Source organism: Andrographis paniculata, unplaced genomic scaffold (assembly GCF_009805555.1).
Source record: "Andrographis paniculata isolate CXL003 unplaced genomic scaffold, ASM980555v1 Contig54END, whole genome shotgun sequence".
NCBI classification, from domain to species: Eukaryota; Viridiplantae; Streptophyta; class Magnoliopsida; order Lamiales; family Acanthaceae; genus Andrographis; species Andrographis paniculata.
In genome coordinates, this window is record NW_026137589.1 from 3,538,935 (window position 1) to 3,645,933 (window position 106,999).

At 31.1% G+C, this 106,999-nt stretch overlaps 15 protein-coding genes and 1 non-coding gene across 28 annotated transcripts; 9 read left to right on the forward strand and 7 right to left on the reverse strand.

Annotated features, from left to right (window-relative positions):
- Nucleotides 1-4,310: 4,310 nt before the first annotated feature.
- Nucleotides 4,311-8,339, forward strand: LOC127255385 (indole-3-pyruvate monooxygenase YUCCA6-like). Its single transcript, XM_051280895.1, has 4 exons — nucleotides 4,311-5,701; nucleotides 6,274-6,522; nucleotides 6,828-6,953; nucleotides 7,637-8,339. Exons 1-4 carry the CDS (start codon nucleotides 5,015-5,017, stop codon nucleotides 7,880-7,882), a joined length of 1,308 nt encoding a protein of 435 aa, XP_051136852.1. The 5' UTR covers nucleotides 4,311-5,014; the 3' UTR covers nucleotides 7,883-8,339.
- An 11,814-nt stretch (nucleotides 8,340-20,153) lies between these two features.
- Nucleotides 20,154-22,908, forward strand: LOC127255625 (uncharacterized). Its single transcript, XM_051281259.1, has 3 exons — nucleotides 20,154-20,258; nucleotides 21,520-21,604; nucleotides 22,199-22,908. Exon 3 carries the CDS (start codon nucleotides 22,215-22,217, stop codon nucleotides 22,632-22,634), a length of 420 nt encoding a protein of 139 aa, XP_051137216.1. The 5' UTR covers nucleotides 20,154-20,258; nucleotides 21,520-21,604; nucleotides 22,199-22,214; the 3' UTR covers nucleotides 22,635-22,908.
- Nucleotides 22,909-23,015: 107 nt separating this feature from the next.
- Nucleotides 23,016-26,733, forward strand: LOC127255623 (pentatricopeptide repeat-containing protein At2g48000-like). 2 transcript variants are annotated; one of them, XM_051281257.1, is made up of 4 exons: nucleotides 23,016-23,387; nucleotides 23,668-24,751; nucleotides 25,404-25,548; nucleotides 26,099-26,733. In XM_051281257.1, the coding sequence occupies exons 1-2, from the start codon at nucleotides 23,106-23,108 to the stop codon at nucleotides 24,667-24,669; spliced, it is 1,284 nt and encodes a 427-aa protein (XP_051137214.1). In that variant the 5' UTR covers nucleotides 23,016-23,105; the 3' UTR covers nucleotides 24,670-24,751; nucleotides 25,404-25,548; nucleotides 26,099-26,733. The 2 variants fall into 2 exon arrangements, with proteins under 2 accessions (XP_051137214.1, XP_051137213.1); XM_051281256.1 differs by lacking the exon at nucleotides 26,099-26,733 and having other exon boundaries at nucleotides 25,404-26,087.
- A 278-nt stretch (nucleotides 26,734-27,011) lies between these two features.
- Nucleotides 27,012-29,933, forward strand: LOC127255624 (uncharacterized). The gene is made up of 6 exons (XM_051281258.1): nucleotides 27,012-27,288; nucleotides 28,083-28,210; nucleotides 28,312-28,415; nucleotides 28,516-28,603; nucleotides 28,733-28,794; nucleotides 29,486-29,933. Exons 1-6 carry the CDS (start codon nucleotides 27,176-27,178, stop codon nucleotides 29,636-29,638), a joined length of 648 nt encoding a protein of 215 aa, XP_051137215.1. The 5' UTR covers nucleotides 27,012-27,175; the 3' UTR covers nucleotides 29,639-29,933.
- A 2,182-nt stretch (nucleotides 29,934-32,115) lies between these two features.
- LOC127255397 (two-on-two hemoglobin-3) lies at nucleotides 32,116-36,387 on the reverse strand. 2 transcript variants are annotated; one of them, XR_007839620.1, is made up of 6 exons: nucleotides 36,194-36,387; nucleotides 35,642-35,775; nucleotides 34,273-34,417; nucleotides 34,082-34,179; nucleotides 32,381-32,483; nucleotides 32,116-32,259 (listed from the first exon to the last, which is right to left on the reverse strand). XR_007839620.1 is itself a non-coding variant. In XM_051280907.1 (4 exons), exons 1-4 carry the CDS (start codon nucleotides 36,331-36,333, stop codon nucleotides 34,101-34,103), a joined length of 498 nt encoding a protein of 165 aa, XP_051136864.1. In that variant the 5' UTR covers nucleotides 36,334-36,386; the 3' UTR covers nucleotides 33,843-34,100. The 2 variants fall into 2 exon arrangements, 1 of the variants encoding a protein (XP_051136864.1); XM_051280907.1 differs by lacking the exons at nucleotides 32,116-32,259; nucleotides 32,381-32,483 and having other exon boundaries at nucleotides 33,843-34,179; nucleotides 36,194-36,386.
- LOC127255398 (uncharacterized) lies at nucleotides 32,195-36,260 on the forward strand. Its single transcript, XM_051280908.1, has 2 exons — nucleotides 32,195-32,516; nucleotides 36,160-36,260. Exons 1-2 carry the CDS (start codon nucleotides 32,195-32,197, stop codon nucleotides 36,219-36,221), a joined length of 384 nt encoding a protein of 127 aa, XP_051136865.1. The 3' UTR covers nucleotides 36,222-36,260.
- A 972-nt stretch (nucleotides 36,388-37,359) lies between the features above and the next one.
- Nucleotides 37,360-37,443, reverse strand: TRNAL-CAA (transfer RNA leucine (anticodon CAA)). The gene has a single exon. It is a non-coding gene; the product is annotated as a tRNA-Leu (tRNA).
- A 3,880-nt stretch (nucleotides 37,444-41,323) lies between these two features.
- Nucleotides 41,324-48,288, forward strand: LOC127255964 (potassium channel KAT3). 2 transcript variants are annotated; one of them, XM_051281768.1, is made up of 15 exons: nucleotides 41,324-41,433; nucleotides 41,520-41,621; nucleotides 41,795-42,037; nucleotides 44,837-45,052; nucleotides 45,159-45,320; nucleotides 45,532-45,589; nucleotides 45,689-46,006; nucleotides 46,290-46,529; nucleotides 46,622-46,720; nucleotides 46,804-46,836; nucleotides 46,913-47,098; nucleotides 47,178-47,255; nucleotides 47,351-47,408; nucleotides 47,838-47,981; nucleotides 48,099-48,288. In XM_051281768.1, the coding sequence occupies exons 3-15, from the start codon at nucleotides 41,838-41,840 to the stop codon at nucleotides 48,200-48,202; spliced, it is 1,896 nt and encodes a 631-aa protein (XP_051137725.1). In that variant the 5' UTR covers nucleotides 41,324-41,433; nucleotides 41,520-41,621; nucleotides 41,795-41,837; the 3' UTR covers nucleotides 48,203-48,288. The 2 variants fall into 2 exon arrangements, with proteins under 2 accessions (XP_051137725.1, XP_051137726.1); XM_051281769.1 differs by lacking the exon at nucleotides 41,324-41,433 and having other exon boundaries at nucleotides 41,466-41,621.
- Nucleotides 48,289-59,473: 11,185 nt separating this feature from the next.
- Nucleotides 59,474-61,664, forward strand: LOC127255415 (FCS-Like Zinc finger 10). The gene is made up of 3 exons (XM_051280927.1): nucleotides 59,474-59,715; nucleotides 60,174-61,104; nucleotides 61,185-61,664. Exons 2-3 carry the CDS (start codon nucleotides 60,215-60,217, stop codon nucleotides 61,330-61,332), a joined length of 1,038 nt encoding a protein of 345 aa, XP_051136884.1. The 5' UTR covers nucleotides 59,474-59,715; nucleotides 60,174-60,214; the 3' UTR covers nucleotides 61,333-61,664.
- A 3,463-nt stretch (nucleotides 61,665-65,127) lies between these two features.
- On the reverse strand, nucleotides 65,128-69,330 carry LOC127255706 (histone-lysine N-methyltransferase, H3 lysine-9 specific SUVH4-like). Of its 6 annotated transcripts, none has more exons than XM_051281392.1 (2): nucleotides 69,216-69,330; nucleotides 65,128-68,527 (listed from the first exon to the last, which is right to left on the reverse strand). In XM_051281392.1, exon 2 carries the CDS (start codon nucleotides 68,465-68,467, stop codon nucleotides 65,249-65,251), a length of 3,219 nt encoding a protein of 1,072 aa, XP_051137349.1. In that variant the 5' UTR covers nucleotides 68,468-68,527; nucleotides 69,216-69,330; the 3' UTR covers nucleotides 65,128-65,248. The 6 variants fall into 6 exon arrangements, with proteins under 6 accessions (XP_051137349.1, XP_051137347.1, XP_051137344.1 ...); XM_051281390.1 differs by having other exon boundaries at nucleotides 69,195-69,316; XM_051281387.1 differs by having other exon boundaries at nucleotides 69,149-69,301.
- Nucleotides 69,331-72,943: 3,613 nt separating this feature from the next.
- On the reverse strand, nucleotides 72,944-78,241 carry LOC127255883 (probable E3 ubiquitin-protein ligase RZFP34). Of its 4 annotated transcripts, none has more exons than XM_051281643.1 (11): nucleotides 77,884-78,241; nucleotides 76,408-76,678; nucleotides 76,239-76,326; nucleotides 75,807-75,980; nucleotides 75,559-75,636; nucleotides 75,432-75,475; nucleotides 75,022-75,062; nucleotides 74,869-74,951; nucleotides 74,527-74,618; nucleotides 73,799-73,910; nucleotides 72,944-73,726 (listed from the first exon to the last, which is right to left on the reverse strand). In XM_051281643.1, the coding sequence occupies exons 2-11, from the start codon at nucleotides 76,608-76,610 to the stop codon at nucleotides 73,619-73,621; spliced, it is 1,023 nt and encodes a 340-aa protein (XP_051137600.1). In that variant the 5' UTR covers nucleotides 76,611-76,678; nucleotides 77,884-78,241; the 3' UTR covers nucleotides 72,944-73,618. The 4 variants fall into 4 exon arrangements, with proteins under 4 accessions (XP_051137600.1, XP_051137599.1, XP_051137601.1 ...); XM_051281642.1 differs by having other exon boundaries at nucleotides 76,798-78,241; XM_051281645.1 differs by having other exon boundaries at nucleotides 72,949-73,726; nucleotides 75,807-75,839; nucleotides 75,921-75,980; nucleotides 76,408-78,239.
- A 2,073-nt stretch (nucleotides 78,242-80,314) lies between these two features.
- Nucleotides 80,315-81,703, forward strand: LOC127255474 (leucine-rich repeat extensin-like protein 3). Its single transcript, XM_051281005.1, has one exon. It carries the CDS (start codon nucleotides 80,315-80,317, stop codon nucleotides 81,701-81,703), a length of 1,389 nt encoding a protein of 462 aa, XP_051136962.1.
- A 6,732-nt stretch (nucleotides 81,704-88,435) lies between these two features.
- LOC127255966 (uncharacterized) lies at nucleotides 88,436-90,784 on the reverse strand. The gene is made up of 2 exons (XM_051281772.1): nucleotides 90,482-90,784; nucleotides 88,436-90,390 (listed from the first exon to the last, which is right to left on the reverse strand). The coding sequence occupies exons 1-2, from the start codon at nucleotides 90,758-90,760 to the stop codon at nucleotides 90,229-90,231; spliced, it is 441 nt and encodes a 146-aa protein (XP_051137729.1). The 5' UTR covers nucleotides 90,761-90,784; the 3' UTR covers nucleotides 88,436-90,228.
- On the forward strand, nucleotides 88,748-90,231 carry LOC127255965 (molybdate transporter 1). Its single transcript, XM_051281770.1, has one exon. It carries the CDS (start codon nucleotides 88,748-88,750, stop codon nucleotides 90,143-90,145), a length of 1,398 nt encoding a protein of 465 aa, XP_051137727.1. The 3' UTR covers nucleotides 90,146-90,231.
- Nucleotides 90,653-95,434, reverse strand: LOC127255475 (probable ADP-ribosylation factor GTPase-activating protein AGD14). Its single transcript, XM_051281006.1, is given in 14 exon segments — nucleotides 90,653-90,774; nucleotides 91,549-91,751; nucleotides 91,978-92,026; nucleotides 92,149-92,278; nucleotides 92,469-92,549; nucleotides 92,649-92,750; nucleotides 92,806-92,943; nucleotides 93,087-93,644; nucleotides 93,803-94,299; nucleotides 94,420-94,493; nucleotides 94,574-94,635; nucleotides 94,753-94,840; nucleotides 94,957-95,018; nucleotides 95,333-95,434. Coding segments are annotated over 13 exon segments (2,082 nt in total). The 3' UTR covers nucleotides 90,653-90,774; nucleotides 91,549-91,612.
- Nucleotides 95,435-96,909: 1,475 nt separating this feature from the next.
- LOC127255570 (uncharacterized) lies at nucleotides 96,910-103,852 on the reverse strand. Of its 2 annotated transcripts, none has more exons than XM_051281162.1 (5): nucleotides 103,711-103,852; nucleotides 101,124-103,473; nucleotides 98,945-100,603; nucleotides 98,047-98,302; nucleotides 96,910-97,965 (listed from the first exon to the last, which is right to left on the reverse strand). In XM_051281162.1, exons 2-5 carry the CDS (start codon nucleotides 103,410-103,412, stop codon nucleotides 97,466-97,468), a joined length of 4,704 nt encoding a protein of 1,567 aa, XP_051137119.1. In that variant the 5' UTR covers nucleotides 103,413-103,473; nucleotides 103,711-103,852; the 3' UTR covers nucleotides 96,910-97,465. The 2 variants fall into 2 exon arrangements, with proteins under 2 accessions (XP_051137119.1, XP_051137118.1); XM_051281161.1 differs by having other exon boundaries at nucleotides 98,945-100,627.
- Between the last annotated feature and the right edge of the window lie 3,147 nt (nucleotides 103,853-106,999).

Consider the following 106,999-nt stretch of genomic DNA (forward strand, 5'->3'; position numbering starts at 1 on the left):
TTTTTCACTATTCAATTCTTGATTATTTATTCTTAAAATAACATGCCCAATATCTATTTTTTATTCAAAACATATTATATTATCTAACTATTTCACTTTTAAAAAAACACCAATATCCAAAATTTAAAAATGAAAATCATTATTTTATCTAAAAATACATGGGGAAAAAATACAAAAAATTCTCAAGAAAACCAATCATGAATTTTCTCTAAAAAGCAAGCACCAAATGTACCTAAAATTAGATGAGTAAGTGGTTTTCAAATAAAACAGTGCAAAGTGTAAATTAATTAGGTAATACAAATGCTATGCAATATACTCCTGCCGTCCCATATCTATATATCTATTTGCTTTTATGCACGGAGTTTTAAAAATATTAATATTATATTGGGATAAAGTAGAAATAAAAGTAAAAAGACTAAATTAACCCTATTAGTATTGTATGATATAAATGTAATGACATTTATGTAATATATTGTAAATTGGAAGGATATTTGTAATGTTAGGTAAATAGTACAATTACGAAAAATAGAAATGGACACTTTGTTATAGGACATACCAAAATGAAAAAATAGATAGATTGTTAAGGGACGAAGGGAGTATATGACATGTTTGAAAGTTAAGTTGAAAAAATAATTAATTTGAAATGTTTGCGTTTTAGGGTTTTTGACCTATACTTTTGTGTATATATATATATCACATATGACGATATTTTTTATTTTATTTTATGTATTTCACACCTAAAAATACTAGTGAATATATCTGATTTGACCGTCTTCAGATGTAAATCATTTTGATTAAACTGGATCAATACATCTTTATGTTACTGTGATTTCTTGCTTTTCTTGATTTCTTCATTTTAAAAACATAATATTATAGTGATGTACAAACTAATAAGATCTTTAATTGATGATTGCAATAGGATTTAATTTATGATATATATATATCTATATATATTTCAAAAGAGAGAGCCAATGATTGAAAAAGGCAAAGGAAAGCCAAAGATGAGAGCAAGCAATCAAACTGTTTTCCATAAGAGGAATTGAATAAATAATGATATATTTATATATATATACATTTAAAAAATAAAATAAAATTGTACTATTTATTTATAATAAGTAATAATTTTACAAATATTTATCTTTTTAAAATAACATATCATATGAAATAAGTACTTTATTTTAATTTCTACTAACTTTAATTCTTTCATAACTCAAAAACATTTAAAAACCATATGTAAATAGAGCCAAAGTAATTGTGGAATAATGTGTCATCCAACAATCCACACTAACATGTCATATGTGATTAGTGAGAGAGATCTCATTGTGTTTGTTTGTTTGTGGGTTTTGAGTAGTAAAAATTTAAATAAAATAATTATTTAATAAAATATAAATAGGTATTAGTATAGTGTTTTAAATATAAATTAATGTCCAATATAATACTCCCTTCGTCTACAAACAAATTAAACATTTACTTTTGGCATGATGTTTAAAAAATAATAGTATTTTAATTATAGAGTTAAAAGTAGTAAAATGATATTTTTGCCCCTCCTTTTTGGTGTAAAAGTAATGATATGATGTAAAGTAAGGATATTTGTGGAAAAAAAATGAGGTATTTAATGATATGTTTACTTTGTAATTGAATGTCCCAAAATAAAAATATGTATACTTTTTAACTGGACGGAGGGAATATTATTTTTTTAATGTTTTTAAAAACTATGCATCATTATTTTTTTTATTCTCCTAATTCAATTAATAATAACAATCAATAAAAGGACACCAATATATTATTGCTCGGCAACTTAACACAAATGGGATTGCTTTTATTTGCATTCCACACACACTTTAATTTGTTTTTTTACATATATATATTATTTATTTATATTCACTAATTATAATGATATATGAATTGAAGTGGTTTTTTTTTTTAAATGTTGTTACCCCATGGGAATTCAAAAGAGTTCCCAACTATAATTTTATATAACATAATGAACGTGGACTTAATAATTATCACAAAAAAAAAAAAGAATAAAATCAAATCTTTATAAAGGAAATTTATCCAAAAAAAAATAGACTTAATAATTTATTTTATTTTATTTTGCTAAAAACCGGAAATAATCTCCTTTGTTTACTTGAGATTTGATTTTAAATGTATTTGTATTTTGATTTAAATAATAGTTTGGATGTAATGTTTTATGAGAGTATATTTATTTAGAAAATAGAGAAGATTGTATGGGAAAATAACTTAAACAAAAATTAAGGCAAAATGAGCCAAATATTTCGACACGATTTCTAATATATATATATATATATAGAATATATATTTTTTACTCTTTCATAAAAAATTTAACATAAAACATATATATATTTATATTAAATACACAATTTTTTATACCTCATAAAAATAAAAAATAAAAAAAATCTCAAACTAGAACACTAAACAAACAAACCCTACTTAATTTAGTGTTTTTTTTTTTTTTTTATTCATTTGGTGTTTTCTTGTGTTTTATTTTGGTATTTTGAGCTTAATTGATTATTGGATGCAATCTTTCTTATAAAAATAAGTATTGAATACAATATTTTCTAATAAAAATTAAGAATTAATAATAATAATAATAATAATAATAATAATAATAATAATAATAATAATAATAATAATAATTCCAAGAGAGCAAACCCTACTTATATATTGTCAGCATATATATATATGACAAATTCTGGTGACAATTGACTAGTACATCAAATTTCAATATGATAAGATTGAGTCAAAACATATATATTTTAACAAAATGACAAAAATTAAAAAGAAAAAAAAAATCTGAAACATATTTTATTTTATTTAATATTATATATTATTCACACATATATGTATATATATATATATATATTTTATTAAGTTAGTGGTATGCCTAATGGCTTTCAGGTTTGTATATTATCAAAAGGCATTTCAACCTGCCCAGCCCATTATCGTTTCTTCCCGAAGTCCAAACCCTTATTTTGCTTTTAATAAAATATAAATATAAATAATATAATATTATAACTACCAATCTCCGGTTAAATGAAGAATTAAAGTTACCGCGTCCTTGAGGGATGACCTGGTGGTATAGGAGTTGGATCGTGTGACCACGCTTCAGGCCATCTGGCACGAGAAAGTATTATTATTATTATTATTATTATTATTATTATTTTGTTTAAATTCCAAAAAATCTAATTAGCCAAACTACTTAACAATATATAAAGCACTCAATTAAACAATTGAGATAGTCCAATGATTACCTCCAAGTTTCGACTATGACGGATGTCCTGACGTCACCTCGTATTATTTAAAATTAAGTGCTACATGGGTCTTAAAATAATAATAATAATAATAATAATAATATTGAGAAGATATAAGTGTCTCATTAAAAAACAAATACTAATAATAATAATAATAATAATACATTGAAATATTGAATCTTAATTAGTTACAAAATTAAAGAAATAAAAAAGAGGTTTTACAAATCAAACAGTCAGTCACATCAAACTTCTGACCTTATATGGTTTCTACAATAGTATATATCAAATAATTATTTTTAGCAGTAGTATTTAAATAAAACAGAATTCCATTCCATTCCCTATCAATGAAATAAAATAAATTAGTGTTCAAAAAGAAACAGTACGTTCTGATGTGACTCCCAATTTTTATTTATTTATAATTAATATTAGTAACACTTAACTACTACTTACGCAGTTTGGATTTATTTAATTCTCTCTATTGTTAGTTTAAATCACATCACTGTTGCTGATCTCCACAAACCCAAGACCTATGATATGATAGATACATAACTATAGATGTATATATATATAGAGGTCAAATTGCACAAACCCTGATTTCTTGAAATTGCGTTAAATTTTCATAAATTTCGTGTCTAATCCTTTTTGTCATTATTCAATCTAAAAAAAAGAGTAAATATACTTTAAAAAATAGTTATTCTTATCGGTTTTAAAAGTTTACTTTTTTTTTTGTTTTTTTAATTAAATATAAGAACAATAAATATATTTTTAATTTAAGGGGTTTTAGAAATTGAGATTATAAAATTTATCCGCAGTTGACGCATTCGAATAAGGGAATTTCAGACAGTTTTAAAAATATAAGGGATTTGACACCATTTGGTGAAATTACGAGTGAATTTTGTACAATTTAGCCTTGTGTATATATATATATTATATATAGAGAGATGTATGTATGTATGTATGTTTGTATGTATATGTGTGTATATATATATATGACCCACTGCCATAACCTTCTTTCTCTTTACCTCTGCAGTAGTCTCTCTCAGCTTCTGAGTGTTTTTCTTACCTTCCATATTCAAACTCTCCATTATTCCTTAATATTCTTACATCTTACGTATGAATTTGGTCTGTTCAATTTAATTAACTTTTATTTTATATTTGAATTTCTTGAGATTGTTGAAAATGGAATACACAGACACATCATAGTGATCAGTGAGTGAATGCTCTCAATGAATGCTGATTGCTCAGCCCCGTAGCCTTCTTCCCTCTCTCTCTCCTCTCTCTCTCTCTCTCTCCTGAAATTCAGATTCAACCACACAGATAGCCAAATTTGTTTTTGTGTATTTAAATTAATTTTAAATTAAATATATTATTATTATTATTATTATTTGTTGATGAGTGCAAGTGGATAAGAATTTGTTGTTCTCTTGATCCGCTCCACTTCTTGAGGGCTTCCAATCAATACTCAGTCTCTGCTGCATTAGTTACAGAGATCGATCCGTCTTCAAATCGGCAGCCATAGAAATTCAACACCTAAGCTTTCTAAATCCCTAATTTCCCTCCTCCCTCCTTCCATTTTCACCACATGTTTCTTCCCCAATCCATACTTGGTTTTTTTTTTACAGTAGTTAATTAATCCAGTCCAATTTAGGTTTAAATTCACACATTCAACCTGTGTTCTTCTTCTTCGTCGTCGTCGATTGAATTGGGGATTTCTGATTGATTTGATTTGATTGATTTGTGTGATGGATGATTACCTACGTGAGATTGAAGGCAAGGCGGCGCACGATTGTCGCCGGGATTCGAAACTGGCAGCGCCGGCGCCGGAGAGGTGTGTGTGGGTGCCGGGGCCGGTCATCGTCGGCGCCGGACCGTCGGGGCTGGCGGCGGCGGCGTGCCTGAAGGAGCAAGGAGTGCCGTCGATGGTGCTGGAGAGATCCAACTGCATAGCGTCGCTATGGCAGCTGAAGACCTACGATCGGCTCCGCCTCCATTTGCCGAAGCAGTTCTGCGAGCTGCCGCTGATGCCATTTCCGGCGAACTATCCGACGTACCCGTCGAAGCGGCAGTTCGTGGAGTATCTGGAGGAGTACGCGCGGCGGTTTGGAATCCGGCCGGCGTTCAATCAGGGAGTGGAGACGGCGGAGTTCGACCGGAGTTTGGGCTGGTGGCGGGTGCGGACCGCCGCCGGAGTCGAGTGGCTCTGCCAGTGGCTCATCGTCGCCACCGGCGAGAATGCCGAGGCCGTCGTGCCGGCGATCCCCGGGATCGACGAATTCGACGGCGACGTCGTCCACACCAGCGGCTACAAGAACGGCGGCGCCTACGCCGGCAAGAAGGTCCTCGTCGTCGGCTGCGGAAATTCCGGCATGGAAGTCTGCCTCGACCTCTGCAACCATAATGCTACGCCGTCGCTGGTTGTTCGAGATACAGTACGAATTCTAATTCAAAAATTATAATTCCAATTTTTATTTTATTTCAATTCCTCCATTAATTTCATCGCTAAGCTTCCCAATTATATATATTTATTGCATGCGAGATGAGATGAGATTCTGTCTCAGGAATCCTTCAATTTCGTCGTCTTCTTCCTTTCTGAAAACCCTAATTCCCAATTAGATCTTCGCTACTCAAATTCATATTTTTTCGTTAAAAAACCCCCCACCAAGATTTTCAGTATAATATATGTATATACATACAGAATTGTACTTTTTCTTGAGATTCAGAAAGAAAAAATAAAATAAAATAAATCAATGAATCTATTTTGCACTTTCTTGGGGGGCTGGAGCATGCGCAGCCATTAATAATTCTGCCAAAATCAAACCCAATTAAAAATTACTACTACATGTGATTTTAAATACTACTATTTGGAAAGTTATTAAATAACTAAAATAAGGCCCCCCTGCCCTCCCCTCCCCTACCCACCCACCCCATTAATGTGTTTTTTAGGTCTGTATATTACCTGGTGTGTAGCTTTTGATGATGATGATGACGATGATGAATTTAGGTGCACATTCTGCCACGAGAGATGCTGGGCAGATCGACTTTCGGGCTGTCCATGTGGCTGCTAAAGTGGCTCCCAATCACTCTTGTCGACTGTTTCTTGCTCCTAGCTTCCCGGCTCGCCCTGGGGGACACTTCCCGGTTCGGCCTGAACCGGCCCCGGCTTGGCCCCCTCCAGCTCAAGAACCTCGCCGGGAAGACCCCCGTCCTCGACGTCGGAACCCTACACAAGATCAAAAAGGGGGACATCAAGGTACTTATTACTTTACTGCTCTCTCTCTCTCTCTCTCTTCCCCCCCTCTCTCTCTCTCTATATATATATGTATATGCTTTACTACTGTCTCCTCAATTATTATTTTGCTTTTGCTGGATTGATTTGTTTGTTGCAATATTTCGTATATGGCACTACAAAAATCTCATAAGTTTTGTATTTTAATTAATTGCATATACTTACTAGGATGGTTTAGATTTTTTTTATTTTTTATCTTTTTGAAGAAAATGTTTCATGTTGATTTTAGTGTTGAAGAATTAATGGGATGTGGATATGTGTAAAATTAGGTATGTCCTGGAATTCAGAGGCTAATGAGGCATCGAACAGTGGAATTTGTGGATGGAACAAGGGACAACTATGATGCAATAATTCTTGCAACTGGTTACAAAAGCAATGTACCATATTGGCTAAAGGTGTGTGTACCTACAATTATAACCTTTACATATATATATATATATACAAAAAAATATCAATTTTGTAACAAGATTTTTTGTTCTTAAATCCATTTTTTTCGTTACTAATGATATTAGAGACGGAATTAGGAATGGAATTACGTTAGCTACGTAAACTTTAGGAACGAAATTCCGTTACAAATATACTATTTTTTTTTGTAGTGTATATATAAAGACTTTATTGAGTCAACATATCACAAAAAAGTATTCAACATATATTATATACTATTATATTCTCTCATTCACGTAGAAAGGTAGAAAGGTTGTCGTTTACTTATTGTATATAGATTTTTTAATATTAGTATTATATTGAGTTTTAGTGAAAAAGAAAAAAATACCTTATTAGTATTGTATAATATAAAAGTAATGATATTTTTGTAATATAGTGTAAGTTGGAAGGGTATATATTATGTTAGATAGGTAGTCCAATTACTAAATTAGAAAAATTGTAACATTTTTTAGGACGGACGGAAATAGAAGATGGAGTAGCATATTTATGAAACATCAGCATATGTTGTGTTATGCAAAAGTATATGTGATATGTTGACTCAATCAAATTAGCACAATACTGATTTGATTAGATTAGCAGCAGCACCTGTTTCCAAGCTTTATATATATTTATTTGATTTTTGATAAATGATTAGGAAAGCGAGATGTTCGACGAAAAAGATGGGCTCCCACGGCGGCCATTTCCGAACACTTGGAAAGGCGAATGCGGGCTGTATGCAGTCGGCTTCACGAAGCGCGGACTTCTCGGGGCATCGATGGATGCCAAGAACATTGCAGATGACATAAAGAAGTGCTGGAGAGATCAAGCAGAAATGCATCTTTCTTGGCCACAATCATATTCCTTGCAAAAACCTAATCACACATTTTCTGATATTAATTAATATTATTCCATCCATATATATATATATATATATAGTTTTCTTGACATATATATATATATCATTAGGGTTTGAGCACTTCAAATTCCCAAAAATTGAAGAAGTTTTGGGGATGGATGGATGGATGGATGAAGAAGAAGAGAAGCAGCTAGGGTTATGGTGTTCATGATTTGAAGAGTCTTTTATATATATATATATATATATATATAAGCTGTACATACAATTTTGTATTAGGGCAAAATTGATTTTAGTATCTAACATGTAGTCAAGGGTTTGACCAATCAATTAAGTTAGATCTAGTTAGGGTTTGATTATTTTTGCTATTATAAATATATATATATATATATGTGAGTGTGTGTGTGTGTGGATTGTGACTTACAAGAGTGTAAATTATTTGTGTTTTTGATCATGTCATGTAATATTTTTTTATTATGAGAAGCTAATGAATTATTCAAGGTCAATTGAACTTTAATATCCTCATTTTATTCATTTAAATGTGAATTTATTTATTATAATTTAAACATGATGGTGAAATATAATATATATATATATATACTATATACAGAGTTATAAAATAGTAAAAAAAATAAAAATAAAAATTCATGGGTTGTGAAATTTGTGAAAGAATCATCTAGTTTTAAATACTAAGGCATAAATTTTTTTTAAAAAATATTAACTTAATCAACAAGTAGATAAATTAAATTTTTAGAACAAAAAAAAAAACTTTTAAATTAAATTAAAAGAGTTGTGGCATTTTGGATGGGGGAATTAAATGATTACAAACCCTTAGATTGGACCACCCAAAATTAAATAAAAAAGAATGTGCGAGATACTGATTAGATTGTGCCAGCAATATATATATATATATATACATACACATTTTTATATATAAATTCTTGACTTTTATTATTGTTGGGTTGCTCTACACATTATATATTAAATGCCCTTTTCTCCTAAATGTGCATACACACATTTTGTCTCATCATTGCAATCATATAATATAAATAAATAAACATATATATATAAATAAATAAATATAAATATGTGCCTCTATATATATAGCCACCAACGGTTCCTAGTGCACCATTATATATTATAATTTTAATATTGTTCGAAAAGATTTGGATATTTTGTATTTAATGTAATTCATTTTTTTTTTATAAAAAATATATTGCATCTGTGTGTTGATATTTGAATATTAATTATTATATAAAAATATAGTACAAAATAAGGGAAAATGACAAAAATATTTCTATTAATGTCTTATAATACTCTATTACAATGACATTTATGAAAAAAATAATACAAATATAAAGATATTTTTAATATTAGTTACAATGACCTAAAAGGTAGATGAGAGCGCCGGAGAGAGGGAGTATTATTTTATCTTATAAGAGATTACATCTAACTAAACACACTTTTAAGTAATATATATATGATAAATATTGTGGAAGCAAAATTTAAAATATAAGCTAGGTGACTAAAATAAATTATGAGAATTACATACGGTGTATTTCTTTTGGTTGAGTTTAGAAAAAATTGCTTTGGATTTTGTATTTAAATAATGTTTGATATGATGTTTTGTGAGAGGAAAAAATGTATTTTTTTTTTTCGAAAAATGCAGACTTTTTTATAATAATAATAAAATCTTAAAGAGAAGAAATAGCCTTAATGAAAGCAATGTTATGGATTAATTCATTTGTTGAACAACCAAATTGTATTGCCTAATAAACGTTAGTTCAATAAATTTTTATACGAGTTGAGTCGAAAATAAATTTGTAGTTTATATTATATATATATATATATGTCATACTTGATGTATATATTGATTAAAAGCTAGGCATATAATAAACTTTAAAATCTCAAGAAATGTGATCAAATTGAAGATAATCAAGAAAATTGGAGATTACTAAAAGTGATCCAAATGGATAAGTATAATTATCCCACCATCAATTAAACAATAATTATATACTAATTAATTTTGAGTTGGAGCTTTTAATCTCTCATTTCACATAAAATTCACAAAATCAAAAGACAAGAAAAAAAATATATATATGATATAATTGTATTCTACAATTGTTTAACAAAAATTCATGAATTTACAAGTTTTCTTTTATTTAATATAACAAAAGAATCAATTGACCCGAGCTCGAGGGAAAAATTCTACTCGAATTAATTTTGACTCAACTCGAGAGTATATAGATATATATAATGTGTTCCAAATTTCGATTCGACTTATAAAATTAATTAGTATATGCGTAGCCTTAGATACATGCTTGTATTTGCGGATTAATTAACCATTATATTTATTCAAGATTATTTTAAAATGATGTGATATAAACTTAATTATCCTAAGTATATCATTGGGCAATGTTAGTTTTAGATTTTCTGATTAAAACTTTTTTTTTTTTTTTAATAACTTAACATATATTGGGGACTCCCGTTTGCGGATAATTGATTACTGCGTTTTCCTAACAGTTCGAACTTTTAGGTGAGACACTTATTCAATATCCGACAACATATATATATATATATACAAAACCCTAAAATCTTAATTGAATTGAAATTATATATATATATATAGAGAGAGAGAGAGAGAGTGAGATGAGATTTCTAGCATGTTGTTATCCACCAAAATAAACATATATAACCATTTAGTAGCTACATGTGTGTGAAATGATTAATTTGGATCAAATGTGGATTTATTTTATGATTACTATAATTTTTTTGGTTAATTTTGGTGGTATAATTATTATATTATATAATAACATATATAGATAGGATCAAATTATTATAATATATACCGAAAGTTGATATTATTAATGCTCTCTAAGCACAAGTGATTAGGCTTACATGATGACCACTTAATGTGCCCTTTTTTCAGTTGCCTACTCTATTAATTAATTAACTCAATAATAATAATAATAATAATAATAATAATAATATATAAAAGTATTATTCAAATATAGTTCCAAAAATGTATGTACTAGCAGAAATTAAGTGTTTTTTTGGAGATATAATTATTTTGAAAATTAATTTCGATATAATAATTAAAATTGTTGTCTTAAAAATTTCCAAGGCTATTAGAGCCATGGAATATATTCTAATATAATTGAACACTTTTCCAATGTATTATTGTGTTTAAACAGTAGTTCATGAGAAAAAATTAATATATATATATATATATGTACTTCCTTCCTCTAAAATTGATCTGTTTTTTTTTTTTTAATAATTGTATTTTTAATATAACTTAAAAAAAATCATACATTTTATATATTATTATAATAATATTATAAAATACCATATGAAATTTAATAGATCTTTTATGTAATTTTTTTAGAGATAATGTTTTTATAAATAATAAGAAAATAAAAATAAAAACGTAAGTAAACAAGACCATAAGTTTTATTACTTAATCTCAATTTGGGGGGAATTTGAAAATATCTTAAACAAAATGGGCTTGATTTGCATGTAGGCCCATTATGATAATTGATAAGTTGGCTGAATTTCTTTTTAGGGCGTCCCATACAAAAAGGTATTAATTAATTGCACATTTATGTATTTATATATATATATATATATGCATACTATTTTTAATATTACATTAAATATTTATTTTTATTTGAAATATTATATAAAAATTATTTATTATTCAAAACAACACATTCAATAGAGATGGCAATAAGATTGGTTCGGAATAGGTTTTGCACATCCCAAAAAGACTTGACCTCCAAAATATATCTCGTCCTTTTTTTAAAAAAAAATCGCCGAGTTTGGAATCAATTCGAAAAATCCACTTTAGTTTATAAAATATATGCATTAATAAATTTAATTGTTTACCGGGAACATAATATAATTTTCATATTAAATATTTTAAATTTTTCAAAATCTTCGATCACAAAATTGGTAAAATGCATGTTTGCAACTAAGGTAACATCGGTGTAACAATGACTTAAAATACTTTCAAGGGTATTCATTCTCTGCTCGTTGATTTAAAGGTATTTATTTTGTTATTTTCGTTTATCCAAAGTAAAAAATATATATTTTTTTAAAGTAAAAATACTTCCTAACTAAATTAAAAAGAAAAATTCTTTTACTTTCTGTCATTATTTTTTCAATATCATTAATGCCAAGTGTAAATATCTATAAAATATTAATATACTTAAATTTGCGTATAAAAATCAAATGAGTATATTTGACTCCAACAAAGAGATTATTATAGTAAAAGTAATCATACACTAACACTAAAATATTCTTTTAATGTTTATATAAATTATAAATACAATTAATTTATGGATAACGTATAAATGATAAAAATATCAAAATTATTTTAATTATTTTTAATAATTAAATAAAATATTAATCTCTCCGTCCCACTTAATTTGTCCACTCTTTTCATATCCGTCCGTCCCACATAAATTGTCTCTTTCTTTTTTTAAAAAAAATATAATTATACACTTTAATCACATTTTAAAATTTAAAAAATTTTATTTTAATTAAACAGTAATCTTAATTTTAATTTATAATTATTTTTATTATATCCTAATTATTTTTTTACTAATATACTTTTTAATTATTTACCTCATACCTAAAACTCCATACTCCAACTAAAGTGGACAAAATAGCTGAGACATAGAGTATTATTTTTTTTATTTACGACCAAATCATCTTAATTTTTAATTTTCTCGAATGAAATATTTGAATATATATATATATATATATATTATATATATATAATGTGCAATGGTGTAACAGGACATGCATGCTTGCACTTGTCCAACATGTTTTGTTTGGCCTTTCTTGATTTTTGTCGGATTTAATATTCCTCCACGCATGCACATTCAATCATCATTCTTCCATAGAATATATATAATATTAATAATAATAATTAAATTTATATTTGGAAATAAGCTTTTTCAATTTTAATCATTTCCCTACTCATGAACTTAATTATTAATTCAATAATTTTCCTAGAACCAAACATATGTATGCATTTTAATAATTACTACTTCCATCTTAAAGTTAAAGATCATTCATTTGAAATGATGGGTTTTTTTATTTTTTTATTTTTTTTTGCATTTTTGTAATTTTGAAGTTTTTCATGTGAGAATAATTATTTAATATGAAAACACCAAAGAACAAACTCATAGATAAAGTTAAGATGTTTGCTATCATTTATGATTTAGAATATTTTAAAAGTATTTCCAATTTTTATTTATTCAAATACATTTAATAATGATTTAAAAATGATAGAAAATATCAAGTAATTAATAATAATAATAAAATAAAATAAAAAAGTGGTCCTTTTTATAAAGAAAAATAAAGAAAATAAAATATGCGTGTGTGTATTTGATCCACGAGCTCATGATTATAGGAACGAGGGGGGGCTCTCTATTTATTTATTTATATATAATGGTGGGTGGGTGTAGCTTTATAATTATAATTATAATTATAATAATTTATTTAGCTTAAACTATTTTTTTTAAGCTTAGTAACTGGATCCTTTGTCATTTTAGTCCCGTAAATGGTGTCTGTAGCAAACTAGTTTCATAAGTAAAAAGTTTTCGTTGTTTTAGTCCTCTGGCGCCGGAGATGCCCGCGTGATTCGTCGGAAGCCACGTGTCCGCTGACCGACCTGGCGGGACACGTGGATTTTATTTTATTTTTTAATTTTTTTTTTCAATTGGACCAAATAAAAAAAATTAAAAAAAGGCAAATAAAATTAAAAAATTTAAAAAAGGCAAATAAAATTAAAAATAAATTTTAAATAAATTTAGAAAAAATAAAAAAAATAATAAAAATAAAAATAAAATCCACGTGTCTGCCAGGTCGAGCCACGCGGACGTCTCCGGTGTCGGAGGACTAAAACAACAAAAAAATTTTACTTATGAAACTAATTTGGACATGCTCCACTTACAGAAATAAAATGACAGATAGTTCAATTACAAAACTAAAAAAAGCAGTTTACTCATTATATATATATATATATATATATACGTATCGACGTACGTACGTACGTAGGCTACTCATGGTGCACATGCACCATCGATCTTCCATACAAATAATTTTTATATAAATAATTCCACTTGCTATCTAGTATCGATAATATTATACTATTATATATTGTTATATAAATAAAATAAAATAGGAACAAAATCAGATAGCAAAAATAGTATTACAATAAATATATATATATATATATAATACAAGTATGATCAACATCATATTCAATGGTTGGGGAGCAGAGTAATCTGGGAATTCTCACAATTACAAGTTCACTCCACGTGACTAAATTATTTCATAATATTTTTTATATATCAAATAAATTATATATAATATAAATATATAATGGGACGTTTATTTGTATTGAGTTTTGAATCGAATTTTCGGGCCTAATAATTCTTTATCTAATAATTTGTTATTTGGGATCATAGGTTATTGCACACTTACGTATGCAAATGTATGCTAGCACTTGAATAATTTGTCTTGAATTATGTGTATGATTACCAAGACATTACAATTGATCACATCTTTTGATCATTGTCTCAAATTTTGTTCAACACTTTTTGCTTGTGACTATTTGGAAAGTTGCAAATCTTATGATGATTATTACACATTTGGAAACGCCGTGTGCCCAAATGAATTTAGGGTGTTTTTCTTTTTTGTTTAAAAAAAATATATTTATTTTTGTTTGAATATTAACGAAAAATAAAAATTATGTTATAATCTAAAAAGAGAGTGCATATATATATATAGACATATGTATCTGGACCTCAAATAACAATATATAAAAAATATGTTAACAATTTTCATTATTATTATTATTAAAAATGGAATAATAATGAGAGTGAGAATGGCAATATATATATATATATATCTATCCGACAAATCTCCAACGTTGTTGTGGTTATGATCTTATCCCTAGCTTAGGTAGCTAGCATGCAGCCTGATAGAATGATTGATTGATTATTGGCATTTAAGTCCGTCCCGGGACTCCCTACACCACATCATGAAATGAATCAGCGCCGTTCATCATCTTAATTAATTTTTTCCGCCGCCGCCGCCGCGGCGGCGGTGAGATATATTGAATCAAAAAAACGGACTAAAAGTTTCTCTATGCTTCCACATCATCATCTATTTCTTCCGCCTCAACAAAATATTATATATATATATATTTATTTTTATTTCAACATAATTTATTTTTAAAAATACATTTAAATAAATATATATTAATATATATATTATTTCGTAGAAAATAAAATTTTTTATAATAAAAAATATAAAAAATTAAAAATAAATAAATACAAAACAAAAAATAGGAAGATTTTGTTGGGATTCTTTCTACAGCAACTCAAATTATTTTATTTTTTTCTTTTTAAATTTAATAATGCCACGTTTGCAACCATGCGGATGGCCTAAAAGTAGTACTCGATTTCTCATTCCAGTATATTTGGGGAGCAGAGAGCAGTGTAAGTATATATAGTAGATCGAAAGGAGATCATATATATATATATATATGTATGTATGTATTGTTGAGTGTGTGAGTGAGTGCATGCAAGAAAAGAGCAATATAAATAGTATTATATATATTGGGATGGTGTTAACTAATTCCTGGGTAGATGTAGAACTGCAGCCTGCAGGCGCATGACAACGACCTTCCCAATGTTGGAGGAGGAGAGGGACCAGTTCCACTTACCAGTAATTATACTAGTGGGGATCATCGTCATAAATAATACTCCCTCCCTCCTAGATATCATGTCCACGATGCCGTTTCTATCCGTCTCACATACTATGTCACTTTTTTTTTTAAAAAAAAAATGATTACACACTTTAATCTCATTTTAAATTTTAATTTTTTTTTTAATTTTAATTAAACTAATCAGTTATCTTAATCTTAATTTATAATTATTTATATTATAGGATAATTATTTTCACTGATACATTCTTAATTATCTACTGATAATACCTCTCCTAAAATACCATGTCTACAGTGTAGCAGACACGGTATCTGGGACGGAGGGAGTACTACTTTCATCATTTAAATATATTTTTATTTTTATTTTTTTGTGTTATAAAAATACTTTTGTTTTCTTTCTAAGTAAAAAATTATTATATTTTTGTATTTTTTTTTACTATAAAAAAAGTAACCATTATTACTCATTTTTATTAAAATTTGTGTCCGATCAAATAAACATATATTTGTATGACGGAGGGAGTATATACTTGCAATATTTTTTTTATTTGTCTCAAATTTACTATAGTATTTCTATATTTAGTAATAATTAATTATATTTATATATATACATTTCATTTTATCATCTCACATCATCTCCAAATCATCTCAAATTACCCTACTTCATACTATCCACCTAAATTTTCATGTCGAACTCGTATATTGCACAGTGTTTGAAATAGAGGAGTACATAACAAATACTATATATATATATATATATGCTGCATGCATGCTCTATATATATAGAAGGACAGCTCATAGCAGAAGCAGATTGAACAATTGCTCGGACCTTAATTAATAGAAGGCACATATTTTAAAATATTATCTAAGTTTATATTTTTTCTTTTTTCATAATTATCCTATTTAATTTTAAAATTAAATTTTAAGTTCTAATCTAATATTTTTCTTCTATCTCTTTTTTTTTCTAACCACGCTTCACTCTATCTTTTCAAATTTAATCGTCGACTACACTTTTTTACCTTACGCATGTCGCATTGCGCCCACCAACTCAGACCAAACCCACTTCACATTACCTTTTATTTCTTTCACCCTCTTTCAGTCTTTCTCGCTTTTCTTAATTTCCAGATAGACGTCTTTCATCCTTTTTTTTTTTTTCAAATTGACATTGTCCAAACAGCCACTTTTACCTCTTATCCAATCGATGTCAATCAGTGATATTATTTTAAAAATATATTTTAATCATGTATTTATAAGACTTATGATTTATTTTCACTCGGACCTAAAAAAAAGTCTACGATGGTCGGTATATATACTACCTACTACCTCTCTATATATATATATTGATCAATATATCAGCTGCTGCTGCTTAAAGTGCAAAAGAGGTAGCTTGCAAGTGTATGTATGTAAGAAAGCAAAAGCAAAGCATATATATATATATATATATATATCGGTGTCATATATATATATATATTGGCGGAACAAAAATATATATATCAGTGTCATATATACAGTGGCGGAACTAGAATATTAACAGAGAGGGAGGAGGCAAAATTTTTATACAATTTTTTTTATTTATAAAATAATATTACTATTGTCCACTTAATAAGTTTATATTTATTTTTTGCATACTAATATTAAATAATAATTATTACATCAAATATAATCCAAATAAAAAATAATAATCTTTTTAATAGTAAATATTGATATATTATATTTTGAAAAAGAAAACCTAATGCAGTTTCTTATTAAAAAAAATCGAACACTTTAATATTTTTATTATTATTTTTATTTATTTTAAATATTTTCTATAGATTATATATATATTATTTTTTTAAAAATAAAAAAAATAATAAAATAGAGTAAAAATAGAATTGAAATGGGAAGAATGGGCTGCAGCCCATCCTTGCTTCTAGGTCCGCCGCCACTGTGTATATATATATATATATTTATATATTAATGAAGTTGGAATTAAGTTATTTTACGAGTGTACTCTAACTTATAACTTATAGGTAAACATAATGACAAGTCCAATTTAGACCATTCATCCCATAAAAATTATCCCTTTGACTGTATTGACTAAATTTTATAAAAAATATAATTAGTAAAAATATAATTAGTAAATAGTTAAAAAATATATTATTTCCTCCGTCCGATATAAAGAGTAATAAATGCTTGCTTTTTGTACGTAGATTTTTTAATATTAGTATTATATTTAGTTGTAGTAAAAAGACGAAAATATGTATTGTGTAATGTAAAAGTGATGACATTTATGTAATATATTGTAAGTTGAAATGGTATTTATTAGGTTATACAAGTAGTACAATTACTAAATTAGAAAATTGTTAGGACAGATAAAAATAGAAAATGGAATCTGGGACGGAGATAGTATTATTATATAATATAAATTATTATGAATTAAAATTAAGATGATAGTGTGTTGGGTTGGCTTCCCAGTCAAAGTTGACACTATGCTCTTAATTTTTTTTTCCAAAATATTACATTACATGAGACTCAATTCAAAATTTCTTTAGAAATTTTATTTTTATTTTTCTTCTTAGGGTGTGTTTGTTTGGGGGTTTGGATTTTGAGTTGGGATTCGAATAGTAAAAATTTTGAATTTGAATAGTTGTATGATGTGATATAAATAGGTGATGATGTGATGTTTTGAATGTAAAATTGATTTTTAGTATAATATAAAAAATGAAAAATAGGTGTTTGATTTGATATTTTTGGGGGGAAAATTTTGGATGAATAGTGAAATTTTATCCAAATCCATCAAACGAACACACCCTTGATAAACAAATATATATACATTCAAAATCTCCCCTCTATGTTAATCATAAATAAATATATATATTTTTTATTTATTTGTATTATATAAATTTTTATGATTTACAAAATGATATTCATATTGTATATATTATTAAAAAAATTCAACATATTTTAAATTTTTTAAATTATATATATTATATCATAAATCATTAAATAAATCAATTCCAACTCAACTTCCAACTCAATAGTCCAGCCGGTAAATAAAAATGTATCAGTAAAAATATTTATTATATAATACAAATAATTATAAATTAAGATTAAAAGTAAACAAGTTATAAAATTTTAAATATAATTAAAGTGCATAATTATTATTTTTTTAAAAAAAAAAAAATTATGTGGGAATGGCAAATAAAAAAATAAAAAATGACATTTTATACCGGAGGTGATGAGAAGTATTAGATTTAGTAATTGTAAAGAGTGAAATGTATTATGGTATTTTGATAATTACAAATAAATTGAAAATTTAGTAGAGGGACTGTATATTTAAATAGGAGAATCCTAAATGATAAATAAAACTGAAATAATATATTAAATACATTATTATAAATACAAAATTTAAGAAATATGTAATTAGTAAATAAATAAAAATTATATTAATAAAAATAATTATCGTATAATAAAAATAATTATAAATTAAAATTAAAATAATTAATTAATCTAATTAAATTTAAAATGAAATTAATATATATATATAATTCTTTTCTTAAAAAAATAGTATAAGATGTTTAAAGTATTGAATTGACAATATAGACCCAATTTATTGTATTATAAATACACAACATTTATATTGGACTTGTTTGGCCCATCTTTTAAAACCCAATTTTATTTTTCAAAGCCCTCACTTTAGGTTTAGAGCGGCCCTAAAGTATGAAAGATGCATTACTGGGTCTTTATAATATAAAAAAAAAATAAACTAATTCAATTTTTTTTTTTTTTAGTTTCGATTTTTTAATAGTAAAAAATTGAATCAAATACTAATTTTGTCCGTTACAAAACAATAATTTTATTTTCATAAATAAATAAAACTAGTCATAAAAGGTAAAAAAAATTATTTTTTATCCACTATCAATACAATATCAATATTTAATAAATATTAAATCTCGTGTCAAACACAACCCAAACTATAGTTTTAGGACGAAGGGAGTAGTTATTTGATGTGATATAATAGATCGATTAATGTGATATTTTGAATATAAAATAAATTTATAATATAATATAAAAAATAATAATTATTATTTAATTTGATATTTTTATAAAAAAAAATTGAATAATAAAAATCTTTATGTAAAATTTACGAAAGAACAAAATAAAAAACGTTTTCAAAACAAATGTAAATACATATGTTTGTATGCCATTCAATTCTAGAATTTTCTTTAAAATATTACTATATAAACATTTTTATTGAAAATATTATATTCAATAATTACTCTATTTTAAAAACAAAAAATTAATTAACATAACAATAAAATAATAAAAGAAAAACAAATTGAGAAACACGATGTTGTTTATTTGGAGTTTGATTTTAATTTTTTGTATTACGTTACGTATCTCTATACAAATATATTTTTGTCTTATATATTATATTTTTTATTTTGATTTTTTTCACATATTAGGTTATATTTTAAAATAAAAAATATTTTATTTTATTATATTGCTCAAAATTTTTTAAAAATAAATAAATATACCCTATTTCTAATCATTCTTAAATCTTAAGAGTGGATGGAACTTTATTAATAAATATTTATTAATAAAACATTTAAAAACAATTTCTGAAAACAGCGTACCTATTATCAATTTCTGCCCTGACCGATTCTTCCTTCGCGTCGTCGTCTTCAACCGGCACTGTTGAAAATTGTGAGTTCGGTCCCCATTTTCTATGTTTAAAGCATTTGAAGCTATTTTGACGTCTTGCCTGTTTTGCCTTTGTAAATTCGATGTATGAATTGCTGCGTTTTTTTAGAAAATTTTTGGTGCAAATCGTTTAGATATCAGTCTAGTTGTACCAATTCATACTCGAAATAGTTAGCTAAATTCTTCGAATTACACCACTTGGGCGATCCGGATGGAAGCTATTTTGGACCCTTTATGATTTATGAATAGACCTAGGAAAGATTGATTCGCTATTAACATCGTATCGTGAATTGCTGTCGGATACATATATTTACCGGCCGAGTTAGTGAACCAGGCGTGGTGTATCTTTGTCCATGAATGAATTAGAATTTTGGATTAATTCAGGAGTAGTCTTAAAATAAATGCAATTGGAAGTAGTTAGAGATTAGGGTTTTTAATTTGATTCATAAGACTCGAAACTAGCATCCAAATGAACTCTGATTTTTGCTTTGTTCTAAGTAAAAGTGTCAATGTGAGGATATTGTATTAGATGATTCACTATCTGCTCACCATTTATGTTATGTTTTACTGATTTCTTTTACTTGGAGCTAATTTTAGTTTGTTTCTCTTGTATCGTCTCCTCTTTTTTGGTATAATTGTTTCTAAGAAGCATTTGGGCAGCTATGGTTTTATCTCCAAGCACAATAACTGTTCTGTATCTGTTTGCATTTTTACTTGTTTCATTTTGTTCAATTTTAAATTCTTTTCCTGGAAAATGCACGAACAACTATATGAATCAGGCCTTCAATTGGGAATATAAATATATGATATGTGTGTTTTGAGATGTTTTCCGGGTTTGAGTTGGACGTGATGCTTTAAATAGAAAATAGGCATTGGTTGTGATGGTTTTCGTAAGGGGAAAAAGATACTTTACTCGGAATTGCATATTGCGAACGCATAATTGAAATTTGAGAACACAAACAAACACATGGGACTGAGTTTATCTTTATGCATTTGATTTGCACTCACATGTTTTACTCGTTACTCGTAATTCGGTTTTAGCATGTTGTCCTGGGGGAGTGCAAACAGCTATGATGAACTATAAAGACATGTAGTGAATTGCAGAACATTTTAATGAATATCTAGCCAGCTGAAGTGTCATGCTCTTATGCTGTTATGGTTTTTTGTTTTTTTGCCACTGCTCATCCATCTTTGTAGGTCAAGTTATTTTCTCAGCTTGATGATATTCTTACACCTAATGGTCATTTTTGCATTATATGATCAGTCATGCTCAGCTTGACTATCTCGATACATGGATGAAAGTGATCAGGGTTGAAGGCAATTTCCATCGAATTGTGGGTGTCTGTCAGGTATGCTTAACTATTGATCTTCTCGTTTCTTAGATGCAAATATATATATATATATATATGCATCTGAAAATGTCTGGATTTTCACTAAGTTAAATGTTACTACTTATTGATTTTTAAAAATGAAAACGAGATTTTGTTATATTTAGTGATTGAATTGTGTGATGGACATAGGAATGAGAAAATCTGAATAATCTTTGTCGAAATTAAGGCATTTCGGAAAATTAGTGTAAGTAATGCAGTTGGTTATAAACCTACGGCTAGTTTAATACCTATGGCTTCTGCAAGAGATACCAAATCATTCAACAAAGTATCTGCATTTATCGATTTAATTGACCAATGTTGGAAAATACGCAATCTTTAATTAGTAAAGTACATGAATTTTGCTGTATAACTACGGTGTTTGCAAATCCCTTTACATCGTGAAGCTGTATCAGCATCTATTGATTATAATTGATTGATGAACAAATCTACGGTCGAGTCGTTCCTTTAAAAGAGAAAAATACATGAATTTTGTATATCTCTATTTATGTATATTCTAAGGTATTTATGAAGTTTAAATTCTTTAACCATTGTGAATCAATTTCCCCTCTACAGATCAACTTGTCGAAACATGACAGTGCTGAAGAGGTACGTGTTGAAACTTTTCATCTCATTGAAGTATATCACCGCAAACGTCGTCGACAGGAACAACGGGCGCATAGTCGCAACGGCTTCAACCGTGGAGCACTCTCTAAAGAGAACACTCGAATGCAGCCGCACTTGCAATGCAAAGGCAGCCGCGGTTGTGGGCGAGGTGCTGGCGATGAGACTTCGAGTGGACGGCCTTGAGCAGGGGCAAGGTCGAGGAATTCACGTCAATGTCAACAAAGAAATCGAGAAAAAAGGTCTCAAGAACAACACCAAGGTTTGGGCTATCGTAAACTCCCTGAAAAACAACGGCGTCAAACTCGTTCTTGATGACGCGGATGACAACGATGCTTCGGTTTCTAGCTCTCCTTACATATATCGTCAAACACAACATAGGAAATGATCAATGGATACTTACAATGTTTTTGAGGTCTTAGGAATGATGAATACTGTTGTTTTAACAGTACATGTTTATATCCCGATGTTTTATCGGCGATCGGGAAGGTTGATCCCTTCGAAAACGAGAACACGAAGTTGCTCGTACGGCTTAAGGTTAATGGGTACGATATATCAAAAATGCAGGATCAAATTGCAAATTGTACCGAAATTTTCGGTATGGTATTAAAATTATGGTATCAATATATTGAATATTAATATATCAACCCTATTTTTTATAACATGCGCAGGATTTCGTCAATTTGATATTTTTTCCAACTCCTATATATTAGTCTGTGTAGAGTGTAGACAAAGCGTAATATAATGGCACGTTTTTAAAGTTTATAAGTGAAGTCGTGGTTATAAGTGGGCACGATTTTGGAGTGAATATTTAAAAGTCTCATTGAAACCCCAGAAAAGGAACTGAGAATCAGAATCAATGGCGGCAGCGGGGAGCAGAGTGACGCTGCCGATACTACGAGCGAAGAATACCTACGTGATAACCGAAAGCCGCCGCCGATTTGCGTGGATTTTGAGCCGCCGCGGCTCTTCTTCGAGCTCGTCGGAATCTGACGTGTGTCTGCTTCAGAAGCTTCTTAAGGTTCCCCTCTCTGGAATCAAAGCAACTCTTGACTCAGAGCTCGGCGGCGAGTCAACCGAGTTTCCATGGGCAGCTCTTCTCACTGCTCTCAGCACCTCCGCGCCGCAGAAAGCTAATTTGGTAATCACATTGTTCGTCCTTCTATGTTGAAATGCATTTATGCTTTGAATGAATTCAACTAAATCATTTGTTGATAGCTAGTTTGATTTATGTTATATGATTATCATTCAAATTTAAAGGATTTAAGTTCTAAAATTTCGTTCAATTTTTACAGAGAGAGTTTTATCTGTATTCATTCTTTTATTCCATTGAGCTTTAAATATGAAGAAAATTTAATTGGATTGTGCAATCTTTTACATTGAAGTGTATCCGATGCCAAATTCTTTGTTTGTATAGACAGGTTATTGAATGGAAACTAGAGAAACTGACAAAGGGGAATAATCAAAACCAAGAAAGTTATGCTCAGTTGATATTTTTATGTGAAAAGATTAGAAATCTCCCTATTGCATTGCTCATTTTTACATCTATGGAGGCTCAAGGAGTTGCACCTACAACATCAGTATTCAATGCCCTTGTCTCCGCGAGCTTATCTTCTGGTAATTTGCTTACAGCATTAAGTTTGTTCGAAATAATGAAGAATTCTGAGGGCTACCAGCCGGATGCAGATACTTACAATCACTTTATTTCGGCATATGCAAATATGGGAAACAAGAATGCAGTTGAAGATTGGGTAGTAACTAAGGAGAGTTCTGGATTTCCAGTTGATGATGTTCAAACATATGGTTTTCTCATTCGTTGTTGTATAAAATCGAAGAATTTTGAGGATAGTGAGAGGTATTATAATGAAATTCTGTTGGCTGGATTAATGCCTAATGAATCCATATTTCATGATATGCTCTTGATGTTTTGCCAGAAGAAAAGGTTTAATGAGGTCAAAGATATTTTGAAATTTCTGCGACATAGCAGATGGAAGATTGATTGTAGTATCGTCAAAAAGGTTGTGAATTTGTATAGTGAATTTGGGCAAATAGACATGTTGGAAGAATTGCTAGTAATTTTGTCGGAATCCAATCAAATGTCAGAAGTTCTTTCGGTGGTCCACTGTTCAATATTGAGAGTGTACGCAAGAAAAGATAGATTAGATGATGTTGAGTACTCTGTGGGGAGAATGCTAAAGCAGGGTATATCGTTCACTTCTGCAAAAGATGTTGAAGAGATAATTTGTTCTTATTTCCGGATGGAAGCTTATGATCGATTGGACTTGTTTCTGGAACGTATAAGAGAATCATACGAGCTTACTAGGTCCATATATGATTTATTGGGCGCTGGCTACCGACGGGTAGGCCTATTAGAGAAATATAACATGCTGGTGAATGAGATGAAAGTTGCTGGTTTTGCATAGCTTCTTTCACATGGTTTTCAATGTGGCGTTCAATGGGACCATCCGTGACCAGCTTATGCGAAATGAATCGACTGATTTAAAGGTATTTCTGATCCACCAGAACTTGATCACTGGTGATACACATCTACAGATTGACTAATAGCTACATCATTTTAGCTGAGTACTTGAGTTGCAACACAACATAGTTCTAAAAATTTATGTTCGTTAAAGGTTCTTAATATATTTATAGTTTAGTTGAAATGCTTATTTCATGTTTTATTGCTTGATAAGATTGTTTCCTGTAGGGAGATGATGTCTTCCGTATTTCGCTAACGGAATATGTGGGTGTAATTCTTTGTTTAATCTGGAACACTTTGGTGTGAGAGAAAGAACGGAAATTTTAGTTAGCATGAGCTGGCTATGTCTTTACATAATTGCATCCTGAAATTACAACCTTGTGTTCCACATTGTTTTCTTCATTAATGTATCGACACAAAATTCCCTATATTGTGTACTACTGGTATATATTGATTTAAGTTAGATTATAATCGATTCTTACTTGAACTGATGCATGTTACTTGGGGAAAGAAGAGTGGTCATCTAAAAACCTTTCACTAATTGTTATTGTCAAACACATTAGATCTACTCTGTAGCATCTAAATCCTCAACTTGCCCGTGATTTCTTACTAATCTGGCAACATAATAATCATGTCTCATATTCTAGATCTAACTACTCCACACAATGTTATCCTCAGGTAGAAAAGGCAAACCGGAAGACCCCCTAGGCTTCACCTTGAGAACCCACAAAGCCAAATGCTGGGAAATCGAAGAAGCCATGCCCAATAGCCACACAGCCATGGCTTCTGTTCTTGACCTATTGGCTTTCACCAGGGAAACCTAGTAAGCCACTGTCTTACATATCTTGTGTTGGTACAACACTGCATAACAATTCGCTAGCTGTATTCCTTTTTCTCACTGGCCTGTTATGCAATTCGTAACATTGCCATCATGTATCCCGGCTTGGATATACTGAAATTGACTGTGTATTTCAGCAAAGTCAGTTTTAATTTCGCCTTGCTATTTATGCCTTTCTCAGCCACACACTCTAAAATCATTTTCTTGATCACCACAGCTTCATCAGAGCTGGAAGGCTGTATCAGTGTGTTCCCTAACTCTCCTTTTGTAGCAATTGTTTTTAACTGTTTAATCATTAAAAGATTGAAACCTTCTGATTTCATGGATGTAGGAAAGATAACTTGCAAGAGTGTATTGTTGATTTGACTTTAAATGTTGAGGTTTGTATTTGGGTTTAAATTGAATGCTTGGATAATATTTTTGTTGTTTTGCTTTAACTGTGACTATGTTCGACTTATGGGGATGATTACTGTGCTGACAACAACACATGCTATATATCACATAAAAGTACCGTGTTGTTTGTTTATATTTGTAGGAGTGCTGCATAAATATACTTTCACCGCTGAAATAAAAATCAATGGTAGCACGTGTTGTGTTAGATTACGGTATGTTAAACTTTTGCCCTATAAATATGTGTGTTGTATGTTTTTATCTACATTGTGTTGAGTTATAAAATTCAGCACAGTAACAACTAACTCCTCGACTTGTATATATCGTTGGAATTTCTATGCGATGTGAATTTCTTTCAACATAAAAGTGTGATTTGGACTTATTATTAACCTTTGGAAATCAAATTCTAATCTACTTATATTCTTGAAAATGCATTAAGCATTGCTGAATATATGTTTCCAAGAACTGATTTTGTAGTTTGTGTCCTTACGTTGAGTTTTCAATTTTCTACATAAATAATATATATATATATATAATATTTTAATGAGTAAAAACCATCACAAATCCCACTTCCTTTATGTAAGGATACGTTATAAAAATAGAGTGGATATAAAAAGGAACTGGATTCCTTACCACAAACACATAATTAAAGAAAGAATATTCCCATACATGAATCAAGAACAAGAAAAATAATAGAGATAATATTCCCATTAAGCAAGTAGAATAAAGAATTACAGAAATAATAATGTTTGATTTCAATAAACTAACAGAGGTAGGCATTGGTTATGGCTGGCAATGACTCAATGAGGAATCTCCAAATTTGGTTCTTTTTGTTTTTTTAAGCCAACCACTTTCCCAGAATCTCTCCAAATTCAACACAGCAAGCTTTAAATACCAACAACAATGGCGACCCTTTAACAAAAAGAAAGAGCAGACGAAGAAGAAGAAAGATGGGTTCAAATTATTCATTCTTGACTAGTTGAAGGAATATGCTGCTAATCCATTTTTGACTTATTTCTGCCATTTGGTTGTGAATTTTTATTTGGGGAGTACAGGATCCGGGCCTTCCGGGGCCCGATTCGATCTGCCCAAATCGGGTCGGGTACGGAGGGTTCATGTATTTGATCACGCCTTTGTACCAAACAACCACAGTTTAGGAGGAGCAAAGAGAAATTGGCAGTTGAACCCTAGAGAGAGAAACAGAGAGAGAGAAAGAGGAACGATGGTGTTCTACTTCAAGGCGCGACCGGAGGAAGGAGACTACACCATATTCATGGGGCTCGACAAATATGAGAACGAGGAGCTCATCAAATACGGCTTCCCCGAAGATGTCTGGTACTGTTTTTTTAATTTCGTGCTTCTTCCTTTTCTTCTTATTGTTATTTTTGAAATTCTAGTCTCAATTCGGTGAAATAGATCTTTAATTCCATCGTTTGGAACTGATCCTTCCAATTTTTTGTTTCTATAGTGAGAATTTCAAGCATTTTCGTTTGTGTGTTTTACCTTGATAATGATAACCGCCGTGAAATTCTGAGGATGGAATTGCTTCCATGGCGATCGTTTAGATTGAGCAAGAATTTTTGTCGTTTGAAATTGCTGGACGAAAACTTTGATTTCTGTAACTAGGGATTGATTCGGAACAGAAAGCTCTTCGATTACTGTTATAGATATATATTATTGTATGATTTGGTGTTGGCTTATTTCAATTCAACTTGGCTGATAAATTGAAGATTTGATGTTTGTATTATTATCTTCTTCAAGAATTTGCATTTGCTTATTGATAGATTTTGATCATTCGCTCGTCACGGTTCTATTAAAAGTATTTTAGAATTGTAAAGATGTTTCTATCTCTATCTATCTGGTTGAAAGTTTAAAATCAATATGTTCTTCAAATAAAGGCTCGAACAAGGGGAATAATGGAATATCTCTTTGGAATATATATACTCTGTTTTGAGTCTTTCGACTATCTCCAATTCAAAGATTGTAGTACGGGTTTGCAGCTCCTGATCCATTCGTATTAGCTTTATTGATGGTTGCCTAAACTTAATCTTTAAAATACCGAAGGGTATTTCTGAGCTTTGCATTCTTATCCGACCATTGTTACGACTTACATATTTCGTTCATCGCAGGTTCCATGTGGATAAAATGTCTTCGGCCCATGTGTATTTGAGACTGAACAAAGGTCAATCCGTCGATGATATACCCGAAGGCGTGTTGGAAGATTGCGCCCAACTTGTTAAAGCAAATTCGATTCAAGGCAATTTTTTTTTGGGAATTGAATCTTACTTGGCTCAAAGTCGTTGAAGCCAGGGATTTACATTTTATGCAATTGGTCGTATGATTTTGTTGATCTTGCAGGAAATAAGGTAAATAACATCGATGTCGTTTACACTCCATGGGCAAATCTTAAGAAGACTGCCTCGATGGATGTCGGGCAAGTTGGTTTCCACAGTTCAAAAATGGTGAGCTTCATCTTTATTATTTTTTTGTACTGGTTTTTGCTCGGTAGCTTGAGGTCTGTGTTTCGCATTCTTCTCATGTTTCTTTCATTTGATTCGGTAGGTACGTACTGTGAAAGTGGAAAAGCGAATAAACGAGATTATTAATCGCCTGAACAAGACAAAGGTCGAAAGAACGCCGGATTTGAAAGGTAAAGATTTCAACATATGCTCTGCTGTCCCCGAAAACTATTTTTTTCGGCTGTCAAGACATCAGAATTTCTAGCATTTGGTTGTCTTTATGATTACAAAATCGTTAAGTGTGTTTTTCTTACATTTAGCCGAACGAGAGGCGGTTAATGCAGCTGAAAGGGCCGAGAGAAAACAACATCTCCGGGAAAAAGTAAGTCTTAATTCTTTTTTCGATCGAATTAATTGCGAACCTGTTTCATGTAAATTTGTGATACGGGCCGAGCTATTCAAAAGTAGATTTGTGTCGGATTGAATACTTTAAACGGGTTAAATTACTCAACTTTAATCCGACCCTTTTATTATCGTGTCGGGTTCTTGTTGACTCGTGTTGACCCATATACATAATTAAGTCGCAATTGTTTATTCAAATTAAATTGTTTTTTATTATGTTGTCGTGATATGTTAATTTTTATTAGTTCGAGCGTAATGTGTACAATGAATTTGGTTGAATTATTTAAAATTGAACTTCTATGAACAAATTATTAAATCATAATTATTGTACATATATAATAAATATTAATATATTATAATCGAATTGTCGTGTCGTATTCAAGTTGAGAGCCTCAATCCTAATCCCACTCGTTCATTATCGTGTCGGGTTCGTGTCAACCCGTATAAATTGGGTTGAAATTTTTGACCCAAACCCAATTATTTCGTGTCGAGTCAGTTTTTGCTAGCTCTATTCGAAAGCAATGCTAGTTAAGCTCGACCTCGACAATAAGATACTCAAAAAGCATATGTTCGAATGGTTTTGACCCCTAAACAAATCTATAGAGCGATGGGGTTGAACATTGTAAATGTTACCAACCATTCAATTTTTTTCCGAAACCCCTTTTTTGCAGAAACGGCGCGAGGAATTGGAAAAGCTCGAAAAGGAGAGGCAAGCTGAGCTACGGAGCTACAAACATTTGATGGTAGCCGACAAAATGACATCTAACAAAGACGTAGCTTCTACCACCAAATCCTTGCAAGAACTCGAGGAAGATTTCATGTGAATATGTAAGATCATCCGATCGTCTGTCTCAAATGTTCTTCCGGTAAGACTTCTATCCACAGGGTAGGGAGTCACCGGCGAGAAGATTGAGACCGATCCGGTCGGGAATTATGTGTTTGTAATGTCTTGGTCTTCTTCTTATTGTAAACTAACACATTACCCGAATACCCTTTGCTCTTGAAGATTCATTTCATGGAACTTCTCGAGCAAAGAATTGATGTTGGGGATATGTGTTTTTTGTATCATCAAACTTGGACAACGATGATTGTGATTAATATTGGCTCTAATTTTGTTCATTCTATTCAAGTTATAGAGCCATCTTTTAATATATTAGTAATAACATACGATATTATTATTTGACAACATACTATTTATATTAATAATATAAATATAACACATGATATAATTTTATACATATATGCAACAGCTGGCAATGGGTCGATTCGTGTCGGGTTGAATATTTTAAACGGGTTAAATTATTCAATTCTAATTTGACCCGTTTATTATCGTGTTGGATTCGGATTGACCCGTTTATTATCGTGTATGATTTGGGTTGACTAGTGTTGATCCGTATACATAATTAAGTCAAATTTTTTTGATTTATTGAAGTATTTAAAATTGAACTTAGTTTAAATTAATTTATGAGAAAATTATTAAAGTATGATTATTTTACATATATAATGAATATATTATAATTGGATTGTCGTGTTGGATTCGAGTTGAGTCTCAACCCTAACCCGACCCGTTTGCTATCGTGTTGGGTTCGTGTCAACCCGTATACATAATCGGGTTGAAATCTTTGACCCAAACGCAATTATTTCGTGTCGAAAAAAATTAAGTAAATTGATAATTAATTAATAATTAATAAAATATATTGATAAAATAATTATAAATTTATATTAAAATACAAAATAACTTAATTAAACTAAAAAGAAATTATATATTATTAAAAATAAAATAAATTATATAGAAAGAAACAAAATAAATAAATTATGTAGGACAAGAAAGTATATGATATGCGGCGCCGTATTAGAGATAATTACACTAACTATTAATGCTGCAAACAACAATCATTGCACTCTGTTGCTTAATTTCCTAATTAGTATCCTCCCACTCTACCTCTACCTATCTCTCTCTATCTCTATGTATATTTATTAATTTCCTCAAGTATTACTAGCATATAATAATATAGGACTATTAAATTATACTTATAAAAATTTAATGATACTAAGGGTGTGTTTGATTTTGGTTTGTGATTTATTTTTATTTTATATAAGAAAATAATATTTTTTTTTTCTATTAAAAATTGTATTTAATTTTAATTTAGAACAAATAGATATATTAAATATTTGTACATCAAACAAATAAAAGGTGCTAAAATTATATTGTAAGGGTGTGTTTGTTTGAGGGTTTGGATTTTGAGTTGGGATTTGAACAATGAAAATTTTGAATTTGAATAGTTGTATGATGTGATATAAATAGGTGTTGAGGTGATGTTTTGAATGTAAAATTGATTTTTAGTATAATATAAAAAATAAAAAATAGGTATTTGATTTGATGTTTTTTGGGGAAAAAAATAGGATGAATAGTAGAAATCCAAACAAATCCCTCAAACAAACACACCCTTAGTGAAAACAAAAATAAATAAATAAATAAACTATTGCATACAATTTACACATAATTCGAATTATTATTGTTATTATTATGTTCTAATATTATTTCATCATAGATATATACACACACACGTATTTTTTAAGTTTCAAATCTTTGAAACTTCAATATGAGAACAAAGACTATATATATTAAATGGCGCCAGCGCATTACATACTTCCTTTAACTACACAATATATTATCTGTCACTAACATATATATATATATATGATTTGCCTTATTATTATTTAAGTACTTTTTACAAAATATCATACTACTATATAATAGTATTATTTTTTCATAAAATAATATATTTCAAAATTATTTTTTATTTAAAAAAATATATTTATCCGTCATTTATTATTATTATTATTTTTGTTAGATATCTATATTATTATAACAGTATATATTTTTTACTATAAAATAAAAAAATAACTATTATTATTATTTTTATTAATGTTTATGTTTGAATATTTGAACAGGATAATAAATATAGGGTGTGTCTTTTGGTTGAGTTTAAGAAAATTTGGTTTAAATTTAGTATTAAAATAATATTTGATAAGATATTTTGTGAGAAAAATAAATATAATATTTTTCGAAGAACAGCGAATTTTTGGAAAAAAAAGTAAAAAAAATTCACCATGACTTTATCTTATCTGATTTTATCATATCATCCTTTGACACTACAAACATATCCCAAAAATAAAAAACCACACATATAGTCAATTATGGTATAATTCAGAATAATCAATTAATCATCAATATTATATATGTATTATATATATATATATATAGAGAGAGAGAGAGAGAGTAAATTACCAATTCCATGGACGAGTCTTCAAGTTCCAATTAGCAGACTCAATCGCCGTACTAATTCCTTATTCCTCTTTCTTCGCACTTAATTTCAATGGCGATCACTTTCGCCGGCTGGAAGAAGACGCGCAGCAAAAGCGTGCGGTTAGGAGGCCAAGCCTACGCGCAGCCACCGGAAACGCAGTACGAACGGAATCAGAAATGGATTGCGTTGATGTGGAGAAGCTTAACAAATACAGGAAAGAAGAAGAGATGGTCGTCGTACGATCGCGACAGTTACCTGCAGAATTTTGACGAAGGAATCGAGCAGGTTGAGGAGCCAGAGTACTTCCGAAGGTCTTTCTCCGCCAAATACGCGAATCCATCGTCGTCGCCATTTCCTCCTGTTTTCGATTTGATCAGAATCAATGAAACAGGTTAGTTTTAGTTCAGTTATTTATTTTGCCGCCTCACGTTTTTTGCACCTGTCGATGTATGTATATGTATGTATGTATCTATTGTATTCCGTACATGTCTGTCTGTGTATGTTGCATTCGCGGCTGCCGAAATATTCATTGTGCATATTTAAGCGTGTGTTTATTTCATAATATTTTATATTTTTAAAAGACGTTTTTTATTTTTCATACCTTGTTTTTTCAAATTCCTATAAATATATATATATATATATATCATAGCCCCCTTGAATTTAACAAAATACTTTTTCAAATTAAATTCATAACACATTCACACTATCTATCTATTTTAATAAAAATATGGGAAAAATTTATTTTTGTCCCAATATAAATAAAATTCATCAATTTTGGTCATAATATAAAAATATCAATTCCCAATATAATCAAAACTCATTATTTTTTATCCCAATATAAAATTTTTATCAATTTTAGTCACAATATAACCAAAACTCATATTTTCAGTCCCAATATAATCAAAACTCATTATTTTTTGTCACAATATAATCAAACCTTTTTTTTTTGTCTCACCTTCAACAAATTGACGAAAAATGCTGACTTGAACTTGCAAGATTGTGCGATTTCTTCAAATATAAATATAAAGTTTGATTTATTTTCACGTCAATATTTTCCGTCGGTTTGTTAACTGTGAAAAATAAAATAAAATAAAATTTGATTATATTTGAACCAAAAATAATGATGAATTTTGGTTATATCATGACAAAAAATAATAAAATTTTTATATTGGGATGAAAATTAATGAATTTTAGTAATATTGGGACAAAAAATGATTTTTTCCCTAAAAATATTCTTCTTTTAGTAAGCCCTGTTTGTTGGTATTTTCAGATATAATAATTATTTTTTAATTTGGAATATTTTATAAATAAATTTTGTTATACTAAATTATTTATATTCAAAGCACTCCCAACGCACATTAATCTACGAAATTTTAAATTTTAATTATTATGCTAATGACTTTCATTCCTATATTTACTTGTATATATATATATATATATATATTTATATAAATAGGTAGTGATTGTAAAATTAAAGGTTGTTTATAGGCTAAGATGCAACCAACTATTTAATTTTTTTTCCTGGCTACCCTGTTTAATAAAAAAAATGAAAACGCCAATAAACAAGATAGCAAACAATTAAAATAAGTAAATACATAAATAAATTATTTGGACGAGGAGGTGATTTAAAATCTCAACTATTCTTTTTTTAAAAAAAAAAATTAAATAATATGAATTAACAATACATATATAATATATATTAATTTAATTCCATCCATGTTGAAAAGTGGCTATTTATGTGGTTAACCATGATCAGCAGCAGTGTGGGCTTACATCCATACATTAGGAGCCTAAGCCCATACAGGCAAACAAGTAAACTACTTCCAAACGACAATGTTTCCCGCAAACATTGTGCTTGAAATTCTCAAGAGGATTTGCAGTAGAGTACATATAATCCGTAGCGCAACAAATTATTTCAATAACGCAATAACATGTTCATAAAGGTTGTTAGAATACCTGATCCGCGCGATTGAGTTCATTCTGTTTCGGCGGGCTTTGGCTGTTTATTCTGGTTCTTCATTTCATCTCCGGCGACGAGAAAGAAGGCAGTGTGCCTGGCGGCAAGATAGATGAGAGGCAGCCGTGATTAAACACACGAGAAATGTACGCTGTTTAATTTGGAGGGTTTCGGGAGATTAAGATTTTACCTAAAGAAGTTCATCATTTTGGTTTTGGAATCTGAATCGATATCCTTAGTGGTGTCCAGTGCTTGCTGCATGTGGTGTAGCCACCTCTCTGCAGCTTCCCGGGTGACCGGGAAGGGCCGGTGCCGGGCAATTAATGCAGGATGGCCTATCAAAATAACAACAGCAGTTTTTTGAATACCTTTTTAGCCATTTAATAACCACCAAGAAAACAGAGACAAGATAATGTAATGACATTATTTACCACGCACTACTTCAGAATTAATGATTTTATTTCTTGCAAGTGACAAAACCTTAAAAAACAATGCGGCCGGAAATTAGGATGCTGATTAGGGCTAATCAGTAGCAAGGTAACTTTACACGCATCATATGAAGATTGCATGTTAACATATCACAAATGTTGGCGGCACGTAGTAATAATCCACACAGCAGCACATCACGGCACATGCAACATGGTAAACACAGCACTAATATATTATATGAATTGACAACATGGTAATAAAGCACACAACATGCACTGCTTTAATTTCAACCATGGATTGCATTGCAGTACTATACCATGTGTTGAGATGGGCTAACCGATAGCACAAGGTAAAATTGCATACTAACATATGATATAATTGATCTCGGCACAAGATTGAATGTTAACATAACACAAATGTTGACAACATGAAGTAATAGTTCACATCACAGCACATGCTACATGCTAAACATAGCAAAAATAAATTGTATGAACTACCAGCATGGTAAGAAAGCACACACAGCGCATGCTGTTTTATCAACAATGTGCTGTAGGCATATTACAATGTGCTAATTAGGGCAAACCAGCTAATCAAGCACGCTAACCGGCCATGCATCCCCCATTCTAAACAATGCAATGCTGAAGAAAAGATATATATATATATATATATATACATGCCTATATATGCAATTAATCCGTCAACAGATATAATAAAAGACAAATACTAACACAATTCAAACTTCACAAGTATTGACATCCAACGAACCTACCAAAGTCAGTCCCCAAAAATTTCACTTTCAAGATTAACAAGGAGCACAATTGTCATGTAAGAAAACTATATACAATTCCTCAGGCCTCAAGGGCATATCAACATCATTTTTTCCTGCTGCAAAAGAAAGAATCTAAATCTAGTTACAGGAATTGATTTTGAACACCGGAACTGAGTTTAACAAGCACATTCTTCCAAGGCACAAAAAAAGAACATAATGCTGCTAATCAGCAGGAACCTGACATCATATAAATCTAGAATTAATCTCTATGCAATACATTAACCAGGAAATGTGGATTAGGCACAGGAATAGAGGAAGGTATGCGACAAATATAGTTTTGAGCATATCTCTCTGTGATTACCTCTTCTTTGGCTGTACAATGGAGGCCCTCCCATTCTCTGTACGAAGAACTCGTATTGATTTTGAATGGCATCTTCCTTTTTGGAATTAGCAAAAATTGATCGAAACCACTCTTCCTCCTCATCATCATAAACTCTGTTATTCACAATTCCAATTCAAAAAATGAACGCTCATAATCAACCGAGTGAAATCAATAATCAACTACACTAAAAACAATCATATATCCACAAGTGCGTGAAAAAAGACACAAAAGACTTAAACCTAACTCTACAATTCCTCCGTATGAGTTTTCTCCAAAAACGCGAAGATAAACACTATCGAAACCCCCAAAATGCAGGAAACCAGATTCTAATTTCCATTTCTATATATTTCCTCAATTCAAATGTGGCTAATAACTTCCTTCCTAAACAAGTCTGCAGTCAATTCCGCCATAGATTCAAACTCGAGTCATCCATCCATGATCCATCGACAATCCAAAAATAAAAACTAACCAAAACAAATTCTCCGAAAATTCAACAGAAAACAGAACTCGAAATTCACCACGAGGCGATACCTGTTGTAGAAGTTGGTGGACAGGTTAATGAATGTCTGAAGCCCTAGCTTTTCGTAGAGATTCGTCCCGTCGATGGCGAAGGCGTCGTCCGGATGCACTCCGCTCCACTCCAACACCTTCTCTTGCATCGACTTCTGCATCTCTTTCTCAACTGTGTTTGATCGTGTCTGTTTCCACCGCCTACACTTTTGGTGGCTGTGGTATTTATAGGGTAACGGGAAGTGCGTGGAAGCCACGCTTTTTTGTTCGTAGGGATTGGACGGCCCCGATTGGCGGGGAGTTCTGATCCGGGATCTTTTAAGAATATTTAGGACTTTAGACAGTTCAGGCTCAGCTACTTGAGTACTCAAAATATAATGCACCAATAGGTTCTCTTCACTTAGCCCTTTTTTTTATGAATTGATTTTGATTTGTAGTATAAGAAATTGTATTCAAGCTATAAAATATATTATTTTAAATTAAATATTTAATTTTTTTATATTTTGTAATAAAATTTTAAAATTTATTATTTTATGTGTAATATAAAAAAATACTACTAGTATTAAATATTATTTTTTTAAAATCACAATTCTAAAACAATCCATGGGCCAACAGACCCTATAGTTTCTTTTGTGTTTAACATTTTTTTTTTTATTTTTTTAATAGTAAATATTTAAATTTAAATACTCTATTTATTCGTTTTAACGGTCTTATTATTTTATTTTATTTTTTATATTTGAATGTTAATTATTCATATATAAAAACGTAGTACAAATTAAAAGAAAATGACAAAAAAAAGTATTTTTATTAGAGTCTTGTAATATTATTATAATTCCATTTATTAAAAAAATTATACAAATATAAGGATATTTTTAATGTTAAATACAACGACCAAAAAGTAAATGAAACTCTTACAGCCGGACGGAGGAAGTATATGTTTTATGTAAAATAAATGAATATTGATGTGATATTTAAATATAAAATTAATTTTTACTATAATTTAAAAATTAAAATAATCATTTAATTTAATATATTTTTTTAAAAAATGAACAGTAAAAAATAACACAACTGATCGATATTCCTTCCCGTTCATCGTGCAGCAGCAAATTGTGAAATTTGAATTCAGTTTAAATTAAGTAATAAGAAAACCTTTAAAAAAGGAAAAAAAAAAAAAAAAGCAATAAAACTGTCAGAAGTGGGATTTGAACCCACGCTCTCTCACGAGAACCAGAACTTGAGTCTGGCGCCTTAGACCACTCGGCCATCCTGACATTTTAGTATTTAAATGTATACATTTTAATATTATCACGTTTAAATAAACTCTTCTTACTAGTCCCCTTTGTCCTTATTTTCTATTTTCATTCATTTTACGTAAATTGTTGTTTCATCTTTTAAAAATATAATTATACACTTTAATCATATTTTAAGTTTTAAATTTTATAATTTTTTTAATCTTAATTAAACTATTTAGTTATTTTAATCTTAATTTATAATTATTTTTACTAATCCAATCTTTAATTACTTACTAATCATATTTTACCTAAATTATCGTGTGTACCGTGACACGCCTAACTTACATGGGACGAAGGGAGTATCAATTAACTGTTTTTCTTTTGGATGAATTTGGAAAATTTGATTTAGCTATAGTATTAAAATGATACTACTCAGTCCGCCTCTAAGAGTTATATTTATATTTTGTGTCATTATATTTAACATTAAAAATATCCTATAATATTTTGTACAAATGTCATTCTATTAGTATTATAAAACACTAATGAAAGTATTTTTGTATTTTCTTTCTTAATTTGTACTACGTTTTTTATATAATAATTACTATTTAAAGATAAACACGCAAAAAATTAAATTGGAACCCTTAGAGCCGGACGAATATAGTATTTGATATAATGTCTTAAATACTATGAATTGACTATCTATCCTATGATGCATAAAGTTATTATGAAAATATTGATATAAATAAATATAAAGATGAATAGTATTTGTAATGTATGGTTAAATTCACACTTACTAAAAATTAAAATAAATATTTTGTATTTGTATATAAAAAAAATGAAATATATATTTATTAAGTGGACAGAAAGGGGCATGGATCATTATATGCTATAAGGGTGATCAACATATATTTATAAATATTTCAGCCTATTAATAATACAACATATATTGTAGTATTACTCAACATATGTTATCTTATAACACATCATATGATGAAATATGTATAAATATATGTTGATTATCCATATAACATATGTTGACCCGATGCATTAGTGTTTAATAGACATCCTTGAAAGCATTGCAATTTTGAGTATTTTTACAATAATTTTTGGTCCAAATGTTAAGAGTAAGCACAATGGTTGGATTGGTAAAAGATTGCTGATTTTTTGACATATGTATATATATTTCTTAATTTTTTAAAACCATTTTCATGGTTTTATTATCTGAATATATATATATATATGTAGACAGTGGCCGAACTACATGGGGCTAAAGAGGTCAACTAACCCCTCAGCCCTTAAAATATATGTATGTTTTTATGTAAAAACTAATAAAATTATGTATTTTATTGTAATTTGTTCCGTCAAAAATCATAAACTATAATTTTGTTGAAATTTTTTCTAAAATATTTATATTTTCCAATTTTTTATTTTTATTTTTGTCAAGATGTACCATGATTAAAAAAATAAAAAAAAAATGATTTTGCCCCTCCAAATTTTTACTGTTGGTTCCGTCTATGTATGTATGTGTATATATATATATATATATCATGAGATTGTTTCTTGTTTTTATTTATTTATCTATTTATTTGGTGTGACTAAAATAATTGAATGTGCCCAATCACAAGTGGTGGTGGTGGACTACTATCCATATCTTTATATTATATTATGCATGTCAACTTTTAATTGGATTTGTTTTTGTTATCCTTACAGCTGACTTCATTTACTGATTTTCTTCCTATTTATCTTTTTTTTTAAAAAAAAATTCTTAGGTCAATGCTAACCACATTAAGTTTGCATGCCATGTGACAACATTTGCCCAATTTGCTATTTTTAAGCGAATATATACTCCATTATTAAAGGGTCATTTTAGATTTTATGATAAATTAAAAAATAATACTACCTCCGTCTCACATACCGTATCTGCTACACTGTAGACACGTATTTTAGGAGGGATATAATTACTAGATAATTAAGAATGTATTAGTAAAAATAATTATTCTATAATATAAATAATTATAAATTAAGATTAAGATAACTAATTAGTTTAATTAAAATTTTTAAAAATAAAATTAAAAAGTTTAAAATGAGATTAAAGTATGTAATTATTTTCCAAAAAAGAAAAGTGACATGGTATGTGGGATAGACAGAAATGGCAACGTGGACATGGTACGTGGGACACATGGAGTAATATTTTATTAATGAGTGAAAGTGCGTAAAATGTTTTGATATTTTTGTCTTTTGAGTTTTTGTATAAAGTAATTGTACGTGTAATGAATGTTTGTAATTTAGATAAAGTTCAAAGGTATTTTGGTATTAGTGTACGATTATTTTTTCTAAAATAGAAAATAGATACTTTGAAATGAGACAGATGAAAATTGTAAATATAGTATTTTAAATTGGAACGAAAATAACATATATATATATATATATATATAAACTTAAGAGAGAGAAAAAAAAAAAAAAAAGCAGAAGTTATTTTTCGAAGTACAACCAAACAAACCCTCTAATGTTGAGAATAATAATGAAAATCTTTTTTAACTAGGGCCTCCTCAATTATTTTAGAGTTGAATGTAATCGATTGATCATGTTTGTTTGGAGATTTCAAATTTAAATTCTACTATTATTTTTTTTAAAAAATAATAAAATATATCGAACCAAATATTTTTAAATATTGCACTGAAAAAAATTATATTTAAAATATTATATTAACTTCTATTTATATCAAATGAAATATATGTTGAAATTAAATTTCAATTTTTTCTTCAAATCCCTAAAGCCGACTGCTCAACTACATCCAAACAAAATATTTTATGGTTGTCCCGTAGGAGATGGTCCGGTGGTTAGACGTTTGACAATGAGGTCATTGATTCAAATTCCCATGCTTTAGGTCACCTGTCACGCTACAATACTTTAAATTAAACAAATATAATATAGTTTTTAAATTCTTTTTTTCATCATTTTTATCTACTTTTTTACTATATAAAAGGAGAATATATATATACACACTACAATAAAATTTGTGTCCAAATCAAATAAACATATTTTTATATGATGGGGAGAATATGTACCTACATATATATATATATAACATCTCGAATTGAAGAATAAATAATAATGCACGATTCAAACAACACATATTCGTAGAAAAAAAAAAAAAACATATATTTAATAGCATATATTTTCAGAGCATATTATATAATAATATGCTGCACAATTTATAACTTCAACTTAATATGCAAATTTTACCGAACATCTTAATATATCTCTCACGCAACAAATATAAATAATATATAACATAACACGTTACATAATTATATAGAATATATATATTATGATTTGAACATTATAAACAAATTATACAGGATAGTAATAATAAAGATCAGATATTTAATGATTGTGGAATATAAATATATTTTAGTAGTATATATATGATTAATAAAATTAAAATATGTATTTAAATATTTAATATTTTTTAACCTTATGTCTCAATAAATATATATATATACAATATAAATATCATTTTATAGTATACTAACATAAATTAGTTTTATAAAAAAATTAAAATTTTAAAAAAAGAAATATTAATATACTAATCTAATAAAATAGGGAATATAGGGAATATATTATCTTTCTTATAAAAAGAAATACTAATTATTTTAAATTAATATACTAATCTAATAAAATAAAATCCTAACTGACGCCGTAGTATAATAATAATAACAAGATAAATTGAGAAGGCATCATTTATTTTAAAATAATTTATAAATATATTACAAACATTATGGAAACCTACAACGGTGTCTTGAATTACTCAACTTGATCCATTTATGGATTCACGAACTCCATAGTCAAACCTAGCTAGCTAATGTTCGCTCTGTATCGCTGTGCTCAAGACACGTACGTCTCTCTTCTCCAGTATCAATTTTATTTAAAATTTCCATCTAATTGTCATATCAACCGTCAACAATCCTTCATTTAGCTCATTGTCAACTTGATTTTGATAATGAACTCCAGGAAGAAAAGTAAAAGGTGAATTGTTTATGCACAGGATGAGCAGTTAAGTGGAATTACCAAATATTTTATTCACAAAGTAATAAATGTGTTTTCCTTTTCAGAAGAGATTTCAAACTTGGAACAGGCAATCTAGCAATAATTTAATCCAAGTTGCAGCTATAAAAATAGTTTTAATCCATCGGAAATAGTCGAAAATCTATTTGGTAAGTCAACATCTGTGAGAATTTGGATTCATTCTCTCATGTTCAACAGCATCGGTTGCATTTAATTAATATTTTTGTTCTGAAGTTGTGATTTCGAGCGGTATTTATTCAAACAGAGATTAGATGTATCTCCTCATACTGCTAACTGATTTTGTGTGAATTTTGATGAATAGAAGTTGAGAGGAAATCGAATCGAAGCGTACCGGAGACGGTTAAATGTCGGAGGAAAGACGGTCGCCGTTGACGGCGGATATGAGATCGCCGGCTCCGCTACTGTACCGCCGGCATTCGAGCGGCGAGATCAGGAACCTTGCTTCGATTTCCAGCAGTTTGTTGCCGGCTTTCGGTACGGTTGTCGGAGATGGCACCGTCAATCTAAAAAAATTCGTTATCGCGCCTTACGATCGACGATACAGGTACGCCGCCGCTTCACGTTTCCTTTCCCCCTCGCCGCTGCTGCATACATACATACATACATCTATATATATATATACACGTATTGATTTTCTTCATCGTTTACATATCTAATCTGTACGTATTTGTATGTATGTGTGTGTGTAAACGCATAACCATTTCTGTTATTGCATCTCTCTCGAAGCTTCCTTCACCCCTCACTTGCAAAAGCTTTTCTTCATCCGGATTAGGATTTACGCCATTTTTTAAAATATATATATATATATATATTTATTAATCAAAACTCCATATGAAATTGAAGATGATAAACATTTTTACTTCAAATCTAAATTCGTTATTTTATTGTGAACCTTTTTTATTTTTTTATTTTTTTCTTATCACAATATATATCATTCATCGATTTTTTTATTTTAAAGAAAATGAGGTCTGTATATGTATTAGAAATATAAAATTTTCCAATCAAACAAAATTATATATATATATTTTTATTATGTGAATAAGTGATTAACAAATTTTTAATATATTTAAATCAAGGTCTGATTAGTGTGTAGCTTCGTTGCTTAATCGATTTACTAGTAAGGACGAAACTAATGCATAATTCAATTTCTATTTCTGTAGCATAGATGCTGATGTGTCACCTGCACTAATTTATTTCGATTATTTTACTATATATTTTTTTCTACCATGTATATATTCATTTATTGCTACTTACCCCTATTTCGTAATTTAATACTCCGTTAATAATGAGGTGGTTAAGGTATTAATTGTATTATTAAGCCCGAAAAAAATCATTTTTAGTTTCAATATAATCAAAACTCATTATTTTTTTGTCCCAATATAAAAATTCTATTAATTTTAGTCCAAATATAACAAAAACTCATCATTTTTTGTCCCAATATAATCAAACCTTATTTTTTTTGTCCCACCATCAACAAACCGACGGAAAATGCTGAGGTAAAAAGAAATCAAACCTTATATTTAAATATGAAGAAATTGCACAATCTTGTAAGTCCACGTCAGCATTTTCCGTCGGTTTATTGACGGTGGGACAAAAAAATATAAAGTTTGAATATATTGAGACAAAAAATTATGAGTTTTGGTTATATTGGAACTAAAATTGATAAAAAAAATTTATATTGGGACCAAGAACGATGAGTTTTAGTTATATTGGGACAAAAAATTATACGTTTTGGTTATATTGGGATCAAATTTGATAAAATTTTTATATTATAATTAAAATTGATGAATTTTTATTATATTATGACAAAAAAATGATTTTTTAACTCTACAGTACGTAATAATAGTCAATATAACACATACTTTCATTATCATTGATTTCAGCATATGTGTCTTTATACAAACACATATGTAACATTTAAATTGTCAAATTAATCTATAATGTAGTATTTGAATTTATGTTCTGATAATTTATATATGTCCAAGTACCTTAATCATTCTCTAATAATACATATATGTATATATATATATATTTTATTTAATTATAAATTATTGTTTTTTTTAACTAACTTGATGTTACAATAATAATCCAGTTCACATAATTAATATTACTACTTGTGGATAAAAAATTTTCTTACCTGATCTTATTCAATCGTGTAGATATATTCCTTTATACCCTTATTTATAATATTTTAGTACAATATATATATATTTTTTAATATTTATTTTTTGTAAAAAAAATATAATATTTATCTACTCTTAGGGGCATAGTCAATAAAAGTAGAGAATATAATTTTGGCAATTTCTGACCTTTGGCACTACTTGCCTCCATCGTGGTGACATCATATTAATTGCACTTCCTCCACTTAATCTTCGAATCCAAAGTTGATTGTTATTATTATTTATTTATTTTTAAAATAATTATCGTACACAATAAAAGTATATATATATATATATATCTGAAAAAATATATTTTTAACAGAAGTAAAGAATCGAATATTTAAATAAATATTTATTAATTGCTTTAACATTCACCCTTCTTCTTTCTTTTTTTTTTTTTTTTAAACACAAATTTTATATTTTTATTCTTCATGCATTTATTACTTTTAATCTTTACCATACACTTAAAGGAAAATTTGTCCATTCATAACAAAAAGATAATCACCTAAAAAACCGTGTAAATATACTTTAGAACAATAGAAAATAGACGGAGAAAGTAGGATATTTTAAAATCATGTGATTGCATTGCACATTTTTTTGCTTAATAATTTAATATTTACTTATACTTTAATATTCATGTTTTCTTAAAAATATATAATATGCAATATATATATATAAGTAATAAAAAATCAATAAAAAATACAAAATATTATTTTTGTAATACTTCCATAATTTTTTTATATTACCATAAAAATACTTTAAAACTATAAATACATAATAAATATTCAATATTAATTGGTCTTTGCTCTGCTAAAAATAGGGTACAATGTTTTTAATAATAACTAAACAAGTTTTAAATAGAAAAACACATTAAAAATGGTGTTTGTAAATATATATTACGATAATTTTATTAGTATATAAAAAAATAATAATAAGAGTACAAACACAATACATCCTTGATTTTTACACTTTATTTTTTCACTATTTTGTATTTTTGTATATGTATGACATTATAAATTGATTTGTTTGAAATTTGGAATGTATATAGTAATATTCTATCATATATTTTTTTTTTTTCAAAATAATCACATCAAAATTTAGTCATTATTACTTCGTAGGAAATTTAAATAATTATTTGATATAATAAATTATTGTTACTCAAATAGCCGTGCTCCCATGTATAGGTGGTGGCAAACCTTTCTAGTGGTGTTGGTGGTTTACTCGGCGTGGGCGTCGCCGTTCGAGCTCGCTTTCCGGAAAATGTCGACTAGCGCACTTTTGCCAATTGATTTAGTGGTCGACGCCTTCTTTGGCATCGATATTATTCTAACTTTCTTCGTTGCGTATCTCGACAAAGCTACATACTTGCTCGTCGATGATCACAAGAAAATAGCCTTGAGGTAGGTACACCTCTGCCGGGCTTAGTACGGAAAAAATTAAAAATAAAAAAATCTTACAACAAAAACAACTAAAAATGATCGATGATTTATGGTGATTGATTTTCAGGTATATTTCGCATTTATGGTTCCCGATGGACGTAGCCTCGACCCTTCCGTTCCAAACTTTGTACAAAATTTTCACCGGGAGAACTTCCCATAGCGATGCTTTCGGCTTCCTCAACTTGCTCCGGTTGTGGCGTCTCCGTCGCGTCAGCGAACTCTTTTCAAGGTATGCTTATATAAGATAATTTCGAAACTTTTAAAGTATTTATGATAGTAATTTTTTAAAAATATATATAGCGTCAAATACTTTTTTTATCTTTTTTAAAAAAATATTTCATATCAAATACTAATTTTTTATTATTACGAAATCTCCAAAATTTTCAAAATTTATACCTAAAAGTAAATTCGATTGATCACATAATACAAACATATCTCAGGTTGGAGAAGGACACAAGATTTAGCTACTTTTGGACAAGATGCATCAAACTAATTTGTGTGAGTCTATGTTCGAAATTATTACTACCTCCGTCATCTAATAATGTGCTCGCTTCTTACCTAACATTTTGTGTCCGAAACCGCAACGGCGGCAAACAGGTGACGCTATTCGCCGTGCACACTTCCGGATGCTTCTATTTTTGGCTCGCCGTGCATTATCGCACAGCGGACAACACATGGATCGGAGTACAAGTTCCGAATTTTCAGGAGAGGAGTGTGTGGTTAGGATACACATATTCGATGTATTGGGCGATCGTCACTCTGTCGACGACCGGATACGGCGACCTCCACGCCGAGAACACGGGGGAGAAGGTATTCTCCATTTTCTACATGCTTTTCAACATCGGCCTCACCGCCTATTTGATCGGAAACATGACCAATCTCATCGTCCACAGCTCGGTCCGGACATTCGCCATGGTAACTAACAACAACCTTACATCAATTTATGCTGCAGATCCTGTGCTGATCCGGTTAGGTCAGCGTGGTGCTGATTTAATCGGTTTAGCATTTTCTATATGGGTGACTAGTTTATACATATTTAAGTATATGTTGTGTTATAAGATAGCATATGCTGAGTTATAATATAATATACGTTTGTATTATATAAAAATATATGTTGGTCACTTCTATTATATAGCTGGATCAGCAGCTGATCCATGGCGACGACATTGTTGTCCTAACCATATGTTGTTGTCTTAAGAGGGATGCGATCAATGAGGTCCTAAGATATTCGAGCAAGAACCGGCTTCCCGAGAGCTTAAAGGAGCAAATGCTCGCGCACGTCACGCTGAAATTTAAGACCGCGGAACTTCAGCAAGAAGAAGTACTCGAAACTTTGCCTAAGGCCATACGATCAGGAATTTCACAACATTTGTTTCGCGCAACCGTAGACAATAGCTACCTCTTCAAAGGAGTCTCCGAAGACTTCATCGTCCAACTGGTAACGTTGTTGGTGCTCTTTTTACATTCTTACGCGATGCATCGTGGGAATTCATGTTGTAATAAACGCGATCGATGTGTAACTAAACGTAGGTACCCGAGATGCGGGCAGAGTACTTCCCACCGAAAGTAGACGTCGTAATACAAAATGAAATACCGACGGATTTCTACATCATAGTCTCCGGCGCTGTGGTATGATCAATACTCTACCTCGTTGTCTTTTAAAGTCCCTTCCGGCGCGCTCAAAATCCTTAATAGTTTTCGACAAAATGCAGGATGTTCTAACAAACAACAATGGGATGGAGCAGGTAATAACTGATGAGTTGTAATAATTTGAATGAAAAATAGCGATTATTAACCGAGGAATCGATCGTAATTTTGCAGTACCTGTCGAAGCTAGCCTCGCCGGAAATGTTTGGCGAAATCGGCGTGATGCTCAACATTCCTCAGCCGTTCACAGTGAGGACTAAACGACTATCGCAGGTCATTCGGATTAGCCACAATCACTTCAAGCAGTTGGTGCAGCCGCTCAGCGATGACGGGAAGATCATTGTATCGAACTTTCTTCAGGTAAAAATCCCGAAAACTAAAAACACACATTCCATCAGTTGCATCGTAATGACATTCATGGTGTTGTTTCGGATTTCAGCACTTGAGAGACTTGAAAAAGGAGGAGCTAGAGGAGATCCCATCGGCCATCGACTTATTAGGCGAATCGAATGCTGAGGTAAAATTACGCTAATGTCGACGACTTTGGGGTTGTCTTTTTATTACATTGTCTCGTGGCCTTTCCTTTGTCGATTGACATCGCCTTATTTTCAGACAACAGTGCCTTCCGGCGAGCCTCAAGGATCAGAGGGACATAGCGACGAAATGCAGAGTAAGCTATAGCTTAGATACCTTCCATTTTCTAAACTCCTATATACATTTGCGTATCGATAAGTCATTGATCATACTCGATCTTAGAGAGTTATCTTGATTTCATCGAAAATCCTTATATTAAGTCGCGAATCGAACATCCTTAAATTTTAAGTCATGAATGCTCTAGTTTTCTTGATTTCCTCGAACATCCTTAAATTAAGCCGCAAATGCTCTAGTTTTCTTGATTTCATCGAACATCCTTAAATTAAGCCGCAAATGCTCTAGTTTCTTCATTTCATTGAACATCCTTAAATTAAGTCACTTACAAGGTTAGGACACATTGTGTATTTGTCTAGGCAATGTTCATGAGTAGTTTATGCGCAATGTCGCGCACTTGACATATCGATAAATACATGCACATGTTTTGAGTATTCGACTATTTACTCAGGAAACTCGACCGTTCGTGCCCCAGGCATGCTCCCTATACGGGTGGTGCTTCACGGACACCATCCCAATAGCCGAGACGATGAGGAAGATGGGGGAAAACTTGCTCATCTTCCTAACACAATCGACGAGCTTTTGTCATTAGCCGGTGAGGAAAAAAAAAATAAAATGTGTATATGATTATTTCGTATCGTTTATAATATTTTTTGTGGTATAATTTTTTATATATATTTCTTTTTATTGCCGAAAAAACAAAAAAAAATAGAGAAGAAGTTTGGGAGACGAGGAACGAGGATTCTTATGGCGGATGGTTCCGAGGTCGAAGATTTAAGGGCCTTGAGAGATGACGATCACTTGTACATATTTTGAACAAAGCAATCGAACAATGAAATTTGTATCTTGTCCTAATCCTTGTATTGTTTACTTATGTTTTTTATTATTTTTTATTATTATTATTTTTAACGGGAGAATTCGCTGTAACTACCTAAAAGTACTGTACTTAGTAAACTTTGGCCGAACCTAATATTCTGTAAATTATGCGGGAATTCGTAGTCGCTACCCGAAAGTGCGCACTGGGTAAACCCCTAGTCGAATATAATACCCTGCAAACCAGATCCAACAGTTCAGTCACACTAAGCGAACCATATGTGAAAGGTGACATGAGGCGTCGGAGGTTTGAGTGAAATGGTTTGGCGGTGTTAAAGTGAATTTGTGATCAAGAGGTCACAGATTCAAACTCCGGTGTCTCCAAGTTCTCCTGCTAGATAGGGTATTCGGCTCGGCTCCCACCCAAACTATATTTTTATTTTTAGTTTAGTACAGTGGGTATCAAATAAAAAAATACAATATAGAAATACTCATACTATATAAATATATATATATATATTATATAGTCTTATCATTTTATAAAAGTATTAACAAGTCGACTTCTTTGATGCATCAAAGAAGAATGAGCGTTGCATCAGCCTTTTTGAATTATTAATAATAATAATAATAATAATAATAATAATAATCTTATTTTAAAATTAAATAAATCTAGTGCATATATGAGGCAATTCGTATGATAATTAGTATTTATATCATACATAAATTCAAGGCCGTCTCGAACTTTTTTTTAGGCTATGAGCGAAAATAAATTATAGCCCTACAAATACATGATTAAAATGTATTTTTAATAATATTGTTGATTGACTTTGATTAGACAAGAGGTTGAATATAACCGTTTGGACAATGTCAATTTGAGAAAAAAAGATGAAAGACAATCTGTCTGAAAGTTCAAAAAGCAAAGACAGAAGGAGGGTGAAGAAAAAGATGAGGCAGGTTTGATCGAATTGCTAGGGCAAATGTAAGATAAAGAAGTATAACGATTATAAAGAAATAAAAAAATATATATATGATTAGAAATTAAAATTTAATTTTAAAATTAAATAGAATAATTACGAAGAAAAAAAATATATACATTAAAAGTTAAAATTTAATTTTAAAATTTAATAATAATAATAATAATAATAATAATAATAATAATAATAATAAATACTATTTAAAATATAGGTCTCTATTAATTTGGGCCATAAGCAGCTCACCCTGCCCCTGCTATGAACCGCCCAGCATAAACTTCATACATTTTCATAAAATATCAATTTTATGTGCGACTCTAAAAACAATTTTTTTTATTATTATTATCAAACACGTAAACATTTAATTAATTTATAAGAACATTCAATACAAACGTTTATTATAAATATATAATAATATAATATATAATATATTTAAGTAATTCTACCATAATTAATATTGTTTATTATTCAACAAACGTATTATAATTTTATAAAACTATAATTTAAAACCGAAGTTAGGTATTATGCATCCAAATATATATTTACTACTTAATTTATAATGTACTATTTTTAAAAAATGTTCTCTTCGTCCCGCCACAGATTACCCTATTTATTTTTTTGGTACGTCCACAAAAGATGATTCATTTTCATTTTTGACAAATTTATCAATCTTAAACATATTTAACAAATATAAATCTAGATCCACTCAAAACCTCTTTATTTCTATATTTCTCCACAATTAACAAATATTTTTATCTACCTTTAAAACTCCTCATTTTTTATAAAACTAATTTATGATAATGATAAATAAATAAATATATTCTTTTATTCTTTTGTATTATATAAAATTTTATTGTCTACAAAATGATATCCATATTGCATATATTTTATTGAGATATAATTGTAAAAATATTTAAAATATCAACAACACTACACATATAAAAAATAATAAAATATTATCTTAACTTATTATCAATAACTTAATAACCTATACTACCTAAAATACCATATCCCTAACAAAAAGCTTCATCTTTCGCGGGACGGAGGGAGTATATTATAACAATAACTTTTTATACTCCCTCCGTCCCATATCTATATATTTATTTGCTTTTTGCATTGTGTTTTAGAAATATCAGTGTTATATTGGGATAAAGTACAAATAAAAGTGAAAAGATTAAATTAACTCTATTAATATTGTATTATATAAATGTAATGATATTTTTGTAGTATATTGTAAATTGGAATGATATTTGTATTGTTAAATAGATAGTATAATTATTTAAAAAAAATGAATACTTTGTTATGGAATAGACGAAATGAAAAAATGAATAAATTATTTAGGAAACTGATCGAAATATAAAACAGTGTAGAACTGATTTAATTTAATTAATACAGTATTACACACGAAGGAGAATATTTCGTTACTTGTGAGAAGATTTTATTCGAATTATAAAATGTATTGTGGGCCCAAAATATATAAATAATTAAAGAAATTATAGTAATAAAAATATTTTGGCGTTGTAATATGTCAGTGTACTAATTGTCTGTCACAGGCGGAACAGAACAATTCAGGCTTTGTTCTATGCACAAAAATCCAACGCCTATAGATTTCTTTTTTGTCAATGCTTTCCCACTACTTTATCAATTAAATAAATACTTATAATTATTTAATGTATAACTCCATCTAAATACAAGTTTTTATAATTTTAAAATAATAAAATGTTAATATTGATTTAATTCAGTATTCAAAAAAAAAAAACTTTATTTAAAGTGATTTTTTTTTTAAATATCATTATTGATGGATAATATTGAAAAAAATTAATTTATATATAAATAGAACCTTTTTCTTTTTACTAGTTAATAATAATAAATATATAGTTTAATTTCAGCTCATGTTGGGCTCACTGGGTGTCATCTGGGCCTGTTTCAGCCCATTTATCTTTTTTTTTATAATAATAATAATAATAATAATAATAATAATTATTATTATTATTATTATTATTATTATGACAAATTGTCCATAACTCTCTTATGGTTTCGAAATTCAGCGTAAATTCCCCCTCTACTTTAAAAATTGTATGGTACCCCCTTATATTTTAAAAAATATTGCATGAAACCACTTTGTGGTTTCGAAACTCAGCATAAATTTTCATTTTACTTTAAAAAATTGCATGACGCTTAAATATTGCATAAAATCCTCCTGTCATGCAAAACATATAGATAGGAAATCATCTTCTTATCACATGAGGAAAGTTTCATAGTGGTGGAGTTTCATACAACGTTTTTTAAAGTATAAGGGGGTACCATGCAATTTTTAAAGTAGAGGAAGAATTTACACTGAGTTTCGTAATCACAAGGGAGTTATGGAAAATTTTGTCTTATTATTAAATTGGTTTACTTATATTTTCATATTAATTTCATTTTTAAGTATTCAAATTATTAATTTTACTGCATTTAATACCAACTTCTCATTAAAAAAATACAACATCGAAGCAATTATTTGACATAAAGATACGAAAACTTCAAAATAAATAAATAAAATAAAATCACACTAAACAAAAATGAGGAATTTCAAATACAATGAATTGAATTTTAACAGGCTGACATTGAAATATTTTGGGGTAAAAAAGAAATGATTTCTATTTTATTCTTTTGAAATATTCTTTACTTCATGTAAAACGTGTGCTCATTTGACTGAACACGAATTTTAATAAAAGTGAATAATAATTTTTATTTTTATTTTTTTATAGTAAAAAAAAATGCAAAAGTGTAATCATTTTTTACTTAAAAAAAAAAATATTTTTTTGATAACAACCCTAAAAGAAAAGTGAGTAGAGATTTGGATGACGGAGAGAGTAACAAATAATCTATTATGTTGTAATTGAACTATATTAATAAATATATTTCATATGTCCCATTGAAAGGTTACTATATTTCCCAAAATAAGGTTACCATTTCCTAATTTAGTAATTATACTACATACTTAACATAATAAATATCATTTCAACTTACAGTATATTACACAAATATCGTTACTTTTATATTACACCATATTAATAAGAGTATTTTTGTCTTTTTTACTACAATCAAATATAATACTAATATTTAAAAATTTACGTGAAAAAACAATGAAGAAAATAATATTTTTAAAATAATGAAATAGAAACTAAAATGATCGATATGAGAAATAAAAAATTAAATATATAAAAAGAACTCAACTATAATAATTGAAAATAATTTAGTCGATCAAAATGTTATTATTATTTAGTTATATTTTGAAAGTAATGTTTATATGAAATTATTTTTAAATTAATAAAAATAAATTTAAAATGTAATTTTTTTTTTTAAATAAAAAACAATACTATTAAACTAATACTTTAGGACATGTTTCTATTTTATTTTATTTTATTTTGTATTCTAATTATCACTAAAAAATAATAAAAATAAAATAAAAACCAAATGATTTTGAATGAGTGTGAGAAAACGACAAACTAAAGGACAGTGGCTAAAGCGGCGAATAGAATAAGACGCAAGTGTGAGCTATAATGATGCCTTAACCATAGTCAGCCTAACCCTAACCCTAACCATGGTCGAACTAAACCTTACCCAATCTGACGTGGCGTTCTCACGCGTCATCATGTGTAGGGATCAAATCAGAGCCGTTGATTTCAGGGCGTTGACCAGAGTCCATGATGCGAGAAATTATTATGTATGAAAAAAATAAAAACAGTCAAGAATATTAATTGCGGTACGGACATGCGTTTAATGAGTTGTAATTAAATTTGATGTGAAGTAAAAATTAATGTTGTCTACCCTTCAATAAATATTTTGTGGTTAAGCTTCAATTTTTTGACTCTATAATAGAACTAATAATAAATAATCATGTACTCACTTTGAACAATATTTTACCTCAATTATCATCGCTCTGTTATTTATTTATTTATTTACTTTACTGTAAAATTTATCAATTTCTTAAGGAAACTACACATATATATTTTTTAATATTTACTATAAAAATATACTTCCTCCGTCCCAAACACCCTGCAACATTTCATTTTTTATATGTCCCAAACACCATTCAACATTTTTAAAAATAGGAAATAATTAATTATATATAATCTCTAGCTCACACTTTATCCGCTCACATCATCCAAATAAAAAAATAAAATATATATTTTTCTCTTCATCACATCACATAATTTCTAAATTATCCTATTTAATACTATCCACCTAAAAACTCGTGTCAAAGGACTGAGGGAATAATATTTTATTTCATAATACCTTACATTCAACAACTTCTAATTTTCTTATTTTTTAAAAAATCTTGGTTTGTATTTTAATTTTAATTTTAATAGTTTTATGTTTTATTTTGTGAGAAAAAAAAATAAAAAATATTTATATATAAAAACATGATAATTATATAGTAAAAAACTGAAATTAAAATTTGATTATTTTTTATATTCGACTCCAAGTGTTGAATGAGTCAAATAGCACATAGCATGTTGTTGATTTAATTCAGTTAGCACAAATATACAAAGGAGACAATACATAAATGACAGTACACAATAATCTAATATGCAAGACATATTTTGATAGCACATAATAATACAACATACAATATAATATATTATTAATTTTTAGCATAATAAAAATATATATATTATACAATATAATTATACAGTATTATGTTGTCTATTTAGTAGTTCAAAAATTTTTAAAACTAGCGATATTTATTTGATCAAATCAATATATTGCATGCGCCTTAACTGCAACCTAAATACTACTCCTTATGTCCCAATATAATAGTCTTGTTTATTATTTTTGTCCGTCTCAAAACAATAGTCTTATTTCCATAAATAATCGTATCACTATATAACTACCTTTACTCTTTCATTATTATTACACAATTGTCACTACCTTTTATACTAATACACTCATAAGGGCAAAAATGTTTTTTACCTATACTTTTTACTCACTATCAATATAATATCAATATTTCTTAAATCTCGTGTCCATCACAACCAGGAGGATATAAAAAAAGGTTAGTTATTATGTGTCCAAAATATTAAGTTTAAGGTGTATTTTATTTGAATTTTAACTATTACCAAATTGATATAAAAAAAAAATAATATTAAAAAATATTTCCAAATTATATGTCAAACACAACCCAATTAATTAATTTAACTGTACAAAATATTTTCTAAATTATAATATAAATACGTAATATATATTCATTCAACAACATTATTTTATTTTATTTTGTAAAAATTTCGAGCGTGTTTGCTTGTGATTTTCATTACAACCTTTTACCATTTAATCTATTAAGTTTCATAAATATATAACATTCACATATAATTTTTTAAAATAATTAAAATACATAATAATAATTATGTATTTAATTTTAGTGGTTGGGTTTTATTGATTAAATTTATTATTATTATTATTATGATTATTATTGACAAAAGCATGTTAGAATCCATGCGAATGGTTTTCAAATAATAGTTAGTTCTAATTATAATAATACTTATAGTTAAACCATGAAGAATTATGCTTGAATTGAGGTGTGAAAAAAAGAGAGAGAGAGAGAGAGAGAAAATGATAAGTATATTTTTATTATAGTGAATATTAATTATTAATATTGATTTAACAATTTTTATTATGGTGAATGAATATGTAATGTAACGGCGAAACCCTCGACCTCTTGACCGTTATAAATTCTTTATAAATATTCACATAATTATATTGATCTTTATATAACAAAAATATAACACTTCATCTGTTATTTAAATTTATTTTTATTTTTCTTCTTTGGTTGTTATTCAAATTTATTCTAGTTTTTTTTTAGTAAAAAAATGTCATTTTTTTATATATAAAAAAAAATTCTATTTTTAAATATTTTTCTTAAAACTCGTGTCCGGTCAAATGAGCACATAATTGGATGGTGGAGGGAATATGAATTACATGTAATGCATCTCAAATTTCTATTTAATTCCTAACTATAAATTACTATTTTTAAATTGATTCCTTATTTAAAAATAAAAAATCTTGAAATGTACTAGCTATTTTATGTTAAGAAATAATAATATGTTTACTGTAAATCGTGTAAACTGAGTAATGTTGAAATATAGTATTTGAAATAATAACCAAACACACCCTTAGTTACCTATCCAAATATCATTACTTTTGAGATTTTTTATCATTCAATAATAATACTAATAATAATAGACAAGAGAGAAAATATATATATATATATATCAAACTTACTGTTATACTCTATTCATCCAACATAATTTGTTCATATTTTCTATTTTTATGATAATGCATTTCAAACTTACTACTCCCTCCGTCCCACAACAAAATATCAATTTTTCCATTTTAGTCCGTCCCATAACAAAGTATTCATTTCATTTTTTTAAGTAATTGTACTATCTACTTAACATTACAAATACCCTTACAACTTATAATATATTACACAAATGTCATTACCTTTATATCACACATACTAATAAAGTTATTTTAGTCATTTCTACTTTATTCCTACTACATACCAATATAATACTAATATTTCTAAAATTACGTATAAAAAGCAAATGAATATTTAGTTTCGGAACGGAAGGAATATTATTTCTCCATCTTTTTTTGGTAATATTTTTATGTCATTTATTGTCAAATTTAGATTTAAATGTATACGAAATATATTTGCAGCATCCTCGTTGTAGTTCGAAACTAAATCAATCAAATAATATGCTAAACGGGTTATAATAATTTTAGAAATAATCAATAATTTAAGTAATGCCATAGCACTAAAAAATGGAATAAATTAGCATAATATTAAAATAAAAATATTTAAAAAAATAACATAAATTAATTAAATAAAAATTCAATATTTTTAAATAATGATAAATTTAAAATATTAAACCATTTGAAATATATCTGCGCACATTCTTAATAATTTAAAATAATAGTAGTAGTTAAAAAGGAAAAAATAAAATAAAATCATCAGGCAGTTTTGATTATATTTGAATTTATATTACTCTCTCCATTTGTTTATCCTATAATAATAGTCTCACTTTCATAAATAACCAAATCACTATAAAATTATCCCTATTTTTTTATTATTATTACATAATTACCACTATTTTTTACACTAACATACTCATAAGGACGAAAAAATTATTCATATGTACATTTTATCCACCACCAATATAATATTAATATTCTTTCGATTCTTTTGGGACAGAGACTATGATTTTTGTTATTAATTTAAAATAACTGGAAAGTACTGAGAATGGGAGTCATTACATTTTATTACTCTCTTTGTTTTGTCGTTTTGTGATGAATCATCACCCCCAAAAGGGAGGCATCAAACAAATAAAATTAAATATAAAAGTTTAAATTGGATACCTTTTCAGAGACAGATAATAATTTATTACTATTACTTATTATTTTTAATATTTAGTGGAGTATTATATAATAATTTCACATTTATGTATTTCCATTGTCCGTATATAACAGCACGTGCGTATGAAAAATAATGTATAGGCGTCTGCTTGTATATTTTCTCTACGGTACCATTTTTTGTTTAATTCTACTGGATTAAATAATTAATAAGTAATTGATAAGTATATTAGTAAAAATAATTATAATTTATAAAAGTAATTATAAATTAAAATTAATATAATTAAATAATTTATTTAAAATTTAAAAAATTATTAATTATAAATTTTAAAATATGATTATATTGTATAATTATATTTTCAGAAAAACTATTAAAAATTCTATTTTCAAAATTTAGTTTTAATTTTGTTATTATAAATTATCTATAAAAATATACTTTTTCTATCTCGATATAGGTTAGTTTGTGTCCGACATATGATTTAAAATATAATAATATTCTATTAAAAATACGTATAAAATAATTGATGAAAGACTAAAATATTTTTATTTTAAAATTATTAAAACAAAAAGATTAAATAGGTTATTGCAAATAAAGGAAATACAAATAATTAATCAAAAATAAAAATTGACAACCCAAAATCATATAGTCTATTTGTTCATTAAAATTAGTTACTTGGGTTCGGCACAAAGTTAAAAAAAACAAATATTTTATTGAAAAATGAATAAAAATAAAAAAGATAATTGAGAATATTTTTGAAAATTTAGTTATAAATTAAAGTAAATAAAGAGAAAATATAATAAACGTAGTGATATTTGTAGTAAATAAGTATTGAATGTTGGGTAATAATTAAATGTTGATTTGTTAATTCTGTCAAAATTAGTAATGTGATAAATTCAACAGACAAAATAAAAAAGAAAGTGAAAATAAATTTAGCAAACGAAAAGAGTATTACTTATTTTTTTAGTTGTCATAAAAAATATTTCCATTTTTTTTTTAAAAAAAAACTATATTATTTTTTTGCATTTTTTTATTATAAATAGCAAAAAGTAACTGTCATTACTTATTTTTATTAAAATTCATTCCTAAATATTTGAGTATACGTAATTGGATGACGGAGGGAGAATTGTTTTTCCTCCAACAATGTGTAAGTAACCAAAGAAACACACAAATCCCACTATTTCATTCATTTTAAAGATGGACAACAGAAATTTAAGTAATGAACATCTCAATCTAATAGCTACTCCTTCCGTCCCATCGGAATTGAACCCTTTGATTAGGAATACGGTATTTAAGGTAAGAATATTTAATTAGTTAATAATAATTAGTTACGATATTATTATATTATTTTTTGTATAATTAATAATATTTATAGTTTTAAAATAAATTTAATATATATGATTAAAAAAATTAAATATATGTTTAAATATTTAAAAATTATATAGCAAATAAAAATTATATGCAATATGAATATCATTTTGTAGAGAATAAAATCTTCTATAATACAAGTAAATAAAAAAAATATTTTTGTTTATTTATAATTAACATAAATTAATTTTATTAAAGATATGTAGTTTTAAATATAAACAAAAATATTTATTTTTTTGAAGAGAAAGAGGTAGAAATAAAGGGGTTTTGAGTGGATCCTACTTCATTTATGATGTTGTATGTTATGTAGTTAATTAAGTTGATTTATATTTGTTAAATATGTTTTGGTTTAATAATTTTTACCAAAAATAGAAATGTGTCAATTATTAGGGGACAAACAAAAATGAAAATAGTATCAATTATGGTAGAACGGAGGGAGTATATTTTTGTGACAAAATTCATCAAATGGAAAGTCTCATCGTAACAAAATCAGCGAAGACAAGCAACAAAATATTTTTAACGAACTAGAAAACCGGCAATGGAAGATCAAAATAAGTGTCATTTGATGCAAACTGTTTACAAAATATTCATTGCAATAAAAGAGATACTTATAGAAGCATTGCCAAAGAATTAAAAGTAAGTAAAAACAATTAAACTAAGGTTAACCAAGAAGAGTAAAACTAGTCGGCTCAAATTCTGTTTCTAAGTATGAGAGATTCTAGAATATTCTAACATTATAAAGTACAAAAACATATTCAATATCGTACATATCGATGAGAAATGATTTAATTTATTTAAATAGAATTATATATACATCTATCATTTGACGAGGTTTAACCATATAAAATATATCAGAAAAAAAAGAAGTTATTATGAATGGTAATTTTTTTTAACCATATCAAACCCTTGCCTATTCATTTTCAATACTCAAATGTGTTATGTTTAAATTTTGGCAAAATTTTTGGATGTGTTTATTTGATAAAATTATTTAAAGAGATATTTTTTATATTTAAAATATAAAAAATTATGTATAAAATATAAAAATAATGACTGTAGTTGATATATTATTTTTTTTAAAAAATGTGTACTAACACATCCTTCAAAATTTGAGGAGTATATATAAAGAAAATTAAGTATTTATTTATACTTGTTATTATTTAATATACTTATGTTTTGTCAATTAAATAAATCTTTTCCTTACAAATTAAATACATGTGTTGATTTTTTTATAATTATTATAATTGATATTTTGCCAAATAAACTAATATATTTTTATTAAAAATTATAAAAATAAATAACACTATTAATTTTGATTTAAAATTATACAAACTTACTCTTATTTTCGAAATAAATAAATGAATAAACCTTACTTTTGACTTAGATTAGTTCTATTTTTGTATCTTCTTAAAAAAAATTTATATAATGGGATGCCACGTGTCAAAAAAAATCAAAATAGGTATGATAATAATTAAACAAAGTAACAAAAAAAATACAAAAAAGGAAGAAAAGTGAAGAGTATATGAGAAGCTCACTGCTTCTCTGATTTTCATGCCCAGAGAGAGAAATATACACACAAGAGAGAGAGAGAGAGAGAGGAGTACTGCGCAAGGTTTTCTCTCTCACACAGACACACACACTCTGAAGAGAAGGGAAAGAGAAAGAGTAGAGATAAAGACAGAAGGAGGAGGAGGAGGAGGAGGAGTAGGAGGGTGAGAAGGGCATCATCCATTTTTCCAGATTTCAGTTCTTTAATTTCTCAGAAACTACCGACGAAGACGAAGGTGGGTTTCCTTTCAATTTCTTCAATTAAGAAACCTATTGATTTATTGCACTGTTCTTCTGCATTTTTTTTTTTTTTAAAAATTTTTTTTACTGTTTTCAATCAATTCCTCATTTCGCCCATTTGCTTGTTCTTCATTTCTCTGATGCATTTCTCAGCAGCTATTCAATTTTGTTTACCCTATCAACAGTTAAATAAAAAAATAAAAAATAAAAGTAGAAGAAAAACCCTCAAGAATGAAATTTCAGGGGTTTCTCTCGAAATCTTCCTTACATGGTTTTTGCCTTTCAGATTCTTGCTCTGAAATCTTCATCAGAAATATATATATATAAAACTACTCTTCATTTTTTATTTTACGAATTTAAATAATCAATCAGTCAATCCCATTTTGAAACTCAATGTAGATTAATGCAAATAAAATCAAATCCCTCAGACATTTGTTTGATTTGTAAAATGTAGGGTTTTGGTGAAGATTCTTACATCCTCTGTTTCCTGTAAGAATGCTGAGGAAGAGAGCTCGATCTTACACCAAGAATCAAAGCCAATCCGGGACAACAATGCCGCCGATTTCCACCTCGGATTCATACTCCCAATCCGATGTTTCGATCCATAATTACAAAGGAACCTCTGTTCTAAAGGTCCCGGGATTGTTTGTAGGGATCCCCGGGAGCTCCGAATTCGACTCGGTTCGAAGCCCGACGTCGACGTTGGATTATCGAACATTTTCGGGGATCGGAATTCCGTTTAGGCTCGCAAGATCGTCCCAAAACGATCGACATTTAAAGCCGTGGGATTGTACTAAAGTGGGCTTAAGCATTGTCGATTCTCTCGACGATGAGGCGAAGGAGTTGGGAAATGTCACTCGATTGTTTCGTGACGGTAAAAATATCGTCTTTGAACGGAAAATGAGCATTAGGAGTCCGGTCGATTTTGTCGAGACGCCTAAGTCTCTTCCGGCGAACTTACCAGCGTTTCGTAATAGTAATCGCGGCGATGTCCGAAAGGGCAATCCCAATGTGGTGTTTGAAATCGGCGGTGGAACGGACGAGCCCGAGAAGTTTCATGCTCGTTCGTTGGATTCGGGAACGTGTGGCTCTCGTTTATCGAATTTTAAAAGAAGTTTTGTGGGTTCGATGCCGACGAGTGAAATTGAGCTTTCCGAGGATTATACTTGTGTTCGAATCCACGGCTCGAATCCGAAGGTCACTCATATCTTCGGCGACTGCATTTTAGAATGTCGCGACGATGAAGTATTCTCGATCGAACGTCGGGATGACGGGATCGGTAATAAGGAATCTGCGGATCGTTTTTTGGATCCCGTCGACGATTTCTTGAAATTTTGCCACTTTTGTCGCAAGAAATTAGACGGAGAGGATATATACATGTATAGGTTAGTTTATTTATATCAAGAATCGTCGCGATACGGTGCTCGACTTTTTCGTTAGACTAAAAATTCGCCGTTTCTTGCAGGGGCGAGAAATCGTTTTGCAGCTACGATTGCCGGTTGCGGGCGATCGAGATGGACGAGGAGATGGAACAGACGGCGAAGCGGGATTGTCCCGAGATTCACGACGACGGGTCGAGTAACGGCAGCAGCAGCTTGTTCATTGCGGGATAGGTACGTCGAGCACAATACCGATGACGGGTGAAGCTCGGGGATTGTCGATTGTCGTCGACGAGACGGGACAGAGAGCTGTGTTGTTTTTATCTGTCATGGTTTTGTAGTGTAATGAAGGGGGGTTTTGGTGTTGTCTAAAGGGTGTCTTGTCTTGTGGTTTTGTTTTTGTTATAGAAGAGTTTTTGATGATATGTACATTGTAGCTCCCCAAACAAGCTTTTATGTTTTTGTGGGGGTTAATGTTATGTATTCCTTGAACTGAATTTCTGAGCCATATATGTATGTAATGGTGAAGAGTATTTGAATGTAATGTTTTATCTGTCTATGTCTTTGTAGACTTTGTTGTTGTCGTTTGATTGATTATTTGGGTCCTCTCCATAGCCCATTTTATTGCATTTGATATAGGAAGAGAACTATAAAGATTGAATTTTTACTAGAGAAACGAACAACTTGGCAGAAAGTATTCTGTGGCGATAATTTGACACATAACCAATAAAAGCACATACATATATATATATATTTCAACATACTTATAATACAACATATATTATATTATAATTCAACATATGTTATTTTATATTGATCACTCATCAATGAACACAGGATCTTCAGCCTCTATCTATCTATCTATCTATCTACATACACATATATATATATTCCAACATATTTATAATACAACGTATATTATATTATAATTCAACATATGCTATTTTATACCGGTCACTCATCACGACTTGACCGATGAACACAGGATCTTCAGCCTATATATATATATATATATTTCAACATACTTATAATACAACATATATAATATTATAACTCAACATATGTTATATTATAACAACGCATATACTAAATATGTATAAACATATACTGTCACTTATCTCCATGCTGACTTGACCGATGAACACAAGATCCGCAGTTTATATATATATTTCAACATATTTATAATACAACATATATTATATTATAACTCAATATATGTTATTTTATAACAACACATATACTAAAAGAGGTCATTTATATCGCATATGTTGACCCAGTCAAATCAGCACCATGCATGCTGACTTGACTGATGAACACAGGATCTGCAGTTAGTTCATGTGATTGTATTTGTGTTATTAATTCATATTTATAAGTGTGCTGAATGACAGTACGCAATGTGCCGAAATCAACTATTGCTTGTGTTGCATAAGACTATAGCATGTGATGTTAATTTATATGTTGTATTTATATTTTATGAATACATACGACATACTGCCTATAGTAACACTGTGTGCTGTGTGATAGCATACCATGTGGTGCCGTGTATTGTCACCGTGGTGCTAGCGGCCGCCATATATAAAACAATCCTTTTGTATCTCAGATTTTACATGACACAATATCTGAAACACAACCATTATTCTTCATACAAAATATTAAGTTTAAAATTTAGGCAGCAATTAGGTGCTCTTATACAACACCATGCTAATGAACCCTAATGAGCATATAAATCATAAACCAACAAAATATAAAGTACATACCGACAACACATATTATCATACTATAGATATAATATATGAACTAATGATAATATTTCACGCAATACATATTTATCTGATCACAAGTCGTAAACTAAAACATCAAATAAGCATATAATAACAATCCACAAGTAAATTCAATTCATGTACTATCAGCTAGTTAGTAAGCACCCTAACTATTCCCAAATTTACGTTTCTACATTCACAAAACTGTATCCTCCAATTTGGGTGAAAGGTATTATACCATGTCAATGTGCCTTAGATGATAAACTCAGCCAAGACACGACGCAAAGGGCAGGGGCGACATCTCTACCACTGCGCTAATAGCCCATCAATATTTGTTACAACAAAAATAAATGATCGAGCACCCTAAAATGACATCTCACTCACATTAATCACACCATTTACGATGACAAGAAGCTATAAAAACACAATAGATCCAACTTATGCTACCTACGATCAAAAGAACCCGAACCACAATTTTTCACACATAGCTCTCATTTGCAACCAATATACTATCAACAATCGCAAGTAGCTATCACATAATTTTTCATAAATATTTTGCAACACAAGCAATCCAACAAAAGCATAATTTTCTAATTAAATGACTTATACTAAGTACGACTATGTGCATCCGCACACGTATAGTGTGCGTGCGCCTTTGTGCTTTCAATCTTATTTTTGTAGTATGCAGTGAATGATAAAATAGCTTCACTCTTGAATAACATCAAATCTTTCATCTATTTTCTATTCAAAATATTAGATCCGATACATTTTTTCTTTTAGCACGTCGCATCTTAAACTTATTTTCTACTTTAATTCAAATTCAAAATGCTCCAAAACATCTGAAACAGGCTCCAAAACACAAACACACTCAGTTTCATCCTTCACTATCTTATCCTAAATCTTTAGTTTTCTTACTAAACATGTAGAGAATTAGATGATTAAGAACATGTGATACTTAGACGGGAAAAAGTTATTAGTCATTCCCTTAAAAAGACATCACATATGATACAAGTTATCTGCACAAGACATTCAATCCAACCACTATTTTTATCATAAAACATCGAAATAAAAAAAAAAAAAACACAATAAAAATGAAAAACATAAAAAGAGCATACTCCAAAGGTTTTTTTACTTGCATTTTAATACTTGCAAACTCCCAATTTATCTACAAAAACATCATATTCAGCACCAATTTTCCGTTCACACTATCATATCCAACCATTACTTCACCAAGAAAATGACAAAGCAAAACAGATAGTAAAACACATGGACACAAACAAGTAAACAAACTCCTCATAGTATAATTGACTTGAAATACAAATCAAATTCTTAATATAACTAAACTACATTCCTAATAGGATAATACTAATGTAGTTGTGACCTTACATATTCATATTTGATGGGCAGCTATTCAGCGCTAATAGGATATTAGTCAGTATGATGCTGACAACATATAAAATATAACTTCACGGCATATGAAGTATAAATAGATAGCACATGTTATACGCTAATATAATATAAATACAACATATAAACTGATTATATAAACTGACAACACATTGTAAGAATCGACACAACACATAATCCATTCATTTAAGCCCTGTGTGGTGACCTATATTTTATGTCCTGACAGTACAATGCTGATTAATTTAAATCAACACCCTAACCAGGCTCTATTAGATGATACATACAACTTACTATATCTAACAATGACCTAAAATTACACTTTTAGTCTTATAAGTAAATCACTTATCATTTTAATCATTTGGCAACTAATTGTAAGATACCAACTACTATTTTGTCATTCAAATCTATAAGCACTTTTATTTTTGGATGTAATAAAAAATATTATAATTTCTCATTTTAATAAAAGATGATGCTAACTTTTGTACTTTTTAACTATAAAGGACAAAAAATACACACCCACATTAAAACTCGTGTGCCCCAAAGTTTGAGCACACATTGGGAGCATTTCAAATGCCTTGAGTTTAGTACTTAGTGATGAAAAGTATTGACATGGACTCATCATGTGCACGCATTTTGCCAATGTAGACATCATTGGAACACCAAAATCAGGCATTTGTAAATAGTTGATGTCCTAATATGAAATATCTTTCATAAAAATGACTAAAATAACAATAGAGCCCACTTACGGAACTAAATATGCAATTTTTGGCCTATATATACAAAATATGACAAATACACACATTCACACATTCCAATTTTTATGTTACTTCAAGTTATCTACCACAACGAAGGTTATCAAATATAGTTGAAAACATTCTTCATATTGCCGACATACCTTTGAGTACAAAAGTCATTTAATGAGAGAATTCAGCAGGGGAAAACACAGCTACATGAAATGACTTCACTTCACCAACACAAACAGCTTAGTACATCCTACCTGTGCATTCTGCAGAACCGCAGAAACATCTTTTTACCTTTATATTTCCATTAGCATCGCGGATCTGATCCACGGAGTAGTTGTAATGGTAGGTTAGCTCCTTCAATGGAGGAATATTTTCCATGGCAAAAAGCATTACATGTGGCATCTTCTTGTCATCGTGATCATAGATCACATTTTGGGCATAAAGGTTTGGGGAGCAGCTGTGATTAATAAACCTTCCGACATTTCCATACTGGGCTGCATCAATGGTATATCCACCTTCCATAAGTTCGACCAGTGCAGCTTTTTCGTGGGGCATGACAGAAGTATCACTGTAATTCTGCCCAATATCAAATAGATATTCATCGTTGCCAATTCTTTCTTCAGCTTCTTTATCCTCAAGAAGCTCTCCTGCATATTCACATATAAAACTTCCTGAAGGTATAGAAGTCAGGGCCCTCACTCCCCAGCCTCTCGACTCAGTCTTGAAAATCTCAAGCTGAAATTTGATGCCACGTTGGGTGACTCTATTATAGCAATTAGGAGGGCATCTGCAATGAGGACCACACTCGTACACAAGTGGTTTGGTTTCAACTATTGCCCCATTATGGTTGTATGGTATTTCACCTCCATTTTTTACTGCACATCGACATTTTTTTGAGCCAGAGCATCGGCCTGTACAATCACAGCCAGCTGGAGGATTTGGTTTGAACCATCCAGGATACATCATTTTACGAACGTATTTGAAAGGGGGAGGTTTCCCATCATCTATTGTGTTCACAGCAAAAATAGGAATTGTCTCTACTCCTCCTGCAATATCATTCACAACCATTCCAGGTCTGCTCTTGAACTTATTCGACTTCTTCAGTTGTTTCCAGGCAAGCTCTGGCTGGCCAGGCTGCCTCCGCAACTCAAACATAAATACCTGCTTACCGTGAGGCCCTTCTTTCTCCCAATAGCGTTTCACGGTGTATAGACCATCATAAACATATGTAGTGACCATTTTAGATTTTGGATCCAGAGGATCCATCACCCTTGCCTCTTTCCATCCCCTAATGACTCGAACTGGAGTCTTTGCAGATATGCTGTTCTTCAGGGCCAAATTGCCCCTTTCCAACTTTTGATCCTCAGGTTGCTTAGATTTTCCAACAACATTTCCTCCTTGTCCACAGTATATTAGTACATCGGCATTCTCCACATCATCATCGTATGCTCCTGAAGAAACAACACTAGTGGCAACTGGAACTCCATCGAGTTTTATCCAATCTATTCCAGCCTGGTACAGGCGGTGAATACCAATAACAGCAAGCTCCACTCTGTACTGAAACTCATCTCCCACTTCAACTCCAGGAACTTGTCCAAGGTACCGCTCTTCGGTGTTGACTTCTTTGCCTATCTCTTTAATCATCTTGGCACTAATCAGATCAATCCTCTTTCCCTTCTTAACGGTTAATTTCTCTTCAACCCCAAGCTGTGAGTTGGATTCTTCCTGTTGCAACAGCTTTCTACAGAAAGCATTAAACATCCGGAGAGTTTCTCTTACCCTGTTTCGCGCATCACCATTACCGGAACTCTTGGGGCCGAAAGGAGGCAAGCTAACTTCTATATCCATTACTTTATGCTTTCCATGAGACTTGGTAAGGAACTTGTCATCATCATGATCATAAGCTTCACCCTCTTTAAGTGCAAGGGCAGTGCTCTTATCTATATCATTGTGCCGCTTAGATGATGACCCTGCAAATTTTGATTTAGGTGTACTTTTTCTGGCAACAGCCTTTCCTTTCCGTCTCCAAGTTACTTCATGTTTTCCTTTTCTCACACTGCTCATTTTTTCACCAGGGTTGCATGGAACTCTTCGGCCTTTCGCTGATGGATGGTCAGATGTGGCATTGGAACCAATCAACTCCACATCTCTTGAGCCGGAAACACAATGTGGGTGCCTCATTTCATCACTTTTTCCGGGTGAATAAACAACAATTTCCTTCCCAGTAGGGACATCGGTATGGTCAATCACACCAGGGGTCATAGAAATAGGAGTGATTAAAGGTGCAGATTCATTAGAAGAATCGATATATTCCTCATCCATATAGGTACATGAACCAGGACTTCCATCTGGATAATAGGAACCATCAACTACATCTTTCTTCACAGATTGTCCCTGAGAAGGTTCTGCTTCATGATTACTTGTTGGATAAACAGCTTTGGATTTCTTCAGCCGAGACAGATTCTGCTTTCGACCCTTAGCTCCACTTCTCCCACTATCTGAATTATTTGGAGCTCCTCTTTTTTTTCTCTTTGGGCAATTTGATGCAGACATCAAGCCATGTGCAATCTCCCTACATGAGCCATCCCCTGTGCTAAAACTGCTTCGTGGGCTCCATACCTCATCATTTGTACCAGGTGTGCAAGCTACAGTCTCTACATCTGGAGGTTCTTCAGTGTCCTCAATTCCAGGGAGAGCTAGTTTGCTGCACCCTTCAGAATCCATAATCCCACCTTCATCGGTATCCTCTATTGTCCCTTTCAGTGGCCTTCCCCTATCATTCAATGTTTCAGTCACTTCAATTTTAACCAAACATTCTTTTTGAGAGTTCACCTTTATTTCATCCATTCCGACATCCTCTACAACATGCCTTGATATAGTTTCTGAGGATTCTGCTTCAATTTTTACATTCTTATCCACTTGAAAAGGAATATTCCTTCCACAATTTGGAGGGAAGTCGCGAATGGCGGATACTCTTCTTCGGCAGTATTTATCCTTCTGCGCCAACAAAGTTCCCTTCAAAGAATCCCTTTTAGATTCATTCAACTTATTAACACCAGCACATTCGCTCTCCATCATCAATTTCTCACCATCATTTAAGGACCCATCCATAGCTGTTGTCGTCACTTTTCCCACCAATGCATCCAATGATTCAACTCTTTCCACTTCAAGAGGATTGTTCAATACACCCTCTTCATGCAGCTGAATCCCAAGTGGTTGGAAATCCTGTGATTCATTCCGTTGCTGCTCAATCATGAATGCATCATCACTGTTTCTTCCTGCATTAGCACCATTTAGCTCTGGACTCGTATCCACGAGCACATTATCACGCCCACACCTAGGCGGGAAATCCCGGACAGCAGATACCTTTCTAGGCTTATATCTCGCAGCATAGCCATTCTCCAAAGGCAGCTTGTTTTCGTCATCATCGGATATAAAGCCATTAGAAAACATAACCATCAATAATGCCCACAAATCCTCTAAAAGCTACACCAATCCCACAGACAGCTCAGTAAAAACCTGAAAATGCACACCCTAAACAGTGAGAACATTAAAATAACCTGAAACCAAGTAAAAATACAGAAATGAAATCATGGGCATCAAATCATCGCACAGATCTATCCAACAAGTAAAAATAAATCAATAAACGCCAAGAATCATCCATAAAACAAAAAAGATAGATAAACTAAGGCACGATTGGAAACGCCAACAGCAAAAAACGGCAATAACTGTCAAATACAGAGCATATGCAAAATGCAGTCGGCCATATAAGTGTCTCAGCCAACACCAGCACAATATCTAAAAAAAATCAAAGCGGGCTTCACCAACCACATGCATTGACACACGACCCAAGATAGGGAGCTGCTAATCTCATCGAGTTATTGAAAAAAAAAGAAGAAGAAGAAAACGAAAAATAAAAGTATAACGAGGTCCATCACCAGAAAAGCTGACAACGGCCAGGTCACAATTTTTCTAAAATCGAAAGAAGATACAGGCGCAGTTACAGAGACGAAAAAATGCTCAAACTAGAAAACCAAATACAATAGAATTACCAAATTTGGGCACTACGATACCAATCTATAGGTTTCCACAATCATCGGAGCAAATCATACAGATACAAAGATATACATGATTGCATACAGGCATCCAGAAACGCAGCAGCGGTCGGTTATGTGAAATTGCTAACCGAAAAATAAAAATCGCGTACAAATCTGAAGCGAGCTGTGGAATCGTCGATGAACAACCGAAGAAATGAGGGAGAGGAAAGCGAGCGGCGCGATCGGGAGGTGTATTTACTGTTGTACCCCTGTCTCTTAAAGCTCTTGCTCATTATTTTTTTCTTAAATATTACTTCCTCCGTCCCGATAAAATTTTAGGGTTCACACCAGATAAAATATAATTAATAAATAATTAAAAAATATATTAATAAAAATAATTATAAATTATAATTAAAATTAAGATAACTAAATATTTTAATTAAAATTAAAAAATAATTAACAAAATTAAATTTAAATAAAGTGTATAATCATATGTATAAAAAAATAAATATCAAATTATGTGGAACAAATATAAAAAAAAGTGAACAATTTCTGTTAGATAAAAAAATATTATTTACTCCTATTTTCGAAAAAAACATATATGACCTGGTATAAATTGCATACACCAATTGATAACATATTGTTGAATGAAGTGATGAGTAATATCACGTCTAATAACAGTCAAATCAAAGAGAGAGCCACCACGAAGTGTAAGTCGAACTATATAGAGAAGTGGCGTAGAGGCTACTGACAATTTGTGAAACCAACTCGAGAAATAAAATCGAAAACATACTTAGCCTGAGACAGATAGAAAAAATCATAGGGAGAATCAGATACCTCAAGTCCCAAAAAGTAACGAAGGGGACCCGAGCTCTTCATCTCAAAATGCTTCCTAAGATATGTCTGTAAATCAGAAATACTAGACACATCATCTCCCGTGATGATCATATCAGCAATATAAAGTAAGAGGATAACTATTCCTGAAGAAGAGGAACAAAGAAATAATCTGAAATCGTAGGCACATGTGGTAAAACTAAACTCCAAGAGCACATAGCTAAGTGTGGCATACCAGGCCCGAGGGGTTTGTTTCAACCCATATAAAGCGTAGCGTAAGCGACAAACTTTTACAGAAAATGGAAAAACTTGGAAGAAAAGTCATATAAACTTCTTCAAAAAGAATGTAAAGTAAGAATGCATTCTTGACATTTAACTAAAGAAGAGACCAGTGACGAACAACAGTAATGGCAAAAAAGCAACGAACAATATTAAGATGAGCAACGGGAGTAAAAGTCTCTTCGTAGTCAACTTCATATTCCTGAGAATAACTCCTAGCCACCAGACGCGCCTTGTAGCGCTCAACGGAACCATCAGAATTAATCTTGATTACGGGAAGAAATTACGAGGAGAAATTACAGGGAGAAATTTTCAAAGACTATACCTCAAATAGTTGACTCACAACACCAATGACGCTAAAATATGATACTCGAAGTTTTGGCCTTAATGGATATTTACCGGATCAAAAGTCTCTTATAATAACATCAACTTAATAATAATATTTTATTGGTTAGTTAAGGTGTGAAAGATATTTTAACATTTTTGTTTGATTTATACATAAAGTATAATTGTATGTGTAATAATATATTTGTAATTAAAGAGAAAATTAAAAATATTTTGATATTAATATATGATTATTTTTAGTAAAATAGAAAAAATAGTAGTTTTAAGTGAGACAAACAAAATAGTAAAAAGAGTATTGTGAATTGGAACGGATATAAGAGTATTTTCATTATAGTGGACAGTTAAAAAAGTAGTGTAAAGATAATTTTGTTCTTATTTTTTTGTGTAAAGTAATAATGTAATGATAAAGTAAGAGTATTTGTAAAAAAATATAAAGTATTTTTAAATGGTTAGTTTATAATTGAATAACCCAAAATAGAAATATATATACTCTTTGAATAAACGGAGAAGTACAAATATAGGTACAAACATCATGCTCCCTCCGTCCTAATACAATAGTCTTGTCTACTATTTTTGTCCGTTCCAAAACAATAGTCTTATTTCCATAAATAATCATATCACCATCAAGCTACCCCTACTTTTTCATTTTTATTACACAATTGCCACAACTTTTTACACTAATACACTCAAAAGGGCAAAAAAGTCTTTTATTCATATTTTTTACCAACTACCTATATAATATCAATATTCCTTAAATATCATGTCCAATCCAATTAAGACTATAGTTTTAGGACGGAGGGAGTACCATTTAAAGATAGACAAGATACTGTAAAGACTATGACATACTACATATTATATAGTCTCACACAATACATTATATAAAAAATACAACGTACTATGAACCGAGCACATGATAAATATATCAATACAACACATATGCTTTTATTTAACAAGCTATATATTGTGTTGAATTAAAATATATATTATTTGAAAATTTTATATAATTATATGTAGTGAGCACGGTTTGTTCAAAGTTCATATGATTCTTTAAATAAAATTATACTATTTCTTTTTACTGTAATAATTATTTTATTTTGTTTGAGTATAGGACTAGTAAATAAATTTTTTTTTTAATTTTAATTAAATTATTTAATTATCTTAATTTTAATATAATTACATCTAACTCCTTGATCGTATTTAGAATTGTGCTTTGATTAGAAGCAATTAAGAATCATTTCTTAATTGTTTATACAACAAGAAAAAATCGAATCAGTAACTTTTTTATATTATAAATGATCCAATACAAGTTTCATTTCAAAATCATTCCTTAGAAATTAATTTTTTTCCCCTACTTTTAAATTTTATTGGACACAAAAAAAAACTTTTATCATTCAAATCCCGTGGAAATAATCTTTTTCATTGTATTATATTTATTTTATGATTGGTTACAATGAGAATTATTTGGTTAACTATGCAAGTGGTCAAAACATTAAGGGTGTGTTTGTTTGGGGGATCGGATTAAATTTTCACTGTTCATTCTATTTTTTTCTCAAAAAAACATCAAATCAAACACTTATTTTTTATTTTTTATATTATACTTAAAAATTAATTTTACATTCAAAACATCACATAACACCTATTTATATCACATCATACAACTATTCAAATTCAAAATTTTTACTATTTAAATCCCAACTTAAAATTCAGAGCCCCAAACAAACACACCCTAAGAGTGTTTGTTTAATGTTTATAAAGTACGAATCATTATTAAGGTATTTACTTAAAAAAATGATATTTTATACTAATCATGTTCGTGTTATTTATGACACTTTCTGTTGACAAGGAATGATATTTTAATATAAAAGTGATGTATGTAAAAAATAATGCTATTATAAAAAAATTTATTAAGAAGTTAGAAAAATAGTAATAAAATAATAATTATTTGTTAAAGTAAAAATAATAAAACTATCAATGAATAATTTTACTATAAATTGATTTAAAAAAAAGATATTTCTATTTCTCGATCTCAATTTTTCTATACTAAACACGAACACATTCTAAATACAAATTAAAGTAAAAAGAAATTAAATTAATTAGAAATAGTCGGTTTGTTTTGATACATAGGCAAAAAAATTATAATGTTCTAATATTAAAATAAAATATATATAAAAAGTAAAGGAGGGGTATTATAAAAATTTTAAGTCAAGAAAAAAAATTACACTATATCTTATTAAGTATGTATATTATATATATATTGTTAATATATATTATATTTTTTAATAATATTTATGGAAAATGGTACCATAAAAAAGAAAAAAACATGGTCAAACTATATCATATATTGTTGCTCCAAATTATAATTATACAACAAACATTTACAGCCACGGTTACTATGTTGATTGGATCAATAGCCACGGTTACTATGTTGATTGGATCAATAGACGTGATGCTGATATCATATATAATACTATTTTCGTTCGTCTCTGAGGATTACATTTACATTTTACGTCATTGTATTTAACACTAAAACTCTTAGAACTAGACGGAGATAGTATATGTATATAATTGTAAATAAAATGCGGATGCTACAGTACAGAATTTTAAAATTCACCATTGCGCTGACAACACACTGCAGTACATGGTGTGCTGTCTGACAGCACACAGTGTTACTACCGGCAGCACACCATCTGCATTCATATAATATAAATACAACACATGAACTAACATCACATAATCAATACTTGATTTCAGCACACTGTTATACAGTAGCACACTTGTAATTATGAACCAACAACACAAATACAACACATGAACTGACAGCATATACTATAGCCTTGTAGAACACAAATATTAATTGATTTCAGCACACTACATACTGTTATACAACACGCTATAATTATGAAACAACATAATATGTCATTATTATACACAGCATGTATTGTATATAATAAGACCGTGTGCTGTTTGTATATATTACGGGTGCTGATTTGAATGCTATTTTTTCCAATTAAGTAACCTAACCGTCCCCCGTAAACAAAAACAATAACAAAAGTTTCTATAATTTAATTACTGCTATAGGATCCATGCATGCACGCCTAAGATATAGAGTCATATATTATCGTGTTTGACGGGTATTGTAGGACTTACACTCCACACATTTCTGTGCAATTACGTGGTATTTAACTTCCGACTTGCTTCCACAGTCGTTGCAAAGAATCCAAACCTGCCAAATCATATAAAGAGTATCATCTGTGGATTTGAGGACATGTTTATGCAAATTTGGAGAGAGAGATACCGTCTTGTTTTCGAGGGATGGTGGCATCGGCGTGGCTGCGATTTCCAGATCAAACTTCTCCCACACTTTCGACATATCGCATACTGACTTGGAACATATTGGGCAAGAATACCTGTTCGTCAACAATCAATATATTCATTTTCTGATAATAATAATACTAACCGGCTCGCAAAAGATGTTCTTGTGCTCGTACAAAATTAATCAGTAGGTATTGACGCCATATGAATTATAATCTAGTAGCACAAAATATATATGAACTGACAACACATGATATGATAGTAGTTCATATAATATATACTATCACTGAACTCAAAACACATGATATATATAAAAATATAAAGACATAGTTTCAATTAATACAATATGTGCCGTTTTAACTAAAGTCATGTATTGTCTGTCTATTTTGTATGCGCTTATTAGAGCTGGTTAATTATTCCCATAGTTTGGGTACAATAATAAAATATAGTATTTACATTTAGGATATGTTTGGTTGGGGGATTTTTCCCAATTTTCACTATTTATAAAAAAATTTTCTCAAAAAAACATAAATCAAATATATATTTTTTATTTTCTATATTTTACTAAAAATTAATTTTAAATTCAAAATATCACATTAATACCTATCTACAATTATTTCAATTCAAAATTTTTACTATTCAAATATCAACTTAAAATCCAAATCCCAAAACAAACACACCCTTAAAATTACCCCGAAACACTCATCTTACCGATGGTGCTCCTGCATCTCTTCCAAGCACATCTTGTGGATAGTGTGCCCACACGCCAATGCAACAACATCATTTCTTGACTCAAACAGATACTGAACATTGAAACCATTTTGCTTCAGTTTTACATCAGATTCGAATGCATTCCAAATACGGAGGATATTAAGTAGGAAAGTATAATATGTTCTTGATTGTTAGCTATAGATATCTCTTTTGTATTATTAGGCCCGAGCCCACTAGTATTTATACTTTTGCATACTCTTATTTTCGTAATAATACAATTTTCACAATTTTTCCCAAATTGTAACATTGATGAGAGCATAAGAAATGGGATTTTATGTATACCTCAAAGCAAACAGGGCAGTCTTGGTGCATTGCTCTCTCCACACATGGATGGCTGTTTTTCAAGACAGATGAAAAGCAGCATCCTGCATCGAAAAATATAATTTGAGATGTGAGGATGAAAATTGACAGTTGCGAAACTGCGAAGAATGCTACCACATTTGTTGCAGTGAAAGAAATTCTTGGAGCCCCCGATCCTGCAATGGCGGCATATAAGCATAAGTAAACCCCAAAAGCCAAGTGATCTTTCGATGAACTATAACAAAGAGTCGTTCATTATTGAAAGAAAAATGAGAATAGAGGATTAAGTTGTCGAAGTAATCAATGTAACATAGTGTGTTTTCGCTACACATCTGTAATGTTTAGTGACCCAATATTATTTCTCCTAAGAAATTTTGCATTCAACATCTGATTTTTCATTTGAACATCATGTGTATAAAAACTATTTTGATTTTAGAACATTTAATCCAACCTAATTTTCCATTTGAAACATCACATCAAATATTTTTTTTTACTCTAAAAGATTTGGTCGATGACATTGTTGTTTATTGATATTGCTACTCTACCTGCAAATGCCACAACCATTGCAGTGATACTGCTCCTTAGATATCTGCAGAAATGAAATACATAAGAATTCATTCATGGTAACCAAAGAAATAGATCACAGCACAAATGGCGATAATTATCACTTACATCATCATCAAAAAGCTTGCAGACGCCACAGTAGTACTTCCCCATGCATATACCGCAATTGAAGCAGACTTGTCGAACCTGAGAGCAGTGCCAACAGGGAATAACATCTTAGCTCAGAAAGAGAAATATCGAAAACCAACTGAAAAACACAAGGTGTTCTGAAAGACTTCAGATCACCAAAATTTAATACTCTACTGCAGTTTGATGGAAATAACACAATTTGGAGCTTATTCAATAAACTAACAAACCTCTTGTTCAGTGTCACAGAAAGAGCATATAACCTGCAAAATAAATCGAAGAATCGATATATTAGTGATTACCAAGCTAAAGCAGAAAAAGAAAGAAGCCAGGCAAAAGCAGACCTTCTCAATTAAGTGGCGAGGGACATCGTGCCTGAGCTTTTGATCAGTTGAAATATCATTCTATTGATTGAAAGAAAGCAAGTCAAAAAATTTACTGTATGTGGTATCGTCAGGCATTCTCAAGAGAAAACAACAAGACAAGGAAATCCCCCTCCTAACTCTGCTAGTGCTACCGGTCAATAAAATGACTACTCGATGTTTCACTGCTACATGAATCAAATTTTACAATAAAAGCAAGAATAATTGCAAACATCAACATAAAAAACACACCCAAAATAATCTCAGGCATGCAGAAATTCCTTTATCAGAAACACTTACCTTTGCCTCATTATGACAGTGATGGCAATCAAATATCTCTTTGCAACATGGAGCTCTGATTCGGCACCTTCGACGATAATGAGAACACCTGAAAATTCAACTATGAATATGAGCAGAAATCACAAAGTGCAGAATCAAAAAATAAACAACTAAAGATAGAAGACCATACCCATACTCCAGGTAACCTTTATCTAGTGTTTCAGAGCCTGTATGTTTCTCATAACAAAACAATTCTTCTGCTGGAGTATGCTCTTCAATAGAAGGCTGCAATGGTGAATTGACAGTTGTGTTTCCATTTGCTATCTGAATCTCTTCATCGAATATATTTTGTGATATACTTGGCTCAACATTGCTACAGTGACCAACAGCCATAGGGGACAGTAGACTGTATGAAAAAAGGTTTCCACACACCGAGCTGCTTTGGAATGACTATAAAAGACCTGCATTCAGGAAGATAGTAAGGCAAATACCAAATATTCATGCATTTCTAATCTAGCAAATCCCTGATTGGCAGCATTGCTAGATCGAGAATCTTTTCTAACAATTTTGCAGTAACAACCTCCAACACAATATATCCCACTAAGCTTGAACAGCTCCACTCTTAAATCTCAAAGAACAAGACCCATCACACCAAGTGGATCTACAACCAAACCAATCAACAAATACAGAGCTTTGGAGCTATGGAACTTGCAAGCTTCAAGTACATAACAACCATTGCACAAACTTGATCCTAAAAATCTGAACTATTTAAAGAGGACATCAAATGAGATGCCAAACTAGGTCATCAGCAAAAATCAAGCAGGTGACAAAGGTCATCAGCAAATTGTCAAAGCTTGAGGATTGCAAGGATGGGTTCCAAATTCCAATACTTGTCCCAAATTTTGAGATCTACTGTAGTCTCGCATTCTGCATGATTTCTTTATGATCTCAAGATATGGCAGCACCTTCGCAAGAGCAATCAGTAGGAATATTTCTTGAGGAATATTTCATATCGTCACATCCAGTGATCTGCCTCAAGTTAGTTCTTAACATGTATAGAAGTTCATCACTGCTATTCAAACTATCTATCTACCATGAGGCTGGAAAATCAATGCTGCAATTTACACCCAAGTAAAAAAGTAGTAGCTTCTAACCTAAGATACGAGTTAGTATGCTATGTGTTCTGAAGTTTCAGACCAACCTCAATCAGGTGTACAGAATTAGACATGGTAATGCACCGCATGTTTGAGTTGAAGTTCTTTGATAGGAGCTGAATCCAATATATTAATGGAAAGAACACAACATATTCATATAAAACCTAAAACATTTCTAGATAATTGGATGGCAAAGAACATAGTACAGGAAAAATCGGTTTAACCAGATCGTGTGCACAACTTTTAGCTTCAAACTCAGACGGCAAGAATCCAGAGTGAGCTATGACTCATATAACCCAGATTCAATAAAGAAGACAAGACTCTGCAGCATACATATTCGATCACCAGTTCACCATAGTCACACGTACGTGCAGGAAATCTTTCAAACTACCGAAGATGGCAAAGTTAATAAATAAATCAAACAAACATACACATGAAACTAAAAAGACCGGAATCACACATTAAACTCGAAGCCAATAAAGAACGACTCAACAACATTCGAAACAACGAACTTTAAGGCCTTAGCTCGTCGCAGCAATCACTTCCTCCAATTCGTCGCAAACCGCCTCCCCTACCAAATCGGCAACCACGTACACATAAAAACAGAGCAAGAAACGCACAATCACGTCCTAGAATTACACAATGCAGCGAAAAAAGAACTGCTTCGTATAAATAGGAAATTTTCCAACTCTTATAACAACAGTTATGAAGCAAAAGATCGAAATACTTCGTATAAATAGGCAGAACTCGTTGAAAAAACCAAAAGCAAAACAAAAAAACGGAGCTGTAAATTAGATCAACATTCAAAAGTAAAGGTAGTGTTCCGATTTACTTCCATTGTTTTTCAGCCCAAAAGAATGGAAATTTCTGAAACGTGGGGCGACGATCGACGGTTTGAATCTTCGATTACGCGGAAGGCAGCTGGCTCTAGTGTGAATTTACAAGAATGCCCCCAGCACCGCCACAGGGAAAGCCTTTATCAATTTTTTTTTTTATTATTTTCCGCGAACCTCTTTAGAAAAATTCTATGGATTCCATAGCTGACTATATTACGAGCTTTTTAACACTAACTTTACCAAAAGTTTTTATTTTTTATTATCAGAATGATGTATTGTTTATATTTTATTTTTTTTATAAAATATTATATTTCATCCGTCCCAATATTATACTCTCTTCGGTTATCATTTTTTATTTCCCTCTTTCCCAAAATAAAGTTATTATTTTCTAATTTAATTTAGTAATTGTATTATCTATTTAACATAATAAATATTTTTTCAATTGCATAAAAATTATTACTTTTATATTATATCATATTAATATGGTATTTTTGTCTTTTTTTATTATAATTCAATATATTACTAATATTAAAAAATTTACGTGTAAACGCCGCCGGAGAGAGTATTAAATATTATTTATATTAAAAAAATAAAGATGATATTGCAGTACAAACTAATAAATAGAGAATATGAAATAATGCAATTAAATAAGCAATAATAGAGAAGGAGGGTGTAATCTAAGTAGGGAAACTTTCAATCTTTTTTACCTTTTTAAGGGATTTACTGTGCAAGTTTTTTATGACTTTCAATTTAAACACTCTTTTGATTCACTAGTTTTATAATTATTTCTTTCATAATTTACAAAAAGATATAGGTATAAAATTTACAAAAAATAATATATATATAATTAATTTTTATAAAATAAAATAATTATTTTTTATGAGAACTGCCTTATCAATTTGAATTTAAAATTCAATTTCAAATAGGCTCGTATTTTATATTTGAATTCAATTTGAATTTTAAAATAAATTTTAAAATTTGTTTCTTTAGATTAATAAATTTAGTTTGGGGTTTAGGAATTTTGATGGATATTGATTTAATATATTATAGATATATTGATATAAAAATATAATGTAATAAATTGAATTTTTTAAAAAATAATAAAAGAAAAAAAAAAGAAGGAGGTTAATGAAAAAAAATAATTATAAGTATGTTGTAGTGAATTTTTTGAACGGGACAACAACTCTCGACTATTTCTTTGAAGGTGACATTTAAATAACAATAATAAAAATAATAATAAATGATATGATAATAGGGGTGAGCATTCGGTTTGGTTCGAACATAATTGAACTTTGAATTTTGGTTAGTTTTTTATTTGTAAAATTTAAAATTAAAACCGAATCAAAATTTATAAAATTAAACTAAATCAAACTAAACTAATTTGGTTCGATTTAAAATAAATAAATCAAATTTTTTGAAATTTTTATAATGACACTCGAACTCATTAGTTTTTCTATTTTTTTATTTTATAATGATACTCAAACTCATTAGTTCAATTCATTTTTCATCGTCAATACATAATATCTCCAATACATGCTAAAGCAACTTACAAATAAATTAAATAGTGAAATATAAATATTTAAAGATCAAAATTATAATATATATAATATATATTTTATTTTATTTTAAAATTTGATTTTTTTTTATTTAAAATTTGAAAAACATAACAAATCGAAATCTAAATTTATAAATTTGATTTTAAATTGAACCGATCCAATTAATCAAATAGATTTGCCCGAAAAAGAAAAAAAAAAATATTCTTTTGGTTTCAACCGAGCAATGCTCACCTCGGACGATAATAATTAACGGCAAAAAAATTCTAATAAATCTTAAACATTGAAGGAGCAAATCCAAAATAAACAAATTCTAAGCCAGACAATTCTCATCCACACACTCCACATGGCGAGCTTCTGGTGCGGTGGTCCACGGACCCGCGAAATTCTACACCGCCGCGGTAAATTCTCCGATCCACCAGCAACTAAACCCTAAAAAATCTCATCATTCAACGAATCAGAAACTAAAACCCTTTTCTATATACGTACATTCTCACATATACCAATTCATCACCTGAATCATCGCCGCCGCCGCCGCAGCCGCCGCCGTCGTCATGCACACAACGGCGAGCCATTTCCATGGCAGCCGCCGGGGAAGTCTTCTAGCATCTACATTCCTTTTGTTCTTCACTTACTCGACAGCAATTCAGCAAATACAGAAGCCGTACAAGGGTGACACTATCGCAATTCCGCCATGGCTGAATTTCGAAAACCCTAGATTGAAGAACGCCTACATTGCTCTGCAAGCTTGGAAGGCGTCGATGCTCTCCGATCCGGAGAATTTCACCGGAAACTGGATCGGCTCCGACGTCTGTAACTACACCGGAGTTTTCTGCTCGCCGGCGCCGGATAATCCCCTCGAGCGTACAGTCGCCGTCATCGATTTGAACCACGCGAACATCGCCGGAACCCTAGCTCATGAATTGGGGCTTCTCCACGATCTCGCTCTGATTCACCTCAATTCGAATCGATTCTGTGGAGAAATTCCTCAGAGCATCGTCAATATGAAGCTCCTGCACGAATTGGATCTCAGCAACAACCATTTCCCCGGCGAGTTTCCGGCGACTCTGCTAGATCTGCCGGAGCTCAACTACCTCGACATCAGATTTAACGAATTCGAAGGACCGCTGCCGAGGAGACTCTTCGAGAAGGATCTAGATGCAATTTTCATCAATAACAATCAGTTCTCCTCCGCCTTGCCGGATAATATGGGAGATTCGCCGGCGTCGGTGATCGCGGCGGCGTTTAACAAGTTCGAAGGATGTATTCCGGCGAGTGTGGAGAAGATGCAGAATCTGGAGGAGCTGATACTTTCTGGCAACAAATTCTTCTCGTGTCTCCCCGACGAGATCGGGAATTTGAAGAATTTGACGGTGCTTGATGTCAGCCGGAACAAATTCGTCGGACCGTTGCCGGAGACGATCGCTGATATGGAGAATTTGGAGGAGCTGAAGGTGGAGCAGAACATGTTTTCCGGCGACGTCTCCGAGGAGATTTGCAGGCTTCCGAATCTGACGAATTTTCAGTACGATCGCAATTTCTTCTCCGGCGGGTCGCCGGCGTGTTCGCATCTGCCGATTTTCGACGACAGGATGAACTGTATCCGGGGCCGGCGGAAGCAGAGGTCCGCCGATCAGTGTGGGAGGTTTTTTTCGAAGAGAATTCACTGCAGCGCCTTTCGGTGTAATCTTCCTCCTCCTTCTCCTCCGGCTGAACCACAGCCGCCGCCTGCCGCCTGTTCTCCGCCGTCGCCGCCGCCGCCTCCTTGTTCCTCTCCTCCTCCGCCGCCAGTTCACAGACCTCCAAGTCCGCCGATTGCACCTCCTCCGCCGCCGCCGCCGCCACCAATTAACATTTCCCCTACCGCTCCTCCACCATCAAATTCGTCCCCGCCGCCTCCATGTGAATGTATAATTCCGGCGCCGCCGCCTGCCATTCCCTAAATCACCATAACTCGCCCTTCTTCAATCACTGGGATCGATCCATCGTTTTGTCCGTAGGTGATAGGCTTGTTCTTTTTCGGACAGCAGTCGTTCAGGTGTACATTTCCCGCCTTTAAATTTGTTTTATTATTATTTTTAATTCTTCTAAACACAAACAAGGAGGTAATATATATAATTACCTAAGTCCAAATCTCTCCATGGCTTGGCTATATCTCAAATCAACAGTAAGTAATTGTTTTTTTTATTTGGGATATGTTTTTTTATCCTAAATCACACAATTTTTTACTATTTGCTCTTTGTATTTTTGAATCACAAATATCCTATCAAATAGTATTATTTTAATAGCAATTTCGAACCAAATTTCTTTTCAAACAAATCAAAAGAAACACACTGATTTCAAAAAATTTAATTTGAATTTAATATTAAAATAATATTTAATGTAAAAAAAAAATTAAAGAGTAAGATTTTAAAAATTTAAGAAAAAAAATACATTTAATTCACAGATATTTTGAATATAATATATTATAATTTTAAAAAAATATATATCAATACAAAACATTTAAAGTCTTAATTTATTTATTTTTTCATTTAAATTTTTATAGACATAAAACCAAATGATGCTTTTCTTGCATAATATATTACTCCCTCCGTCCCACATACCATGTCTACGTTGATGTTTCTGTCCGTCCCACATACCATGTTATTATTTTTTTTTTTTAAAATGATTAACACTTTAATCTCATGTTAAACTTTTTAATTTTTTTTTAAATTTTAATTAAACTAATTAGTTATCTTAATCTTAATTTATAATTATTTATATTATCGGATAATTATTTTCACTAATAATTCTTAATTATCTACTAATTACATACATCCTAAAATATTATGTCTACAGTGTAATAGAGACGGTAGGTGAGACGGAAATAGTATTAAGAGTTTTCTAAATGGGTTATAAGATTTTTTTAGTCCGTGTTTAAAATTTTTAATATTAATATTATTTCTTCTAGAGAAAATTTTGGATGAATTCAATGTAAATACTTGTGACATATTGATAAATAAATGTAATATTAGTATAAATGGAAGATGATGTAAAAATTATTTGTTATAATTAGGAATTGCATATTTTTGTATTATTTTTTTATAAAATTTTAAATTCAAACATAAATCAAACAATTTTTTTTTTTTTGTTTCTTTAATGCAAATTTCAATATTTCTATTAAAGCATATCATTTTATTAACCAAATATTAATAGAAAATCATGATAAAAACTAGAAAAAAAAAAATGATAGTAATTATAGTGATATGTAGTACAATAAAAGCTCGATGGATCCGACATATATGAGATATTTTTATAAATCTAAAAAATTTAACTTAAAATTGGATTCGAACCTTAACTTAAAAATTTAAAAATATTTTATTCAAAAATATTATAATAAAATTATAATAGACAAATAAATTAAACTAAATATATATATTTTTAATATAACTATATTGTTAGAAAAAAAAAAAACTTAAATAGTATTCATATATTATTAATATATTTATAGAGTCTAATTTGAGTCCGGATTCGGGTAGAATCTACCCCTGACTAGACACTAGACCCAACCGATTAGGATACACAATATCCAACTCCTATTTGATTCGATATTAGAATAATTGAATCCGACTCCAAATAAATAAATTGAATTCGGATTGATTTTAGGTTTATCCAAACTCATTGTCATATTCGACCTGATATTCAAATAATTGAACATGATTCCAAATAAATAGTTTGAATTCGGGTCAGATCTCGGGTCTACCCGAGCCCATTGCCATCTCTAATATTCTCCATCTCCACATATTTTTACAAATTTCGTACATAAACTTTATAATTTCATGTGTGACTTGACACGAATTAATCCTCTCTCGAAGGCCGTTTAGGCCGGTTTTGCCCCGGCCCCAATGCAAATTGAGCGCATTTGAATTTTAAATTTAATGTTTGGAGCATATTATGAGTTTTAAGAATTTAATTTAAAATGATCCAGTTCGAGTTATGGATTTGCTAAAAAACCGATCCTAAACCCGATTAAATAAATAATTTTAAAAGTTACTACCTCCATCCCTTAAATAAAAATAAATATGTTTTTTTACAAGTTGAACTTTGAATATTAATATAATGTTCATACATAATATAAATCAAAAGAAAAAAAAATACTTTTGTTAATATTGTATAATACAAATATAAAAATATTTTAATATTAAGTACAATGACATCAAAAATAAATTGATACATTATTAAAGAAAGTATGGAGTATTATATATTTCTAACCCGGTTAAATGACCCATAAAAAGAATAAAATGTAGGAACATTTTATAAAATAAAACGGGTTTTTGGATTGGCTCCAAATCTAATAGGTTTAAGGTGGGGCAGGTAGGGCGGGTTCTCAAATCTAAGAATGACAATGGATCGGATCTAATTGAATTTGAGATCCGATCCGAAAACACATTGTTTGGCCCCAGATCCAAAGCGAACCTGGCTATACCCGAATCCCATTTTATTATGATATTATTTATTCTCTTTGTTTCAATTCATTAATTTTTTTATTATTTTTGTTTGTCTCATTCAAAAATATTTATTTTATTTTTTAATAAAACTAATCATATACTAATATTAATGTATCATTTAATTTTTACTTAAATTATAAAAGTACCATTATATATACAATTAATTTTTATATAAAATCAAAATCAAAAGACAAAATTGTCAAAATCTATCAGACACTTTCACTAAAAAAAAAAATACAAAATATTATATTTTATAATATACTATAAAACTCTAAATAAATCCTTTTTAAACAAGATGGAAATAGTATTATATTTAAAAAAAAATATGTTGAAATATTATATTAAAATATATTTCCTATTCAAAATATTGTTATTTTCTACCTAATTTCCTATGAAAATAGGGTGTGTTTGGTATTAATTGGAATTTGAATTTTTCATTTAAATTGTAATTTATTTTTATTAAAAATTATACAAATATAATAATATTTATTGGTATAGAGCCAAAACAAACAAACCAAAACTTTATTACTTCCTCCGTTCCATAACAAAGTATCCATTTTTCCATTTTAGTCCGTGTCATAACAAAGTATCCATTTTTTTTAATAACTGTACTTTCTGCCTAACATTACAAATATCCTTACAACTTACAATATATTACACAAATGTCATTACCTTTATATCACACATACTAATAAGGTTATTTTAGTCATTTCTACTTTATTTTTACTATATCTCAATATAATACTAATACTTCTAAAACTATGTGAAAAAAGCAAATTGATACTCAGTTTCGGAACGGAGAGAGTAATATAATTATTTACATGTAAAGGAAGGAATTAAAGCAAGGCATATGCTTTTATTCCCAATAAAATATTTGAAGTTTTATTGGTCAAAGAGTTGACAACTAAAACGTTCTCGATTCTATCCTAATTAGCTTTTATCGTATTGTGTTTTTATTAAATAAACTTTTCTATATACATAAATATCTTTGGATTGAATAAGATATGTTAGAAATTACATATATATTGTTTGTGATTTACATATTTTCTAAAATAAAAATAAGAGTAAAAATTATTTTTGGTATCATTTAATATTGTAATTATCAATTTTTTTTTATCAATTTTGGTCCCACTCAAATAAAAATTTATCAATTTTAGTCCCAAGATAGTTGACTGGGCTTGAACACGACCGTGTTGGAAGACTCAGAAGGAGACTAGGTGTCCCAGGCAACCAACACGGCCGTGTTGGTCTCAACACGGCCGTGTTCATACCCTTGTTCGGTCATGTTCTTGCTAGCCATGTTCTAGGTTATGTTACTGCTCATGTTCTCAACACACCCGTGTTCACGATCATGTTTTCAATATAATCATATTGTAGGTCATATTTATTATTATTTTCACTTTTTAATTAAAGTTATTTGATATAAATATATATATTTATAATTCAACAAAAATATATTTTACAACTATTTCATAATATAAAAAATAATCAATTTTTAATATTTTAAAAATATATAAAAATAATGTTATATTAATATATATTTTTAATAATCATTATATATATATTTAAAAAATTATAGTAAAAATTTTAAAATATTATTTTAAATTAACTATTTTTATAAATTATAAATTAAATTTATTATTCAAAATAATATTTTAAAATAATACTCCCTCCGTCCCATGTTAGATGTCTGGGTCACAATAGATACGATAATTGAATATAAGTATATTTAATAGATAATTAAAAATATATTAGTGAAAATAATTATCATATAATATAAATAATTATAAATTAAGATTAAGATAACTCATTAGTTTAATTAAAATTAAAAAAATAAATTAAATTTAAAAATCATGTGTAATTATTTTCCATAAAGGCAGTGACATGGGATTGTGTGACGGATAGAGGATATGGTAAGTGAGATGGAGGGAGTATTATTAAAAATATATATTAATATAAGTATTATTTTTACATATTTTAAAATATTAAAAATTAATTATTTTTTATATTATGAAATAATTATAAAAAATATTTTTGTTAAATTATAAATATATATATTTATATCAAACAATTTTAACCAAAAAATGAAAATAATGCTAAATATGACATACAATATGATTATATTGAAAATATGGTCGTGAACATGGCTTATAACATGATTGTGTTGAGAATATGGGCATAAACATGGCTTGGAACATAGTTGTGTTGTGTTGAGAACATGGACATGAACATGACTGTGTTCAGAACACCGGCAGGAACACGGCCGAGTTCAGAAGTGCAGAGTAATCAACACGGTAATGTTGAGACTAACACAGCCGTGGTGGCTGTTTGGGACGCCCAGTCACCTTCTGAGTCATCCAACACGGCCGTGTCCAAGCCAACTTGCGTGTTCAGTCCCAGTCAACCATCTTGAGACTAAAATTGATAAATTGTATATGTAACTGTATATTTATAATTTAAGTAAAAATTAAAAATATTTTGATATTAGTATATAGTTAATTTTTTAAAAATAAAAAAATAAATATTTTGAAGTAGGATAAACGAAAATAATAAAAATAATACAATATTTGTAATAAAGACGACCTAAGCACTTACATTTGAATAAATTAGATACAAATAAACTAGTATCCTCCGTACCACATACCATGTCTACTACACTGTAGACACGGTATTTTAGGAGGGGTGTAATTAGTAGATAATTAAGAATATATTAGTGAAAATAATTATTTGATAATATAAATAATTATAAATTAAGATTAAAATAACTAATTAGTTTAATTAAAATTTAAAAATAAAATAAAATTAATAAGTTTAAAATGAGATTAAAGTGTGTAATAGGACGAACAGAAACGACAGCGTGGACATAATATGTGGGACGGAGAGAGTATTATATTATATGCTCTATAGCATAATAAAAGTATGTGTTTTGGTTAATGTATTGATTCCAACAAATGCAACGTAGAGCTGTTTTGAACTTTTGACCCAATCAATATATTTATAATAATAATAGTATATATTAATATAATATTATATTTATAAAATTTACATAGTAAATATTAATACAATATATAATGTAACACATTATTCATGTAACATAACATATAATATATATTTCTATATAACATATGATATTTTATTTGTCTTATAATTAAATATTAATTACTTCAAATTTATAAGTTAACTTGGTCATATTATATATTTTATGATGAAATCTTAATTGCTAAAATATTTGCTTAAAAGAATAGATATTCAAATAATAATTAAATAATATTTTATCTACTCCATTTTAATTGTATTTTTTTTCAGTGGTGAAATTTATTAAATTTAAACCTACTTAATAAATATTAATAAATTTAATTAATTTTATAATATATAATATACTGTATAACTCATTTAAAAAAAATTTATTTATACCTACCTCCTCAATAAATAATTATAAATATTTATATTTAAAACTCCTTATTGTTTATAAAATTCATTTATTTTAGCTATAAATAAATAAATAAATATAATTTTTATTTTGTTTGTATTATTTAAAATTTTATAGTTCACAAAATGATTTTTATATTGCATATATTTTTATTAAGGTATAATAATTTAAATTTATGTAAATTATATATATTAATTTTTATTTTAAAATTATAATAATACTATTAGTATAAAAAATAATACTCCCTCTGTCTTAATACAATAGTCTTGTTTACCATTTTTGTCCGTTCAAAAATAATAGTCTCATTTTCATAAATAAATATATCACCATATAATTATATCTACTTTTTCATTATTATTACACAATTGCCACTATTTTTTACACTAATATGCTCACAAGGGCAAAAAATTTATTTATCGTTACTTTTTACCAACTTAAGTCCGTAGACAACATAATAAGACTATACTTTTGGGATGAAGGGAGTATTTTAGTGTAATATTATTAACTAATTAAATTATATTACTTTAAAGACCGTGCCACCATAAAAAATAGGACGAAGGGGATAGATAATACTGACTTTATCCGGCTCTAAAGTCTCATTTAGTTTTTGTTTATTGATATTTGAATATTAATTATTATATCAAAACCTATTACAAATTTAAAAAAAAATTGTAAAAATAGTTCAGTTACTATTTTATAATACTAATAGGAACATTTGTAAAATAAAAAAATTAATACTTTTAATGTTAAGGTAAATATGACCATAAAAAGCGTAATTCTAATACTCTCACAAACAAACACGTTGTGATAGATACACGCAATAACATACCTACCATGTATAGTTTCAGATGGGATGATTTGCAAATGGAATCAGCATATATATTGAAATTAATTTCTACCTCTAATATGATGGAGAATCTCCTTACATTTACCGGCGACCGCCTCTTCAAATTCCGTCGCCGTCCCTTCGCCAATCCCAGAGCCATATTCTATTTCTCACTCTTTTCACTTCTATAAATTCATTATCATCACTCCTCTCTCTCCTCAATCAAATTCCTTCAACCACAAAAATGGAAGAAACCGCGCCGCCGCCGCCGGCGAGTCGTAGCCGGAGCAGCCCGTTGGCGGCGGTGCAGAAAGCGAAGCAGAATCTGGCGCTCGGGTCCAAATGGGGGGAGCTAAACGGCGCCATGGGGGATCTCGGGACCTACATTCCGATCGTCCTCGCCATAACCCTAGCAAAGAACCTGGACCTCGGGACCACCCTCATATTCACCGGCGTCTACAATTTCGTCACCGGAGCAATCTACGGCGTCCCGATGCCGGTCCAGCCGATGAAGTCGATCGCCGCCGTCGCCATTTCGAACCCGGCCTTCGAGGTCCCGGAGGTCATGGCCGCCGGGATCTGCACCGGCGGGATACTCTTCGTCCTCGGCGCGACGGGGTTGATGCGCCTAGCCTACCGGCTGATTCCGATCGCCGTCGTCCGGGGGATCCAGCTGGCGCAGGGGCTGTCCTTCGCCATGACCGCCGTTAAGTATATTAGAGAACTGCAGAGCTTCGGCAAGTCCAAGGCCGCCGGAGAGCGGCCATGGCTGGGATTGGATGGCCTGATTCTGGCCCTGGTTTGCGCCGGTTTTATTATGATTGTGAACGGCGCCGGCGCCGGCGTCGAAAGCCCCGCCGGAGAGGGTGGGGGTGAGATTGACTGTGAAATGGACGGCGGGGATCGGACGGATGAGGCGGATAAGTGGGGGAGATGGAGGGCTGCGATTGCATCGCTTCCATCGGCGTTCATTGTGTTCTTGTTAGGTGTGGTATTGGCTTTTGTAAGGGGGCCGGGGGCCGTTAAGGGGTTCCGAATCGGGCCGTCGCCGATATCGGTAGTAAAGATTTCGAAGGATTCATGGAAGGAGGGGTTTATCAAGGGGACAATCCCTCAGCTTCCCCTGTCAATTTTGAACTCTGTTATAGCAGTTTGTAAGCTGTCGACCGATCTTTTTCCCGACAAGGATGTGTCGGCAACATCGGTTTCGATCACCGTGGGGCTGATGAACCTCATAGGGTGTTGGTTCGGGGCAATGCCGAGCTGCCACGGGGCGGGCGGGCTGGCAGGGCAGTACAAGTTTGGGGGGAGGACGGGAGGGTGTGTGGCGATGCTCGGGGTGGCGAAGTTAGTGTTGGGGTTGGTGTTAGGGAGCTCTTTGGTGAGGATATTGGATCAGTTTCCGGTTGGGGTTTTAGGAGTTCTGCTGCTGTTCGCCGGGATTGAGTTGGCGATGTGTTCCCGGGATATGAATTCGAAGGAGGAATCATTTGTGATGTTGATCTGCGCTGCGGTTTCGCTCGTGGGATCGAGCGCGGCGCTCGGGTTTCTATGTGGGATGGTTGTGTATTTGCTGGTGAGGATGAGGAGAGTTGGGAGAGGTCAATCTTGGTCATCTTTGTGGTTTAGTAGCAACACTTAGAGGGTGCAGAGTTTTATCAATTGTATGGTATGTGGCATAAAGAAGCTTTTAGCTTTTTGTTGATGTTAAAAAAACTCTTGTCGTTATAGAGCACAAAAGAGAATGCAAGAAAGAAATACATAAACATATAGAGATATACATACCCTGAATTTGCAATTAACAGCAACTGTTGGCTGTGTATTCATTCTTTCAAGACTTGCAGAGGTTGTTGCAACTGCCAAAGCATCTCTCCAGTCTTGCACCATCTGCAAATGACACAAAAAAAAAAAAACTAGTAAATCGATGATCACCGTCGACAGGAATCAAATTTCATCATATATATGTATGTATATATACACCATTGGCTGCCGGAGCGCAGAGCTCGAGCGAGCATCCAATCCGGCAGTAGTACTGGTAATCTGCAGGCGAGCGGGGGACGCATTTGTTGAGGCACTGGTAATAGCAAGATAACATCTCCGGTCGGGTTTTGTTGCTCCTCAGAAAGCAGTTATTGTAGCATCCTCCCCAGCAGGTGTATCTCTGTGCATTCACAGCCGCACAGTTTGACAGGATGATCGAAGCCACCAGAATCACCGCCACAGCGCCGCTGATCGGCGTCCTCCTCCTCCTCTCCATAGCCACAATGCCCTCTGCATAAATAGGCTTCAGTTATATAACAGATTTTAGATGAAAGGATGTGTAGTAATATCACAACTACTTTTGGGATCATTAATATCATATATTTATTGATTTGGTTAGCAAGTGTAGTAACTTTGTCCTGTGGGAAAGCAGCCTTCATTGCAACTTTCCAAGAGCATGACAGGAAAAACCGTGGTTAGTTTCAGTTTGCAGACACTACATGTAAGAAAGAAGATTGGCAGGATGTCAGCCACACGGCGGTTATTACTATGCTGAATTATAAATTTTAGCAGCCGACAGCACATGATATAAATATAAATAATATATGTTAACATAATACAATACAAATACAGCATATGAACTGATAACATCGTTATATCATTTACCGGAATACAAGAAATATATTCATACAACATACTTACAAATATGAATATCATCAGACCATGCTGAATCCTGCAATCATGGATTTAATCAGGCAGGCCTACAGATCATATCAGTTTTGTCCTGGCTGGTAAAGATTTTTTATGAATGAAACTAAGAAAATAAAACTGCAGGGGAATCAATCAGAGTTCAAATTCATCAATAGAAGACAACATCATAAATTTATGGGACATGATCTAGTTCTAGAAGGTCACAGTTCAATTCTTGTCCTCACTTGGTAGATGAAACATTTAATTCTAAATTGTTAAGATTAATGTACTAGGAAATAAGACTATTGTGAAGTGCGGAAGAGAAGCAGGACCGACAAATAAACAACGAAATAAGAGAGGGAGCAAGGGACATACTGAATTTTGACCTTCTGCAATCCCCTTTGTTGAGCATAGCAAAGGATATAATAAGGCTTAGCCATTAACCGAATGGATTTCCTCCTCGTGATGCCGAAGGATTGGGAGCAGCTGGAAAAGAGTTGGTTCCGGGCTGTTGTTGAAATGGGTTGAATGATGTAAACGCATGTTCTGATCTTCCAAAGTCGGCATTTCCTTGTGGCCTATGAGAAAAGTCTACAAATTTAAGAGCTGAAATAATGTAGAGAAAATACAAATATAGAGTACTCAAATATTCCCCGAAATACAAATATAGAAGTGAAAGATAGAAGAAAACATGATCAATGACAGCAATGCAACAAAAAGTAACCCAGCAAGAGACAAGGCAAGATTGATGTTAGTTTCCTCTTATTCCTGACTAGATTTTAGAGAAGCCGAAATTCAAGTCACCTGTTAGGCGGGATGTTATTGGGCAGCTGCGGCATGTAAGCACCGGGAACTGAATAGTTAGATAAGAGCATAGAAGAAACTATCATTAGCCGATAGAAATTCTGAAAATTGAAGCTGTGAGATATAAATCGAGCTCTTTTTTTCATACTTTGTGCTTTGTTAACTTTTTACCTTGGTGCATTGTCATCCCATATTGGGGTAAATAAGAAGAAAATGCTGTCGGATAAGGAGATGATGACTGAGAACCCAATGCTGTTTGCACATTTGGTAGAGCTCCTTGCAAATATGGCATCGAAGGAAACTGGAAAAATTACTAACAGAAATCAAAATGGGACTTCCAAATTTAAATGGAGTTTTATGAACCATGATTTAGAACTTATTCTTCTGTAGTCCCTAGTGTGTGATCCAAACATCATTTTCTGATCATATCATTTGATTGATATTTGTGTGTGTGTGCGCGTGTGCGCGTGCATCTTGTGAGGCATGCTTACAGTTGTTATCTCAAGGCATCCGTCATTGCTAACATCAAATGGATTTCTTGGTCTTGGGGGATTCACAAAAGCAGCTATAGGCTGTAACCAAAGAAGGAACCAAGTTAGATCGATGCCATTTCTTTGTTCTTCCATTTTCAGATTCATTAAGCAACAAGTTCCATTTTTAATGTTTCATACCATTGCAGGAGGTTGGAATTGCATTCCATATTGCCATCCACCAACTTCCGGAGTGAATGCATTCAGAGGAGACGTGAAAAGGTACTGCAAAACGTAGTACAACTACATGAAATAAAGTTGAGGATATAAATTCGAAGAATTTGGAGTGGTGAACTACCTGTGGAAGTTCATTTCTTCCGCTTGTTGTCGACCTTTCTCTTTCTGGCTCATCTTTGGAACTGAAAGCTTGTGGTGACCGGTCAAGTGGAACCAGTCTTCGATCACTTGATATGGATGAGTTGTTTGTCGACGGCATCTGAAAGAACCGTAAACAAACTAGCAATTTGTAAATGCGTGCAAAAGTTTATTATTTCTAACCACACCCTTTGATCATACTATCTATTTTGTTAGGAATCTTCATAAAAATTGTTGTGTAGAAAGCTTCACAAACTTTCTCACCCGATTGTTTGAAGCTTCAACGGATGTGCCACTTTGTGAAACATTGTGGTTAGCAGTCCCAGAAGAAGACGTAAAAGGCTGATTGCTGGAAGCTTCAACAGATAGATGCTGTCTCTCATTGATTTGAGCCATGGAATTTTCATTACTGCTATGCAACTGCTGCTCATTCTTTGTAACTGTATTAGCTTGAGGGCTATTAGAAGCTTCCAGTGCTTTTTCTGTTCCAATATCAGTAGCCTCCGAACTGTTCTGCTGAGCTGCCATTGCGTTTGCAGGTATTTGAGATGTAGTAACTGAAGATGCAACAGGATCTGACCAGTCCAAAAACAAAGATTCTATGGCAGTCATATATGAAGCATTGGCAGTTGTTTGAGCATTGAAAGGTGCAGCTGAGCTGCTCTCTTCGATATTTGAAGTTGTTACGCCTGATGAAAGTTCTAACTTCTTTGGGGCAGGCTCAGGTGTAGCATCAAAATCTATCGAGCTACCTGGATTAACGACCTTATTTTGCTCCTGTTTCGCACCTGGTGATGCCGAAGGAGCAACATCAGGTGTTTGCTGCAACAAAATTTGAAAAGGGGCATAAATTCTGTGACTTCAACAATAGAATATCATGCTTCAATCTTTGAATACTATCGAATATTTTAATTCATCTACTTCGTTATAATTAACTTTCCCTCTGAAACACTTCAAATGGCTTATGTTAATGAGCTTACCTGACCTCTAGCAGAGACATCAGCATCCTTACCATCACTGGCTTCTGGAGATTCACCAACTTTCAATGCTGGAGATTTATCCCCTAGAAGGTCTTTCATGGGGCGTATGGCAGGAAGGTTTCTTGGTGTGCCCCTAAGAGAACCAGGTGAGCTGCTCCCTGATCTTGATTCTCTACTTGAATGTTGTCTATCGTAGTGCTTCACGCTTCCATCTTCTCGAAACCTGTCATCGACTATCTCAAATCGAACACTACTACGACTCCTGTTGCTACCAGATTTTGGAGTTTCTTGAATGTTCCGGGGACTTCTTTCCTCAAACATATTCTTGATCTCCATTTCCATTTCTCGTCTGGTTAAAACAAATTCCTTTTCCCTGCCACTGCTACTTGTTCTATCAAAAGAAAACCTCTTCAGTAAGTCGCCCCTGGTACTCCTGCTCAACCGTTCATCGTAGTATTCCCTTGAATACTGTAATTGTTCATCATGAAAGTATCATGCTTAACAGAACCAGGTGGATGACTGAAGAGATTGAGGTCAAGCATAACCACATATATATATATATGAATTCATTGTCACGAGAAAGTAGTTCACCTCACTATTACCCATTGATCGACTGCGAAGATTGTTTGCGCCAGTATATCCCCGATCTATGTAGACACTTTTGATAAATTCCCGAAGTCTGAGAAGATTACTGAAACACCAAAGAGCTCATGTCAGAAAAGCTTTTTCCATTGCTAGGCAGCACTGTTAAGGTGCTTCAGGACCATTCACCTGTTTTCAGGGGGTGAATTCTTTTGTGGATCCCAAGCTTTGAAATAGATTTCCCTTGCTCTCTGAAGAAACATAATATATATATATATATATACAAACAGGTGAGGAATGGAGAATTTCGCCTATGTATTCCACACACACATATATACATATGAATTCAAAAGGATTATCATCTTGACCTCATTTCCCCCTGCTTGAAGAGCTGAAATTTCTTCGTCATTAAACTTCGCCATCGACACTGACTTTATGCGATGTGAGAATTCTCGACTGGTATTTAATCAGGGAACAAACAATTTTAGCTGCTTCTATTACTATTTGATTGATATTTACATAACATTAATACAAGAGTTGGTGTGTATTGGCTACGAGATGAACAAACTTACTGCACTCCGCTGCAATTTGTGCACACAAATGTCCAGAATGTCGTGCATACATACTGAGGCCCCTGATAACAGATAGACAATGTATTAACACACAATCTGGGGAATCTGTTACCCTAATTGTTTCAACAAAGTCTTAGAAGCTGTTTATCCATGAAGGGTTACCAATCCAAAGCTGGACTAGAACACATCCCGCCATTTTTCATTAACAATAAGAACAATTAAAAGGTTCGACTGCAAATTATACACGATGTTCTCTATGCAAGTAAATTTCGACATTGCGCTTCTTCCATTTCAGATCGAGAATCATACTAAAAGCATAACTTAATTATACATATCTTACTCAACATGGTAAGGAAGTGCGGAGTTGAAAACCTACCAAGCTGTTGCAGTTGATGCACCTCCGATTCTCCGGCTGCTTCAGAAGACCGCGGAGGATCGTTTCCGTTCTCTGCTCGTCATTAATCTTCCCTCGCGGCATTTTTCTTCCAGAAGAATCTGTTAACACGTCACGCAAAGATCAGATCAGGAAACAAGACATACAATCGCACGAAATCAAACTTCTCGTTCAAATCACATCGTTTCTATGCATACATTCCTTAATGTCTTATTTCAAATTCTGCAAGCGGAACGAAAGTCTCTCCAATGGTTTGCAGAGAGAGAGAGAGAGAAGGAGCGAGAGGCGTGTGAAAGGCTGAAGATTTGGGGATTGGCGGTATTTATAGTGAGGGCGAGGAGCTGAGGTGAGGAGAGATTTTTGGCGGTTTTGACGGTTGCTCTGTCTTTTGATTTATTTCTTTCTCTACTTTTACATTTTCAATAATCAAATGTGGAAATGACCGTTGCACTATTTTTTAGAAATTGGCTTATTAGATAAGTTTTTTTTAAGCTTTCTTTTTTTTTTCTTTTTAATGTGCAAATGTTTAATAAAAAATATAATAATTTTAAATATAAAAATATGACATTCAACTACAATTTCATTTAAAAATTTACAAAATTCTGAACTTGCAAAATATAAAAGGAATATTTATTGTTTTAATGTTTCGGTAAGTGTTATACATATGTAAATAAAATTTTGATGATATATTTATATGAAAAATGACCAGTGTGTTCCTTGATGCTATACTTTCTGAATTTTTAATTGGTATTTTATAAACTCTTACAATTGTATTATTTGAAAACTAACAATAAAATGTAAAACATGAATTTTTAATTGGTACTTTTATAGATTCTTAGATCATCTCCAACCTCCAACCCATGCAGTGGGTTGTACCAAAAATGGGGGGAGGAGCTCCAACTCACCCCCAAATCCCCCCCTCTTATTTTTGCAGGAATCCACAGTGTTACTTCACTCCAAAATGGAGTGGAGTTTTTGTGGTGTTTTTTATAATTTTGGTATTTTTTCTGTATATTATGTAATTTTAATTTTTTAGTAGATCATATATAATTTTATATTTTAAAAAGTTGTATGTAATTTTATTTTTTTTTTGAAAAAATAGTGTATAATTTTATTTTTTAAAAGTGATATAATTTTAATTTTTGGAAAATAATATATAATTTTATTTTTTAAATGTTAATTTTTATATATGTAATTTTTAAATAATTTATAAATTATATGTGTATGGATCTAATGTAAAAATAAATTAAAGTTAAGGTGTAATTTATAAATATAAAAAAATTATATAAAATAATATAAAAGATGAATATATAAAGAATATACCTTTTTAGAGTAAAAATTGAAATTTATGATTGTTGGGGTAAAATTACTGTAACAACTGCAAAAATGAAGTGGAGTGGAGGGTTGGAGATGGGCTTAGAATTGTATTATTTGAAAACTAACAACAAAAGATAAAGCATATTCCTTCCGAAATTTTTTTTTTTTTTAATGACAATCCAAAAATAAATAAATAAATAAACATAAATTTGAAATAATATATAAAAATATAGAGCACAGACATACTACATATTTCTATAAAACATTATCCACATTCAAACCCATATTGGAACCGGGTGAAATCCAATATGAATTTGGGTTCAGACTTGTCCACTCCGGATCCGGGTGTGGCAATTCAACTCCGGACCCAATCCGACCCATTCACGCCCCCAAATCCAAACGCTCAAAATTAAATACCCTCCAGGGCCTCATCCTGCAGTTCCTTGATTTTTATTACACATTAAATGAAAACAACAACAAAGAACTCAAAACACTGAATAATAAGTCCAGAATTATTTGAGCAATTGGCTACTTCAGTATTACCCTCTAGCATTAGCATCATTTCAGCTAACAATTTGACCCAGAACAATCACAAAACCAAAAAAAAAATGGCCTGAAAATTATTTACACACCGTTCCCGATGACGACGACGAAAAATTCGATGATCCGATCCTTGAGAAGATCATCGTCGCCAAGTTCGAATAAAAAGACGAAACATGAAGCTCGGGCGAAAGAGCGACGCCTGATGGTAGATTTGTCGACGAGAGTTGTAGGCCATCTTCTTCGATCGAGCCTTGGCTACTCGACTTTTGCGTTTTTCATTGCCTCCGCTGTCATCAGGGCAACGACGGCTTTGTGGACAGCTAAGTCTGCTCTGTGGAGCAATCTTTGAGCCCTCTCCCTCTTGAGCTTAGCCATGTTACGAGCGTGTCGAGCTGCGCTCGACGCATCGCGCAACCGGAAGTCGTCGAGATGGGAAGGATCCAATTGTGTCAGAATTTTAGGATATGGTCCCCGACGATGATATTGCAATGGTCTCCGAGGGGAGTAATCTGTAGAGCCCATGTTCGAATTCTGTTCGTTGTATATGTTTCCGAGGTTCTTCGACTTTCTCTTGTAGGTGTTCGAGCTAACCTTCCGATCGGAAATATTGGTGCTCCAAAAGAATCGACCCTCCCGTGGAGACAGTATCCTTCCGGTGCCGGCCAGGGGTGAAGATGGAAAAGAAGAGTTGAGAATTCCGGTAGCGTATAGGAATTTGTCATCTCTTAAAGGGTGTTCGATTGCTCGTCTGCTTCCTGCAAAACAGTCGAAGAGTGGTGGATTTAGAAACGTGTGGTAAAGATGGAGATAGTGAGAGGGTGGAGATTGAAAAATACCGAAAGGAAATAGACCGTAACGATCGCGCCGCGAAGCATGGCGATGACCTGAAACTTGGGATTTTTTATGAGACCGCTGTTTCGAGCTTTTGTTCGTGACGTCCATTCGACGGGGTCTTAGGCAGAATGCAAACATGGCCGGCTTTTCGGGTGGAGGGATCTTTTCTTGACTGCTAATGGTCGCGGCGTAACTCCTCTGCGCAACAGCGCGCTCCCACTCCTTCAGCTGCTGTTGATACCTTTGCCATAGAGGAGGCTGTGTAGAACACAGATATATATATATGTCACGCCGGGACAATGATTGCACATACATTGATTTAATGATGACAAAAAGCACAGATATAGCAATGATGAATAATGCATATTTCCAAGTACACAGTTTATACGATACACAATATTGTTCGAAATAAGCTACCAATCAATCGCAGAGTAAAATAAATGACTCAGTAGTATTACGCGACATGAAAATGATATTCCCTTAGACATACTGACAAACAGGTCATACAAAGTAATGTAAGCAAGAGTTCAATTCAGTTTCGATTATCGGCACATCACTATTAATATCATCAGCTTCATTTAGTGCATACAAGTGAGCATATATCCAAACGATTCATTTGCTCGAATCTAAAAAATTACGTATCAGCCAAACAGAAAATGCAGACAAACAGTAGCCTAATGGATACAAGTGAAAGGAAAGTGGCCCTAAGAGGTCTATAAGGCAGGTATGTCACAAGGCATCATATAAAGCATCTCAAATTTCATGGATGAACATCGATAATGGAGTTAATAGCATTTCCTATGGTCATATTATTTAAAACCAAAACAACCGAAGAATATTTAAATACAACAATAAAAGAACAATGCAGTCATCAGTCTCTTAAAAGAAAGAAACGAGTACCTGTAGAGGTCTTATCAATGGCATGCCTTTCTTTTCCCGCTTCAATCGCCAATATTCGTATACAATTTTACCAGCTTCTACCGGCCCTATCCCCTTCACATGTTTTTCGACTTCAGCATTTGTCAGATTGTCACAATGCTGAGTATACGATACTTTTTCAAACATATCCATTGCCCTTTCCAAAAATTCCTCAGATATCTCTTCATACTTATGTTGGTTTGTAATTTTTATTTCCGTCAACCACTGTTCGTCATCACTGTCAATGTCATACGAAATTCTTGAAGGATCCAGTGCCATTTCAGCATCAGTTTGAACCTGCTGGAAATACTTTGCTGGGCGAATAAAGGGCGTATCAGTTCCATATTCATTGCTCTCCTCAACCAGCCGGACCCCAGGAATGGGAATGTTCTTCACAGAAGCCGCACGAATATTCCTATTGTAACACTCCTCGTGCATATCCTTGAAAAGCATCCACTGGCTCCGGTCCGGAAATTCCAGCACCCAGTCCTTCCCTCCCTTCCACATCATAGCATTGGAGTAGCGGTTAGTCGATCCAGGTTGCAAAATATGTTTTACTTTGTATGAATATTTTGAAACCACGCCAAGTTTGACGCTCAACCTCCATTCCTTATGATCGGCAGCTTCCAAGACAATATTAACGCCAGATTCTCTCCATCCTTTGTCCCCATGAGTGACTAGAAGATTTGCAATACAAGTTGACAACTCCAAGTTTTTCTGGCTATTCCCAGAGCCATCCGGCATCTTCTTCACACTAGCTCGCCTAATACGTTTGCAGGGTGGAGAGACCAGGTTCGGCGTTTTTTGTTTCGCATTTGAATCGTAGCTTGAAAGGGGCATCATGTACTGAAAACGAGTGCGTGGCTTCTTTGGTCCATTACTGAATCCAGTGGACATGAAGTTTAACTTCACATTAGACTGTATCTGAGAGTGACGTCCAAGAATAGAAGAGCGTGAGCTGCTTCTACCATGTTTAGATGAACTTCTCGACCCACCAGGGTAGCAGTCGTGAACAGAGACATTCCTGGCATGCTGGTCCACATCAGAAGACAAATTAACATGTCCAAAAGTTGGAATGTCAACATGACTAGAACTTGACGTGGAGTCGCCTTGAATGGACATAGGTGACAATGGTAGATCCTGTTCATACACCTTCTTCTCGGACTCAAAATCCTCAGTTTGCCCATTTCCTTGAGGTGCAATTTTAATAGACTCCTTCAAACAAACAGAGTTGATGTTCCCAGTTGAATTGTTTGCCAAGCTGTCCTTCCTCAAATCTTCTTGGTAGCTTGAAACACCCTTGCACGTAGGAGCTTCCTTGTCGAATTTTCTGATGTTATGCTGAGCAGTGACATCTTCAGTCTCAACCATGCTGGGCTCAACATGAGCACATTCTGCAGCAGATTGACCTCTGTTTTCTAAATTTTCGGAGGAAGGCAATGCATCCTGGTGTTGGTGATTGACTGAAGCAAAGTTGCCTTTAACAAGTAAGTGGAGATGCAGAGTGAAAAAGAAAGTCGGTGCATCTGAAACAGAGAGAGTGACTTCTGGAACTTCTCGAGGGCTTGCAACCAGATTAAAAGAGCAATGGTATGTCCTTGAATTACAGGTTTCTCCGGAAATGCCCCTTGGCATTATATCCTGCACAAACTTCTCCTTGAAACACTAGCAATGGCAAGAGTGAAGATATTAATTTACGTCTAAACAAAAAACACCAAAACTGCTGAATTTACCAACCAGCTATGGCATGTCTTGTTAAAACACAAATTTCTAAAACCATCACCAAATACAAAATACTAGTGATCTCTGGGCATATTCAATTCCATCGACCTTTAAAAGGGAAAGCCAAACATTTAGTTTCTAACTGCATATATATGCCATATTTGTATTGAAAACAATAAATGAAACTCGGGTTCATGAATCTCACATTTTACTCAACATAAATATAAATATAGAGTTGATGGGAGCTATAAAAGCCAAAGGAGAACAGCATATCTTTACTGGGGATCTCAAAATTTACTTTTCAAAGTTCATTTCTAAAGATCAGGGATAAATCTTCAAAACAGTAAGTGTGTAAATAAAATGCTATATAGCTCATTTAATGAGGATTTTAAACCAAAACAAGATTTGCATAGATAATCCAATATTCAATTTCCCTTACATTGTCATACGTGCACTCTGAGGCCGGTATTTGCTTGACAAGACTGCAATGCTGCAGGATCTGCGAGTTCACATAAAGCCACTCTGAACTCTGTAATACGGCAAATTTGTGAACAGTAAATACATGCTTCCTCCGATTTAACAAACTAGAAAGTCTGAACCTCATTGAGGTCACTGGAAATCCCAAGTCACCATTCCAATTTTCGCCTAATTGACTGGACACAGAAAAGAGAAATACTAAGGCCTCTCTAAGAAAGCCTTCAAATAAGAAAACTCTCAACCCAAACTTACTATCAATGAAGAGAATCTCCAGACTTATGGCAGAAGAAGTAGGCACCAACATCCCATGTCGAAGAACAAACATCTCATTAAACATTTTAAAAACCACTGGCGGACGTAAATACTCCCGAAATGATGGTAAAAGTAGTGATATCTTAAATCTGAATTCTTTTGACTCCAGAAAAACATCATTTAATGACCGCGGTTTCGTTTTAGAGTCCACGCAACTGTGAGAAAACTCATCAGCCCATCCACATGCTTTGACATCTCTAGACACAAGGCCACTTCCTTCACATTTCTTGCGATACTTCTTTCTTAAATAAACCATTTGTATGTTACTTCTGGTGCTGCTGGTAGTTCGTGCCAGAGACCTATTAGCCCTTTCATGGACAATTAAATTATCGTCTGTTTGAGAATTACTATTGGGCTTGGTTCTAGTTTTATTTGAGCAGGCCATGTCGTGATTAGACTTGTCAGATTTCTCAGACAACAATAAGGAGGCCAAAGGCAGGTTTTGTTTCGAAATCTTTTGTTTTTTCAAGGATTTAGTCAAATTATTGGCATGTCGAGATTGGTTAGCCAACCATGATGCAATGGACTCAGAATCTTCTCCAACTCGCAGATCTTTGTCCTTGGCCAATCGTTTTCTAGATTTTGCTTTTCCAGGAACCTCACTAGGGAAAAGCAAAAGTTTGAAGTTCTCTTCTTGAAGATCAACCCATTCCTCATCTCGGTCATCATACTTTACATGGTGAAGTTTAGTTTCTGTTTGATAATCATTCACAAGGCCAGAGTACCAGCAGTCATCCAATGGCCAGAAGAGTTTGATTCTCCGGTTTAATACCCAGTGTGGGTCGAAATCTCGGGGAAGAATGTCATAAAAATGCCGGCGTTTTCTTGACACACCCCTAGATTTACCTTCTCTTCGGGGTCTAAGTACTCTGGTCTTATCATCATCAGATGCAGACTCCTCAGCACCCAATGAGTTAGCCGATCTTCTAGAATTCTGGCCAGATGAGACTTGGTGAGAAAATCCATTTTCTATTGGAGATGCTGAAGATTTTCTCTTAGATGAGAAACCAGTACAACTTGGATCAAATCGAGAAGATAGCATTCTTGCAGCATTCTGTTCGAGGTTTTCTTCATCCTCATCATCATCCTCTCGGACTTCATTGTAAGAGATATTGGAGTTTGAACTACCAACAGAAGGCTTGAGTTTTTTCGTAGAGGTACTATCTCCTTCAACTGCTAAACCCTTTTTCCACCTGCTGCTCTGCTGCTTTTTTGACGGCGTATCTCCACTATGTTTAATTAGACTATATTCATTCGCTGCTGATAGACCTTTTCTAGTTTTCTTGACATCATCATTCCTTGCTTTCTGCTTTAATTTTACATCAGAACTACTGAAGCTTGTGATAGATTCAGTGTCTGTTGTCCTTTTCAATTTTGCGTTTGAACCAATACCTTTTCCTGCATGTTTCAAATCTGAAACAGCCTTATTATCGACCGAATCAGTAGCTGACTGAACCATCTGATCATTGTCCCCAACGTCATCATTAAATTTAGTTACTCTCGCTTTAAATGCTTTAGCAGATTTGGAATTTTTCAGCTGCTTCAACGCTTGATCACTTTCCAACTTTTTATGCCCCATCGAGCCACGTGGCCGCTTTGGAACATTAAAAGCACTTTGATCATCTCCCAAATCTACCAAGATTCCATGCAATTCTCTACTCCCACCGGTAGATTTTTTCTTAAAACCTACTTCTGGTTTCGCACGTTTTACATCTTCCTTCCTCTTTTCCTTAGCATCAAACTCCAAAGTGCTCGACGAAACATCCTGCCTCCTCTTCCTCTTCTTCTCTGTCACACCTTCCTGATCATCCTCATCTAAAACTTTGCTCTTGCCCTTTCCCTTTCTAGTGATCCTAGATTCATTAAAGCTATTTACATCCAAAGAACGGTTTCTGCCAGGACTTTCGACACCGCCATACTTCTTTCTCCTAATTTCCATCAATAATTCCTCGTCCAATCACTCCAACACAAATCCCATTACTTTCATGCCCCATCCAGATCTGCCAACACAATTCCACATCAATAGCTCCATATCAATAGCACAATAGCATTAACAATTAAGAAACAAACACACCAAATAACCATCAATTCACAACGCAGACTAAATTGCTACCAAAACAAAATCGGATCAAACATGAACAATCAACACAACCGATAATAAAAACACATCCACACACACAAACAATTCCACATGCAAGTACGAGTCTTGGCCGCATAAACAAACGCACAAACCATACCTGCAGCAAGAATCATCAAGGAGACGTCGTTGAGGAAGTGGAGATCGACCACGAGAAGGCTGCAATCTGAGAGCAAATTTTCGAGAGAGGCAATCGGATCAATTCAGCCTAGATTTGAAGCCCTAATTTGATTCATTTTTCCCCTTTTACTTTCCTATTATTTTTGGAAATTTGTGATTTCAAGGTCGAAGTTTTTTATGCCACGTGCTGATCTTTGCACCGTTGGATCTATTCTCCTTGGACGGTTAGGATGGTTGATGCATCAGCAAAATCAATTTAAAAACAGATTAGTTCGACTTGAATCGGACGGCTACCGTACTTTAGTGGTTACAATGACGGTCAGATTTGAGGGCAATTTTCTGAACTATTCGATTACTAAACAATGGACATTGGATTAGGGTATTTATCTAACTTTTAAATCATGATTTTTTTTTACTTTATTTTTTTCTATTATAGTTGTTTTTTAACAGATTTTTTAATTAATAAAATATAATTGAATGCTCAAGGACGTATTTACTTAAATATCTTTTTAATTATGAAATTCTTATAATTTTAATAAAAATATAAGTTTTTTACAAATCATAATCAAAATATTACTCTATTTTCTATTTTGATTACTTCCATATGATCTGTTCTTTTTTTTTAAAAAAAAATAAGATTATACACTTTAATCATATTTTAAATTTTAAAGGGTGTATTCAATATAGATTTTGTAGAATTTTGTTGAATTTTCAAAATCCGGGTGTATTCCATCCAGACTTTTAAAAGTCTTTTAAAATCTAGAGGTTTTAAAAGTCTTTTAAAATTCCGAAGTATTCAACGTAGACTTTTAAAAGTCTTTTAAAATATTGAGATATTCAACCATTCATAAACTTTGAAACTTTGAAAGTCTATGGATTTTAGTAGATTTTTGTGAAAATTTTGTAAATGAAAGAATCTCTCTTGACTATCACAGATTGGATTCTTAAAATTATGATTATTGTTGTTGTTGTTGCTGTTGTATATGTGATCAATAATATGATAATATTTATTACTATTATTATAATTTTTAATAAAAATAATAATTTAAAACTAAAATATATTAGCAGATTATTATGATTTTTTTTAAAATATATATTTTTATATTATAAATATAATTTTAAAAAATATTATTATCACAATTAATATATATTATTGTCGTCTTTTCTTTTTAATTATCGAATACACTATATTATCATTACGATGAAATAGATATTTAAATATATATTTTTGTTGAACCGTTAATTTATATTTATTTATTTATTATAATATTTTTTTCAAAAATCATAAATTATTTATTTATTTATTTTAATATATCCTTTTTACCTAAAAAGTAAATCCGTATATATTATTTATTAATACTTATATATTATTTATTAGTATTAAATATTATTTTATTAATAATTATTTATTATATTTATAAAATTTGTTATTTGATATAAATTTATATAATTAATATATATTCACAAAAAAAATTATTTTACAATCCTACAAAGTCCATATAAATAATTCAATCAAATCCGTAGAAATCCATCTAAATCAATTATTAAAATCCATCAACGTAGACTCTGTAATTTTCTAAATCCACATAAATTTATAGACTTTTTAAAATCCAAAAAAATCCATTAAAATTCCAATTGAATACACCCCCTAAATTTTATAATTTTTGTAATCTTAATTAATTATTATTATTTTTACTATATAATAATTATTATTACTAATACATTTATTAATTACTTACTAATTATGTTTTAGATAAATTCTCCAATAATAAGGTTATGTTACATCTCATGAAGGGAGTATTAAAATAAAAAATTATAATCCAAAAAACAATCATTAAAGTAACTATATTATAAATGTTGCCAACAACTCTACAGCATTTGTCAAATTGTTTTAAACCCATGATTTTACAATAAGAAATTAATCTGTAATCGTAGTAATTTTTACAAAAATAGTTTCAAAATATTTAAATTCAATAAATACAAACACCATCCTAATTCATCACGAATATGAAATTAAATGCCATATATCCTAATTAACCAAGATAAAATCATATTTACAAAAAAAAATTGTATATTAACTGGCATGGAGTTTTCTAAATGGCAAAATAGCATAAAACCCATGTGTTTGCTGAAAATCCCATCTGATTGTAAAATGTCAAAAAACTTAATTGTGGTTTGTAAAACGTTGCTGAAAAACCCCTTACGTTAGGACTTAACCGAAAGTGTCTCTCACGCACTCCAAATGCAATTTTTGGTCTAGGAAGTGATAAATTTATCTATAAAGTTACTAAAATGATCCTCTGACTTTATTATATGCACTTTCTCTCGTTCTCCTCCTTCTTGCCCTTCCCTCTCTCATTCCTCTTTCTCTCATCTCTTCTTCCCCTTCTTTTATTTTTCCATTTCAGCTCACGTCAATTCACATAATAGAAGAAATTTGAGCAAAAATTTAAATTAAATTTAAAGCACATCACGAGACTCGAACAGTTGCAATCTAAATTCAACTTAAAAATCAAAAACTTCATACACAATAAAAACTTTATTCAGAATCGGGTAATGACATTATGTGTAAAAAAAAAATATAGAGGTGAAAAAGAATGGAGAAGAAGAAAGAAGAAAGAGAGTAGGTGAGCAAATGTGTGTGTTTGTGTATGTATCTATATCTATGTAAATGTGTGTACGTATATATGATAAATAAAATAAAATAAAACTTGGTCAAACTTATAATAAATGGTCAAAAATATCAAAGGATATAACGGTCAAACAATTAAAAAATTAACACCGTTAGTCAAATTTTGAAATAAAGGGCGAATGTGCAATATTTTGGAAATTTTAAGACGAATTTTCAGCAAATTCTGAAAACCACATAGGATTTTTTGCTATTTTGCCTTTTAGACTTAACTTTATGTCTTTTGTATCGGCCACAAATTTCAATAATTTTACATATGTAAGTTAATCCATTTTGTCCCATAAGGGGTGGCATCAGGATCCACCTACCATACATTGTTCACCTAATGTGACTTACCTTGTCGGACCTAATTTGCTCGATATTAAGTTTAACCGAGTGCGCCCTAATTGATTTGAGATTCTTACATTATCAAAATAATAAAATAACAAAATAAAATAAAAGCAAACCCTCAAACACCTCTCTATTTTGCATGACATACATATAGTAGTTTTGAACACTCTATGTATAATTATTTTTTATTTTATTACAAACACTCTTGTTATTCACTAACACAAATAAAACTCACAATAATATATTACCC

Excerpts from the sequence above, each read along its gene's own strand:
- LOC127255385 (XM_051280895.1), top strand. The coding sequence starts at position 5,015 with ATGGATGATTACCTACGTGAGATTGAAGGCAAGGCGGCGCACGATTGT. Across the intron at positions 6,523-6,827 it reads TCAAAAAGGGGGACATCAAG|GTATGTCCTGGAATTCAGAG; the intron begins GTACTTATTACT and ends GTGTAAAATTAG. Across the intron at positions 6,954-7,636 it reads ATGTACCATATTGGCTAAAG|GAAAGCGAGATGTTCGACGA; the intron begins GTGTGTGTACCT and ends ATAAATGATTAG.
- LOC127255625 (XM_051281259.1), top strand. The coding sequence starts at position 22,215 with ATGACAGTGCTGAAGAGGTACGTGTTGAAACTTTTCATCTCATTGAAG.
- LOC127255623 (XM_051281257.1), top strand. The coding sequence starts at position 23,106 with ATGGCGGCAGCGGGGAGCAGAGTGACGCTGCCGATACTACGAGCGAAG. Across the intron at positions 23,388-23,667 it reads CGCCGCAGAAAGCTAATTTG|GTTATTGAATGGAAACTAGA; the intron begins GTAATCACATTG and ends TTGTATAGACAG.
- LOC127255624 (XM_051281258.1), top strand. The coding sequence starts at position 27,176 with ATGGTGTTCTACTTCAAGGCGCGACCGGAGGAAGGAGACTACACCATA. Across the intron at positions 27,289-28,082 it reads GGCTTCCCCGAAGATGTCTG|GTTCCATGTGGATAAAATGT; the intron begins GTACTGTTTTTT and ends CGTTCATCGCAG. Across the intron at positions 28,795-29,485 it reads AACAACATCTCCGGGAAAAA|AAACGGCGCGAGGAATTGGA; the intron begins GTAAGTCTTAAT and ends CCTTTTTTGCAG.
- LOC127255398 (XM_051280908.1), top strand. The coding sequence starts at position 32,195 with ATGGCGATCACTTTCGCCGGCTGGAAGAAGACGCGCAGCAAAAGCGTG. Across the intron at positions 32,517-36,159 it reads GATCAGAATCAATGAAACAG|AAAACAGAACTCGAAATTCA; the intron begins GTTAGTTTTAGT and ends AAAATTCAACAG.
- LOC127255397 (XM_051280907.1), bottom strand. The coding sequence starts at position 36,333 with ATGCAGAAGTCGATGCAAGAGAAGGTGTTGGAGTGGAGCGGAGTGCAT. Across the intron at positions 35,776-36,193 it reads TCCACCAACTTCTACAACAG|AGTTTATGATGATGAGGAGG; the intron begins GTATCGCCTCGT and ends TGTGAATAACAG. Across the intron at positions 34,180-34,272 it reads AAAATGATGAACTTCTTTAG|GCACACTGCCTTCTTTCTCG; the intron begins GTAAAATCTTAA and ends TCTTGCCGCCAG.
- LOC127255964 (XM_051281768.1), top strand. The coding sequence starts at position 41,838 with ATGTCGGAGGAAAGACGGTCGCCGTTGACGGCGGATATGAGATCGCCG. Across the intron at positions 42,038-44,836 it reads CCTTACGATCGACGATACAG|GTGGTGGCAAACCTTTCTAG; the intron begins GTACGCCGCCGC and ends TCCCATGTATAG. Across the intron at positions 47,409-47,837 it reads ACATAGCGACGAAATGCAGA|GAAACTCGACCGTTCGTGCC; the intron begins GTAAGCTATAGC and ends CTATTTACTCAG.
- LOC127255415 (XM_051280927.1), top strand. The coding sequence starts at position 60,215 with ATGCTGAGGAAGAGAGCTCGATCTTACACCAAGAATCAAAGCCAATCC. Across the intron at positions 61,105-61,184 it reads GAGGATATATACATGTATAG|GGGCGAGAAATCGTTTTGCA; the intron begins GTTAGTTTATTT and ends CGTTTCTTGCAG.
- LOC127255706 (XM_051281392.1), bottom strand. The coding sequence starts at position 68,467 with ATGGTTATGTTTTCTAATGGCTTTATATCCGATGATGACGAAAACAAG.
- LOC127255883 (XM_051281643.1), bottom strand. The coding sequence starts at position 76,610 with ATGGCTGTTGGTCACTGTAGCAATGTTGAGCCAAGTATATCACAAAAT. Across the intron at positions 75,476-75,558 it reads GCAAGCTTTTTGATGATGAT|ATATCTAAGGAGCAGTATCA; the intron begins GTAAGTGATAAT and ends TCATTTCTGCAG. Across the intron at positions 73,911-74,526 it reads GAGATGCAGGAGCACCATCG|GTATTCTTGCCCAATATGTT; the intron begins GTAAGATGAGTG and ends GTTGACGAACAG.
- LOC127255474 (XM_051281005.1), top strand. The coding sequence starts at position 80,315 with ATGCACACAACGGCGAGCCATTTCCATGGCAGCCGCCGGGGAAGTCTT.
- LOC127255965 (XM_051281770.1), top strand. The coding sequence starts at position 88,748 with ATGGAAGAAACCGCGCCGCCGCCGCCGGCGAGTCGTAGCCGGAGCAGC.
- LOC127255966 (XM_051281772.1), bottom strand. The coding sequence starts at position 90,760 with ATGGAGAGGAGGAGGAGGACGCCGATCAGCGGCGCTGTGGCGGTGATT. Across the intron at positions 90,391-90,481 it reads GCGCTCCGGCAGCCAATGGT|ATGGTGCAAGACTGGAGAGA; the intron begins GTATATATACAT and ends TGTCATTTGCAG.
- LOC127255570 (XM_051281161.1), bottom strand. The coding sequence starts at position 103,412 with ATGGAAATTAGGAGAAAGAAGTATGGCGGTGTCGAAAGTCCTGGCAGA. Across the intron at positions 100,628-101,123 it reads CAGAGTGCACGTATGACAAT|TGTTTCAAGGAGAAGTTTGT; the intron begins GTAAGGGAAATT and ends TGCCATTGCTAG. Across the intron at positions 98,303-98,944 it reads CATTGATAAGACCTCTACAG|CCTCCTCTATGGCAAAGGTA; the intron begins GTACTCGTTTCT and ends TGTTCTACACAG.